The sequence below is a fragment of the Pseudorasbora parva genome, chromosome 2 (genome assembly GCF_024679245.1).
Source record: "Pseudorasbora parva isolate DD20220531a chromosome 2, ASM2467924v1, whole genome shotgun sequence".
NCBI lineage: Eukaryota > Metazoa > Chordata > Actinopteri > Cypriniformes > Gobionidae > Pseudorasbora > Pseudorasbora parva.
Window position 1 is genome coordinate 18549062 of NC_090173.1, and position 119471 is coordinate 18668532.

At 38.3% G+C, this 119471-nt stretch overlaps 3 protein-coding genes and 3 long non-coding RNA genes across 8 annotated transcripts; 4 read left to right on the forward strand and 2 right to left on the reverse strand.

Annotated features, from left to right (window-relative positions):
* Positions 1–6761: 6761 nt before the first annotated feature.
* Positions 6762–10135, reverse strand: LOC137093359 (uncharacterized). The gene is made up of 3 exons (XM_067458177.1): positions 9477–10135; positions 9126–9236; positions 6762–8671 (listed from the first exon to the last, which is right to left on the reverse strand). Exons 1-3 carry the CDS (start codon positions 9874–9876, stop codon positions 8484–8486), a joined length of 699 nt encoding a protein of 232 aa, XP_067314278.1. The 5' UTR covers positions 9877–10135; the 3' UTR covers positions 6762–8483.
* Positions 10136–26450: 16315 nt separating this feature from the next.
* On the forward strand, positions 26451–30034 carry LOC137093370 (uncharacterized). The gene is made up of 3 exons (XR_010908440.1): positions 26451–26634; positions 27788–27839; positions 28688–30034. It is a non-coding gene; the product is annotated as an uncharacterized lncRNA (long non-coding RNA).
* A 10656-nt stretch (positions 30035–40690) lies between these two features.
* On the forward strand, positions 40691–49611 carry LOC137093303 (uncharacterized). 3 transcript variants are annotated; one of them, XM_067458160.1, is made up of 13 exons: positions 40691–40713; positions 42089–42852; positions 42925–43046; positions 43216–43298; positions 43894–43938; positions 44488–44588; positions 44824–45044; positions 45432–45485; positions 45687–46644; positions 46729–46907; positions 47615–47787; positions 47955–48169; positions 49073–49611. In XM_067458160.1, the coding sequence occupies exons 1-13, from the start codon at positions 40694–40696 to the stop codon at positions 49318–49320; spliced, it is 3183 nt and encodes a 1060-aa protein (XP_067314261.1). In that variant the 5' UTR covers positions 40691–40693; the 3' UTR covers positions 49321–49611. The 3 variants fall into 3 exon arrangements, with proteins under 3 accessions (XP_067314261.1, XP_067314244.1, XP_067314252.1); XM_067458143.1 differs by having other exon boundaries at positions 42089–43046; XM_067458151.1 differs by having other exon boundaries at positions 42089–43046; positions 45432–45476.
* Positions 49612–68067: 18456 nt separating this feature from the next.
* LOC137093330 (tripartite motif-containing protein 16-like protein) lies at positions 68068–104997 on the reverse strand. The gene is made up of 6 exons (XM_067458173.1): positions 104329–104997; positions 85674–85769; positions 85356–85589; positions 74373–74532; positions 69026–69073; positions 68068–68588 (listed from the first exon to the last, which is right to left on the reverse strand). Exons 1-6 carry the CDS (start codon positions 104905–104907, stop codon positions 68068–68070), a joined length of 1638 nt encoding a protein of 545 aa, XP_067314274.1. The 5' UTR covers positions 104908–104997.
* On the forward strand, positions 94649–95800 carry LOC137093366 (uncharacterized). The gene is made up of 3 exons (XR_010908439.1): positions 94649–95397; positions 95506–95565; positions 95663–95800. It is a non-coding gene; the product is annotated as an uncharacterized lncRNA (long non-coding RNA).
* LOC137093378 (uncharacterized) lies at positions 97155–100857 on the forward strand. The gene is made up of 2 exons (XR_010908441.1): positions 97155–97279; positions 100349–100857. It is a non-coding gene; the product is annotated as an uncharacterized lncRNA (long non-coding RNA).
* Positions 104998–119471: the final 14474 nt, after the last annotated feature.

A 119471-nucleotide genomic window follows, 5' to 3' on the forward strand; every position in this document is an offset into this window, starting at 1 on the left:
AATTTTCAATTTCCAATTGAATTCCTTGGTTGTAATGAGTGGTTATTTCAGTCAAAGTTGCTCTTCTACCAGCTTGAATCAGTCGGCCCATTCTCCTCTGACCTCTAGCATCAACAAGGCATTTTCGCCCACAGGACAGCCGCATACTGGATGTTTTTCCCTTTTCACACCATTCTTTGTAAACCCTAGAAATGGTTGTGTGTGAAAATCCCAGTAACTGAGCAGATTGTGAAATACTCAGACCGGCGTGTCTGGCAACAACAACCATGCCACGCTCAAAATTGCTTAAATCACTTTTCTTTCCCATTCTGACATTCAGTTTGGAGTTCAGGAGATTGTCTTGACCAGGACCACACCCCTAAATGCATTGAAGCAACTGCCATGTGATTGGTTGATTAGATAATTACATTAATGAGAAATTAAACAGGTGTTACTAATAATTCTTTAGGTGAATGTAAATATATATACACAATATTACTCGAGAGCTTATTTCCACTGTGTTCTTCTGTTCTTGACTCATTCTTCACAGGGTATAAGCCTGTTCCTATTTTTAAAGTTAGCAGCCCTGCTTTTGTTTCTGTTTTCCTGAACCGAGAGGTGTTTATTCCAGCTTATTGTTCTTGCTTTGCTAGTCCAAATATAGTTTGCTGTATTATGACTACAAATGAGACCAACATGCATCTCATATTACAGCCAATCTCTTTCTGATTGGACCACAGGCACATTAAACGGATGTTATTCTTCAGCTAATAGTTCTCCAGTCCTTCAGTTCCTTGATTGTGGAAGTGAAGGCGAATCACTACATTTTTCACCTGCCTTCTCGCATAACCGCCAAGAACCGGACAAAGCAATGATGCGAGGTGAATGCATGACCAAATAAAAAGTATTATATGGCACTAAAAAAAGAGTTAATATAAGCGAACTCAATTCGCCACTGACACACGGACTGATGTCAGATACTCAGTGTCTTCTGTTTAGGCTTATTGCCCTTGAATGATCAAATACACACATAATTATGCTTATGTCCATATTGGTGGTTATGTCTTGAGTGAGCGTGATAGGGAGATGCGTGTCAGTGTTGAATCTGCTCATTACTGTAGGTCTTAAAGTGAAAGCAATCTAATATACCGGTAGCCTATACACGCTCCTGCCTTTGACGTTATTGTTAATCAAACAACAGCACAGAAAAAAATGAACGGTATTTAAACTTAAAGCAATGTTTGTATCTGTATCTTTATGTTGTACTTATTTGTCCTGTTCTGCCCTACAAAGGCAAAAGACCTCGCTAATGTGGAACTGAGAAAAATCACTTTAAAGATTTTTAGTTTTCCAGACAAATTATTATAGGTAGGACACTGGAAAGATGTTTAGATGTTTTAGTAATAAAAATGATCTAAATAAAAATCATCTTGGGCTCAAACTTGAGTTTTGATCCCTGTTTTGAAGTTACTGTACTCTGCCTTTATATTGTCTGCAAAGAGTGAGAAGGCAAGAGGCAGTAACTTTCACATTATCAATATTTGAATGCTGATCACATTTACAAAATCATTATAGTAACTCATGTATAAAATCTAGTGACCATGTTTTTTTGTTGTTGATGATTTACAATTGCTTTTTTATATGGAGCAGTTTGGTACCCTATTCACTGGATAACTGACTAGCCAGGTCAAAAAGAAATATATTTAAATTGTGCTTTTTTGGACATATTTAGTATATTATAATGCTGTTTTTTCAGTATTCAGAATGGTATAAAAAGTGTAAAATTATTAAATATAAATGTTAAGACACGGACACACTTTGAAATAGTATAGAAAACTTTAATGTACTATATCATATACATTACAAAATCAATTCCTTGAGTACATTAAAAAAGTACAGCAGCATACATATTCTCTTGACAAATACATTATAATAAAAGAAAGATCAATGAAGTGCCATGGCAGAGCTATTTTCAGACACCTTGTAGAACATTTCAGTTTACCTGTATTACTAAAAAGCACACTCTCACAAAAATGCGTATAAATAATACGAATGTGCAATGTTTTGAAATGTATACAGCAAAATTAGTTTTTGCATATTGGAACCCAGTTTTCGTGTGAATATGATACGCACTTTATGGCGTATTATGCTCAAACCCCGCCCCCATCCTACCCATGGGCATTATATACACGCCATAAAGCACGTATCATATGCACGCGAAAAACTGCGTAGTGTATGCACACCAAAACTCATTTTGGCGTACATTCCACGATTGCACTCGTACTATTGATGCACAGTCTCATGTGATTGTGTTGGAATATGATATCATTGAATAAAAGTTACTGGAGAACAAAGCCCAGGTTGAAAAGGATGTACTATTAAATGTATAAAAAAATGCACTTGAAATTCAAGTAGTGTGTTTATATTATATTTTAATTGTACTAAAAGAATACTTAAGTACACTTTTAATACATTTAATAGTATGTCTTTTTCACCTGGGAGTGCAGAAGTGAGAATGCATTTTTTCTTTACAATCAAGCCTGCAAATGTCTTAAAGGGGGGGTGAAATGCTGTTTCATGCATACTGATCTTTTTACACTGTTAAAGACTTGGATTCCCATCCTAAACATAGACAAAGTTTCAAAAACTAATGTTGGACGTTTGATGAAGTATTTCTGTGTCAAAAATACTCCTTCCGGTTTCTCACAATTTTTGGAGAGTTTTTTTCGAGTATGCGTCGACTTGACATTAATAGACCGGAAGGTCCTTGTATGGGCCGTACGGGCTCTTCTCCCGGTAGGGTGCGCGCACGTGACTAGAGGCGAGAGAGGAAATGCATGGCCGTAAACACTGCTCTCAAGCTGCAGATCCAGTCGTCCGTGAACACTAATGACAAATGTTGACAGGCCACTAAATACAGTAAATACCACAGAGACGGACATCCTGCTTTTGCTGTTTCTATTTCAGCCTCCGAATTAGATTATGGATCATATCTATTAGCTGAGATGGATAGCAAGGGTTTCTCCACGCTTGAGGACGTCACCGCTTCGCGCATTCGTCATTCTTTAGCTCCGCCCACTCGATACGCCTCCAGGCGCTCGTTTTTTTCCGGAAAGACTCGGTACAGCCCATATTTCTTTTACAAATATAATAAAGCTAAAGACTTTTCGGAGATATGAAGGATGCAATACTACTCTATAGGTACTCAAGATTGACATGAGATTGACTGAAACTGAGTGTTTAAACACTCACCAAAACCAAACAGAATTTACATAATTTTTTACCTCAAAAATAACACTATGTACAAACGCAGCGAACGCACCATCACTTCCGGCCAGTTTCCTTTATTTGACCTCACTTGCAGCCAGTGATGGCGCGGTCACTGTAATGAACATAAGAGTAGAAGACCAACAAAACCCCTTACAGTTAGCAGAGATTCACCAGTCACTGATATTATTTGAAGCAATAATGCAACCTGTGTATATCAGGGTATGTTGTATGGTGATAATAGAGTGGCGCAGGTGTGACATCACTTTGTAAGCCAAAACATGGAAGCCAATTAGCATTTTGCACTTCCGGTTCTCTCGTAGCGAAGTCAATGTGTTTTTTGAATGCTAATTTGTTTAAATGGCTGACATAAGGTCTGTGGTGAACACAAGCTCAAGACACTTTCTTGTTTTATTCTACAAAATAAAACACATCAGTATTACCCCTGCGCCACTTTATTATGTTTTATTTAAACCTATATTTCCCATGAATGTGTATATTGTGGTCATGATAACATGCACGCTTCACCTCTTTTGCAGATATTTAAGGAAATTAGAAGTTGTGCAAAATGTTGCATGCCAGGACGACTATGACAGGTGACCTGCGGCTTTACCAAAAAATAAAATAAAAATAAATAACAGACAGATTTATCGGACAGATCGGCCCATCACTATACAAGTTGTTTTGTTTTTCCGCACAAAAACTAAATTCCCGTCGCTTTATAAAACTATTGTAGAGCCACTGTAGTGAGATGGGCTTTGTAACGACGTCTTTAGTGCCTTTATGGGTCTTGAGAGAGGAAATGACATTGGTGTCAATGAAGGCCTTTCTGAGCCATCGGATTTCAACACTAATATCTTCATTTGTGTTCCAAAGATGAAGAAAGGTCTTACGGGTGTCGAAATACATAAGGGTGAGAAATTAGTGACCAAATTTTCTTTTTTGGGTGAACTAACCCTTTAACAAATCACCCTCCATTAGGCCTGATTCAAAATCTCTACAACAGCGGTGATCATGATATTAAATCATACTTATTACCCTCTTCTTCGCTTGTCTCTGCACTCTGTTTTCTATAGCAGCTGATCTGAAGGGAAAAACAAATTAATTAATATTTCACAAAAAACAAGCAGATGGTGATGAATGATTTGTTTTATTTTTAAGAATTATAGAATGCAGAGTACAATGAACCTGATGGATAATATAGTAAAAACCATTCACATCCTCAGCAGTTTCAGATGAACACTCAAAGCATCCCGTTTTACAATTTAATCTTTGTACTTATCTGTAATTAAAAATATATTTTAGAAAATAAAAAAGGCACGTTGTCAAGCTTGAACAAATATCAACGCCAATCTGCCATAGTTAGCTGTCAGCTCAAGACAAAGTACATTTATGTTCATAACATATTTCAGACTTTTCAAAGATCATTTACCTCAATACAATAAAGTCACATTTCTCAGGAAATAAACAACTACATTTTGCAAATATAAATAATTAATGTAATCTTGTAACTTACATGTAAAAATGACTTAATTATGCTTTCTGCCGATGCGTTTTATAGTTGTTTTAAGACAGACAAATGCCACCACATCACTTTTAAACAGATTCATCAAAGTCTTTGCAAAGCCAGTGCTGAAGTTGCTAACTTAGATATCTAACATTAGCTGGTGTGGGTATCATGATAATTGAATGTAAGCTATTAACGCTAGCTGAAAACGAAAAAGAAGTGCTGTTACAATTACATTTTGTGTCAGAAATACAACTGGCACAAAAAGCAACGTTAAGTAAATACAAATCTTACCTGGAGTCAAAAATAATGAGAGATGCAAGTTACTCCCCGATGAAAAGACAACTTGCCTAAAGAAAACTTTCAAAAAGCTTGTTGCAAAACAACAACAACAACAACAACTAAAAAATCCCCAAAGTAATCCATATGAATCACATGGTTTCCTCCAAGTCCTCTGAAGAGACATCGCGTTTAAATTTAGATTTGTTTATGTCATTCAAGCAACACACAAACGCACAGCATATCTGATTAACAGATTCTCTGAGGAGAGCTCAATATTATGAGAACCAATCAGAGTCATTCAACGGCTCTGGAACCAATCAGGTTTAATTATGTGTAGTTTGAATTTAAACACAATTAAAAACGGGGATTTTTATTAAAGATTTATATTTTATGATCACTGTTCTCTGTATAGATCGGTGCTTATGATAATAATATGATGTTAAAATCCGTGTGGGAATTTCAGTAGTAGCCTGTTAAACGTATCATGTAATGGACAACAGCTTTTAAGTAAAATTGAACAACATATTAATAAGTATGCATATTGCAATGTTTAATAATAGTTCACAAATGTTTGTTTGTTTGTATATATATATATATATATATATATATATATATATATATATATATATATATATATATATATATATATATATATATAAATCTTCAGAACTTCTTCCTTGTCGATTCCTATGTCCTTCTCTGTGGCCAGCAGGAGGAGGTCTGACAGCCGCTCTTGACCACACTGATTTCTGAGCCTTGATTTGACCAGCTTCAGCTTTGAAAAGGAACGTTCTACTGTTGCAGTGGACACGGGTACAGTAGCATATATTTTGATCAGTTTAAATAGTGTGGGGAATACGACGTTAGCATTGTTTTCCTTGAATACTTCAAGCATAGACTAGGGATGGGCATTTTCGAATAGTATTTTTAGTTTTCGAATGTTAATTACAGATCGAATATTCGACTATTCGAATATTCGTGCACACCCCTAGCATAGACTTGACTGTCCTCTTGGGACACTTGTAAGACGCATGGAAGACTCTCAGCTCTGTTTGAAGGTTGGTCTCTTCCCCCTGAAGTCCATAAAACTCACATAGTGAATGTGCTGTATCAACACCTTGGCCAATATCCTTCCACTGCTCTGGGTCAGTGATACCCCTTTTCCACCAGAATTAACCCGGTGCTAGTTCAGAGCCAGTGCTTTGGCAGTTCTAAGTTGGTTCGATTGACAAGCCTTCTAAGAACCAGTTTGCCTTTCCACATGGTAGAGAGCCAGCACAGAGCCAGGTCTTATGTCACTGTATACGTCACATCTTACCCAGCAACGCTAGCGCGGCAGCGCCAAACACAAACACCATCGACAATGGCGGACTTTGCGTTGCTATTGATGTTCATGGCTTTGCGGACCTACATCGGCATCCACACACGGCGGATCCAGCGTGTTCGTGCTGCTCGCCGTAGTTTGTACAGACGGAGATTACAAGCGAGAGTAGCGGTATGTACATAATATTTATTTTTAACAATAAGTTGTCAACTTTAGCCTCTGCATGTTGCTAACGTTACCCTCCTAGCATCCACTTTGCTGATAAACGATCACATTGCAGTTAAATAAAAATGTATTAAGCATTGATGTGACAACTCTACTAGAAGTAGAATTTACCTAAGTAAAAGTATGTCTATAAGCAAAAAACACAAGTGCTGGCTGTTGCTAATTTCCATTACTTTATATACTGTTGTGGTAACTTAGTTCAATCAACAGCATCTACTATTAAAATTGTCCATATTTAGATTTATAAATGATTTTCACTGAACAAGAAGGGTATGAAAATAAGTAACTTATTTTTAAAAATACTGTATGAACCTGAAAAGACTGAAAAATACAAAATTGAATATTTTTTGGTCATACATAAAGTAGCGCTGCTTATTAAGTGGTACTTGTATATAGATTAATTAATAAACATGTCATGGCTACATCTTTATAGTATTTCTACTGCACTGTATACTTGATAGAAAATATACATATACAGAAAATATACCCCCTATTGCCAATGAATGACTTTTTTTATTTTTTTTTATCTTTACAGGCAATCTTACAGGTGAAGGCAAGGCGGAGGTCACCTGTAATGTGGGCATACCCACGATCCGACCACTGGTGGGACACAATTGTTCCGGATCTCACTCCGGTACAATTCATGCAGAATTTCCGTGTGTCCCCAGAAACATTTCAGTACATCTGCAGTCGGGTCAAGCATGTCATGGGGAGAAGGAACACAAACTACCGTATGTGTGTCCCAATACAAAAGCGTGTTGCAATTGCACTCTGGAAATTGGCCACGGGTGGTGAATACAGGACAATCAGCCATCTTTTTGGGGTAGGCCTCAGCACTGTGTTTAATTGTGTTCAGGAATTCTGCAACACAGTCATCACAGTGCTGCTTCCCATCCACTTGAGATTTCCTGATGCTGACAAGTTGTTGGAAATGGCCACTTTCTTTAATAATCGTTGGAGAGTTCCACAGTGTGTCGGTGCAATTGATGGCAGCCACATTCCAATAATTGCACCAGAGGACTATCCACGAGACTATTTCAATCGCAAAGGCTGGCATTCTATTGTTCTGCAAGCAGTTGTGGATGGCAAAGGTCTTTTCTGGGATGTTTGTGTTGGCTATCCAGGGAGTGTGCATGACGCCAGAGTGCTACGACAGTCACATTTGTGGGAGGTCCTAAGTGACGGGGAATTACTGGGCAAAAACAAAGTGACTATCTCTGGCTGCGATGTTGGACATTACCTGATAGGAGATCCAGCATACCCCATGCAAAATTGGCTCATGAAGCCGTTTTCCGACACTGGCAGACTGACCCCTGAACAACACACCTACAATTACAGACTGAGCAGTGCACGGTCAGTTGTGGAGATGTCTTTTGGGAGATTAAAAGGACGGTGGAGGTGCCTCCTAAAAAGAAATGACTGCAAGCTGGAGCTGAGCAAGAGGATGGCACTGACCTGCTGTGTGCTCCATAACATTTGTGAGGAACATGGTGACAATTTCACTGAAGAGCACCCAGACAGGACCGTAAACATCCAGCCTCCCGTTCAGACATTGCCTGAGCATGCCAACCCAGAAGGAGGTGACATCAGAGCTGCATTGATGATGCATTTTAACGGAGGGAACGAGTGACTCTTTTAATACACCAATGCCATATATTTTTGTAACACTGCCGTTTGTGATCAAGGACATCTGGACTGTCATAAATTGTATTATATTCTCTATTGATTTAAAAAACTGAACCAGACATTTGTATTAATAAACATGTTTATTTAAACAAAAACAACCAATAGAAATCTTTATAAAAACTTTGCAAAATGTAAAGTGCAGTACAAGAAATAATTTAAATAAAAATTGTACATAAAAAGAAACAACCCAAAAGACTGGTGATTTATTTGCAATTATTTTTTTTGCGCTTGTGCCTCCATTATGGCCACCATGCGCCCCATGAGTCCAAGCAAAGAATGTGTGTCCGCTCTCATGTCCTGCCGCAAGGCATCGTCCATTTCTTTGCTGTGCTGCAAGAACCTTTCATCTGCCCTTTCCAAATATTGCACCAGGTCTGACGTACTGTCTCTCTTCCTTTTTCCTGTGTAAAACAATAATGGCAGATCATCAGTGTGTTGTCATAGCATTGCAAAAAAACTTTTCTGCAGGGAAATGCACATATGCATTGCTACATGATTAAATATGTGTGACGGAATATAATACTATGATAACTACAGCCATACATCACTATCACTTTATCTTTTGCTTATGACTATATTCTAAATTTAAACTTCAGATTTCTTCTAGACTTTTGCTTAGTTTTAGGTATTTTGATCAAATGTAATGTTACAAAAAGCACTTTGCTTTGATTTTAAGTTGAATGAAGAAAAAATGTAAACATTATTTCAGTACATAGTAATATACATATAATATATATATATATATATATATATATATATATATATATATATATATATATATATATATATACATACATACATATATATCGATGTTTGCATATTGTATGATGTGGCTATTTGCACAGAAAGTCTTACTTCGTTCAGCAGATGAATCTCCAGAGCTGCTACACGACGGCGTGGGAGAGCTGCACCCCAGCGGTGGCGGTAACACAACGTTGTCGTCACCGTCGTTAATGGCAGACAATTCTATAAACAAAAACATGACGACAGTGGTTTAACAACAGATTTTCGTCCAGTAACTGTTACACTTTATACACTGTTCTGTGATAGTCACAGATGCTACAATCCTAGCTAGCAATCCTATGCTACAATCCTAGCTACCAACATTGCCAACACTGATGTAAGAAATTATTAGTAACGTTACCTCGCAAAAAACAACACACAACTGACTGGGAACAAGTAAAAGAATATAAAAACAGAACTTACCAGGATCAGTGCAACTTTGCAGCAGCGAATTATCCACCGTTGACTCGAGCATTATCGTTGCCGAGTTCAGTGCCCCAGTCACCTGGCATGCCGGTCTATCGCCGAGGACAGAGTCGAGAACGTCGAAATGTGGGTTTCGACGTGGGCGACCATTGCCGCTTCGACCGAGATCCTTTTTTTGGTCCCTGTAGTCCTTCTTTAATTTTTTAAGTTTGTTGCTTATCTGTTCGACGTTCCGGTCGAACCCCACTGTAGCCATCTCACGCTGAATCTGCTGTAACACAGGCTTTGTCCGTGAAGCCCCGTCTAATTTACTCTGGACTTCTGCAGAGGACCAGAGTGCAAGAAAGCAGCTCGTTTCCTCCTCGGACCACTGTTGTTTCTGCTTAAGCGCGTCCATCGTGTATAACCTTGTTTAACGTTAGCTGCTAATTCAAAAATGGCGGGCAAAAGTTTGTGTTCGTCTTGTTGGTCGCGGTAACGCCGCCCCCAGCCGCTGACGTAAGCAGTTCTTACTTCTAGCCCAGCAATGTTTTGGTGCTACTTAAGAACCACTTTTCCTGGCTCGGAGGTGGTGCTTTGGCTGTGGAAACAGAAAGAACCGATTTGAAACTAGGCTCTGGCTCCGATTTAGCACCAGCACTGCCTTGGTGGAAAAGGGGTATGAGTCTCTGCAGTGACATCGCAATGTCTCGAGTCTTCCCTTCCCCATAAAATCTTCTCTCAAGCTCCTGTCTCAATCTGTCTAGAAAGGTATAGTATGTCCTTCCCCTGTAATATTCCTCCAAGGTCTGGACTGCATCATCTTTTCTTGCTGATTTGGAAGTGTATTTCAGCTTTGCAGGGACTTTTCTTTGTCTACCTGGAATTGTGGTAATGATAATGTCATTTTCCTCTGCAATTGTTGTGGCAGTGGTGTATATTTGTGAGAATAGGCTGTCTCTCCTCAGTTCCACTACACGCTTCAAGACACCATCTAACACAGAGTAAGCAGCAGCCAAGTCCAGGTCATCCTGCTGGAGTACTTTTGAGGCAACTGATGTCTCCATGAACACTGGTGTTGCTATTTCAAGACTATTTTTGAAAAAAATTCAAAATCTATGCTGCTCAACAGCATTTTAGGCTCTGTCCACACGAAGCCAGCGTTTTACCAATCCGATCTTTTTTTTCCCTCGTTTCAAGAAATATCTGCGTCCACACGAGATTACAAAAACGGACTAAAAACGATTTAGTTTGCATGCCAGGCCAGTGTGTGGCGCTGTAATTCTGCCACAGAAATACACTAAAAACGGAGAAGAAGAGTTGTGGCTAGCAGGGGTATAGCAGTGGTCGGAGGTGAGGCAAAATCTCACAATAAAATAACAATAAATACATTTGCTACTTAACAGATGTGTTTTATTAATGCCTACACCTACCCCAACCCAAAACATACCCTTACAGGTATGCAGATACGTTCATTAAATGATGCGATATTGATGTGCGCATGCCCAGTGCCCGTAGTTGTATCCCTTACCTCTTTCACCGTGCTGGACGTAGTGTGATGACATCACCGTTTCAGAAAATATACGGATTCGCTGTACACACGAAGACGGAAGATGAGCGTTTTCAGATTTATTCGCTTTGGGACCCGGTTTAGAAAAATATACGTATACAGCTAAACACGTCTCCGTGTGGACGGGGCCTAAGATCTCTCAAGTACTGTTAGAGGAGAACCTTTCTAATTGTCTTTAAAGCATCTTCCCTGCAGCTCCACCGGGTTTCTGAAAGCCTCTGTAGTTCAAGGACACGTTGGTCTGGATTCATGGCTTTTTGAGCATCCACAAATGCAGCATGGCGCTTTGGAGAGTTGGCAATGAATGTGTACAGCCTCTCAACGACTGTAAAGAAATACACAAAGTGCTTGTTGGATTTTGCAATCTCAACTAAAACGAGATTTAAACAATGTGCATGGCAGTGCACATATAAAGCTCTCTCATTTTGTCTCTGAATCCGAGACTGCAGACCATTGTAGCATCCACTCATATTGGCAGCTCCATCATATCCCTGTCCACAGACATCTTGAATGTTGAAGTTGTTTTGCTCAAGAAGCTTCATCACTACATTCTCCAGTGCCTCTCCCGTTGTTGATGCCACATCACATAGTTGGACAAAACGTTCCTTTATAGTCATGTTGTGGACATATCGCACAACAAAGGACACCTGCTCAATATGTGACACATCAGTGGTCTCGTCCAGCAAAATAGAAAATTGTGATTGTAGGGGGGAAAGAACACGTCCAGAGACGACAGAGCGGGCTCTGTCAAGGGAAAGACACGGAGCTAGCCATTAGGATAGCTGGTAATAATAATAATAATAATAATAATAATAATAATAATAATAGATTTTATTTATAATACACTTTTCATTCCGAAGAATCTCAAAGTGCAACAAAGGGGGGAAAAAATAACAAAAAAATGAATAACAAGTAAAAATATAGAATACTACAAACAATCAACCAACACAGAAAACAGAACAGAAACAGAGCTGATGGTACCGTGGAGAATACACATATGGGGTTGCCGTGAGGGAACCGCTACATATGGACCCAGCCTACAGCCACGTTCCACAAGCATACGGGTGCAGGCCTAGCGTCAGATTTTTACTTTGACTCGGCGCAGTAAAAAGCCCCGGCTGTAAAATCCTCCCTCACATCTCCCCCTCCCTCTTTCATTTCTGTCAATAGGGCGGAGGGGGAGATGTGAGGGAGGATGTTTCAGCCGGGACATTCTTCAAAATACCTTCCCTTGTGTTCAGCTGAAGAAAGAAATTCATACAGGTTTGAAACAATTTGAGGGTGAGTAAAGAATGACAGAATTTTCATTTTAAATTGAACTATCCCTTTAAAAATGATTCAAGCTTTGTGATATGGTGCATTATCCTGCTGGAAGTAGCCATCAGAGGATGGGTTCATGGTGGTCATAAAGGGATGGACATGGTCAGAAACAATGATCAGGTAGGCCGTGGCATTTAAAAAATGTCCAATTGGCACTAAGGGGCCTAAAGTGTGCCAAGAAAACATCCCCACACCATTACAACACCACCACCAGCCTGCACAGTGTTAACAAGTCATGATGGATCCATGTTCTCATTCTGTTTACACCAAATTCTGACTCTACCATCTGAATGTCTCAACAGAAATTTTTCCAGTCTTCAACCGTCCAATTTTGGTGAGCTTGTGCAAATTGTAGCCTCCTTTTCCTATTTGTAGTGGAGAAGAGTGGTACCCGGTGGGATCTTCTGCTGTTGTAGCCCATCCGCCTCAAGGTTGTGCGTGTTGTGGCTTCACAAATGCTTTGCTGCATACCTTGGTTGTAATGAGTGGTTATTTCAGTCAAAGTTGCTCTTCTATCAGCTTGAATCAGTCGGCCTATTCTCCTCTGACCTCCAGCATCAACAAGGCATTTTCGCCCACAGGACTGCCACATCTGGATGTTTTTCTCTTTTCACACCATTCTTTGTAAACCCTAGAAATGGTTGTGTGTGAAAATCCCAGTAACTGAGCAGATTGTAAAATACTCAGACTGGCCCGTCTGGCACCAAACACCATGCTACGCTCAAAATTGCTTAAATCACCTTTCTTTCCCATTCTGACTTTCAGATTGGAGTTCAGGAGATTGTCTTGACCAGGACCACACACTCAAATGCATTGAAGCAACTGCCATGTGATTGGTTGATTAGATAAATGCATTAATAAGAATTTCACAGGTGTTCCTAATAATCCTTTAGGTGAGTGCTCACCTAAAGGATTATTAGGAACACCATACTAATACTGTTTTTGACCCCCTTTCGCCTTCAGAACTGCCTTAATTCTACATGGCATCAGTCACAATTCAGTCGGCCCATTCTCCTCTGACCTCTAGCATCAACAAGGCATTGTTTTTAATCCACGTTCGCGACTGTGCAGTCTCCCTCAGACTATAAACAAAGCTTATGCGCACCAGGTAACACGTCAGAAGCATCACGCAGTTGGGAACGCGAATTGAAAACAAACACGGAAGAGAAGACATTTCTGAATAAAGTCGTAGTTTTTGCTATTTTGGGACCAAAATGTATTTTCGATGCTTCAAGAGATTCTAACTAACCCACAGATGTCACATATGGACTACTTTGATGATGTTTTTATTACCTTACTCGTCCTTCTGGAAAGGGACAGTGTAATGTGCATTCATTCCCTATGGAGAGACAGAAAGTCTTCGAACTAAATTTAAAATATCTTAAACTGTGTTCCGAAGATGAACGGGTCTTACAGGTGTGGAATGACATTAAAGGGGGGCTGAAATGCTGTTTCATGCATACTGATCTTTTCACACTGTTAAAGACTTGGAATCCCATACTAAACATAGACAAAGTTTCAAAAGTTAAGGTGGACGTTTGATGGGAGTATTTCTTTGTCAAAAATACTACTTCCGGTTAGTCATAAGTTTCGGCAAGTTTTTTGAGATTATGCGTCCCCTTTGACGTTAATGGGGGCGGAATATCCTTGTATGGGCCTTACGGACAATTCTACCGGAAGCGCGTGAGAGAGAGAGAGAGGGAGAGAGCGAAAGTAACAGGCTACCCCCATTAAAGCGCTGGCTCGTAGGCTGCTGCACAGGTGATGTGCACATAACAATGTCACCAAAAAAGTGCGTTTTTGGTTGCCAGACCAAGACAGTCCTGCACAGATTCCACAAAACCCCCGCGTTAAGGCAACAGTGGATGTAATTTGCTTTTCCGGATCAGCAACTGAGTTGCGCGAATGTTTATATCTGTTCGCTGCATTTCGGTGCCGACTGTTTCATAAACAAGGCCCAGCTTGACGCCGGCTTTTCCAATCGCCTAATGCTGAAGGATGGAGCAGTCCCAACGATAAAGGTCCTAACGTTAGAACCGCAGGCGGTGAGTAAGACTGCTTCAAATGTCTGTGTTTTTGCCTATGCCCATCAAGTAGCCCAAACATGATCACGTATAGTTAATTGATCAATGGAGCATGCGATGTGTAGTGCGTGTACATTTGTTTAGCTGGCCACTATATGTGTAACTTTATGTTTGTGTATTGTAAAAGCACTCCAAACAACAATACACAAAGAGGGGGGAAATATGTTGAACTAAATAAGCACGCTTCTTCATTCAAATGCGCTACTATTCCGTGTCTTTCTATGTAAACACTAGCCTGCGGTGCAAAACCAGTCCGCTTACTAACGTTACAATTGTCTACACAAACCACGCGTAAACACACAAACACACGTGCACAACTGCACTTCCCACATGTACACCTTCAAAGACAAAAATACAACGATATAATTCAAGTATAAATATGTAAATAACACAAGCCGCTAAGCATATTATATAGTTAGTGTATAACTTACCACATAGAGACGTCCTGCTCTAGTCGTTTTTGCTGCTGCTCCTGTTCAACTGCAGCCTCTGGGTCTGATTCCGGATCATAGATGTATGGCTGTATCTGATTAAAAGCCATATTTTTATTTTGAATAAAGTTTTTTTCCCGCTGTTAGGGATCTTTACGACGCACTCGACTCAACACAAAAGCAGCAGCGGGCACACGTCATTATTTAGCTCCGCTCACACGACACGCCCCCACCCGCTCGGCTTTTTTCGGAAAGACTCGGAACAGCGCATCTTTCTTATATAATTATAAAAAAAAATAAAGACTTTTCGGAGATATGCAGGATGCAATGCTACTCTATAGGTACTCAAGATTGACATGACACTGATTGAAATTGAGTGTTTCACCCCCCCTTTAAGAAGAGTCATTACTGATATTATTTTCATTTTTAGGTGAACTAACCCTTTAAACAATAGGCTATGTGTAGGAAACAAAAAATATAGGCCTAAAGAAGTAAAGCAGAAGCTCAAGCAGTGCAAGTGGAAAAAAACACTAATAAAGCACTTTTTTTATTCTTATTTAACAACCTTTAGTATCAACAAAATCATATAAAAATTAAAAAATCATATATAATTATTACTCATACTTAAATTACTCACATTTTTCAGCAAAGTGCAACGGGTCATTTTCAATCCAGCACAATATTCTTTCTACACTTCAAACCTCTTTAAATGTTTTCATTTTTTTCATATGAGAGGAAAAAATAAAATCATGCTTTATCCTTGCTTTTATAAGCATCCTAAACAACAATTTAACATTTGTACTATTGCCATAAGCATTTTTATATTTCCTACTAATTGCCATTATGGCTTGCCCCAGAGTGAAACGTAACTTTTTTGATCATGGCTGCAGGGTGAGCATGGGTGATCGTCACTGTCATCATCAACATCTTTTTAATGCACTGTGAGGTATCTTTGCACAGCATTACAAAGAGCATCTATCAAAGCAATATGGTATACATTTGCTAAATAAACCACTAATAATAGAGCAATTATATACTATTAATATAATAATAGACTTCTCATCATGTGCAAGGGTTGAGTGTCTTCAGTATGAACCCACATGTCTTAGTTCGCCCGCTGCAGCGTTTGGATTGATTTTTGAGTTTATATGCCGCATAACTGAGTTTGGTTTGATTTCCTCTTGTTTTTCTTCTTTCTGAACAGCTGTCCGCTATCTTAATCAGCTCTGGTCCTCTCTGACTCTTGTTTTGGCCTGGTCACCTTGCCATTTACTTCTCTTCCTCTTCTCTCCTCTTTGTCGAGTTATTGTTTAATTCATGTCAGCTTACGCATTATTCTGCTCATAGAGACCCTGTATCACTGTGTGTGTGTGTGTGTGTGTGTGTGTGTGTGTGTGTGTGTGTGTGTGTGTGTGTGTGTGTGTGTGTGTGTGTGTGTCAGACAAGGATTTCATCCTGTTATCTTCATCCTGTTAATTCTTGAAGACATATGAGGTACAATGCAATTTATATCTAAATCATAATCATAACTTGTACAGTTAAAATCACCACCAGTACAAAATGCTTTCCATATTACTTTGTTTTAGACTATCACATAAAGTTTCAAGAAACAACATTGATTTTACACAAGCATAAACATTTTATTAATTCCACAGTAACATTTTGAAACTTTGTTATCACCTTAATCCATCTGCCCTGTATTACTTCTACAACATCATAAGATATTGGTAGACAAGTGTTTGAAAGAAAACACTGCCTCTCTAAGAGCACTAAGAGCAGTCTTATGACCAGCACAAGTCATTTCCTTTCCACTCCTTCATCCACTCAACTTCATTTCCCTTTGTACTATGAGTTCCTTGGAAAATCAAGACATCTATATTTTTTAATTTCATCAAGTCAAAAACCTGCACTCTTTTGCCTGCATCCCTCACCCCATTCATATTCTGGGAAGATATTTTAAAATAGCTTATTATGATGGATGAAAGCACCACAAAAATCCAGATCAATTATTCTTGTGACATATCATTGTGCAAAATCTCCTAAACTCAGCTGATTATTTATACTATTCAAATACTGTAAATATAATCATAATCTATAACTGTCTATTCTGACTAAACGTAACTGGGACCATATAGCTCTACTATTTATATATTTTTATTCTTAGAATTTTTATTACGGTTCTTGTTGTATTTGTATTGTATATTTGCACTGAAAGCTTCAGTGTGTGCAAACACACTTGACATTAAAGCTCTTTCTGATTTCTGTATTGTTTGAGGACGCACCTTTAGCACAATCTTTTTAAACGATACAACTCAGGAGTTGAGATATCTTTCACCTTTCTGTTTCTGTCATGTTCTTTCATAAACTACTTCAGGAGGCATTCATAAAGTAAATTAAATAAATAACTAAATACAGGGGAAACAGCAAAGTGAGTTTGGGGTCTCAGATGTTCACTCAGAGTTGTCAAATTGAGCAGTAGACTAGATGAAGCCTTATTCTTTTATTTATTCATTTCTATTTTTATTTATCTCTACATTTATTTATTTCTATATTTATGCATTCAAGACCTGTATGAGCACTTCCTTATAAGTGTTAAGCATCTTACATTCCCCCTCCTTGGTCAGTCACCCTGCATCCTATGCACACAAGTTGCTACAGTACTTTGTAGCTAAAGGCAGGGAGCTGTATGGACCATCGTTCTTCAATGTACATTCAATGTTTCATTTAGCTTCTGATGCAATGACTTATGGCTGTGTGGATGAATACAGTGCCTTTCCATTTGAGAATTGCATGGAGCAGTTGAAGAGTATGGTACGCTCAGTAAAGAGCCCTCGTGTACATATTGTGAAAAGGATCAAAGAAATCATCACTTGTATGTGGGGCCCACGTGGATGGGCATCTTATCTGTGGTCCACTTGGGTGAACCCAGCTGGGCTCCACATGTACACTTAGTTGGTTCACTAATGAAAAATGAGTATGGGTTGAAAATGGTCTACTCAGTGGTCTAATTCATTTTTACCACATAGATAAGTGCAAACGCAGTCAATTCCAGAGGTTGATTACATGGGTAAATAGTCAACAAATATCACCCTTGAAATAATTTGTGTTATTTTGACACTTAAACACAATGTGACATCTAATAAAAATCTAAAATACCAACACAATAACAATTTTACAAAATTTTCTACCATGGTAACAGGCATCAAAGGCAAAAAAAGGTTTTTTTTTTTCACAGACCAACTAGTTTCTGCTGAAAAATTAGATCAGAGGAGCTTTATCCATCTCCTTACTCGGCTGCCTGTGTGTGTTTTTTCCCTTTTTTATTTAGTGCTAATTCAAATAACAAATGCAGAAGATACCAATATAGCGACACTTTAGAATACTATTCCAAATAATTTGTAATGGGATTTGGTAATACTGAGTTCTTACTAGTAGGGTACACAGGATCTTCACTTTATAATGTCTCCCTCATCCATCACACCTGATTCAACTCATGAGCTCATTAGTAGAGACTGCAAAACCTGAAATGGGTGTCAGATATAGGGAGACAGCCCTATACACTCACTACGCAAGCTGCGTAGGCCCCCGCAATTTACTCAACTCCCCGCCTCCCTCTCGTGTCAAAGCGCGTCAATCAATGTTGTAAATAATGATAAAATTAAGCAGAATATACTTCTGGCCAGGAAAAGAGGGAAAAACACCATGAGAGTGAATTGCGGGAACAGCAATCATGTAAACTTGAGTTCTCTCCTCTCCAAGTCTCCTCTCCGACAGAACAATATATGGGCATGATGGTCCTCCTCCTCATCATAAGTGCACATAGGCTACATACTTTTAAAACAAGACAATGATAATCTAGTCTTAGTCAATGATTAGTTACAACTCTAAACTACTGCACAAATTATTCAAGATGGAAAGCAATGTATTGACAATTTGAAATTGATTGACTATTGATTTATAGGCTGTATTGAATTTAAAATGTTGATATTAATTAGCTGGACATACTGGTCAATATGGATGCACGTCCCTCAGTAAATAATAACCATAAATCAAATATTGCTTTAACATCCATAATATAAAACACAGTAGCATGCTATGGCAAGCCATTTTAGCTTTTATTTATTCAGAATTTATGCATTTTTAATGTCAATAAATAAATGTTCACTATTTACAGTGAATTCTTGATATTAGGTATGGAATTTTTATTACTAACAATGGCCCTCATTTATCAATCTTGCGTAGAAACGGGTGTATATGTTGGCGTAAGATTATGCTTACACTCCTCTCACCGCCTGATTTATGAAACTGTGCGCACCTCTGCAATTCAGGTGTACGCAATACTTGCCCTTGATAAATCCCGCGGCTGAAAACGATCGTCATTAGAATAACACGCCCCTATATATTCAAATCTCCGCCTCCCCCACGCCCTCATTTTACGCCATGGACACACGGAAGACGGCAAAGAAGCGAAACTTCTCCGACGTGGAGATCGGGCGCTCTCAATCATCTCACTAGTCCACTAGTCAGGGCACTGATTAGGACATAAGTCAACGGGCTGACTCCCTGATCAGTGCCCTGACTACAGAACTAGTGAGATGATTGAGACGCGCGCCATCGAGACCATCACCAGGGAAGTGGGGGAAAAAAAACGAAATTGTTTTATTTAAGAGTATAAAGAGTATATGAATAAAGGCACCTACAAAAACAAAATATGGACCCAAATTACGAGTACTGTTAATAGTGTGGGGGTTGAGAAGCGCACCCTAGCAGTTTAACGCTAAATTACCATCACAATGCATTATTTTACAGCACGTTTTGAAACAATTAGCATTTAATTTCGTATCACGGCACATGTATTGGGGTGTACGACAGTGATGATGATGTGATGTGGAGTACCATTCATTCACATTAATAATTACATGACAATTTGTAAGATTTTTCTTATTATTATTCTTCTTCTTCTTATTATTATTCTTAATGACGCTTGTTATTTAGAAGAAGAATGTCGTTTTTATTGATTTTATTATTATTTAAAAGAAGAAGGTCATTTTTATTATTTTGTCAGTCTGAATTATTTTAGTCCCAGTCCGTGCGCAGCTGCCGGGCCAGGCGGGCCTGAAACGTCAGATAAAGCGCACAGGCTCGCGACTGGAGGAATACACATGCCTACAAATCAAACGCTTTGGTAAAGTCACACAAATTAAACATTGACGTTCATGTTGCACAAAAATAAACACTGAATGTTGTTGTGGTTTTTAACAGTGGGTCATAATATAGCATATCTTGTCAGTGCGTTTTGTGGTGTTAGGAATTGCTTTTCTGCGCATTTTCCCACTAACTCAAACGTGTGTACACCACCTCCTGAGCTGGCGTAGGATTTGAGCGTGCCGTACGCCAACGTCCATATTGATAAATCTCAAAGTCACCGTGGGTTTGGGTGTACGCAAGGCGTACGCTGGGAATTTGGTGTACGCACTTTTGATAAATGAGGGCCATTGTCTTTTTGATATCAGGGATTACATGTTCTTGATATCAACAATGATGTCATCACTCACAGAGATTCTTGATATCTGAATCACTAGTTTGTTAAACATTACAAGAGCCAAGCCATACTAATAGTATTTTATATTTGAAAATGTATAAAAGGAAATCTGAGGAGTTTGAATAGGTCTGATGCAGTTTATAACATTTGTTATCTAATTTGCTATGCTTAAGTTTGTAAGTAGAGGAGATGCTGGATCATCTGCCAGTACAAGCACAGACCCAGATGATCCACATCCAGCCTCAGCCAGTACTAGCACAGACCCAGATGATCCTCAGGCTGGATGAGGATCATCTGGGTCTGTGCTAGTACTGGCTGAGGCTGGATGTGGATCATCTGAGTCTGTGCTAGTGCTGGCTGAGGCTGGATGTGGATCATCTGAGTCTGTGCTAGTGCTGGCTGAGGCTGGATGTGGATCATCTGGGTCTGTGCTAGTGCTGGCTGAGGCTGGATGAGGATCATCTGAGTCTGTGCTAGTACTGGCTGAGGCTGGATGTGGATCATCTGGGTCTGTGCTAGTACTGGCTGAGGCTGGATGTGGATCATCTGGGTCTGTGCTAGTACTGGCTGAGGCTGGATGTGGATCATCTGGGTCTGTGCTAGTACTGGCTGAGGCTGGATGTGGATCATCTGAGTCTGTGCTAGTGCTGGCTGAGGCTGGATGTGGATCATCTGGGTCTGTGCTAGTGCTGGCTGAGGCTGGATGTGGATCATCTGGGTCTGTGCTAGTACTGGCTGAGGCTGGATGTGGATCATCTGAGTCTGTGCTAGTGCTGGCTGAGGCTGGATGTGGATCATCTGGGTCTGTGCTAGTGCTGGCTGAGGCTGGATGTGGATCATCTGAGTCTGTGCTAGTACTGGCTGAGGCTGGATGTGGATCATCTGAGTCTGTGCTAGTACTGGCTGAGGCTGGATGTGGATCATCTGGGTCTGTGCTAGTACTGGCTGAGGCTGGATGTGGATCATCTGGGTCTGTGCTAGTACTGGCTGAGGCTGGATGTGGATCATCTGAGTCTGTGCTAGTGCTGGCTGAGGCTGGATGTGGATCATCTGAGTCTGTGCTAGTACTGGCTGAGGCTGGATGTGGATCATCTGGGTCTGTGCTAGTACTGGCTGATGATCCAGCATCTCATCTACGTACAAACTTAAGCATAGCACCTGCAAATTATAGATAAAACAATTTATAAGCAGCATCAGACCTATTCAAACTGGCTCCCCCAGATTTCCTTTTATACATTTTCAAATATAAAATACTATTAGTATGGCTTGGCTCTTGTAATGTTTAACAAACTAGTGATTCAGATATCAAGAATCTCTGTGAGTGATGACATCATTGTTGATATCAAGAACATGTAATCCCTGATATCAAAAAGACATTGTTACTAATAAAAATTCCATACCTAATATCAAGAATTCATATCGTAAATAGTGAACATTTATTTATTGACATTAAAAATGCATAAATTGTGAATAAATAAAAGCTAAAATGGCTTGCCATAGCATGCTACTGTGTTTTATATTATGGATGTTAAAGCAATATTTGATTTATGGTTATTATTTACTGAGGGACGTGCATCCATATTGACCAGTATGTCCAGCTAATTAATATAAACATTTTACATTCAATACAGCCTATAAATCAATAGTCAAACAATGTCAAATTGTCAATACAATGCTTTCCATCTTGCATAATTTGTGCAGTAGTTTAAAGTTTTAACTAAATATTGACTAAGACTAGATTATCATTGTCTTGTTTTAAAAGTATGTAGCCTATGTGCACTTATGATGAGGAGGAGGACCATCATACCCATTTGCTCTGTCGGTCTGGTTGGTATCCACACAGATATTTCTGCTGGAAAATACACCGTTCGTTTCGTGCACGCGCATATGAACACATGTTCATGCGCGACGCGGATCTTTTCCGAGCTGCAGTAAACAAACACCGTTGCCTTTTATCAACAAAATAAATAATATATATATATATATATTTCTGCTGCACAAAGAAACAGAAGACAGCCCGGAAAGCGGCTGGCATTAGCTAGCTAGACAGACCAAGAGATGCATAGCCTGCCTGTCCAGCTTAGCAAGACAACAGAAGAGATGCAACATTAGGGTACTGTTATTTAGGGATGGCTGACGCGAACCTGACGTTTCGACGCTGTGTCGAGATCTCGAAGCGCAGATGTTACGAAACACTGCTCCGAGCTATGGCGCTCGCTTTGTGTCATTTCTTTCCTAACCACGCTTAAAGGCGTGTTAACGTGCGTGTGACATGCGTGTGGAGAACGTCTGAACGTCTGCCCGTCTACACGTCTGCCCCTCCAATGCCCGATAATTAAGCTATTATTAAAAAAGATTAAGCAATTTAGATGAAGTAGTAATTATTAAATTACATTAAGTAAAGCACATTCATAGCTATAACATTATAGTAATGAATTGTTCCAATTCTTTCAAAAACACAAATATATATATATAGTTAATAATACCCACACAACTCCTTTCAGACAGGTGCAAGTGTTTTCTATTGACTATGTTTTCATTGACTATTGTGTGAAATCATGCCTGTCCTTAACAGTTTATCTGCAGGCATTCTGCTTTTCTAATGATTTCTTTTTTATAAGCTAAAAAATACACATATTAAACAAATATTTACAAATTTGTTTTACTTGGTATTTTCCCTTAACTTTTGTCTCAATTGGCAGTTAAGTTTCAAATATATATAAATGTATTAAACAATTCTGTCATTATTGGAATTCTTGTAAGAACAGATTGACATTAAGAGAAGTCCAATAAACCACAGCTTTTTGACTGTCTCAATTTGGGTAAATCCAATTGTGGTTAAATTTACTATGGTCTATGGTTAAAAAAATGTTCAGTAATATCTTCCAGATTTTTAAACTTTAGATTTAAACAATATTTTCTCTATATAATATTAATATGGCAACTAGTAAACACACTAAGTTTAATCATCCTAGTATGTATGGAAAGGGGTAAACCATGCGTGTTACATCTAACCCCACATAAGGTTGTGCCCAGCACCCCCCATTGTATAAAAGTCTGACTACAGCTATGGAATAACAGTCATGTTTACAATACTTCAATAATGATTAACCAATATCAGGGGTGGGACCCATTTTCAGCCCGGGAGCCCAAGAACAGAAATGTAAAAGAAGCAAACAATACACACTATAAATAAGATTTTATAAACAAAACAAAAACACAACAACAACATTGGGTGGGCCAGTTGGGTAATGATCAGCCAGGCTTTTTTAGGCTACCCCAAAAACTGGTGAGTGAATAATTACAGAGGTCATGAATTTACAAAAATCTTCATATTCATGCCCAATGGGCAACTTCAATGTAATCACGTTGACACATTTACTAAATACATTAGCACATACTTGCCCTGAATGTCCTTTTTGTTTTTCTCAGTCACTTTGGTACATTTCCTGAATCATCCTTAAGATTTGCAAACCAGTAAATGCATTTCTTAAAATAATTTATTCAAGCAGCAGCAATAAATGGATTACCCGCAAAAGCCTGTAACACCTTCAAAATCCTTCTCAAAGTGAGGGCAGTGATTGTGTGTGTGTGTGTGTGTGTGTGTGTGTGTGTGTGTGTGTGTGTGTGTGTGTGTGTTACATTGTCTTTATAAAGTATATTTACTGTATCATCTAAAATACAAATGGACTACTGCAATACATACAGTACAGTACAGAAAGCTGTCTGATTATACCCGTTCTGTCTACAAACGTTTGAATTATTAAAGACACTGTTGTTCTCCCAACATTCGGCTATATAACTTTTGACACACCTCAGTTATTTTAGGTCATGGTTGAGAACATAATCTGGAATAGTGTCCCTTATTTCAACATGTCCACAATCTCCACCTCTTCTACTGTTCTGCCTACCCTTCTACCACACATCCTTACTCTTCTTCTTCCCAGCTGTTGACCTGTTTGTTTCATTTGTTGTTCTTCCATTATTTACATGTGTAACACACTCTGTTTATTTATGCTTGCCAAATGAAGCTTCATGAGATGCACTCTGATCTACTTCAGAGAACTGGCTGATCATTGGTTGATTTAATGCTTTGCATTGCCCTTCATTAGTGAAATTCAAAATGTATAGCCGAGAAAAGCTTGCTATCATCAAAACATTAAAATATAGCACGTCATGGGAACCAACAACTTCACATACATTTAGGCTATATTAAAAAGTTTATAATGATTCACTTCTGGGTAATAGAATAAATTATATTACCCATAACTGAATCATTATTTTCATTGTGTGTATATATATATATATATATATATATATATATATATATATATATATATATATATATATATATATATATATATATATATATATACATACAGTATTGTTCAAAATAATAGCAGTACAATGTGACTAACCAGAATAATCAAGGTTTTTCGTATATTTTTTATTGCTACGTGGCAAACAAGTTACCAGTAGGTTCTGTAGATTCTCAGAAAACAAACAAGACCCAGCATTCATGATATGCACGCTCTTAAGGCTGTGCAATTGGGCATTTAGTTGAATTAGTTGAAAGGGGTGTGTTCAAAAAAATAGCAGTGTGGCATTCAATCACTGAGGTCATCAATTTTGTGAAGAAACAGGTGTGAATCAGGTGGCCCCTATTTAAGGATGAAGCCAACTCTTGTTGAACATGCATTTGAAAGCTGAGGAAAATGGGTCGTTCAAGACATTGTTCAGAAGAACAGCGTACTTTGATTAAAAAGTTGATTAGAGAGGGGAAAACCTATAAAGAGGTGCAAAAAATGATAGGCTGTTCAGCTAAAATGATCTCCAATGCCTTAAAATGGAGAGCAAAACCAGAGAGACGTGGATGAAAACGGAAGACAACCATCAAAATGGATAGAAGAATAACCAGAATGGCAAAGGCTCAGCCAATGATCACCTCCAGGATGATCAAAGACAGTCTGGAGTTACCTGTAAGTACTGTGACAGTTAGAAGACGTCTGTGTGAAGCTAATCTATTTTCAAGAATCCCCCGCAAAGTCCCTCTGTTAAAAAAAAGGCATGTGCAGAAGAGGTTACAATTTGCCAAAGAACACACCAACTGGCCTAAAGAGAAATGGAGGAACATTTTGTGGACTGATGAGAGTAAAATTGTTCTTTTTGGGTCCAAGGGCCACAGGCAGTTTGTGAGACGACCCCCAAACTCTGAATTCAAGCCACAGTACACAGTGAAGACAGTGAAGCATGGAGGTGCAAGCATCATGATATGGGCATGTTTCTCCTACTATGGTGTTGGGCCTATTTATCGCATACCAGGGATCATGGATCAGTTTGCATATGTTAAAATACTCGAAGAGGTCATGTTGCCCTATGCTGAAGAGGACATGCCCTTGAAACGGTTGTTTCAACAAGACAATGACCCAAAACACACTAGTAAACGGGCAAAGTCTTGGTTCCAAACCAACAAAATTAATGTTATGGAGTGGCCAGCCCAATCTCCAGACCTTAATCCAATTGAGAACTTGTGGGGTGATATCAAAAATGCTGTTTCTGAAGCAAAACCAAGAAATGTGAATGAATTGTGGAATGTTGTTAAAGAATCATGGAGTGGAATAACAGCTGAGAGGTGCCACAAGTTGGTTGACTCCATGCCACACAGATGTCAAGCAGTTTTAAAAAACTGTGGTCATACAACTAAATATTAGTTTAGTGATTCACAGGATTGCTAAATCCCAGAAAAAAAAAAATGTTTGTACAAAATAGTTTTGAGTTTGTACAGTCAAAGGTAGACACTGCTATTTTTTTGAACACACCCCTTTCAACTAATTGCCCAATTGCACAGCCTTAAGAGCGTGCATATCATGAATGCTGGGTCTCATTTGTTTTCTGACAATCTACACTGAAAAAAGTGAAACTACTGTGTCATTTATTTAAAGTACATTTTTACATTGGACTAAGTGAAAATCATGATTTCTGGTTTAAACCTGTTTTGTTCAGGTTTCCTTAAAGCTAATAACGAACACCCTAGACAAAATTAAAAGCAACAGTTTGAGTTAAATAGCATTTTTAACTCAAACCAGAGTTTTTAATGTCACGTGACCCCATGACGTCACATCAACGAACTCCTTGCTCGGCCAGCTAGAGTTTTTCAATCCGCCATTGCTCCCTTCGCTTCGAAGACATCAAGACTCCGGTCTGTGGCCCAGGAAATCTCCTTGACTCGGTAAGCATTCGATATTGTATTATTTTTTTACGTGAATAAGTGTTTTTCATTCATATTTATGGTTAGTGGCAGGATGGTCGACTGGGCTATTACTTTACATACAACTGTGTTTGTGCAGGTGTTAGCTAAAGCTATAGCCAAGCCTCTGTTTGACAAATTCAAAGTTAACTTTTTATTATTTCACTGTGATGTAATGTAAATTTGATGATGCTGTATTGTGATGAGGCTTGTTTGTCTCTAACAAAGTTAGTCAAAGTGCTTGAATAAATTAACGTTGTTAAGTTATACCTCTTTTCTCACATGCACTGCAACCGTCAACTAACGTTAAGTTAATTTAAGCACCTTGCAGCCTGCAGGAACAATATATGAAAAAGCCAATGTCCGAATTAGCTAATGTTCGATTGAGCCCATGTGTAATAACTCCGGAAAATAATTATTCTATTAGGTATTCTACATTTAAATGAACTTTAGATTTTGAATAAAAACTCCCGCCCGAGCGCGCCCTGCCCCCACGGCACCGTTTTGATATCTCCGTGCATGGGGGATGGGATCGATCGCACTCAGAGCACTCGGCTCGGGTATTCATAACGGAATGATGCAGACGGAGCAAAGTGACTCGTGTGTGTTTCAACTTTTCAAATTCATTCCTATGAAAGTTAAGCACAGGAATGTCACACGTACCGGTACTTTAGTCCCAATTTGGTACTGAAATTTAAAAAATGTTAAGATACCAGCATTTCTGTGGTACCGATTCGAGTATATCCGGTAAAGTGACCCGCTGCGTTCAGTCACTTCCTATCGTTACTGTGTATGTGAATATTAAGCTGCAAAATACTATTAAAATAGTACTCCTGCATGTTCTGTGTGAATGACGGGCACTTATGATGAATAGCTCTTTGCTCTTGTAATGAATGAACTGACTCGTGCTGCGTTTTGCATTTATGAAATGCATTGGAATAGAAAATGTGTTCTGATTTAAGAATTCATATTCCATTGTTTCACCTGTCAGCATAATCTAGTATTGTACAATATCACCAGTATGTCTAAGGTCTAATTAATAATGACAGTCTAGTGATTATTTTGGAAAGTGCTTTAACTGCCCCAACAACAACAAACTAAATTGTGACATTTCAACTTTTCCTTTGTTTTGCAGGTTGATTGTGTTTCCTGGAAATCTTGCAATTTTGGCCTTCTTGCTGAATTTGGTGAGTCCCAAAGAATACAACTGTGAACATTATTTTCATGTATTTTTAAATAGGAATGACTAACACTAGAGAATAGCTTTGAAATTACCACAGAGGTATCCTTGCTAATATTATACACTACATAATAGTATAAAAATACAATGGAAGGTTCACTTCATGTCAGTATTTAATTTATTTGATATATTTATTACATTTTTTGAGAGAACCCCAAATCAAAACTAATCTAGAAGTTACCCAATTTAATGTGGTTTCTTTTACCAGGCAGTATAAATAAATCAATAAAACGCAAAGTTATTTCATGAAGCTTCAAATGTCCTAAAATATGGTGTAGAGATACTCGCAAGAAATCACTTGAGCGCTTGTATCCCATTGAGATGTGCCATATCGTTTAATTTGATCTCACTTGCAGGCAGTGATGGCGCATTACATTTTTTAATATAAATACTGTTGTGTTTCTCGCATAAACTGATCGTTCCATGTCTTAAGACATCAATGTGTCTCCACGAGCCACAGGGTTTAATATGGATCCCTATGTCTGTGTGTTTTTTACTCTCATAGAAGTAAAATTGACATGCATTATACGAGCAATGAGTTAAAAATCTTCATTTGTGTTCTACACACCTACATCTTGGATACCCTGGCGGTCAGCAGATAAACATCACACTCTCATTTTTGAGGAATTCAAAATTTCCTAAATGATATTGACTGAAATTTCTTCTTCTTTTTTGCCAGAACTGTCAAAATATATTTGTTAATCAATTAATTTGTGAATATGAATTTAATGTAAGATGCTATGCCCAATTTTGTACTACAGCTAATACTATTGTTTCTTTTCTTGTTTCAACAAGATCCTTTTGGATGGGCAGACCTGGCAGTCAAAAGGCCAGCCAAGTCGCGGGTTATTCTGAATCCCGATGACACCAGGAAGCTAATTCTCCCTCATGGCATTCCAGAGTCAATGGAGTATCTTATGGATGAAGTCCGGAAAGTGTGTGGGTTGAATGGCAATTTAGGACTGCAATACCAAGACAGAGACTTTGGAGATGCGCTAGTGAACTTGACATCTACTGTGGAACTTGAGGATTTGGCAACTATCAAGGTCATCCCAATAACTCATGATTGTAGCCAAGTAATCACTCTCACTGTCTGTGATGATATAGTGTCTGCTCAATCAGATGTAGTTAAGATGCATCTCTTAGCTCTGTATCATGCTTGAAGAAATTTTGTATCTCTATTTGCACTTTGAATATTGAGTACTTTGATTACGGTTGTACTTATTGTTTGCACTATGATTGACACTATGACAATTTGTGGAAAGGAGTTCAGTTAGGAGGTCAAAAGTTGTAGGAGCTCATAACACGTGCACCAAGTCTTAAAGGGTTAGTTCACCCAAAAATGAAAATTATGTCATTAATGACTCTGTCTAATGTCGTTCCACACCCATAAGACCTCTGTTTATCTTCAGAAAAAGTTTGATATTTTATATTTAGTCCAAGAACTTTCTGTTCCTTCATTGAACATGTATATGCGGTATACTGTCCCTTTCCAGAAGGACCAGAAAGGTAATAACAACATAATCAAAGAAGTCCATATGTGAAATCTGTGGGTTAGTTAGAATCTCTTGAAGCATTGAAAGTGCATTTTGGTCCCAAAATAACAAAAACTATGACTTTATTCAGCAATGTCTAGACGCCATTGATAATGCTGAATAAAATCGTAGTTTTTGTTATTTTGGGACCAAAATGTATTTTTGATGCTTCAAGAGATTCTTACTAACTACTTTGATGATGTTTTTATTACCTTTCTGGTCCTTCTGGAAAGGGACAGTATACTGTGCATATGTTTTCAATGAAGAGACAGAAAGCTCTCTGACTAAATATAAAATATCTTAAACTGTGTGAAGATGAACAGAGGTCTTACAGGTGTGAAGCGACATTAGGGTGAGTCATTATTGACATAACTAACGGAGAGTTTTAAAGGAGAGGTGTACGAAACAGTTTTGCATTAGCGTGGTTGCATTTAGTGGAAGTTTACATAAGGTTTAAAAAAAGGTCTGGAAAAGACCATTTACTTTATTCCCCAAGTGTTGATGTGTAAAATGCATACCGGCTTGCCTTACTGGCAGCACAATTTGACAACAGTGATGTATCTTATAGAAAAACTATCACAATAAACATTTGGGTGTTTTGAGAGAATATTCCTGTCTTTATTTACAGTAAGTCAACTATTTTCTGACAATGTTTTTGTTTTATTTTAAATGTAAATGTTTCTTTTATATTAAAGCAAGCTTAGCTTTTTTCATGGTAAAAGTTAAGTTGTAACAAAGCAAAAATAAATATTATAGTAAAATGTTTTCTTGTGGCTAAAGAAAATATGATTAAGTTTGTACAGAATCAGAAATTTAATTTGAGCTAATTTAAAAAAATGCTTGTAACAAAATTACAGCATTTTATTTAGTTTAGACCAAACTAAAAATTATACTTTGTTATTATAATAAAAAGCTAGTTTTTCCAAAATACAAATTTAAGTTGTACCAAAGTAAGAAAAATGATTCATGGCCTCTATAATAAACAATATTTTTACTTTGTGTGAATGTAATTTTTTTATCTTGGGCAGAAGAACTATTTTGATTAATATTAAATTAAATTGTTAAGTTTCAACCAAATTAAAAATATAGCTTGAGGAAAAACTAATAAATTTAGCTGTAACAAATTACAGTAATTTTTTTAGGTTGGTCCAATGAATCATTTTTTTCAGTGTACTGAACCTACTGGTAACTTGTTTGCCACGTAGCAATAAAAAATATACTAAAAACCTTGATTATTCTGGTTAGTCACATTGTACTGCTATTATTTTGAACAATACTATATATATATATATATATATATATATATATATATATATATATATATATATATATATATATATATATATATATATATATACATACATACATACATACATACATACACACACATATATATATATATATATATATAATGAAAATTAACCGCCAATTGAGACAAAAAGTTGAGGAAAAATACCAAGTAAATCACAAATTTGTAAATATATATATTTTTTTATGTTTCCGTAATAAGCAGTTTTAGCTTAGAAAAAAGAAATCATTAGAAAACCAGAAGAATGCCTGCAGATAAACTGTTAAGGACAGGCATGATTTCACACAATAGTCAATGAAAATATAGTTCCAAACAGCACACCAGTAGAAAACACTTGCACTAGTCTGACAGGAGTTGTGTGGGTATTATTACATATATATTTGTTTTTGAAAGAATAGGTTGAACATTTTCCAGTAATCTTAATAGTACAGTTCATTGCTGCCATCTACTGGAGGTTTTCATTTCGGCAACCCGGTTCAAATGAGCTTTCAAGAAGTGCACGATTTTTGAAAAGAAATTCAGAATATACTCAAGTAATGCATCCACTCTAATATGATTCTTTTTATTTATTATTGGATATAGGCTATGCTAAACCCATGCTAGTTTTTACTGTTGTGATGTTAGTTTTTGTATTTATTATTATTATATATTTTTTTATTAACTCACAAACCAAAAAGTATTTTCTTGATATTCTTCAAGGAAAGATAATTTATGCACTATATGTTAAATAGCAATTAATGTGCTTATCGGGCATCAGACGTTCAGACGTGCAGACGTTCTCCACACGTGCAGACGTGCAGACGTTCTCCACACGTTCAGACGTAATCCACACGTTAACTTCTAACGTGACGCCGCCGTGACGTCTGCATAGATCAACAGCTACACGTTACTGACGTGTCTACGTCAGGTAATATTTGCGTGTACGTCTCCATATAAAACAAATGGAGACGTACACGCACGTATACACGTGTGTTATCTGTCGTGCTTGACAGTCTCGTCGCCGAATGGAACATTACGAGCTATGGCGCGTACTCCGGGCCAAAATTAAACATCCGACCGACCGACCTACCGATCGAACGTCTAACCGAACGTCTATCCGACAGTCTTGTCTGATGGAGCGGGTGACCCACGTGACGACCTGACGTGACGTCAACGTCTTGAAATTATGTCTTTTTTTTACCATTTATATATACAAGCTGATGTGTAAAGACTATACATTGACACTGCAGGCACTAAATACAGATATATACCTAAAATAATACTCAACCATTTCCTGCTGTACTTCCCTGAATAAGTCTTTAAAGATGTTGTAGGCTATTTTAAGTCTTTCTTAGTGATTAACTGAAAAAAGCTTGTATATCATGACTTTCTCTGTTTTCCATGACAAAAGGAGCTAATGTTTCAAACTTTTAAACATCAGACTCACCTATTTTAACTGTACATCCATGCAGTGGGCTACTGTTAATTAATGTATTTGTATTTTTCCATATTATTTTATGTATATGTACGTTATATAATTTGCATATCATGGTTAGTAACAGTGGCTCAGTGGTTCATGTAGGTTGTCTACAAACCAGAAGGTAGGTGGTTCAATCCCCGGTTCCACCTGACCAAGTGTCGAAGTGTCCATGAGCAAGACACCGAACCCCAGCTGCTCCCGACGAGCTGGATGGCGCCTTACATGGCTGACATCGCCGGCGGTGTATGAATGGGTGAATGTGAAGCAAAATGTAAAGTGCTTTGGATAAAAGCGCTATATAAATGCAGTCCATCCATCAAACAGATCCATTTTATATTGTTTGTCATTGTTTTACAAGTAAGAGTTAAAAGTTATATGTTAACGAGTTTTAATTTGTAAATCTTCAATGTAATGGGGCCATGTTGTCATTAATTGTCCATTTACTTTACATGGTAGTAACACATTGACCCCCTTCAGGGGTCGCCACAGCGAATCACCTGCCTCCATCTGTTCCTATCCTCTGTATCCTCTTCTCTCAGACCGACTACCTTCATGTCCTCCTTCACTACATCCATAAACCTCCTCTTTGGTCTTCTTCTTGACCTCCTGCCTGGCAGCTCTAACCTCAGCATCCTTTTACCAATAATAATAATAATAATAAAAATAATTATTATTATTCACTATATATATATCCAATATATTCACTCTCCACCCCCTGAACATGCCCAAACCATCTCAGCCGGGCCTCTCTAACTTTGTCTCCAAAACATCTCACATGTGCTGTCCCTCTGATGTACTCATTCTGGATCAATCCTATCCATCCTCGTCACTCCCAAAACCTCAACATCTTCAGCTCTGCTACCTCTAGCTCTTCCTCCTGTCTTTTCCTCAGTGCAACTGTCTGAGTAACACATTGAGTAAGGTTAAGATTATTCAATAAACACATTGTTTATTTTTACCATGATTTTGTCTCCTTCCTTCTGATATTTCCTCTGCTGACTCCACTGACTTGTGGGCTGGTATCACAATGAGTTAACATAAGATGTTGATGTTTTGGGATATAACATTTTTTACTTTTTTGAACTTCTGCAGAGAGAGAGATCATGTCAACTTAACACTGGATCTAACATGCATTTTCACAGTCTCTCGTGTTGTTATCTTGTAATCATTATTATTATAGAATACTGTGCTAGGGGCATAAAGTGATTTGCAGCTTGTTAGTGTACATAAAGGCTTCATTCTAGTCTGTAAGATTATATATTTTAATACAGTGCTAATAATAGTATAGGCTAGATGCCAGATATATTATGAATAATTTTTAGTTTCTGGATAATATGGATTTTTTTTCACGGTTCTCCCATGATTCTGAAAACAAAACTAACCAAAAAAAAACACATAGACCTATTCATGTATGTGTGTGTGTGTGTACATATCTATATATGTATATATATACATACATACACACACACACACACACACACACACACACACACACACACACACACACACACACACACACACACACACACACACATATATATATATATATATATATATATATATATATATATATATATATATATATATATATATATATATATATATATATATATAATTAATGTCTGGATTAAGACATCCTGAGCTTTTGAATGGATCCCTTGAATTAAATATATAATGAGCTACATCAAATACGTTTTATCAGTCACTTGTGACACCTAGTGGAATAATATTGTAGAATCTTTATTTAAGGCTTAACAAGGTCGTTCACAAAATCAGTGTTTTTTGTTTGTTTTGTTTTTTTTTACCATGAAAATTTATTCCAATAGTTTCATTATTTTTTGATGTTAGCAAAACAGACATATAAATCGTATATTCAGTTTAACAGCATTGGGTTCGAGAAGTTTGTAACTGAACTGCGCGCACATTTTGACACTTGAATTATGTTCAATGACTGGGTTAAACCCGTTTGCCTAAATCCACTTGAATTAGTTTAGACTGCTCTCTCAGTAGCCGCTTCCATTACAGATTTGTACAAAATCTTTGTGATATTTAGGTTGCTAAATATGTATATATATAGCCTCCTACTTATAAACCTTGGTTCCTACACTTTTACTATAGCCTAATAAAAACATGGTTAATTTTCGTTAATGACATCGGGTGTGATGGTGAAATAAATTGTAGGCTATTTCTGTGTGCTGTTTGCCTTGTCGAACTTTGGGTCGAAACCTTGTTTCTTTTTAACACAATTTTGGGAGCAGCAGTTGTGGCCGTGTGCATATTCTTGTTTACGTTGTTTTAGCACATAACCATGGCAAAAAAATAGCCATCCCAATAGCGTAACAATATTGATTATTGATAAACATAAACTCAAACTCGTGGTGGTGATGACGTCAGTAACTCGAAAGAAGTAGCCTAGAAAGAATACATACAAATGTAAACATTTTTTATATAATTCTCGCCAATTTTACAGTTAGGGAATTGGTCTAATAGGATTATGGATACAAAGTACACACATTGATCTTAAATGTGTCACTTTTAATCTTTGGCCAAAGGCGTTTAAATTTACCTTTAACCCCGTTCACTTAACAGCCCTTAATTGTTCGTTCGTGGACAAATGTGGGTACGGAGGTCTCAGGTGTGATTTTTTTTTTTTTAATTATTATAAATGTTATATCACTGTCTTCGATAAAATTTATTCTATCCATTTATGGTGTTTTTTAAATTTATTTTTGCAGTATTTGAATTTATTTACTCCTAAGAGTACCACATTTTCTATGTAAATTATGTTTATTTTTATGTTATATTTAATATTTATTTAACTACATTAAAAATATCATTCCATTAAGTTCTGAGAGTTAAAACCTAAAGATGAGGTGTCTTTACTGCCATCTAGTATCTCATATTGGTATTAAATTAAGAAAAAACAAATTATATTAATAGCCACTAGATGGCTGTATAGTACTCAATGGCTGCATATAGGCTGAACTCTGTGAACCACTGTATACAATGAATTTGACCTCTGAAGTTTTTGATTATCACAAGTTAAAATTGCATTTTGAAGAAATACATATCTGTGTTAGGTGAGACTATACAAAGATGCCAAAATATGCTTAGATAAATAGGACTATGCTATAAGGAAAAGACAAAGTAGTAGATCATTTATAATTTATTTCAAAGAAAGAACATCAAATTTTAATTTTAAAACTAATTAGTACCAAACAGGTAAGAATCTATATATATAACAATAAATAAGTAAAACAGCTAAGAACAAAAAGGTAAGAACAAAAAGTTTAGAACAATCAATAATAATTATTTACATTATTTACATGCACTTGTGGCAGCAGGTACTTGTAACCGAATGTTCTTTGCAGATATATTCTCTGCATTTTCCACATACAGTGCTGGTTTTCTGTTGGAAGTACAGACTTACTCATTGTGCTGCTTGCAGTGAACTGATAAAATAACTGCCACTGCAAGTTCAGGTAGCATATGCTGCATAAACGTTTTGTTTCGAAGTAATAAACACACCTTGCGGTAGCACTTTGATCTGACTCTGAAGTGTGCCTGCGTGTGTGTAAGTGTGAGAGAGAGAGTCTGATGAGCCAGGTGGATGATTGGTTCATACCAAAAAAACATGGTCAGACATTGGCTCATTCAATTCTATGTTTTTGTATGTGTGAGTGAATTTTTATTTGAAAAAAGCCCATCTCTGTCATAGGCTCATTGAATGCATTGTTTGTTTGTGTGTGTGTGTGTGTGTGTGTGTGTGTGTGTGTGTGTGTGTGTGTGTGTGTGTGTGTGTGCGCGCGCGCGTGAGAGAGCGAGGGGGTGATGAGCCAGGTGGTTGATTGGATCATTTCATTGGTTGTCATCATTGATTGGATCATTTTTTCTATGTGAGTGAGTTTTTATATTAAAAAAAAAAGCCCAGCTTTGTCATAGGCTCATTGAATGCGTTGTTTGTGTTTGTGTGTGTGTGTGTGTGTGTGTGTGTGTGTGTGTGTGTGTGTGTGTGTGTGTGTGTGTGTGTGTGTGATTGAGAGTTTTTGCCATGTTGAGAATGTTGTACAGGATCAGCCCTTCATTTGTGTGTATGATAGATATACATTGCATTGGATTTAATTTAATTTAATTTTTTTTTACAAAAAAACATCAAGAATGCTCTAAATTACAGTTTTTCCAAATTCATTCCTATGGGTGGTCATTTTTGTCCACCAACGAACAATTAAGGAGTTTTTTTTTTCACCCACTTAACATTGCAGCATCGAGTGTGTTTTTTTTTTGTGCGTGTTCAGGTGGCAAACTTAGGAAAAGTAGCCAAGTCTTGTACCGCTCAGATCAAGGGAAGTATTTTAAAAAATTAATTAAAATAATTTTGCCCACATTTGTCCCCAATAGGGTATTAGGGGGAAAATTTAAATTTGCCTTTGCGTCTAGGTAGCTTTCGCGTCTTTCACGACCAATTGTAAATAACTTTTGCACGCCCAATTGACCAATGAAATCGGCTGCAGGGTGAGGTCTCCTCCTACCTGCACCAATTCCGCTCACTGAATGACATAAGATTTTTGTTGGCGAAATCAATCAAAATGAACCCATCAGGGTAAGTCTTCAGTTACTTGTTTAATTTGGCGAAATAATTCGATATTATCTGATGGGAATAGCCTATTCCTAATATTCACTTTTCAAGTAGGCTACTTGTTATGAGTGATCCCTATGGCTGAAATGCTTGAACAGCTTGAAAAAAAAAACATAAAAGGTCCACAGCTCTCAAGTTTAGTTGGGTGTGTGTGTGTGTGTGTGTGTGTGTGTTCTTGTACTATTATTATTTTAATAATTTTTGCCCTGTCGTTTCTTTATTCTTCTTTTCTCTTATTAGTTCTCGTTTTGTCTGATTTTTTTCACCAGTTTGCTTTAGTTGTTGCTGATTGTGTTCTCCTGAATTATCTTTTTTGATTCTGTCAAAAAGTATAGAAGCTGTTTTTTTAGGATTACATCCCTCTTCCTTTGTCTGTCAGCTGTGATAACAGCTAGCTGCCTAAGATTGCAATAAGTTGTTTTTTTGCATGTGTTTGTGACAAATTTAACATTTGCAAAAAGCAGTGATGCTGCCTTGTCTTTTCAGAGATGAGCGGCAGCTGCCCCAAGAATTTTTGGAAGAGATCTCCAACACATTACTTGACCTGAGCTGTAGATTGGCATCCGTTCATGAGGATATGGATTATGTATATATACGAATTGAACAAATTCTTCATGTACTGTCCAGGTTCTCTGAAACAACTCTAATGCCCAGTCCAGAAGTTTTGCAGAATCTGGTGTCTGCATTGGATATACTTGATAGTTGTCAGTGCAAAGATTTAAATGGTTATCAAGCACCAATCATCCGATTAGGAAAAACAGGACGTCCACGTTTTGACATAACAAAGGAGCGCCTTGAATTCCTGCTTGAATTGCACTTCACTGTCCCAGAAATTGCAAGACTTTTGGATGTGAGTGTCAGAACAATTAAAAGAAGAATGAGAGACTTTAAATTATCAGTTAAGCAGAGTTTTACTGACATTAGTGAGGAGGATCTACAACGAATTGTGGCAGACTTCCTTGCAACCACTCCAAACTCTGGCTACAGAATGGTCTCTGGATATTTGAGGAGCATTGGCATAAGGTATGGCAAATAAAATGCTTACTATATTGTACTCCAAAATTATGTTCTTAACAAAAAACTTGCATTATCATATGTATAGAATCTATCTTCAGTTCAATATCCTGAACTATACTTCAAAAGAAGAACATTTGCCATGCATTTAGTGTTGTCTCCCCCCCCCCATACCCCACCACCAAGGATCACTCAGCAAAGAGTCCGAGCTACTCTCCGATCCTGCGATCCAATCGGAAGTGTATTACGAGGCCTTGAAGTGATGCTCATACCCAGAAGACCCTACTCCGTTCCCTCGCCACTGTCTCTTTGGCACATAGATGGAAACCACAAGCTTGTGAGGCAAGTTTTTGTTTACTTCATAATATTCAATAGTGTAAAGAACTTCAAATTCAACAAAATCCACCAATAGAAAAAAACAAATCACTGTTTAGCCATACATCATGGAGACAATACTTTTTTTTTTAACAAGAGTCTTACAGACTTACAGTATTGAAATTAAATTGAGTAATCTAATGAATAGATGGCAAAATTTGTGATGCAGTGTATTTTATGACGGTACATATCTTTTTAATAGTAGTACATTAGTTGATCTCGTTTCCTTTTCCATCCATTAAAAACAAACATTGTTTCAAAAGAAATTTGTTTTATAATGTATTGTACCATCACCATACTTGGAAGACATTTATTTAGTGAAACATTGACATTTTTTTTATGTAATTGTGCAATTATTTTATTTAATTGTATTTAATTGTGCAATTTAACTGTGATCAGTATGCAAATGGTTATACATATTTTGTTTAAGCTATGTGTAACAAAAATAAAATGTAAATTAACCATTTAATTGTTTTAGTTTTCCTTTTAATAATGTTTACACAGTTACACACTATAATTTAGAAATTAATGGAAGTTGACATGTAATCCATACTCAGAATTTGTCCTGCTTTTAACCCATCCAAGTTAGTACACACACACACACACACACACACACACACACACATTCACTGCGGTGCGCAGTGTTAGAGTTAGATGTTTTGCTCAAAGGCACCTCAGTCATTTCCTGTTGGTACTGAGAATTGAACCCACGACCTTTCAGTTACAAGTCCGACTCTCTAACCACAGTCAATGTATTTTATAAATTTAAATTTGGTGTATATATTGTATACATTTAATGTACACTATATTAAATGCATGTATACAGTATTCATCTATACTTTCCAAGATGCACTTATTTGTAGCAATCCTATCGCATGTGTTCTGTTGGAATAATTGTAGTTTTGCTGTTATTTTAGATGGCGAATAATTGTCCACGGAGGAATTGATGGGTATAGCAGGAAAATCATGTATCTTCAAGTGAATACTAACAACAAAGCCTCAACGGTGCTTCAGTGTTTTTTGGAGGCTGTACAGAGTCATGGATTGCCTGTTCGTGTCCGAAGTGACAAGGGTGGTGAAAATGTTGATGTGGCTCGTTTCATGTTGGAACATCCCTTAAGGGGACCAGGTATTCCAAATGTCAATTTTTTTAATTTACAGGCTCATTCCCTGTACTTAACAGGTGCATGCTATAAAAATGCAACGAGCTATTGATATTCATCATGTTGTTTTTTTCTACATTATTAACACAACCAACATTGCACCTTTAATTCTTCTTCTTTACTTGGCAGAAAAAAGGAGCATGATCACAGGCAGAAGTGTGCACAATCAACGAATTGAGCGATTATGGCGTGACTTGTGGTGCTCAGTTCTCAGCAACTATTATGCAGCCTTCCATCATCTTGAGGACTCTGGCTTTCTAGATCCCAACAATGACCTGCACATCTTGTGTCTAGAGTTTGTCATGATTCCCAGGATAAATGCACACCTAAATATTTTCAGAAGCACATGGGATCGACACCCTCTTTCTTCACAAGGCCACAAATCTCCTCAGCAACTGTGGATTTCAGGGCAAATTTCAAGTACAGAGACATTGTGTGATCAGGTGGAGTAAGCCTTAATAGTTGGGTATTTCTGTATTGAATTCACATTTTATTAAATACCCTTTTCCAATCCTTATTTTTTCCCCCTCTGTTACTTCAGTTGGAATCTGATCAGTTGGGCATTGACTGGGATGGACCTGTCGTGACTGAGATTGACGAAGCATCAACCGTTTCTGTTCCAGAACCCCCTTCTTTACTTAGGGAGGTGGTTGTGGCCAAATTACAGGACTGTATTGACCCTTTCATGTACAGTAACACATTTGGCATGGAGGTTTACAAGGAAGCTGTGAGAGTTGCCTCTGCTTGCACATTGGATTGATTTTGTCTAATTGATTGATGTATTATTAATAGTACATCAATTATAATAATGTAATATTATTATAATTGATGTACTATAATTACAGGCAAGTAACTGTAATTAGTTTGTGCTGTAAATGTGTACAGAGACAGATGTATGCTTACTGTTTTATTCTCTTCTCTGTTCTCTGTTTTATTGCTGCTTGAGCCATTTAGAGAAGCAACCCCTTTTCAGTGGTGATAGTCAGAATAACATTCATTTTGTTTTCTTTGCTTAAAATGTTTGTCTTAACTCTTTGTAATATCTGGCATTAGCAACTACATGTCATGTAGCTATATATCTTAAATAAATAAATACAATTGTTAATGGGTCAGAAGAATCATTTATAAAAAAATGTTTTATATAGCTTTAATTTAAATGAGCGGGTCTATTTTTTTTAACAAAGAGTAATCGACCAATTAGAAGCCTGAAAATTGCAGGAACCTTGGGAAGGCAAGGGTTGACGTTGAATGGGTATCTCAGGGTAGCCCGCCAATTTGATTAGAGCTGCGCGCGTCATTTCAGCGGTACAATGCAGAGCGGTCGATTTCCGTAAGTTGCAGTTATTTATTTATAGGGTAACGTTATATCTTAAATGCAGGAATGAAGTTGCATGCAGCCAAGCTGGATTTTATAAATAGTATACAAGTCCTAAAAGTAATCTAAATGGGTTTGAATGTTGCCCCGTTAAAATGTAGATTTTCCGGATACATGTGCATTTTAAGGTGTTTGAATGCCTATAACAATAATAGCTTAAATCTCTAAATCTAAAAATTATTTGTCGAATTGATATGAGCATTAAAGATCGGTGTCAGCAACTTGATTCTTTCCTGTATTTGGAGTTAACGTTAACGTTATCAGTCCAATTAATGGAATTTCTCAAAAATGACGGTCTATATATGACGGTCCTATTCAAATATTTCAACTAACAATGACAGTAGTGATACACCCCCGTGGCTGATATGTTGAAATATTCGAAAGATTTGAAGACCATACAATACTAGACTAACGTTACTACTACTACTAGGCTACTACTACTATACAATCCTAATAATAGGCCTATAGGTGCTTGTTAAATTGAGCTAATATTTTCTGTAATTAGCAAAGAACAAGGTGTTAAATAGGAATGCATTGTAAGGATAACGTTACCCACCAAAAAGGGGGAATTTGTACTTCTTTTTTTGTCGGTTGAAGCACGATTTAAAAAGAGAACAATTCTGGCGCACACTGTGGGTGGGGAGCTTTTCTCTATCGCGCTATTACACTGTTTATTTATGTATTTATTTAATTATTTGCATATTGTTGCCTCGAACTGTTGCGTAATATATTAGCACTCGCACAAAGTCTAATGCATTGTAAAGCAAGCTATCATTTAAAACATTAAGACAGCTCATTATACGAGAGAAAAAATATTTAAGATCTAACGTTAGCCAAATTTGGCTGCAGATGGTTAAACGATCATTTCGATATATTTTTCACGTCTCTGAGCACAAAAAATGACACGTGTCAGTTTTGATGATTCATTTAAATGTATAAAATGTTAGAATAATTAAAAAATGAGTATTCCTAAATGTGTGCAATTTATGTCGCCTAGTAATGAATACATAGCCCCGACATGGAGTGGATTAGAATAAGGTTAGAATAAAATACCCCATCAAAGTCAGCAAGAAGCTTTCTCTTGCCGACTGCAATGATTGTGTGTTTGTTTTGAGGGTTGTAAAAGCACATTTTATCTATATTTTTAAATGGGCATTCATTTAAAAAAAAAAATTATATAAAAATTATTTGTAAAATTGAGGGCTTGTTTATTGATGTTGGTACATGGAGAGTTTAATCCATTTTCCAAATAATAAAAAATATGTAACGAATTTTGAAAAACAACTAAGCTGATTAGCATTTCTAACGTGACTTATTTTTTGTATTACAGAGCAGAGCGTGAGCGATTACAAGCTGCTGAAATGCTTGTTAGAGCATCAGACCTGATCAGAGGACAACAAAATATATCATCATCATCCACATACATCCCGACTCAGTCTCATCCCCACACAAATTCTCTTAACCTAATTCCCCAGCAACAGCATCCATCAACTGCCGTTCTCACACAGACATCCACACTGTCTTCTAATCCAATCATCCAATCTTCAAATTCTGGACTGTTGGACACAAATACACTGTCACATAACCTTTTGCAAAATGGTCCAACAAATGCTAATTTGACACCCTCACAATCTTATTTATCATACTTTCCAATGCCACTGCAGACTTCAACACAGTCCACCATCCAAAGTTTTCAACCAACGTCGATTCCAACAGAACTGCATACAAATACACCCTTCATATCACAAAACAACCTGCAAAACAATGCAACACCAGCTACTATGACACCTCTGTCTTCAGTGACATATATGCCAAGACAATCTCACACATTTACTAGAAGGAGAACACAGACGGAGACTGTATTAAGAGGTCTCTTTAGCCCATACACAAAAACCCCAAACAGAAGTTCTTTTCAGTATACACAGACCTTCTGTTGTCTGGCTGAAGTGAACTGTAACTTGCCTCCTTCCCAGAAAGAACGTCAGATTTTGGCTTTATCTGGCCTAGGTTTGAAAAGGGTGGTTCTGGTGTGCACGGCTGGCACATTTGAGGAATTCAACACCCAGCTAACAAATGCATATCCTCTACTCAAAGGTGCACATGGCTTTAAATTATTGCGATGCACTCGAAGCCAAAACTTAATTGGCATACCCATCCCAAATTCAGGGTATTCCATACCTTATTTGAAGGGTCAGCGTGGCTTAAATAAAGCCACAGCCTACATTGCACCACTGCAAAACAACCTTCCTTTGCAATCCGCAATGGCAGAAACATCAACAGAAGATACAGTAAGATTAATGTTTTAAGTGACAAATCAATACACCTATATTGAGTAGAAAGACATTCTGAATAGTAGAAAAATTATAAATTACATATGAAGTTGTAGTAGTTAATTGTTAATGTCAAAAATGATTAACAGCATTGTATAATTTGTTGTTGTGTGCTGTTTTTGTAAAGGATGTTGTAAAGGAAGTCTGCCAAGAGTGCTCTGGAGTAGTTCCCCTTTTTGACCTGGAGAAACACATTCAACAGTGCAAAAGGTACCAATAAGAAACTTAATTGCTTTCACCCGCCTTGTGTCTTTTTTAATTATAATATGATGTCATTACGCTGGTGTATTGACGCCAACCAATCGCTGCTTTACTGATCGTGGTTTAGAGTAACAATCCATCTGCCATCTTCAGGGAACACAAGAGCGTGTAGTAATCTTAAATCATTTTATCCAGATATTTTAATCCAATCTGCAAATTAATTTGAAGAACCAAATTATCCAGAGATCAGTTATCACGATTAAAAGATCTGGGTTCTGTCAAATCATCTCAGATTAAGAGAGGTATGAAGAACAGACCCCTGGAGGCACCCCTGCCCTGCACATTTTGTATGTCTCCCTTATCAGACACACTCAATTTTCTTGCAGTCTCTATAAAAAACTGATGAGTTAAATCAGGTGTGATAAAGGATGGAGACACAAAAAGCATAAGGCCGGGATGCCTCTAGAACAGGTTTAAAAAGCACTGGTGTAGCAGGGTGTTTCATGATGTTAGCTTGATTTTAACCCAGAAACGTGTTTAGATGCAATAAGAAAAATGACTGGGTTGAGCATTCTACATAAAACCATGTTTTGTTTTTTTCCAGGTCCAAAGGGCAAGATCAGCTAACAGAAATGCACCAGAGTACTTCGTGAGTCTTGATTCTTTATTGTCTGTTTTTGTAATGCATTTAGTAATGACGTATGCATGCATGCAAATATACTAAAATATATTCGAGGTGCTAGTTAGAAATGCCCATAAAAACGCATGTAGATTAAGTCAATTTACAGTGTACACTCCAGTAGACCTTTTTGGGTACTTTGTTACATTACAGCTTCAAAAGACCATTTTCACAGACTGATGACATGTCATCAGCATTGTATATCCTGCAGGTGTTTTTTTTTTTTTTTTTGTAGATACATTATATAAGTGTATAACACTACACGTTGCATTTTATTTTTTACAGACATTCACATGAGAAAAAATTACTGTCCGAATAGGGCTTATGACGACCTCCGCTTCTGAGAAACTCGGAAATGTGAAAAGGGTTTATAATTTGATGTCATGTATTGTGTGCTTCCTTGTTGTTGGATACTCTAGTCTGCCACTCAAACTGATAAGCAAACAGATCTGTATTGCTTTAACATGCAATATTTTAGGTTTTATAAACTCATGAAAATTGTAAACCTGTATTCCACAGCACCCCTCACCATGAAAACACTTCACAAATTCAACCATCTTGGTCCTTAAGAGCAGTGCTGGTGCATGACCCATTCATGGATGTGTACAATTCAAAAGATGGTAATTTCTTTTTAAAAACTTTAAACTTAACCATGTGGTTATATTTTCTGTAGTTTCAGGAATGTACTGTTTGAAGATGCCATTGATTTAAACTGTAAATAGTTAGAATAATGGTGAAATAAGTACTTAATGTATTAAAGATTTGTGATGTCATGAGTTTTTTATTTTATTTATTTTTGCTTTAAATCAGAGTTCGCAATTACTGATCTGGCTATGTTTTAATTTCCCCCCTCAGCAAATAAAATGCGACGCATTACGGTTCCCCTGGCACTAAATGCTCAGCAATTTGAAGAGTTTCTTCAAGAAGAGTTTCCACTACTTCGTGGAAACAGTTTTGAACTCTGCAGAATGGACAAGACCAGAAGGCTGCATGTTTTGACCTGCCCAATCAAGACACCTTCTGCAATAAGGGCTCTTGGTGAACTTGGGCGATCTGCTCTGTATATCAGACCACAGGTAAATGCATTTTTATTGGGGACACAAACATTCATTTTAGAGTGATTTTATAATTAATAAAAAACATGTCAATGTTTTCCCTCAACTATGTTTTGGGAAGCACATCTTTTTTTTCTTTTTCTTGCATCAACAGTGACAATAATTACAACAGCTATACAAATGTTCAAAAAAAAATAAGTAATATTGAAGATTGTTATAGGACTTTAACATTACTTGTAAAAATAAATGCATTACTTTCTACCAGTATGACTACTACTAAGTCAATTGTCTCTCCTGATGGCAAGTACACTAGTGTATATCTTATCTTTATCTACCTAGTTTATGATATACTGATCAAATAACATTATATTATAACACATTTTATAATTGTTTTTTTCTTTGTTTCAGAGGGACAATGAGATGACGTGTTTGGACCCAGATGAACTTTCAGAGGTGAACAATGTACAGAAAATATGAATATTCCATTGTACAATTCTGCATGTACTACACAAAATTTGTTATCATAAACGGTACACTGCATTAGATTATCCCTCCTTATAATGCTCCTGATTTGTACCACAATTATCTATATTGCTTGTTTTATCTAATAACACACACTCAGTTAATCTCAAATCCATTACTTTTAACTCTTTGTTGTCACAGGATATAGATACTGAGAGTACGTCATCTGAACAATCAGAGAATATGGAGCACAAAAACTATTCATCTGATTCATCCGATTCACCAGTGCCAGAAAGTAGCCCCGTCCTGTCCCAATTGGAGGAAGACTGTCCTCCTGTCCAATCGCCACTGTCAGAGAGTAGCCCTGCCCTGTCCCGATTGGAGGAAGACCGTCCTCCTGTCCAATCGCCACTGTCAGAGAGTAGCCCTGCCCTGTCCCGATTGGAGGAAGACCGTCCTCCTGTCCAATCGCCACTGTCAGAGAGTAGCCCTGCCCTGTCCCGTTTGGAGGAAGACCGTCCTCCTGTCCAATCATCGCCACTGTCAGAGAGTAACCCTGCCCTGTCCCGATTGGAGGAAGACCGTCCTCCTGTCCAATCGCCACTGTCAGAGAGTAGCCCTGCCCTGTCCCGATTGGAGGAAGACCGTCCTCCTGTACAATCACCACTGTCAGAGAGTAGCTCCATCCTGTCCCAATTGGAGGAAGACCGTCCTCCTGTCCAATCACCATGGTCAGAGAGTAGCTCCATCCTGTCCCAATTGGAGGAAGACCGTCCATCTGTCCATTCACCACTGTCAGAGAGTAGCCCTGCCCTGTCCCAATTTCCTGAAGGTCCTGAACCTGACTCTTCAACTGATATTAATGACCTGATAAAACAACTCCAGCAAAATGTCCAAAGAGAGCCACCTAGAGCAAACATTATTAATGTGTACAGGGAGGATGTGTTAGATTGTGCCATACGGGCTTTCCAGAGGCAGAGGTTTAATGCAGAGGCCCGCATTGATGTTGCCTTTGTTGATGTCCAAGGCAGAGGAGAAGGGTCAGTTGATGAGGGTGGTCCCAGACGTGAATTTCTGCGGCTTTTGATGCAGGAAATCCAACACTGCAAGATTTTTGAAGGGCCAGAGGAATCAAGGTCATTGGCACTTCTTGGTGATGGTAAGACAGTTTCACAGTCACTCTGTATTACTTCAGAATTTAGAAACATTTTTGTTAATGTGCAGTTTCATTTGTTCTTTATAGCTGTGCAAGAAGGGCTCTACAGAACAATAGGGAAAATGATTTCGGTGGCTGTGGTTCAGGGAGGGTTGCCCATAAACTTTTTTTCAGAGAGGCTGTACAGCCAGATCAGTGCCCTGCCGCCACCCAACTTTACCTTAGAGGAAGTTGCTGACCATGACATCCGGAATCAGTTGGAGAAAGTAAGTACTTATGTTTGAGATTACATCATCCACAGTTTATCCATTTTGATCACAAGAAACCATTGAACTTAGCATATCTGAGAGAGCACACTCAGCCACCTATTGCATCATCAGCCCATTTCACAATGTGGTTTCTTGACCTCCACAGAGTATGTGTGGAGTATGTACCAAAGACCTTGAAATACCACAGAGGATGTATTAAATTGGACATTAGGTACTTGATATTAGAGATACTACTTTAAGGAAAGCCAAATCTTTCTTTTAACGTTGTCACAGTAGGACACATAGCAGTGGCAAATAATGATTTTGCTTGACTACGCTAACTATGTTACTAATGTAACAAAAAACATGTTCCTGTTCATCTAAAATTCAGACTCTGCCTTCTGAAATATCAGCATAACATCGTAATATACATCATACACCTGCTATATTGCTAAATGTACCAGATTGTTCATATCAACAGAAAAAAGGTAAGAGAGCCAAATAAGCTGACTTCTCTTGAGACTCCACTGCGTCAGAACAGTCATAGTTAAGGATATGCTAAAGCTGTTTACTTGTAAATTTGCACATGGTTTGTCCTAAAGCATATTAAAGACACAAAAAACATTTAAAAACTGCATTTGTGGTCTTTAAAAAGCACTTTTCTGGGATAGATGATATGTTAAGCATACTTCTATCTAATATATTTTACAATGTTTGTGTTTCAGATCAACACCGCAGGATCTGTGGAGGAAGCCAGGGCAGCAATTTCTGCCTTTGCTGACACCCTAGGTGTTATGGGTGCCTTCAATTACATAAAAAATTTTGAAGAGCGGGATCAAGTAGTCAGGATTGCATTGAAGTTCTATCTCCAGGACAGACTTTCTCAGGCTATTACACAGTATGTTCAAATGTTTGTATTTTATTTAATTTGGAAATATTTACTTTAGGCAAATCAGCTTCAAAAGGGGAAACATTATATTTACATTAACTGAAGCGTTTACTATGGTATAATTTTTATTTTTTTATTTTTTTTAATCCTTGATTTTCTGTGCTGTCTTGCCCTAGGCTAAAGGAAGGTCTTATGACTTTGGGGGTCCTTGATCATATAGTTGCCAACCAAAAACAATTCAAACCCGTCTTCATTGCATCTGATGCACCACTCACTTCAGCTGACATGGCGCATCTGTTTAAGCCAATTTTCTCGCCAGTTGGAAGCAACAGGAGGAGGTCTGAGAACAGAACTCTTGCCTTCTGGAGAGATTGGCTGCTCGAGGTGGAAGGTAAGTGAAATGTTGAGATTTGCTGTATCTGAATGTTTTAAAAGTAAATGTCAGGGTTTACTAACCATCATCCCGGAGGCATGCCAACAGTACACCTTTTGAATTTCTCCCTTACATGATCCATCCATTTCAGGGATTGGACTTCATCTGAAATGAATTACTCTAAATAGGTTTTGAATAAGTATTTACTTCACCATCCTTAAAGTATTTTCTAAAGTAATTAACTACTAGTTTAGCCTGACGTGTTCATATTTAATTCTAGTCAGAATATGAGTCTGAAACTGCTCCATTGGGCTGTGATTATGAGGCGTGTTTCAACCGAACCAGGAAAGACATCAATTGGATAGACCAACAACCAATCAGAGCAACGAAGCGACGCATTACGTTAGTTGTCAAATGTCAACAGAACTCAACTGCACTGTGTTGCCAAGTCCGCGTTTTTTTCGCAGGTCATTTTCTATAATGGGGGTAACGCAGATATGACGCAATTGATAGGCGACTCCCTCAAACGCTATGCTGACACGTCCTGGGTCATTAGTTAAAATAGCAATTTTCTCACAATTTACAAATAGTTGGAAACATTTGGGATAATGTAAGAACTCAACTGAACAAAATATATAACACTGGCCTAGTGGTTTTTGGATATTTTACTGAAAAAATACTGCATAGTGCACCTTTAAGTGATTGAAGTATACATATACTACTAATGTTTTTGTCCATACAAACAAAATCCAGTTGCATGAAGCCTGTTTCAGTTTCTACCCAGGTAAGTTTGAGTTTAGTTTGAGCAAACTACTGGCTTGCGCCACATGGCTGACCTGCTCCCTGGTCATAAGGGTTTTCTACAATGGCAATAAAGAAAATTCTCAACATTGAATCTTTGTGTGTGTGTGTGTTTTATAGAAGGAAATGTTGGCAACGTGAAGCTGGAGGACATTTTAATCTTTGCCAGTGGAGCATCTAAAATCCCACTGGCGGGATTTCAGGAGAAACCAACTATCACATTCCTGGAACCAGGGTTAGGTCGAAGTCTTCCAACGGCCAACACCTGCTCAGTGAGCCTCAATTTACCAATGTGCACAACATTTAATGACTTTTCAGAAGGCATGGCATTAGCCATAGTTTGTGCCAAGACATTTGGCATTGCTTAATTCAACCAAAACTTTTTTTTCCCTCTTCATATACTATTGAGGCATGTTACTTTCCTTGATGTTATGTTGATGTTAATGTTTTTTCACATTATGGTCAATATGTCACTTTTTTTCTTTACTTCAGTGTTTCTGGCAACAGTCTTTCAAGGTTTTCATAAAATGTATACATTTGCAGATAATACATGTTGACCTTAAGACCCATTTTTGCATCTTTTGTTTTTTGAAGTGAATAAAGTCATTTGTTAGTAAATGTTCTGTTATGCTGAGAATAAGGGTTTTTGGGGTCACCTGTGGCTGAATTGTAGAGCACCTCCTAGTGCTCAAACTCAATTATAGGATATTCCAGAAACTAAAGCTACTACACTTGATTAAATATTGTTAATGAAAGTGTTATAACATAATTATACAATTAAAATTATTTTATTAATTTAAAGTTATGTATTTATTTTATATTGGTCAGAAATGGTAAACTACAGCAATTAAAATAAGAAAAGGCTGTCAAAAGCAAATATTGGGAATTGTCAAAGTTATGGTTTAAAGACACAAATTATATTTTGTTTGCGTTAGATCAATATTAAATGTGATCAATATAAACATTAGTTAATAGCTACATTTTGTTTAACATTTACAGTTCCTGTAGTCTTTACAGTTAACCTTACATTTAAGGCAGTGACTTTAAATAAGTTATCATAACCGCTAGAATCTGATATTTCATAGTTGGCTCTGGATGTTTTTAATGAGGTTATGAAACGTAAACGTGTTTAAGCTGATTTCTAAGTAAGATCTTAAAAGAAGCTAAGAACATCACTTTTTTTGCATTTGCAGAGATTTCTAAAGATCAGTGAAAAATATAATCCTCCTGAGATTCAGACATGTCTGATCTCTAGAAGAAGCGTACAAATTTTTATATTAATCTGAGACTACTCGTTTGTAGGGAAGGCTTACACTCTTAAGGGTACTGTGGGCTTTGTGTGTCAATTTGTGTAATATGAATCATGGTTAAAATATTTTATGTAGGCTACATAATTCATAGCCCATGATTTTTATATTTGGGCAAAGCAGTTTTCGCTGCATTTGAATATCTATCTGTATACCATTACAGAAGGAGCTAATGTTTCAAACACCAGACTCCCCTATTTTACATAATAATGTATTTGTATTTCCGCATATTTTGTTTATATGCAAGCTACATCATTTTTATGTAATTGTTTGCGTTTTTAAAATGCATTTATGGTATGGCATTAATATTCAGATTATTCAATCAACACATTATTTTCATACAACAATTTTTTTTGTTTGTTATATATCTACTTATTTCTATATTTCTACTAGTCTACTTCCTTCTGATATACCCTCTGCTGACTCCGCTGACTCGTGGGCGGGTCAAACAGTAAGTTAACAAGCTCAGTGGATCAAACATGCATTTTCACTGTCTCTCACCTTTTAATCATTGGAATACAATTCAATTAATTAATTTAAATTTATACATATTTTAACACTCATTTATATAGTAAATTAGACCTACATGTTTTGTTTAGTTGTCCATCATGGAAGAACCGTGGGAAAAAATATCTAGAAACTAAAGAAAATTTTAAAAGAATGTATACTATATCTGGCATCTAGCCTATATCAGCACGATTTCTAATATTAAAATAAGCCTATACAAATTTACAGACTAGGATTAAGTCTTTATGTACATTAACAAGGATTTATGTTAACAAGTATGCATTCTAAACATTTGCTACACTTTATGCCCCTAGGACAGAATTCCATTATAGATAAAAACATTTTATTTAAATTTATGAATGAAGACTAGTTACTTCCTGAGTTTTTGAACGAATCTCTTGAATGACATCAAATACGTTTTATCAGTCACTGGTCGACACCTAGTGGAATAATAAAAAAGAATCTTTAAAAGGCAATTTATCCTACTCATTTTGATCACGGCATGTAACATAATTTATATCCAGGTTCCTGACCATAAACTTTTATTCCAATATTTTCATTATCATTTGATGTTTGCCATATTTTAAAAGTTCAAAGAAGACTTGAAATACTGGACATATTGATGGCGTGTCTATTGACTGGACATATCTACATCATGATGGCGCCGCGGATGGCCGCCTCGGTGTGGAGCTCCTCTGGTGTTGTTTTTCTTTGTTCTGCGCTTAGTCTTCATATTTTTATTCTTAGAATTTTTTATTACCGTGTTGTATTGTATTGTTTATGTGCACTGGAAGCTTCAGCACCAAAAAAAATTCCTTGTGTGTGAAAGCACACTTGGCAATAAAGCTCTTTCTGATTCTGATTCTGATATTGGATGGAATATGTCTTATTTGTACCAGACCTCAAAATGAAGGTCTAAACCCGCTCCAGCTTCTTTTTTAGGTGAAGAAATTGATATTGCAATATTTCGAACTTGTAAGTTGTGTTTTAGGCCTAGCCTAGCCTATATATTAAAACATGCATACAAAATAGGCTAAACAAACTGATAAAATGGATGCAATTTAAGCTTTTATTTCAAGAAATAGACAAATATCAAGACTGACTGAATATTAATACAATTAATAAATTATCATAATCTTTCACAAATAAACATCATAAATGCTAAAGTGGAAATGATTTAAAATGTTCTTGTTTTACATTTAGGCATTTTCAGCTGATTCTGTTAAACTGGCCATAGCCTACACTAATCAAGGTTCGTTGATTTAAACAATGAGCCCAAACTAAATTATTGATCAGTTTCATTAAATCACACGTTCCAACATGTGCTTACGTGTTGTTAACGCGTACCCATGGCGACCGGTCGGGAGTGCCGGTAACCGAACGTCTTCCCAACGTGTTGTTTTCGCGTTAAGACACGTTGAAACATGTTTTTTTCTCTTTTTTTATTTTACCTTAATTTAACGTTCTTATACTTCGATTGTATCCTCTAACTAGTCATCTTCTGATTACAGCAATTGCTGATTTAAAAATGTATGTAGTGTAGGCCTATTAATTTAATGCAGAGGCTTTTAACAAAACAGGCAAGATTTTCCTAATTCGGAAAAGCACGAGATATATATTTTTTCTCCATCGGCCATTAAAACGAAAGGTTCAGGAATATATCTAATTTCGGAATGTGTTTTATTAATTTAAACACTGATGCCGTAAACAAAATGAGTAGCTAAATTACCTTTGAATGTAATGTTACGCTTTAAATAAAGATTCTATTACAACTTCATTCCACTAGGTGTCGACCAGTAACGCTCATTGTATCATTCATTCAAGATTCTTCATATATATATATATTATTTTATACTGTTTATTTGAATATGTTGTGGTCAGAGGGGGAACTGATTGGGGTGGTTGATTGTGTTGAAGAGTTTTTGTATGTGTGAGTGTGTAATTGTTATTTTGAGGACCCCCTCGAAAACGAGATGTTTCATCTCAAGGGGTTATCCTCTAATAAACTGTAGCCGATATATATATATATATATATATATATATATATATATATATATATATATATATATATATATATATATATATATATATATATATATATATATATAGATAGATAGATATATATATATAGGCTATGTATATGCAGAATAGGCTATTTAATGAATGATACAATGAGCGTTACTGGTCGACACAGTGGAATGATATTGTAGTAGAATCTTTTTAAATCTTTGTAATTCTATCTATATATAATATAATCTATATAATTTATAATAAACCTCAAATAACATAAATGTGATTTTTGTTGGCTATTAATGTTTTGTTTTCAGAATCATGTGAGAACCTTTATAATATAGGCTAATAATTAATTAATAAACAATTTATAATATATCTGGCATCTAGCCAATACATTATTAGCACTGTTTCTAATATTAAAATATACAATCTTACAGTCTAGGATGAAGTCTTTATGAACATTAACAATGATTTGAGACGATAATAACGCATTCTAGCCATATGCTGCAAACCACTGTATGCCCCTAGCACAGTAGCCTATTCAATGATCATGATACAATGATCATGCAGAATCATGATCCTCTGCAGAAGATACTAATTTATCAGAGTTCATTTTGATATCCAAAACCAGCAAGTCAGCGGAGTCAGCAGAGGGAATATCAGTAGGAATTAAGGAGACAAAATCATGGTACGAAATAATGTGTTTATTGAATAATCTTATTCAATATGTTACTACCATGAAAAGTCAATTGACAATTAATGACAGCATTGTCCCATGACATTGACCACTTAGAAAATAAAACTCTTTATCTTCTCACTTTTAACTCTTACTTCTTAAACAATAACAGACCATATAAATATATGTTTGACATTTTTTTAAAGAGCTAACGATTACATACAAAGTATATAGCGTACATATACATAAAATCATATGGAAAAATACAAAGACATTAATTAACAGTAGCCCACTCCATTTATGTAGAGTTAAAATAGGTGAGTCTGGTGTTTGAAACATTAGCTCCTTCTGTCATGGAATACAGGGAAAGTCATGATAGGCTTTTCAGTTAATCACTCAGAAAGACTTAAAATAGCCTACAGCATCTTTAAAGGCTTATCCAGGGAAGTACAGCAGGATCCAGGAAAGGAGTATTTTTTTATGAAAAAATATCAATTTAGCACTTGTAGTGTCCATTTAGAGTCTTACCACAACAGCTTGGTTACTTGCATGGTAAAAAAAGATCTAATTTTAAGACGTTGACGTCACGTCAGGTCGTCACGTGGGTCACCCGCTCAGTCAGACGCTCAATGTACAAGACGGTCGCATAGACGTTCGGTTAGACGTTCGATCGGTAGGTCGGTCGGTCGGATGTTTAATTTTGGCCCGGAGTACGCGCCATACGAGCGCCATACGAGCTGTGATTCGACTCACCCATGTCACGTGACTACCGCTAAACGAAGCACTGAAGTGTTTCATCAGGTGCGCCTGTCGAGACTGCTTTGATTAAAAGGGGCGGGAACAAACCACACAGTCACACATCTGAATGAACCTCATTCCCCACAGTTTAAAAGTGAAGTTAATCCATCTTCACCTCGTGGGTTTTTGTGAGAGGAGAGAGATTTTGTGAGATAAGTGAGATTTATTGTGCGCTATGGTTATATTTAGGCTAGATCTAAATGAGATAGGCTATATTGACTGATCAGTGACCGATAGGATAGATATAGGCTAGTAACACATTCATATAGGCTAAGTTAGAATTATATATATATAGAACTATATATATATATATATATATATATATATATATATATATATATATATATATATATATATATATATATATATATATATATATATATATAAGATATTCATAGGTGATATATATTTTTGTTTTATTTTATTCATTTATTTAATAGGGACCAAGCATATTCATGAAAATTGTTGTATAAAAATACACCATGTAAATATGCCAGAATTAGTAAAAATAACTACTTTTCATCTGCAGTCCCTATAGCAAAAATAACAAAGACAGCCAACAATCATACAACATCATTCACCAAAAAACGAAACAAAAAATTACACAAATGGCAAGACATTGTTCATTCACCTCTATACTACATTCAGATTTACAGTGTAAGTGTACATGTGCTATTGATAAATGTATGACAGTTAAATATGAGAACACCTCTGGTTTTCAAGAAGCCACTGTTTTAAGTGAGTTTTAAAGGTGTTGAATGTAGGACATTCTCTTATTGAAAGGGGCAAGCTATTCCAGAGTTTACCACCTATTACTGACATAACGCTTCGCCCAAAAGTGGTGCGCCTAAATGGCATCACGCAGTCTCCTTTGACATCGGCCCGTGTATAACCTCCACTGTCAAGTCTTTGAAAAAAGCCATGCAGTGGAGGGGGAGCAAGATTATGTCACATTTTGTATACTAAACAATTGTACTTAAACGCCTAAAATTATCAAAGCTTAAAAATGTATGCTTCTCTAAAATATCGCAATGATGAAATGACAATGCTTTTTTAAATCAAAAACGAAATCTCGTACTACATCTGGTGTGGGAGCATTTCCATTTGGAAACACCACATAAAGTGAGATGGTTGTATTGTATTGACCCAGAATGCAGGATCCATTAACTTAATTTTCAGTAATTTTCACTCATTTGTATGTCATAATTCATATTTTTTAATAAAAAATGTTATGGAACAAATGACACATTGTGGCTTTATTTCTTTTAATAATCTTAATTTTTCAAAAAAAACAAAACAAAAAACCAAAGTTATTTACAATGAGGAGGCTACAGGTTACAAAACCAAGTAGTTGTGAGCCAGATGTTAAAAACGTTTTTGTTTTTTTACATGGTAGATCACAGTCAAGGTTATTTCAGATCAATACACGCCAGTGTCCACTAGATGGCGTCATGGAGACGAGTGTCGGGTGTTGTTTCGAAGCTTCGGCACATTTGCTTCAACTGTTTCAGTGCTTCACGAACTTGGAGAGGAGAGAACAGAAGTTTACCTGATTGTTCCTGCAATTCACTCTCGTGGTGTTTTTTCCCCTCTTTTCGTGGCCAGAAGGATAATTCCGCTTAATTTTATCATCAGTGTTTAACATTGATTGACGCGCTTTGACACGAGGGGGAGGCGGGGCCTTGAGGAAATTGCGGAGCCCTACGTAGATTGCGTAGTGTGCGTATAGGACTGTTCGGCTCTGGTCATATTTTCTTATCCTCATTAGGATCCTGGCAGCACTGTTCTGAATGTATTGTAATTTTTGTAGACTTTTGCCAGGAATCCCCAAAAGGAGAGCATTACATTGGTAATAAATATATGCTTAATTATACTTTTAAGAAATATGCTAAACACAAGTGCACTTTTATTATATTTCTAAAAAGTATACTAGAAGTACATTGGTAATAAATATATGCTTAATATCATATATTAGCTATAATACCTAACCCTAACCCTAACCCACACTTTTTTAGAAATATGCTAAGCACAAGCATACTTTTAGTGAAGTTTTAGTGTATTTATGCAATATACAGCTCTGGAAAAAATTAAGAGACCACTTAACATGGATTTCTCTTCATATTTTCTTAATAATAGTTATATAATGTAATATATTAAAAACTTATTGAACATATAATTTTTTTTTTTTTACAGTGTAGTGCCTTTATGGGTCTTGAGAGAGGAAATGACATTGGTGTCAATGAAGGCCTTTCTGAGCCATCGAATTTCAACACAAATATCTCCATTTGTGTTCTGAAGATGACCGGAGGTCATATGGGTGTCGAATGACATTAAGGTAAGTGATTAATTAGAGAATTTTAATTTTTGGGTGAACTAACCCTTTAACTCTTTCACTAAAAAAAAAATAAACAAAAAAATAAACAAACCCTGTTGAAAAAACTCATTTTTTCCCCACAAAATTCATTTACGCTTTTTCAACAAAGTCTAATTGAGTTGAAATTATTTGTTGTTGTATGAACTTAAATTAATTTAGTCAAGACTACAAAAAAAATCATGTTATTACAACTAGATATAGTAAAGAGGTGTAGAACTCATGCATATTTAGACTGGGAACTGTCAAAAAAATGTATTTTCTTTATTTATACAAACAATAATAGTCACAACAACACATGTTACACGTTAAGTGTAACATTTGTAGCATGCAAGTAATGATCACATATACATTTCTGTAATACATAATACATCACTGACACAGCTCATTGAGAACAGCACAACATAACCACAAGGTCTACACTCGACGATAATGTTAAAGGGATAGTTCACTTTAAAATGAAAATTCTGTCATCCTTTACTCACCCTCAAGTTGTTTCAAACCTGTACGCGTTTCTTTCTTCAGCTGAACACAAGGGAAGATTTTTTGAAGAATGTCAGTAACCTAACCGTTAACTGGAGCCATTGACTTCCATAGTATTTTTTTGTCCTACTATGGAAGTCAATGGCTCCAGTTAACGGTTAGGTTACTGACATTCTTCAAAAAATCTTCCCTTGTGTTCAGCTGAAGAAAGAAACTCGTACAGGTTTGAAACAACTTGAGGGTGAGTAAAGGATGACAGAATTTCCATTTTAAAGTGAACTATCCCTTTAACCTCATGAATCCATACAACATAACACAACTTTTAAATGTCAAATATAACTGTCAAATATAACATCAAACTTCAAACAAAAGAAAAGACAATGCTGAATAAGGTCGTAGTTTTTGCTATTTTTGGACCAAAATGTATTTTCAATGCTTCAAGAGATTCTAAGGGTGCGTTCACACTTGTAGTTCGGTTCGTTTGGTTAGTTTGGTCCGGACCAAAAAACAAAAACAAACATAATAGTCCTGGTCCGCTTAGCGTTCACACGGGCATTTTTAACAGCGAACCTAAAGTTACCGAACCAAAGGCACAGGGAGACGCTCACAACCTGATTGGTCGGTTTAAATGACGTAAGAGCTCGTTTACCGAACATTCAAAACAATGCTGTGTGCGGATTACACGCGCGGGCATTTTATGCGTGTACATATGGCATTATTTTTTACCAGAGAACTCATGAAGAGCTCATGAAATGTTCAAAACAACGCTGTGTGCTGGATTAAACGCGATCATTTTATGCGTGTACATGTGGCATTATTTTTACCCGCTGAGAACTCATGAAGAGCTCATAAAATGTTCAAAACATTCAAAACAGCAGCAGGATTCCCTCCGTTGTGCAGAACAGAGACGGCCGCTGTCGTCTGCACCTGCTAATAATGGGCAACACAGGAACTTTGATGAGAAGAGCCAGGTATGCTTTTTGTGTGTTTTAGCATTTTCGAAACATGCTCGTCTGACCAAATATTGATGATCGAGGCTCTTCCTCGTTGCTCCACGTTTGCCCTCTAATGTTAAAGTTACTCATTTTGGATACACCGATCTTTCCGCGTCGTCAAATCAGCTGCATTATGCGTCGCATCTTGTGACATTACGTCCGGTTTTTGGTCCGTTTACATGTCTTTGGTCCGTGTTGCGTTCATATATCAATCGAACCGCGTTTGGAAGTTCGTTTGGAAGCGGACCGAGACCCATCTTTTTAGCGGTCTCGGTCCGCTTGTTTGGTGCGCACCAGGGTTCGGATGGCAGCGTTCACATATGTTCAAATGAACCGCACTAACCGAGCAACCGCACCAGGGTTCGTTTTAATCGAACCAAACATGACAAGTGTGAACGCACCCTAATAAACTAACTGATGTCCCATATGGACTACTTTGATGATGTTTTTATTCCCTTTCTGGACATGGACAGTATAGTGTGCATACACTTAGATACGCTGTCGGACTAAATATAAAATATCTTAAACTGTGTTCTGAAGATGAACGGAGGTCTTACGGGTGTGGAACGACATTAGGGTGAGTCATTAATGACATCAATTTCATTTTTGAGTGAACTAACCCTTTAATATTTTGAATAACTGGAATAATATAGGCTAATGTTGTTGAACACGCATGTTTTTTTACAATTAAATACTGTGTCCATCATCTTGAGTGATCTTTAGGCTTTTTAAATGTGGGCCTTTTCGAGAAACTTTTTAAAGAAAATGTATTGAAAAGACTAAACAAGTGGATTTGGCGGTTGCAAAAAAAAATCAAACGTTCATGACCGAGGCACCGAGCTCGCCATTTTGATGGGTGACATGACACCAAAAAAGGGTAAGAATGACATTAAATATGAACTGTATAATCAACATAACACAGATTTTAAATGTCAAATATAGCTGTCAAATATAACACATTTCTCATCACTGACACTCAGCACAGTTCCAGCTCAATGAGAACAGCACAACATGACCACAAGGTCTACACCCCACGTTAATAATAACATCATGAATAGACACAACACAACTATTTAATATCAAATATAACTCATTTCTCATCACGGACACTCAGCACAGTTACAGCTCATTGAGAGCAGCACAGCATAACCACAAGGTCTACACTCCACGATAATAATAACATCATGAATAGACACAACACAACTTTTAAATATCAAATATAATACATTTCTCATCACTGACACTCAGCACAGTTACAGCTCAATGAGAACAGCACAACATGACCACAAGGTCTATTCCACGATAATGGTAACCTCATAAATCGACACAACATAACAACTTTTAAATGTCAAATATAGCTGTCAAATATAACATCAAACTTTAACAGGTCTTTAATACACTGTGAAAAATGACTCTGTGGGGTTGTAATTGTAACAAAAAAAATCGATATTTTCAACATAAATCTGTGTTTGGTAGTTTACTTAATATTTTCGCATTACTAACAATTGTAAATACTCAGCCCACACCTCTCTATTCAATAACAACTCATTTGAATACCATGCTATTACAATTACAATTCCCATTAAAAACCATCTTGTAGTCATTTACCGCCCCCCAGGTCAATTGGGCACCTTTGTTGAAGAACTGGATGTGCTGCTGTCCTCATTCCCAGAGGATGCAGCCCACTTGTAATCCTTGGTGATTTTAACATCCACCTGGACAAACCGTATAAATGCTACAGATTTTCACTCCCTCTAGCCTCATTCGATCTCAGATCATTACTTCATCACATTTAATCTACTTCTTACTACTCGTGCACCTCCACTCTCCGAATCAGTTCTTTTCAGACGAAACCTGCATTCTCTCTCTCCCTCTCGTCTCTCTTCTGCTGTGTCATCCTCTCTTCCGTCACCCACACAATTCTCCTCTATGGATGTCAACACTGCAACGGACACTATATGTTCTACTTTAACTTCTTGTCTAGATAGTATATGCCCTCTATCTTCTAGGACAGCTCGCTCTACTCCTTCTAACCCTTGGTTATCTGATGTTCTTCGTGAACACCGGAACAAACTTGGCGCAAATCTGACCCATCTGACCTGGTATCAATCTCTGCTCTCTTCCTTCTCAAATGATGTTCATGCAGCTAAATTGTCATATTTCCACAACAAAATCAACAGCACCTCAGACACACGCACACTTTTCAGAACTTTCAACTCTCTCCTCTGTCCCCCTCCACCACCTCTCTATCTGCAGACGATCTTGCCCATTTTTTCCACAGATAAAACCACAATCATCAGCAGACAGTTCCCACCTCCACACAAACATGATTTTAGATTAACCACATCTACAGCCAAACATGTTCTCTCCTCCTTCTCTAAACTCACTGAGGCTGAAGTATCTAAACTTCTCCTCTCCAGCCATCCCACTACCTGCCCTCTAGATCCCATCCCCTCACACCTTCTACAAGCCATCTCCCCTACATTCTTACCAGCACTCACACACATCATCAACACATAATCTTCCCTACCACATTCAAGCAGGCTCGGGTAACCCCACTGCTTTAAAAAAAACACATTAGACACATCACTTGTAGAGAACTACAGAGCGGTTTCTCTCCTACCATTCATAGCGAAAACAGTTGTTTTCAACTAGGTCTCATCTTTACTCTCACAGTCTAATCAGCTGAACATAAACCAGTCAGGTTTCAAAAAGGGCCACTCAACTGAGACGGCATTATTGTCAGTTACTGAAGCAGTCCTTGTTACATCAGTCCTTGTCCTTCTCGATCTGTCTGCTGCCTTTGACACTGTAAATCATCAGATTCTTCTGTCACCCCCTCTCATCACAGGGACACCACAGGAACTCCACTCCACTGGTTTGAGTCCTATCTCACAGGTAGATCTTTCAAGGTTGCCTGGAGAAGAGAGGTATCCAAAACACATCAACTGACCACGGGGGTTCCTCAGGGCTCAGTGCTTGGACCTCTCCTCTTCTCCATTTACACTACATCATTGGGACCCATCATTCAGGCACATGGCCTCTCATATCATTGTTATGCTGATGACACACAGCTCCACCTCTCATTTCAACCAGATGATCCGACAGTACATGCACGAATCTCAAGCTGTCTGGTGTATATCTCGGCATGGATGAAAAAACATCACCTGCAGCTCAACTTAGCAAAGACTGAACTACTCGTCTTCCCCGCTAATCCGACCCTACAACACGATTTTACCATCCAGCTAGGTTCATCTTTGATTACCCCTTCAGGGTCGGTCAGAAATCTTGGAGTAATCTTTGATGACCAGCCGTCCTTCAAAGACCACATCTCAAAGACAGCTCGATCATGCAGGTTTGCGTTGCACAACATCAGGAAGATCAGACCGTTCCTTACAGAGCATGCAACACATCTTATTTTCCAAGCCCTGGTAATTTTTAGACTTCACTACTGGAATGCACTTCTGGCTGGACTTCTATCATGTGCAATTAAAACGCTTCAAAGGATCCAGAACGCTGTGGCACATCTTGTCTTCAATGAGCCCTAAAGAGCCCATGTCACACCGCTCTTCATCTCTCTGCATTGGCTACCCCTCGCTGCCCGCATCAAATTCAAAGCTCTGACTTTTGCTTATGGATCCACCACAAGCTCAGCACCTGTATACTTCCGACTCGTTCCTACGAGTCTACACCTCCACCAGAACCCTTTGCTCAGCTAACGAGTGGAGGCTTGTGGTACCATCACAGAGAGGCATGAAAGCCCTCTCCAGAACTTTCTCATTCACCGGTCCTGGTTGGTGGAACGATCTTCTGTCCTCCATACGCATGGCAAAATCACTTGCTTCATTCAAAAAACAGGTAAAAACTCATCTCTTCCATGAGCACTTAATCTTATCATAATCTTATCATCATTTTATCACTTAATCTTCCTCCTCTAATTTTCTCTTTCCCCTTCCTATTCTAGCTTTTACTACTCTGAGTAATATCCAAATATTTGTATTTAAGGCACTTTTTGCATTTCTTCGCCTCTTCATGACAGATAGCTTTCTGTACTCCTCAGTTGTAAGTCGCTTTGGATAAAAGCGTCTGCTAAATGCATAAATGTAAAAATTTAAAACTGAATTAATATAGGCCAATGTTGTTGTAAATGCATGTTGTTGTTTTTTACAATTAAATATTGTGTGCATTATCTTGAGTAATCTTTACGAGGCTTTTAAAATGTGTGCCTTTTTGAGATACTCCTTAAATAAAATTTATTTAAAAGACTAAACAAGTGGATTTGGCAAAAAAAAAAACGAATGTTCATGACCGAGGCACCGAGCTTGCCATTTTGATTGGTGACAGGACTGGATTTGCACGGCTGGCAACCCACAGACACCAAAAAAGGTAAGAATGACATTAAATGTGAACTGTATAATCAATATAACACAACTTTTAAATGTCAAATATAACATCAAACTTTAACAGTTCTTTCCCTTTACTAAAAAACACATTAAACAGTGCATAATTTAAACCTTTACTATCCTGATCCATCCTTATGCAAAGCGTCCTGGGAACTAGAAATCCACTGCCCAGTTCAGTCAGCAAAACATAAAGAATTAATGTAGTCCTAACACAAATGCTTTAGGTTAACTTAATATTTTACAAATTTTATTTCAATGAACGTAATAAAATTGCAAATGAGAAAACAACTGAAGATTTGTGTGATGTTATTTAAATAAACTGAGCAAACAGCTAGAATCATTTTTTGAGTGTTCCCTGCCAGCGTTTGCCAGCCACCGCCAGGGTTTTTGATCATTTTTCACAAACATTTTATGGCCTATAGAATATTTTAATATACGAATATGAGCAAGCAAAAGAAAGAGCAAACCCTCTGCTTTTAACCCTAAGGCTATTTTGTGGGCCTGAAAACTTGACATGCTCTGACATTTGGGCTTTTTTCCTGCTTTAAAGCATATTAATGGTTAACGTCTGATTATACTGTATTCAGCACAAATAGGACTACGGTAATATGCGAGCAACATGTACATACAATTTTATAGTTTAAAAAAAAATGTTTATGCATAGTATTTAAAAAAAAAAAACTAAAATGTAAATCACAGAAATAAGGCCCTAAAACAGTTTAAACATTTGTTCACAGGGCTTTTCAGAATTGGATGTTGTTTTTTCTTCAAACCAATGTGAAAACCATTTTGATCACTCATTCATACAAAACTATAGTCATTTAAATTTGTCATTTAAATTTGATAAGACACTTATTGTCAGAATGGCTTTGTGTGGGGAGGGAGGGGATCATCATGAATGATGCAGAGATTCACACCTGAGGCATCAACGACTCCTCCCCTAAATATCAATGTGGAATATGACAGAGGGAACTAGAGAATGAATGTGACGAGACTTATTGAGTGGATGTATCGAAAATCACGAAAATTCACAAAATCACGTTTAATTTTCAAAGAATCTGACTATACATTGTCTTTACATAAAGACTTTAGACCTACAGTATCGTTCAAAAGATTTTAGATCTGTATGTTTAAAAAAAAATCTCTTCTGCTCACCAAGGTTGGATTAATTTGATCCAAAATAGTAAAAACAGTACTATGAAATATTTGTTAAATTTTAAATATATGTTTTCTATGTAAATATACATGGGAAAGTGTAATTTATTCCTGTGGTGTAAAAGCTGAATTTTCAGCATCATTACTTATGTTTATTAGATATATTATGAATGTTGAAAACAGTTGTGTATTTTTTTTCATGATTCTTTGATATATTAAAGATTTAACCCAGAGGGGGATCAATATAAGGCATTTTTGTAAATAAAAATATTAATTTCTCTTCAAAACAAAACAAAACAACAGCAACAAAAAAATAAAAAATAAAATAAAAAATAAAACTCTTACTCAACCTAAACTTTTGAATGGTAGTGTATAATGTTACAATGATAATAATAATAATAATAATAATAATAATAATAATAAATGTTTCGTAAAAAATATACAGTCCAAAAGAGACATTCAGGGCTAAAGTGCAAACAGAAACAGTGCAGGATTAACGAAAATTAGCATCTACATTTAAAATAACGAACTTGAGTGCGCAAAAGACGCAAATGTGAACGCCCCCTTAGTCAGTGGTTAATTCAGCGTAGCAGTCAATAAACGGGACAGCAACGTACAGGACATTTAGGCACAATAAACAGGACGTCCTGGCTAATACAGGACAGTTGGCAACACTACTTTTATATCATGCTGCACTTACTATTATAGAGCATAAAAATAAAATGAAAGGTAGACAAACAGAAGAACGTGCCTCCTGTTTGTTTTCTATATTTTGTGAAAAATGTTTGATCAACATTTTGAACAAAAAACATTTTGAACAAAAAGCTGAGAAAATCACGTTTGTCAAAGACTACATCTGATCTTAGACTACAGATCAGATTCAGAACGATGACCAAACAAAGATGGAGTACAAACCTGATTCCAAAAAAATTGGGACAATGTACAAATTGTAATAAAAAAGGGCTGCAATAATTTACAAATCTCATGAACTTATATTTTATTCACAATAGAATATCAATAACATATCAAATGTTTGAAAAGTCATGCCAAATACTGGCTCATTTTAGATTTTATGAGAGCTACAAATTCCAAAAAAGTTGGGACAGGTCGCACTAAGAGGTTGGAAAAGTTAAATGTACATACAAGGAACAGCTGGAGAACCAATTAACAACTTATTAGGTCAATTGGCAACATGAGAACGAGCCTCTCAGAGTGGCAGTGTCCCTCAGAAGTCAAGATGGGCAGAGGATCACCAATTCCCCCAATGCTGCGGCGAAAAATAGTGGAGAAATATCAGAAAGGAGTTTCTCAGAGAAAAATTGCAAAGAGTTTGAAGTTATCATCATCTACAGTGCATAATATCATCCAAAGATTCAGAAAATCTGGAACAATCTCTGTGTGTAAGGGTCAAGGCTGGAAAACTATACTGGATGCCCGTGATCTTCAGGCCCTTAGACGGCACTGCATCACATACAGGAATGCTACTGTAATAGAAATCACAACATGGGCTCAGGAATACTTCCAGAAAGCATTGTCGGTGAACACAATCCACCGTGCCATTCGCTGTTGTCGGCTAAAACTCTAAAAAAAGAAGCCATATCTAAACATAGCGCAGGCGTTTTCTCTGGGTCAAGGCTCATTTAAAATGGACTGTGGCAAAGGGGAAAACTGTTCTGTGGTCAGACAAATCAAAATGTGAAGGAAGTTATTTTTGGAAAACTGGAATGCCATGTCATCCGGACTAAAGAGGATAAGGACAACCCAAGCTGTTATCAGTGCTCAGTTCAGAAGTCTGCATCTCTGATGGGATGGGGCTGCATGAGTGCGTGTGGCATGGGCACATCTGGAAAGGCACCATCAATGCTGAAAGGTATATCCAAGTTCTAGAACAACATATGCTCCCATACAGACGTCGTCTCTTTCAGGGACATGATTACAACATCATGGCTGTGTAAAAGAAGGATCTGGGAAATGGCCAGATCTTTTACCCATAGAAAACATTTGGCGCATCATAAAGAGGAAGATGCGACAAAGAAGACCTAAGACAGTTGAGCAACTAGAAGCCTGTATTAGACAAGAATGGGACAACATTCCTATTCCTAAACTTGAGCAACTTGTCTCCTCAGTCCCCAGATGTTTGCAGACTGTTATAAAAAGAATAGGGGATGCTACAAAGTGTAAACATGGCTCTTTAAAATCAACCTATTTTTCCCTTAAAATAATACATTTTTAATAACTCAGTTTAGACATTTGATATGTAATCTATGTTGTATTCTGAATAAAACATTGAAATTTGAAACTTCCACATCATTGTATTCTGTTTTTATTCACAATTTGTACAGTGTCCCTAATTTTTTGGAATCGGGTTTGTAGATCAAGTCCATCAACACCCCTAATGCTTGCACAGTCCTATAGCTTATCACGGGTCGACATTTCATTGAGTAACATTAGGCAATTTTGAAGAAACTTTATCTTGCCATGTTGCTCAGGGCAGGGAACTAGGATGTGTGTGAATGTCACCAATACAGGACATTTTAAGTTCAAGCGCGTTTGCACTATTGTGTGGGGAGCGGCCGGGCTATAGTCAGACCTCCCACTCCCATCCAAATTAGACCAAAGTTACTGATTGTCTTTCAGCCTGAGAAACGGAGGGCACATTGGCGCTCATTTATCAAAAGTGCATACACCAAATTTCCAGCGTACACCTTGCGTACACCCAAAACCACGGTGACTTTGAGATTTATCAATATGGACGTTGGCGTACGGCACGCTCAAATCCTACGCCAGCTCAGGAGGTGGTGTACGCACGTTTGAGTTAGTGGGAAAATGCGCAGAAAACAATTCCTAACACCACAAAACGCACTGACAAGATATGCTATATGACCCACTGTTAAAAACCACAACAACAACATTCAGTGTTTATTTTTGTGCAACATGAACATCAATGTTTAATTTGTGTGACTTTACCAAAGCGTTTGATTTGTAGGCATGTGTATTCCTCCAGTCGCGAGCCTGTGCGCTTTATCTGACGTTTCAGGCCCGCCTGGCCCGGCAGCTGCGCACGGACTGGGACTAAAATAATTCAGACTGACAAAGTAATAAAAATGACCTTCTTCTTTTAAATAATAATAAAATCAATAAAAACGACATTCTTCTTCTAAATAACAAGCGTCATTAAGAATAATAATCATAATAATAATAATAAGAAGAATCTTATAAATTGTTATGTAATTATGTGAATGAATGGTACTCCACATCACATCATCATCACTATTGTACACCCCAATACATGTGCCGTGATACGAAATTAAATGCTAATTGTTTCAAAACATGTGCTGTAAAATAATGCATTGTGATGGTAATTTATCATCCAAACAGCTATTTAAACTGCTGGAGTGTGCTTCTCAACCTCCACTCTATTAAGAGTAGGCTACTCATAATTTGGGTCCATATTTTGTTTTTGTCGGTGCCTTTAATCCCACTCTTTAAACTCCCAAATAAAACAGTTTCGGGTTTTTTTTCCACTTCCCTGGTGATGGTCTTGATGGGCGCGTCTCAATCATCTCACTAGTTCAGTAGTCAGAGCACTGATCAGGGAGTCAGCCCATTGATTTATGTCCTAATCAGTGCCCTGACCAGTGGACTAGTGAGATGATTGAGCGCGCTCGGTCTCCACGTCGGAGAAGTTTCGCTTCTTTGCCGTCTTCTGTTTATCCATGGCGTAAAATGAGGGCGTGGGGACTTGAATATATAGGGGCGTGTTATTCTAATGACGATCGTTTTCAGCCGCGGCATTTATCAAGGGCAAGTATTGCGTACACCTGGATTGCAGAGGTAGGCACAGCTTCATAAATCAGGCGATGAGAGGAGTGTAAGCATAATCTTACGCCAACATATACACCAGTTTCTACGCAAGATTGATAAATGAGGGCCATTGTGAAGTGGCTTTCGAATTGTGGCATTCGTCGTGCTGCTATAACGCAATTACACTTCAAATACGGCCTTCAGAGGGTGCTGCCGTCACATTGGGACACAGCTTATGTACTCATTCAGAAGATGCGTAATGGCGCCCTCTAGCCAAAAATTTCATGTTTGGCAGGGAAAGAGTTCATATGATGAAACTGTAATTAAAATAGACTTATTAACATTTCACTGTTACTGATTTGTGTAGTTCAAAATCTGTGTTGAAACATCAACACAGTTTCACTGAAGAAACACTGAAGATAATTTACATAAATCCCCGGATAGAGCATCTGAGTGAATGTGGTCTGGACTGTGTGGCTCATTGTGTCAGATTAGTCAGATTAGTGTAATGAAACTAATTAAAATAGAATTATTATAATCTCACGGTTACTGATGTATCATGCAGCTCAAAGTATTATGGGTAAAATCTTTCGTTCTGAAACTTCAACAGAGTTTCACTAATGATCCAGCAAAAACAGTAAACCCAGGATAGAGTGGCTGAGTGAATGGGGTCTGGACTGAGTGGATGAGGCTCATTGTGTCAGAGACGCTGTAGAAGGACAGAGTTCCTGCACTCTGATCCACATACACTCCTATTTTACGACTGATGGGCTTTACAGGGAGAACAGTCAGTATCTGATTGTGTCTGAATGTGTATCTTAAGGAAGAGCAGAACAAACTCCAGGACTGATCATTATATCCAAACACACACTCAAGACCCTGTCCCTTCCTGCTGTTGCTCTTATATGACACTGATATATACACATAATCACCATGCCACTCAATCTCCCAGTAACCACGTCCACACACACTCTCTCTACACAACACCTGAGGCCATTCATCAAATCTGTCTGGATGATCAGGATACGGCTGCTCTGTGTCAGTGTTAGTAACCTCTCTGTTATTCTCAGACAGACGGAGGAGTTCATTCACTGTGTTCAGGTCCAGAGTCAGTGGATGTAAATCTGATGAAGAGAAAACAAATCAGGAATTATGAATCTGTCTGATCTTTGATGAATCTGAACTCTTCATGACTCAATATCTTCAATCAAATCATTTACATGATCAATTATAAAACTCTTCTATCATGATTTCTTTCACCTTCTCCAGGAGAACACAATGTTTAGGTTTAGTTTCATTGTGCTTTGCTTTTGTTCTGTTTCTGCTCAGTTAGAACCAAATACAGGTGTTTTTGGCTTTAATTGATATTTTGACTCCTGTTCAATTTTCTGAATACTTTTTTTTGTTTGTTTGTTTATTCAGACTGTTTAAATTATTTTTGGGCTACCAAAATCTCAAGGGTGCCTGCCCGAAGGCCTACCAGGGATTTTGAAATTTTGCGAGCCCTGTTACACATGAACACATTCATTGAGTTTTTCCGCTTGTTTTCTCAGTGACTTACATTGAAGGAATCCGTTCCTGGTCTTGGGATTCATGTTGGTGAATATGACTGAGGAAAAAAACATGAACAGTGTGAAGAGAAGTGACAAGATAAAATACATTCATTTCTAATGTGATGCTATGATATATGATGAATGACTCATTTCTGATAGCAGATGAATCTCCAGGAGCCTCATTTATAAAACACAGATATCGGATTTGATCCCAAATTCCATGGATTTCATCCTACATTTTGCACATATATACAATCACCTAAAGGATTATTAGGAACACCATACTAATACTGTGTCTGACCCCCTTTCTCCTTCAGAACTGCCTTAATTCTGTGTGGCATTGATTCAACAAGGTGCTGAAAGCCTTATTTTGAAATGTTGGCCCATATTGATAGGATAGCATCTTGCAGTTAATGGAGATTTGTGGGATGTACATCCAGGGCACTAAGCTCGTGAGCCATTTTAGTACAGTGAAATGGAAGCTTCAGCTTAAGTTCTGCCAGGAAGACTTAATCAAACTATTAATTTTATCTCTATCCAATCACGTCTTCATATTTTCTGTATAAAGGTCGTACTTACACATGCTTGAGTTTGCAGATGCCGATGCGACAACAATGCGATGGGATGGACAGACGAAACGAGAGAGTGGAGAGAGGAAAAAAAAATTCTGGTCCGGTTCCCTGACACACTGCCACTCACTAGCCGAGAGGCTGTTCCCTGTGGTGCCATGCGATGGTGCTGGACGCCCGGTGGACGGCACGATCCTCCTCCGCCCCCTGGCGGCAGGTGGTGACTCCTCCGGTTGAGGGCAGTCAGCAGCAAGTCCCGTGCTCCCTGCTCCTCCTAATCATGGCGGACGGCAGCAGGCTCCATCCCATGGCGAAAACCGGCGACTCCTCCACTCCCTCCAGGACAGCCGCCACCCCACCTTGACCCAGAGGCACAGCAGCGAGCTCTCCGTCCCACCGATCTTCACTTGCTCCATCACCTCCACAGCAACTTGCGTTTTTAATCCATCGCGTTCTTCATCCAGAATGCGTTCTTCATCCACTCACGAGCTCCCTCTGCCCAAACTCCTCAGTACCGCGATCCCCCTTAGCCACGAGGGCTCTTCAACAGCATGTCCCTCCATCCTCTTGTGTTTTCAGCACCAATGTAATAACGTTCATAAATAAGGAAAGGAAGGAGGCGGGAACATTCAACAACTTTAATTAAAAAAAAATAAACTAAACGAAAGTAACGTGGGCAGCCCCTCAAGGACAACTGCCCACACACACATAATAAAACATAAACAAAACTCAATGTAAATGCCTGGTCCTCTCTCGTCCTTGACTGGTGTTGCTAGTCCTTATATGCCTCCGAGCTCCCTCATGAGAGGACTCGAGACTGCGAGTCACGTCCCCGGTCTCGCTCGCTCCTCCCATGTCTCTCGCTCGTCCACTTCGCTACAGTCATGTTCAAGAAACATTGCAATAATGCATTATCCTGCTGGAAGTAGCTACCAGAAGATGGGTACATGGTGGTCATACAGGAATGGACATGGTCAGAAACAATGCTCAGGTAGGCCATGGCATTTTAATGATGCCCAATTGGCTCTAAGGGGCCTGAAGTTTGCCAAGAAAACATCCCCCACACCATTACACCACCATCAGCCAGCACAGTGGAAACAAGGCATGATGGATCCATGTTCTCATTCTGTTTACGCCAAATTCTGACTCTACCATCTGAATGTCTCAACAGAAATCGAGACTCATCAGACCAGGCAACATTTTTCTAGTCTTCAAATTGTGCAAATTGTAGCCTCTTTTTCCTATTTGTAGTGGAGATTAGTGGTACCCGGTGGGGTCTTCTGCTGTTGTAGCCCATCCACCTCAAGGTTGTGCATGTTGTGGCTTCACAAATCGTTTTATCTGTCAGTCAGTAAGCGCTGACACATACTCTTCTTTTGAACTACAGATGACTAAGGTGGGTCGCTCGAATTCATTTTATTGTATTCTAGTTTACCGGCCACCTGGGCCAGCGGCTTCTTTTCTTGTTGATTTTTCGGACTTCCTATCATCTATTATTAAGCTGGAAAGAGTGATTATTGTTGGCGATTTTAATATCCATGTGGATGATGATACTTGTAAAGATGCTTCTGAATTTGTAAATATTACTGAATCTTTTAACTTCACTCAACATGTCTTTGGCCCTACGCACAACAAGGGACATACGCTCGATCTTGTCTTTTCTTATGGTGTAAATATTAATAATGTCTGTATTGAAGATATACTTATTAGTGATCACAACTGCATCTTTTTTGATCTTATGTGTGATGAGGATCCGCTAAACGTCGCTAAACGAGAGTCCTGTTCACGTTTGATTAACCAGCGTACTGTTGAGAAATTTTCAGCCGCATTCGACTCAAGCCTGGTTCTTATTTCGAATGATGTAGACGCTTGTGCACTGGCTTTTAATGATCACTGTACTGTGTTATTGGACAAAGTGGCACCATTTAAAATTAGAGAAACTTCATCTGTCAATACATCACCGTGGATGAATGATGCCATTCGCAGCTTAAGACGTGTCTGTCGGAGAACTGAGCGCTTATGGAAAGCGACTCAGCTACACGTTCACCGCTTGTATCTTAAAGAGCTCTTTATGGACTTACACAAACTGATTAAAGAGGCTAGATCCTCTTATATCATTAATCTGATTTCTGCCTGTAAAAAGAATCCAAAGGCTCTATTTGAAACTATTAACAACATTGTTTCTCCTGCTGCATGTATTGTCCCTGTGTTTTCAAATGTTGACTGCAATCACTTTTTGTTTCATTTTGTAGACAAGGTTAGAGCTGTCAGGGCAGTCTTGGTTCCATCAGCTAATCATCATATAGTTGAAGATCACAGATCTTCAATACTGGACTCTTTCTGCCCTATTACCCTGAATGACCTCACTAAAGTAGTGGGCACGATGAGACCATCTCAAAGCCCAGGTGATATTGTACCTACTACTTTATTTTTAAAATCCATAAATCATCTTGGCCCATGTTTGGTATCACTTTTAAACCTATCTCTTCAGCTGGGCCAGGTTCCTAGCTGTTTTAAGCATGCGGTTGTTCAGCCTATCTTGAAAAAGAACAATCTTGATGCTACTTTATTTGAAAACTACAGGCCTATTTCTAAATTGCCTTTTCTTTCTAAAATTTTAGAAAAGGTGGTTGCGAACCAGCTAAATAATGGTTTGGTTTCTTATAATATCTTTGATAAGTTTCAGTCTGGTTTTCGTAAAAATCATTCAACTGAGACTGCCCTGCTTAGGGTTTCAAATGATATTTTGATGGCTGCTGATGGGGGTAAATGCTCTGTGCTGGTTCTATTAGATCTTAGTGCAGCGTTTGATACTGTGGACCACTGCACTTTGATTGATAGACTGAAAACAACCGTTGGCATTACTGGATCAGCTCTGGATTGGTTTTCCTCTTATCTTTCAGACAGGAGTTTTTCTGTGTCCGTAGGAACACATATGTCAGACTCTTCTCCTTTGTCCTGTGGTGTGCCCCAAGGTTCTGTGCTTGGCCCGCTGCTGTTCAGCCTGTATATGCTTCCTCTTGGGCAGATTATTGGTTGTTTTGGAGAAATATCATACCATTGTTATGCTGATGATATTCAACTATATTTATCTTTTAGCCCTGATAGGTTGGACAAAGTGTCCTTGTTGCACAATTGTGTAGCCTCCATTAACAATTGGATGGCAGACAACTTTCTGCAACTAAATCCAGACAAAACTGAGGTGCTGATTTTTGCACCAGACAACATTATTCCTAGGATTAGGCAGGCAATTGGGGCTTTATCATCCTCGGACTGTAATGTTGTGCGAAATTTGGGTGTCATTTCTGATAAATCTATGTGTTTTAGCAGTCATGTTAAATCTGTGGTTCGTTCCTGTTTTTTCCATCTCAGGAACATCGCTAAGATTAGATCTGTGGTTTCGAAAAATGAGATGGAGATGCTTATTCATGCTTTTATTTCCTCTCGTCTCGATTTTTGTAATGTATTGTACACTTGTTTAAACAAATCCTCCATGGACAAATTGCAAGTGGCACAGAATGCAGCTGCAAGACTTTTGAATAATACCAACAGGCGAACACATATTACACCTTTACTTAAGGCTCTACATTGGCTTCCAATTAGTTTTAGAGTACAGTTTAAAATTTTAACCATTACTTACAGAGCCTTGCATGATCAAGCTCCCTCTTATATCCAGGATATACTGCATGTATACAATTCTGGTCGCTCTTTGAGGTCTTCAGGCCAAGAACTTTTAACTGTTCCTAGAACACGTTTTAAAACGAGAGGTGACCGAGCCTTCTGTGTAGTGGCTCCAAGGCTCTGGAACTCTCTTCCATTAGCCTTGAGAGCTTTGGACTCTGTGGAAGCTTTTAAAAAACACCTTAAGACGCATCTTTTTAGGCAAGCATTTAATTAGCAATTATGGTTTTGTATGTTTGTGTGTATTTATGTATCATATTTGTATGTTATGTGTATGTGTATATCTTTTATGTGTATATTTTAATTTTGTAAAGCACTTTGTGACCTTTTGTCTGTGAAAAGTGCTATAGAAATAAAGCTTACTTACTTACTTACTTACTTACTTACAAATGCTTTACTGCATACCTCGATTGTAACGAGTGGTTATTTCAGTCAAAGTTGCTCTTCTATCAGCTTAAATCATTCGGCCCATTCTCCTCTGACCTTTAGCATCAACAAGGCATTTTTAGCATCAACAGCCCTCAGGACTGCAGCATACTGGATGTTTTTCCCTTTTCACACCATTCTTTGTAAACCCTAGAAATGGTTATATGTGAATATCCCAGTAACTGAGCAGATTGTGAAATTCTCAGACTGCCCGTCTGGAACCAACAACCATGCCACTCTCAAAATTGCTTAAATCCCCTTTATTTCCCATTCTGACATTCAGTTTGGAGTTCAGGAGATTGTCTTGACCAGGACCACACACTAAATTCATTGAAGCAACTGCCATGTGATTGGTTGATAAGATAATTGCATTAATGAGAAATTGAACAGGTGTTCTAAATAATCCTTTAGGTGACTGTATAAAGGCTTGTCCATGATGATGAGTGCCAAACTTCTGAACCATCAAATGATATCTGTGGCCGTTCTGTTGGGGGATTTGATGCTCTTGTTCTCACTGCACTTTAAGATGAACTGTAATTTATAAAGTGGGATGCATTTCAAAAAAGTTTTTTATGCAAATGGATGTTTTATAAATCGCAGGAATGTTTAGGAAATTATTGTGCATTCACATTTAGGATCTTTCTATACTCATCTTTATAAAGGAGGCGCAGAACTTCACCTCTGTCTGAGATCTTCTTCATCTCCTCTTTGCACAAATCCTCCAGTTTGTCTGTCAGCTGACGGACAAATCCTGTAATTTCCTCAAAAGAGTGGAGATAACTGATGGCAATGTCGGGTTCATCTGTAGATTCAGGAAGTGCTGGGAGAGACTGGAAACTCTACAGAAAACAGAAATCAACACTCATCAGCTCCACACTTCAGCCAATAACCTGCACTATATCAGATCTGGGGTGCGTTCCCCATACAGCGACATAGCACGTACAATCAGCTTAATTCTTTTCATATTCAACATTTAATGCTATAATCTCTAGTATCTGACACTTAAACCCTATTCAGACGGGATTAGATTAACATGGGGACATGGGGGTAAAGTAATTTTACCTCAGGATGTCTGTAATATTATAGCCAATTCGCACGGGATAAGACATCTCAGTAAAACTAGCAGAAGTGGGAGGAGTAACTCGCTTTACGCACCTCCTTGACGTCATGTGCGTATGACGTTACCGTTATAACGTGAGCAAACACATGTGTTCCAGTCTGAACTCCGTCTCCAATATGTGTGTTTTAATAAACAGTTAGGTCCAGTCTAACGATTTTGATTGGATTATGTTGGTAATAGAAACTTTCCTAGAGCTCAAATGTGTTGTGCCTCTAATAAGTGCTTTTGATCTTCTTTTTGCTTTAAATGATATCTGTAATGCAGCTCACTGTCACCCAACGCATCATTGATGATATAAAGCTTCGAGTGAGTTTTCTTGCGCGCGTCCGTTTTTAGCGTGCCTTAACTATCGTGCAGTCTGACATTAATTACAACTGAGATCTTACAGTGTGACATGGCTTACATCGGGGATCATGTTCGTACAGTCTGACAAGGGACATTCGCAAAGGATTTTGAAAAATCGCACAGTGTGCAGGACCCATTACACTCCTTGAGAAAACAAGTGCACTTTACTTCATACTTTATCATAGTTTCAATTTATATTAAATGCAGTTAGCTAATATTTAGAGTGCTTTTTGACCCACTTAAGTAGGCGTGGTATGTTTCGTAAGTATATATGAAGGAAGGAAGAAGACAGGGTCGGCTATAGCCTGACAAGCCAGACCCACATCAAGATGTTTGGTCTGGAAACTCACCATTGGTAGGGCTCAATCCGAGGGGCGGGAGAAACGGTTGTCTTTCAAACTCCCTCTGCACGCAATTGGATAGCACTACAACTAACCAGAGCAATTGTCAGATTTTGAAGTTGACAGATTAAACTTTCGCCGTATCTGGTCGGCAAAAATCTTCCCTTCTTAAGAATGACTTCAGTGTCGTTCTTTGTTCTTTTCTCGGAGAAAAGCTTAACTCCAAGTCTTCTAGAGTCGCGGTCAAAGCTGATTCGAAAGACCATCGTTCTATACACATCTCTATACACGATGTGATTGGCCCGGCAAGAGTTAGGGGATTACAGCTCAGAAGGGTATTGAGGGTTGCTAGACGACACTCGCGGGCAGATTAGATTTGCTGCCGCTAGGGTGCGTCTAGATTTCTAGGCTAGTAAAAGTAGGCTTTGATGATAGAACTGCAGTATTTATTTATTTGACTAACATGTAATAATGAACTGTATATTTAGAGACCAGACCAGGATAATACACTGATATATACATACATTAATGATGACAAATGGGACACAAAAACGTCTCGTTACGTTTACTCGTAGCAAGCAAGCGCAAATCGGCCGTCATTATGTTAAGCCCCGCCCACCGACTCTATACACGTTTTGATTGGCCTGACCAGAGTTAGGCGTTTACAGCTCAGAAGTGTATTGAGAGTTGCTAGACGACACTCGCGGCAGATCAGATTTGCTGCCGCTAGGGTGCGTCTAGATTTCTAGGATAGGGGTCGGCTTGACAGGGACTCGCAGATCTTTATTTAACACTTTCAAATAGTAACCAAACAGGCGCTTGTGGGTGCACAATCATAATCAGCTTTTTGGCTGTATCTGATGATGACAATGATGAGTCATCAGCATATTATGGGGAAACTGTTGATAGCGACAGGCGGTAGAAGTCGAAGATAGTGTGAAAAAAAAAACATGAAAAAACAACCAACATGGTTAAAAAAAACGGTAGCAGTGGAGCCACAAGGCAAGGCAAGGCAAGTTTATTTGTATAGCACATTTCATACCCAATGGCAATTCAAAGTGCTTTACATAGAAATTAATTAAAACAGTGTTAACAAATGCATGAGAAAAAAAAGAATACCATATGGACGAATAAAGTATTAAAAACAAGCATAGTTAAAACCGTCGTAAAGATATAGTAATTAAAAAAATAATAAAAAATAAATAAATAAATAAAATAAAATAAAATAAGATAAAATAAAATGGTCAGATCCACAATAATGGTCTGATATAAAAATAAACATTCTTCAGTTTACTGCCTACATACATGTACCATCTTAATTAGAACACCTCTCATTCATTTCTTTCTCAAACACGTTCATAACATCCATTTTAATCACTATTCCCTGATTTTTACTCAGAAACCTTCTTGTTAAAACCCTTACTCACTCATCATACCCTCCACAGATTTACACATACTCAAACCTTATTGTCAAACTTACTATTTCCATCAAACCCAGTTTTCACTCGTCATATTTAACTCAAAAGAACATATAAAATAAGCAATAACCAGAGATAAGAACAAAGGTAAACTAAAACAATTATAAAAAGAATAAAGAGATAAGATAGGGTGCAATCAGTCGGACATACAGTGCTCAGAGCTCATTCAGTAAATGCACAGCTGAACAGATGTGTTTTGAGTCTGGATTTGAATGTGGCTACTGTTGGAGCACATCTGATCTGTTCGGGAAGCTGGTTCCAACTGCGGCTGGCATAATAGCTAAAAGCAGACTCTCCTTGCTTTGAGTGAACTCTTGGTATTTCTAACTGACTTGATCCTGCTGATCTGAGTGATCTGTTGGGTTTGTATTTAATCAGCATATCTGCGATGTATTGGGGTCCTAGCTCATTGAGTGATTTATAAACAAGTAATAGTACTTTAAAGTCGATCCTAAATGTAACTGGAAGCCAGTGTAAAGACCTGAGGACTGGTGTGATATGGTCATATTTTCTGGTTCTGCTCACAATCCTGGCAGCAGCGTTCTGTATGAGCTGCAGCTGTCTAATGGTCTTTTTAGGAAGGCCAGTGAGAAGGCCATTACAATAGTCCACCCTACTGGTGATGAAAGCATGAACGAGTTTCTCTAAGTCTTGCCTGGAGACAAAACATCTAATCCTTGCAATATTTTTCAGATGATAGTATGCTGATTTAGTTATTGCTTTGACATGACTACTGAAACTCAGGTCGGACTGTAAAATCACTCCAAGATTCCTGACTTGATTTTTTGTTATCAGGCCTTTAGCCTCAAGATATGCGTTCACCTTGAGAATTTCATCTTTGTTTCCAAATGTAGTGATTTCGGTTTTGTCTTTGTTTAACTGAAGATAGTTTTGGCACATCCAGTTGTTAACTTCATCAATGCATTTGCACAGGGAGTCAATGGGGCTGTAGTCATTAGGTGATAGTGCTAAGTAGAGCTGGGTGTCATCAGCATAGCTGTGGTAAGCAATATTGTTCTTTTTCATTATTTGGCTCAGTGGCAGCATATACAGTTTAAACAGGAGTGGTGCAAGAATGGACCCTTGTGGGACTCCGCATGTCATGGATGTCCACTCAGACTTATGGTCTCCTATACTCACATAATAACCTCTCCCTTCTAAGTATGATCTGAACCATTTGAGGACCATTCCAGAAAGCCCAACCCAGTTTTCCAGCCTGTCTAGAAGTATGTTGTGGTCAACAGTGTCGAATGCAGCACTGAGGTCCAGTTGTACCAGAATTGATTTTTTGCCTGTATCAGTGTTTAAGCGAATATCATTTATAATCTTTATGAGCGCTGTCTCTGTACTGTGATGTGGACGGAAACCAGATTGAAAATTGTCAAAGTATCCATTTGAGCGTAAGAATTTGTTCAACTGATTGAAAACAACTTTTTCAATGATTTTGCCTATGAAGGGGAGATTTGAGATTGGTCTGTAGTTGCTCAGTATGGAGTTATCCAGATTTCTCTTTTTCAGAAGAGGCTTAACTATTGCAGTTTTAAGGGCGGTTGGAAAAGTCCCACAGAGAAGTGAGGAGTTTACCATCTGCTTCTAAACAGTTAAACACACTTTTGAAGAAAGAAGTGGGGAGTGTGTCTAGGGCACAGGTTGATGTTTTAAGATGCTGTACTGTGTCTTCTAAAATTTTGCAGTCAATAGCGTCGAAATCTGACATGGTAATTTTCCGAGGGTTTGGTATGATCTGACTGACCCCAGAGCAACTAGAGGATGTGCTGATCGCCTTTCTGATATTATTGATTTTCTCTGAGAAGTAGGAAGCAAACTCACTGCACTTACTGTCTGAGAGCATTTCACTAGGAGTCTGACTCGGGGGGTTTGTTAGTCTCTCGACAGTAGCAAAAAGAGTGCGCGTGTTGTTTATGTTTCTGTTTATAATATTTGAGAAGAAGGTCTGTCTAGCTTTGCCTAGTTCAACATTGAAAGCATGAAGGGTGTCTTTATAGATGTTATAATGGACTACAAGTTTTGTCTTCCGCCACATGCGGAAGACAAAATGGAAAGCTTAAAGGGAGAAGGATAGCAGTGAGGATTTATTTAGGAGTACTATTCCAACCATTTTCTGAAAGCGACAGAGACCCGGCGTTGACGTGTAGATTAACGTACATTACCAGTTTGACAGCCTCAAGAAATGTTGGCCTATCAATTACTTTTTCCGCTTATTAAAAAACCTGATTATTATAGATGCCCGGATCGTCACAGAAGCCTTCCATCTGCGTCCACAGAGTCTGACCCACCTAAATATTTTATTTTTCTGATTTCACCACTTGTCTGTCCCGGTTATGATGTTGCTTTTTAAATCACGTAACCCTAGGCAGCTATGATGAGGTCACCGAGGTCCGGACCTCTGTATTTCCCTGAGATGTAGGCTATATAATAAATGTTGTGAAATAAATGCAGTATTATATAAATATATATAAATATAGTATAGTATTAAAGTAGTGTTAATACTAGGGCTGCACGTTTTTAAGTTGTTCATTAACCGTTTTTTTCATAAACCATAGTGTGCGTCAGGGTTATTATTTTTAGTTTATTAATTTGACGACCGCCATCTCCATATAGTGAACGTGCCTATAGAGACAAATGCACATCATACATTACATAATCAGAGAGTAGCCTATTTCTTTTCGTTTTAAATTGTTAAAAGACATTTCAAGCTTTCTTAAGATATATTTCATGTCTGTGAGGCCTACGCTGAGTTTAGTTAAATTAGGATGAGATGCGCGCTCCAGTTCACGAGCAATGCAAGTGGCCGCGAGGTGAGGGTGCCTGCATGATTAGGGCATGTAGTAAAATATGCAGCCGAGAATGATTCACACAGCGTTTGACTCGCGCGGCTGAGCCTCTCTCGGCAGAGAGTTCAAGCATCTGTGGACTCGTTCCTTCAGCTCTGGCCATCTTGCTTTCAGTCCGCGATTAGCTTTTTTTTGTTTTCTTCATTACAGTTAAAGTAACCTCTGCTTTTCACTAGTCCCTCACAAGTTTCTCACTTCAAACTTTCTTTCTTCTGATCCGTTATGTACAGCGCTCCCGCTCTGCTTCTGCCCTAATGCGACTTATAGTCCAGTGCGACTTGTTATTTTCCTCTTCACGACGCAGTTTTTGACTGATGCGACTTATTCTCCGGAGCGACTTATAGCCTGAAAAATGCGGTAAGCATTGCATTGCAATACTTGCATTTTTGCCCCATCACAATTTTAAAGTGCTCCCACTCTGTATTTTTCTTTGCCCGCTTCATTTTAGAAAGCTGGTCATGTCTTCTTCTTGTGGATATTACAAATGTCTGGGAGCGCTCTGGCGGTCTCTAGTGGTGCAAAAATATATTACAACTAAATTTAAAGCACGTCAGCACGTCAACTACGTCTAAATTTAAAGCACGTCATCACTTAACCGAGCAAAATGTTTCACTCGGTTACGCAATTTTAAACGGTTAAACGGTTACCCATGGATACCCCTAGTTAATACTATATATAAATATAGTATTAACATTACTTTAGTATTGCACTGATACAGCACAGCACCAAGCGGTCTATGTTCTCATCGGAGCTGCCTCATCAAAATATTACCATACATTTTAGATGACCAATCAAATCAATGTAGGTGGGCTTTACATTCACAGAAGATACTTAGCGCGAATTTCATAATTCAGGTGATTCATAACATATTTTGTCAATGTGAGGGGAAAATAAACATTAATGAACGTGATTTCATCAGATTAGGCAGAATGTGACTTTTCGACTTTCTCAGTTTGTGTAAATCCACTAAATGAATATTTATTTTTTCCCACATTAATTTCACACGTCTATAGTACAATTACGTGGTTTTGTTTCAGAAATACAGATTTTATTTCTAGATTTACCCTGAAATAATGGAAGTGAAATGTGACAACTTGCCCCATAGGTGGAGTATGTGGTGTAACATGAGCATATGACAGATTAAAATGTTATCTGATATAGGCTAATAGAAAGAAAATAAAAAAACTAAAATATTTTGTCAATAAAAATTCTAATTTAAAAAGAATTAAAGTTAAAGTTGGACAACAAACACATCGTAAAATGCAGCTATACAACATAGTTCAAAACATAATAATTAATGCTTTCTGAACATTGACTCAGTTTTATTCACCTTTTTCTTATGGTTTCTCGATTCATAAAAGTATAGAATATAATTTTTATAATTTTTTTGGGGCCTTCAAACGTCTGTTGAATGCACATATGTTGATCAGAAAAATCAAAAAACACTGACGAGGAACATAACGAGGGGGAAAGGTGATACAGATAATGACTAATTAACATACCAGGGCTAAACTAAACTACTGAGGGATGGTGGTGGCAACAGACAGACAGACATGTGACAGTACGACCCCTCCGAAAAGGCGTGTAAATGGCCAATAAAGGGAACGTCTGAGGAGGGAGGGCGGGGTCTCTGGAGGAGGGTTAGACATGAGACGGAAGCTGTGTCTCATTTCAGAAGGCTGCGTCCTCCGGAGGTCGCATTTGAAGGGTGCATACGTCATAAGGCCGTCTCATTTCAAAAAAGTGAGTAGGACACTCCAAATGCGACCTTCGAATGCGTCCTTCTTTCACAGGATTTCGGAGTGTGCATGAGGTGTAGCCTTCATGGCTGGAGATAACCCATAATTCTTTGCGTCGCCGTTAACAACCTTCATAAAAAAAAATTATATTATATGAAAAAACGGCACCACTGCCAGATATACATGCGAGCGTAGGTGTGGTGTTTAAAATGTAAGTTCAAGCTTGTTTTTTACCTCAAACAGATAGTTGTGGTTAACAGGATTACAACGCTTTAGTGCTTTTTAAACGTTTAGAACAGTACATGCTGTCAAGACAAGAAATATTTCATAGTAATTTTCAAGTTATAAATAATTTTCTTTCATATAAACTGGCGTGAGAGCGCAACGAGGCTGAATGTGTTGGCATAGCAACGTGATACTTCCTGTCTGTGTGGCAGGAACGTCTCGTTTAATTCTGATTGAGGACACTCCGTATACTGCATCCTACACAGGACGTGTCCTCCGGAGGACGCAGCCTTCGAAATTTAACGAAATGAGACACAGCTAGAGAAAACAACAAAGAAACAGAGTCAAGGGAGGAGCCATGGGATGGCCTTGAGCAGGGACATCCCGATGAGGATCCAGGTCCCAGCCAGGAGGATACCCCAAGGCGGCATCGCAGGAGGGAGGAGCCAAGGTGGAGTGACGTCCGACAACACTTTGGGGATGACGATGAGGAGGAAGCCCACCTAGTAGACGGAAGGCCGATGGGGTGGAGCGAGACTGAAGACCTCGGCAACCACAACAGAGTCTCCACAACGACCCCCCGAGGTGGAAGCAGGGATCCAGACAGAGGTGGAGCGGGAGCGACCGAGGGCAGACGTGAAGCCTGAGGGAAGGCGGAGCTTGCCGAGGCTGAAGGGGTGGAGTGCCGGAGCGCAGCGAACGGCTCCCAAGTTCGCGGCGGAGGCATGGCGACGTCTGACCCAGGTGAAGTCGATGTACCAAGGGAGCCCTGCAATTCCGAATGGCCGATGGTCCTTGCTGGAGCCGAGGGAGGAAGGAGTGAGGGCGTAGGAGCCAGGATGAGGGGCTAAGGTGGAGCGGAGCCCCCGGAGGCTGGAGGCGGAGCCACGGGCTTCAACTTTCCCGGGATCGGTGACTCCCAGGAGATCCGAGGGTTGACCGCGCCACTGAGAGGAAGCAAAGGTAAGGATGAGGGACTGATGGGAGGAAACGATGACTGGTCTGTAGGAGTAGTAGAAGACTGAGGAGGAGACTGGAAACAACCGATGGTGTTCACAGGACTATGGCAGTAGCTGGCATTTTGGAGAGGTGGTGGGAGAGGCAGGATGGGTGGGGTTAACAAGACTGATGACGAAGGTTTCGATGTGATGAGGGGGCACAGGAAATTGTTCTCTCCACTGGAAAGCAAACTGTCCAAGCTGATCCAGCACTAACTCTCAGTGACGGGAGGGTGGACGGGGCTCGTCTCCCTTCCCTCGAACTCCACGAGGACTCCCTCTGTGATGGAAGAGTCAGTTGGCTCGCACACCTGGTCAGACGGCTGAGGTCTTCTCTCCGTCTACAGTGGGCACGTCCTGCCATTCCTCAGCTCGAGGTGGTACTGGGCTGGGTCCTGGATCAGGAGTGGGGCTGGCGGCATCCACAATGGTGACCGGTGAGTTGAAGGATCTCCTACAAACTCCTACAAACGTTGATCTTGGTTTACTTTAGTTGGTTTGTTTGGTCCATCGTTCTGTCAGGCCCCAGTGGTGATGATAATGCACGCAGAAGAAGATGAAGAAGGACAAGGAAGATGACTTTAGTAAACAACACTTTAATGGAACTTCACCACTGGTAACATAGACTTTGATCAGGACCGGTACAGAGACGGGTGTACTGACAACGACGGACAAAGACAGAGTGAACACAGAGGAACTAAATACACACACTGATGAGGAACATAACGAGGGGGACAGGTGATACAGATAATGACTAATTAACATAACAGGGCTAAACTAAACTAGTGAGGGATGGCAGTGGCAACAGACAGACACATGTGACAACAGTAGGATTTGTTTTTAATTTTTAAATGTAATTTCATAATTAGTCCAGTCATGTCAATATATATATATATATATATATATATATATATATATATATATATATATATATATATATATATATATATATATATATATATATATATATATATATAGCGCTTTTACAATGACGATTGTTTCAAAGCAGCTTAAAAGTGTTAAACAGGAAAATATTGCTACAAAATTTGATTCGGCTGTACAGTTGCTCTGGAGAAATTACTCCTATTGTCTTTGAAATATAAAGTTAAAATATAAAGTTACTGCTGAATGAGCTGACAAGCATTTATACTTAACTAAAATATACTTTAATGTAATTTCTTCTGAAACTTTTTTGTGATTTATTTAAACATATTAGTAATATTAGTCAAATATAAGTTGCAATTTAATACATATAAAATATATTATCTTTAAATGTAATATTGAATAACAAACTGATATAATCAAGTGCTTTACACATGCTTTAGTATGTTAGACAACACCAAAATAAGCAAACTTCTTTAAAACATGACAAAAGATTATTAAACATAAAATGTACAAATTAAAATTTAATTATGTGCACTTTTTAAAAGTCTAAAATGTGTTATTGAATATTAATGAAAGGGTCTGTTTTTAAGTGCACTAGCAGTAAGTGGCCTTTTATTTCATTATTTTTGTTTAAATATACTTTTAAGATTTGTAAATTAATTAACTACAAGTGTACATTCAGTGATTATAAGCAAAAAAAATTTTACAAGGGACTTTCTAGGAAATGGTTTGTATGATAAAACATACGCTAAGATCATAAATGCTCATATAACGGGTAAAGCTCATCAATGGAGTCGTATATATGGGGCGGCAGTGGCTCAGTGGTTCATGTAGGTTGTCTAAAAACCAGAAGGTTGGTCAATCCCCGGTTTCACCTGACCAAGTGTCGAAGTGTCCATGAGCATGAGTGCATGAGTGTCCTAACCCCAGCTGCTCCCGACGAGCTGGATGGCGCCTTACATGGCTGACATCGCCGTCGGTGTATGAATGGGTGAATGTGAGGCAAAAATGTAAAGCGCTTTGGATAAAAGCGTTATATAAATGCAGTCCATTTACCATGAGTCGTATTAAAGAGATTTGAGGAAAAGCAGTTAAAAGGTTATGATTAGATTGACATTATTTGTGACTTTTGACTGGCACTGAAGTGGCAGTCACTTAGTGGCACTGAAACTTCGAAGTTCGAAACACAAGGACCCTTTGATCATAAAGTCAGGTTTTGATTGACCAGATGTGGTGGAGTCTTCATGGACAAATTCATCAATGTTTTATAGCTACACAAACAGTTCTGGAAATTAAAATCTTATCAGTTTTGAAGGCGATTACCTTACCCAATTTTGGTGACAATTTCTGAAAATATTGCAGTCGAAATAAAAGATTTGATTAAAAGAATGAAAAATATTGGGTGGAAAATTATAGCATCAAGTTCAATTAAGACAGAAAAAACAGAATAGTTAATTATTTAATGCTGTTTGTCACCTAATAATTCTTCTATAAAGAAAGAGTTTCCTGTGAGATTTTCCATTGTCATCTCTTTAAACAGAAGATGATCAGATTAGAGTCTTACTGATGATTATATGATAACACTAGACTGAATCTGACTCAGCGGCTCATTCTGCTCTCATGAGATGTTTTTCTGTCATAGCAGAACCATGATCCCGTTCTTCTAGATCTGTTACCTGCAGGAAATTGATGTGATGGTGTGTGTGTACAAGCTGCTTCAGCTCGGCATCTCTCCTCCTCAGATCATTGATCTCCTGCTCCAGTGTCTCCAGTTGTCCTTCAATTTGACTCACTATAGCCTCTTCCTGATCTCTGATCAGCTGTGTGACCTCAGAGCAGCTTCTCTCAAAGGTGAGGATGAGCTCAGTAAAGTTCCTCTCAGTGTCCTCCACTGCTGTCTGTGCAGAGCGCTGTTAGGACACACACCACAATCACACAGTGGCTTCAGCGGGACTGACAGAGATAAACTGAGATGTCTCAAACTCCAGACTCACCTTATGAGACTCCACAGCCTCTCTCAGCGGATGAAGATCTTTCTGTTTCTGCTGGATTCTCTGACGGATCTTCACCTGCGTCTTCTTCAGCTCTTTCTGGAGGACAAACCAATAACAGAAAATGACACACAAAGCTACTATCACACAAAAAGGGTTAAAGATCTAGCCTGATAAGTTTATTTTCAAACCACAGATTCATAGTGTCCTGAAATGAGATTGTGAATGAATATGAAACTGAAATGTCAGCAGTATTTCATCAGTGTCTGGTTTTATTTGAATAGTTCACCCTAAAGTTTTGATTCTGTCATCTCAACAGAAGATATTTTGAAGAATGTCTCAGCTGTTTAACAGAGGCCAAAAAAGATATGGTGACTCATCAATAACATCAAACCTCATTGGTTCCTGCATGTCACAGGCACATGACTAAACATCATGATATCATGACACAAACAGCAGTGAAGTTGATGTTTTTGATGTGAAAAAAAGGGTCAACTGAATTCACTTCTTAAGAAAATCTATTCACATCTTGTGGCTGCAGAACTTACATTGAAGTGTGATGGCACATTTCAAATAGTCAAGTCTTTTAAAAAAATCACACGGTGAAGATTATGAATTTGGAAAAAAATGTTCCAGCGTTGCAGCAAGAAAATAAGCAGCTACAGGAGACGTGTATGGGATCCAGCACTACAAAAGAAGATAGGATCTCAGGATTTATGGTGTAAAAGAAAGTGTTCCAGACATTGAGAACAACAAAAGCCTCTCTAAGAGTACCTCCAAAGATTGTGCAGAAACTTCCAGATGTGGTGGATTCGTTAATAGGACAGAAAAGGACAGAAAATTGGACAGAAAAGAGGCGATGGTCGCCCTAGTGTATTAATCAAACAGTTTGCATGCGGCTTCATCAGGACACAGTGGAGAGAGGCCAAAGACAACCAATATCTGAAAGATAACGGGCTACATATCAAAGATCTGTCTGAGAGTCGCCAGAAAGAAAGGGTGGCCGTTGGTGAAACGCGTGAGAAAAGAGGGCAAAAGAGTTTTGCCTTAATTGAAGGGGTGCACATAAATGTTCCAGATGTTTCCAGAACAGTTGTAATCTGACACCTGTCCTGCAAGGAACATTAGCCTATGATATAAAATATGAGATATAGTTCTATTATACAACATTTAGTTCCCGATAAATAAAATGTCTAGATTTATTTTCCCTGGCCTTTCTTTGTTTTTTCATGATTCCACTTGTAAAGAAATGAAAAGGTTGCTGGTAAATTTTGGTTGGAAAAATAAACACCATCCTCTTTAAAAATCTGCATTAGCTGGGAAGAAATCTGAAGGAGGATTTGAAATATTGGATTATGTAGATATAAATAATACTTTCAAGATTAATTGGATCAAAAAGTCTATTGGTTATCCTGATTCAATTTGTTTTTTTTTAATTCCTCATAATGTCTTTAAGAAAGTAGGTGGTCTTGATTTTCTTTTAACCTGCAATTTTTCACCTTGTCACGCCCTCACAGCCATCAGACACTGCCACGCCCACTCGTTCACCATCACCAGCATTCTGAACACCTGGGCACCATCACCAGAAACACTACATAAGCACTCCTCACCTTCACATTCACCGTCTGGTCTTGAGCCGATCCAAACTCGACTACCTGTCCTTCTTCGAAGCCCTCATCTGCCATTCTCTTCGTCTCCTTCATCATCATCTTCACCATCATCGTCCTTCGTCTGTGTGTCACCACCCTTGTAAGTATCACCTGTGTCCGTAACCTCTGTTAATAAACTTTACACTAACACTTATCCATCTGTGTCCTCGTCTGTGTCTGACAGAAGACCAGACCAAATGCAGAGCTCTCTGGACACAGGCGGGGACCGCAAAGCAGACCACTTCAGCACGCTGGTTCACGCTGTACGGTCCTCACTGGTTTACGACACTCCCTCCACCGCTACTCAAGCTAGCGTGTTATCACCTGCACCACCTGCACTCGTTACTTCGTCAGCTGCCTGCTTAAGTCCCATGGCCCGACCAACGATCTACAGCGGCACGGCGGATGATTGCAGCGGGTTTCTCTTGCAATATTCCTTGTATATGGAAGCGAACTCCCATCTGTTCTACAGCGAGAGAGGCTGGGTGGCATTCATCATTTCATTACTCTCGGGCCAAGCCTTGCAGTGGGCACAGTCGCTATGGGAAGCGAATGCCCCCGTCATCGGCTCAACAACCGCCTTCTGCACTCATCTTAAAGAGGTATTTGGTCAACAAACTGCAGAATTATCTGTCCATGATCAACTCTTTTCTATTCGCCAAGGCAAACGAGAAACCACGAGTTCCTATGCAGTGCGCTTCCGCGCACTGGCCTGTATGAGTGGATGGAATGAATCAGCCCTCGTCTTCGCCTTTTGCCACGGCGTCCTCGTGGAAATCAAGCAACTGACTGTGGTTTACGAGAACACCATGGGCTTGGAAGCCCTCATCCAGAAAACCATCCGTGTGTCTCAACGGTTATCTGCCTGTGGCCTCTCCTCACCCGCTGACGATCCTCCACCCGCTCAACCATCTGTCGCACCTCCAGCACCTGAAACCATGCAGATCGACTCATACCATCTGACCACCACCGAATGCCAACGCAGGATCTCACAACATCTGTGCCTGTATTGTGGGGGAGATGGACTTGGCATTACGACCTGTCAACGTTGCCCCTTCGACCTCAGAATCACCACCGTGCAGGGCCAATCAGGACCCCTCGCTGGGCCGAGGTCGTGTCTGCCATTTCTCCCACACACTTACTCTATGAGTTGGTCATCTGGGTATGGGTGTGTTTTTCTTTTGTTGGTTCCGTCTTTTCTTGTTTTGTAGGTGGCCGCAGAGATGGAGGACACCTGACTCCAATTAGGAGGCAGAGATATATGTCGTGGTTTCATGCAATGGGAGAGATGACGGAGAGTTAACATCATCTCCGTCTGGCCTCTGGTTGCCTCGCTTTGAGATTTATTGTTGTCAACATTTTACATCTTGTAACCCCTAGATTGTTTAATATATTGAATTTCTTATATTAATTCCGTGTTGTGGTGATCCCATCTTTGTTGTGGTCTCGAGCGGGCCATAACAACCTGCATGAGGAAACCATCACGTTTATGGTGCTGGAGGAGTCAACCACGGACATCATCCTGGGATGCCCCTGATTAATATTACACCAGCCGCATGTCCACTGGTCCACCAGAGAGATCCTGCAATGGGGTGAGAACTGCTTTGATCATTGTATCCAATGTCCTCGCCGAAAAGGTCCATCATCATCGTCAGTTCCTTCATCATTGGCTGTGCAATCCACCTCAGTAGAGAGTCCCGATACTCAAGTCAACGTGGCCATTCCTCCAGCTTACTGGGCGTTCCAGGATGTCTTCAGCAAGCAGTTGGCTACAAAATGTCCAGCTCATCAGCCATGGGACTGCACCATCAACCTCCTGCCTGGGCCTACTCTACCTAAGGGCTGTGTCTATCCTCTGTCCATCCCGGAACAGAAGGCCATGGAGGAGTACGTGCATGAAGCACGTGCAAGAAGGACGGAGGCTTGCGGCCGTGTATCGACTACCGTCACCTAAATTCTCAGACCGTCAAAATTAGTTATCCCCTTCCTCTGGTCCCCTCAGCCCTGGAACAGGTCCGTGGGGCCACCATCTTCTCCAAGCTCGATCTCAGAAGTGCCTACAACCTCATTCGCATCCGCAAGGGAGACGAGTGGAAGACAGCCTTCATCACTCCCTCAGATCACTATGAATACCGGGTGATGCCGTATGGGCTGTCCAACTCCCCCTCCGTCTTCCAAAATTACATGAATGAGACATTTCGTGAATACTTAAACAAATTCATCATCGTCTATATCCTCATCTATTCTAGTGACCTGGGGGAGCATGAGGAGCATGTCTGTCTAGTCCTGCAAAAGCTCAGAGACCATCACCTTTACCTCAAGCTCGAGACGTGCGAGTTCCATGTCTCTACTTTTCAGTTTCTTGGGTACATCATAGACAACCATGGAGTCAATATGGACCAGAGGAAGGTGGACACCATCACCCATTGGCCACAGCCAAATACCATCAAGGAGCAGCAGCGCTTCCTGGGATTCGCCATCTTCTACCATCGCTTCAGAAAGAATTAAGCCCTCAGAGGTCCCAGTGGTGGATTACTAGTTCTGCCAGAGCGAGATGGTCTGGGACTCAGCGCACGTGCAACTCCAGCAGGCAGTCCGGAGACACAAGCAACAGGCTGATGTCAAGCGCAGACCCACGCCGCAGTACCAGCCAGGCCAAAAGGTCTGGCTTTCCACACGGGACGTCCGGCTGCCATGCCGTAAGCTGAGTCCCCGGTACATCGGACCGTTTACGGTAGACAGGCAGCTGAACGAAGTCACCTACCGTCTTCAACTTCCTCCCACCTACAGAAAACCTACTTGAAACCCTTCACTGAACCTGTCCCTTCTTCACCCACAGATCTTGGTGATGGTGCTCCTACCATCGACGAGGACCCATCTGTCTACCTGTTGCGAGCCATCCTCGACTCATGGCAACGGGGGTCCCGGATGGAATACCTGGTGGATTGGGAGGACTATGGTCCTGAGGAGCGGAGCTGGATATCCAGGAACGATGTGCTGGACCACAATCTTCTAACTCAGTTTCATCAAGGCCACCCTGACCAACCTGCTCCTCCAGGCCATGGCAGACCCCATCGCCGCCCATCCCAGCTGCCCGTGGAGGTGTCCGTGGAGGAGTGGGTACTGTCACACCCTCACAGCCATCAGACATTGACACGCCCACTCGTTCACCATCACAGCCATTCTGAACACCTGGGCACCATCACCAGCGACACTACATAAGCACTCCTCACCTTCACATTCACCGTCTGGTCTTGCACTGATCCAACCTCGACTACCTGTCCTTCTTCGAAGCCCTCACCTGCCATCCTCTTCGTCTCCTTCATCATCATCCCCTTCATCATAGTCTTCACCATCATCGTCCTTTGTCTGAGTGTCACCACCCTTCTAAGTATCACCTTTGTCCATAACCTCTGTTAATAAACTTTGCAATAACACTTATCCATCTGTGTCCTTGTCTGTGTCTGACACACCTACTAAATTACCCTAAAAATGATCTCAATTTCATTGGCGAGCAATCTTGGCTTGGAAACTGTGCTTTGTAAAATATCCATTCATCGTATCTCCGGATCAGTAGGTGGCGCTTCGCCAAAACGCTGCTGATGAAAAGTTTGGTTTGAATACGATAAAGCGTTGCAGAGATATAGCTTTTAGTGTGTTTTTGTAACCGCTTATTAAAATTTGTTTGCCAAACCAACCTTGCTTGTTTACCAACGGCCTAAAGGACTTCGAAAAAGTTTGTTCTCGGTTAATTAAAAATGGCAGGAAAATGTACATAACAGAAAATATCACATAGTGCAATCGAATCGGCTTGAGCCAAGGATTCAGGTGAATTTTTTTTGTTTCTAGCCCTTATGGTTTTTTTTATTTGGCACACTCATAGATAACAGTCTAAGCTGTCACTCTAGAAAATTTGGAGTCTCTAACTCAATCCCTCTAGCTTGTCCAAAGTTTCACACATGTTTATGCTAATAATTTTTAGAATTAAACAACTTTTTTCCCCCTTTGATTCCTTGGCTCAAACCGATTCAGACCTTCCATACTTCATACTTCATTTGTAATTTGCTTTAGATAAAATTTAATTGTACATGTATAAAATAATAACTACAATGCTACAGTATAAAAATATAAAGATAATTGTCTTTTAATGTAGATATTTTTGCATATTCAAAGCATATACATATTCAAAGAGTGGTTCTTTTAAAATAAAGATTAATACTGTAAATATGCACACATGTTTTTGAATTGATGTGCTTACTGCATTTTTATAAATAATATCTTAGTTAGTGTAGTACATGTAAAACCTATATTTTAAAAGTAAATTACTGTAGATGGACAGAGCAGGTTTGTACAATAAATTTGATTGAAAATTATTTGTTTTATGTGTAATTTGACATAATTGATCCGTTTTTCCACAGTTTAATAAATTATAATTAACATCAATATACTGTAATTAAAGTTTATATAGGTTCTTTCCATGTGGGGTGGTAATTTCTTTTACCAATTTAATGTTGTTAACTTGCCAATGTTATTTTATGATTCTTGAAGCATACACAACAGGTGAATATATACATAAATGATGCTAGCATATACAGAATTTACACAAGAAAGAAGCTTTAAATAGTGTTTCAAATCAAAACAGGGCAACCATTTTAATTCAACTCAATCTTTATATCAGGCGCTACGTTCTTTCTTAAATGAGCCGACTTCATAGGAACACATTCAACAGAAAGATCTCAGAGACTAAAAACTGTTCAAATATGACAGATAACATCTGTATATAGAAGTTTTAGCAGTGCCGCTCACGTTATCTAACTGCAGTTAGCGTCTAACGATCTATTATATAACAATAAACATAAACTCTAACGTGCTTCATAAAATACATCTTTTATCAATATTCCTGAGAAGTTAATAATGCCATAAAATCTCAAAATATGCAGTAATTCCATCAATTTGCCAGCGAGTGTGCTTGAGCTATAGCCCGACTGATCTGAAACTGCTCCATTGGGCTGTGATTATGGGGCGTGTTTCAACCGAACCAGGAAAGACATCAGTTGGACAGACCGACAACCAATCAGAGCAAACAAAGCGACGCATTGTCAAATGTCAACAGAGCTCAACTGCACTGTGTTGCCAAGTCTGCATTTTTTCCCCGCGGGTTGTTTTCTATGTCCGCGGGTTGAAGCAACTATTATGTGAGACCCATGAGTGTGAATTTTAGCAGGCACCCTTGCCAAAATAACACACATTTTACCCCCCAAATGCCATTTTTCCCCCGGAGAACCCCCCGAGAAGCTATTGTTTAGGGATAGTAGTTGACAGGTTGTTGTAAAAACTTGGCAACCCCGTCTGCAGGTGCGCTGGTAGCTCCGTTACTGTTGCTCATCTGTCCATCATCGTCTAAAGCCCGCCCTGATGATTTCATTGGTCCGAACAGTTTCTGTTCGGGAATAATTACTCCTCTATGGAGCGGCCAGACCGAACTGCCCGACCTAAAAAAATTGTGGGCGGGGCTAAGTTCGGCTGGCATCCAGGCTACTTAAGCCCCTTTCACACTGCACGTCGCGGACCGCAATATTCCCGGAACATTGCCGGGTCGCCTTCTGTGTGAAAACAACCACGTCCCGGGATTGATTACCGAATTCGACCCGGGTCGGGGACCTAGTAATATTGCGGGATTCGACCCGAGACGAGCGCTGTGTGAACAAAAGCCGAAGCTAATGCCGCAACGTGTACGTAGTTATCGTGCGACTCCTACAGCTTGTTTTTTCAATAATACAACCCTGCAGTGCCAGAAGAGCTAGTCTGTGTTTTAAATGCAGAGAGTGTTCGTATACAAAAGAAACTAAAATTAAACAAGCAGAAATGTGTGCAAACTGGACACAAGTCCACCACGGAGCTTACTATCCGCACTGAAGCGGAGATCGCTCGCCATTATACGTCACATCCGGTATCACGTGTCAACTCGACCCGGGACCGTTAACCGTTGTGTGTGAAAGTGCACATATTACGGTATTTCGCTGGCAGTGTGAATGGACCAAATCTAGCGGCCCGGGGACAAATGCCGGGTCGCATTATCCGTGTATTTGCCGGAATCGCAGTGTGAAAGGGGCTTTAGATACACTGAAATGAATGGGGTTCATGAAAAACTCTGTTTTTCAACCGCTCTGGGCCAAGGGTTTTCAATCTGGGCTCTGGGGACCCCCAGGGGGCCACATAAGAGGGACAAGGGGTCCGTGGAAAAGTCTAAAAAAAAAAAAAAAAAAACTATTAAATAAATAAATTATAATAATAAGATTAAAATAAAATAGTAAAGCAATAAATAAGATCTAAATACATGTGATTAAAAAATATTAGTTAGTTAATAATCTATTAAATAAATGAAAATATATTAAAATAAAATGTTAATATAAATAATAAATATTTTTTATTAAAATTAAATAAATAATACATAAAAATACATGACTATATTGACGAGAACAACATAAACAAACTAATTTTAGATTTATAATATTTTTTATGCATAAAATGAGTGGTTATAAAAGACAGATGTCTTATAGATTTTAGAATGGAGGTCCCTCACACAGGGATGATCATATTAGGAGGTTTGTGGCATGCATCTAAAAGATTGAAAACCCCTGTTATAGGCTATCCACGTAAGTGTTTCTATCTCAGTTCACAGATAGTTTGTTTTTTGTATTGATTCTATACAAGGATGTTAATACAATGCAAAGTTTTTGATCTGGCTCTTGTTTACTGAATATATAAAAAACAGTAAAACCATTAATATTGTGAAATATTTGTAAAAATTAAAATAACTTTCTGTTTGCTATTACTCCAGTTTTCAGTGTCACACAATCCTTCAGTAATCATTCGGATATGAGGATTAAAAACACATGTATGCTTCTACCATTTATATTCACTTATAAACATGGTTTGTTATTATGTATAACATATGTATATAATATAGCCACTAGAGGAAGCATTGCACTAGGTGTGGCATTTCACTGGGAGTTGGGTATATTTACAGCTGTGGTAATTATTTAGGCAAGGTGTGGATGGCGGGGAACACACGGTTCTTACCATAGCCGTGAGCACCCTTTCCACCAACAGCACAACAGCACTTTATTTATAGCCACACTGCGTAAAGAATCATCTGATGGAAATACCCTTTCTACTTTTATAATAAATGAGAAAAGAAAGTTAATGCTTGGACTTGGATTCCTTTGCTATGAGTTGAGAACACCGTGCCATTCATGCAGAGGCGTATACACTGTAAAAAAATTTTTTGCGATTTTGTTATTTCAACAAATTTTTTTCAGTAGAGATAACTAGATTGTCCAGACAACAAGGCATTTTAAGTTTTCTTGTCCTCAACTAGACTGAAAGTTAAGTGAACAAGTATAATTGTTGTTTTAACTCAAAAACATATGTTGAAATAACTACACTAGATTTTCTGTTGAATGAACAAGTATAATTGTTGTTTTAACTTAAAAACATAAGTTGAACTGTTCTGGATTTTACTCCAATTATACTTTAGTCTATTTATTTAACTACAGTAAACTAAACTTAATCTACTATGTGCAGCTGATTTATATACAACACTCTAATTATATAGATATGAGCACATTTATTTAACTTACCGTATTTAATACGTACCATTCCACACCATATAAACCAAGTCTTAATTCAAGGAGTCAATGAGTAAAGAGTTTTTGTATTAACACGGCTAGTGAAAACAGCGCCATCTGGCGGAGAGGATAATTATGTACATCCAGGAAATGCACGTGCTGTATGCGCGCGCCCCCGTATCCCCTCCCCCACCGACTGACAGACCAGACGCCATTTCCCTTCAATCGATATGCTGAGCAAATGAGTAGTGTTTACACCGGCATAGTGTTTTATCTCATTAACAGTATGAAGTTTATAACATTATATTGTGGTAGGATGGTATGTGTGTGTGTGTGTGTCCGTGCGCACCTAAACTTAGAGATATCTTCTTTGACTCGCGGTGCAGAGCGGAGGATAGAAACAGGCGACTGAGGCGAGAGAACTTTTTCACAGGGAAATATTATAAAGTAAGTGTTTTATCTCATTTACCATTTGTTTTTCATAATTTATTTATTTATACCAATATGTAACTTATATGCTGTGCGCGTTTAAACGAGCCAAAATTTTTCTCTCAGGGGACATGACTCACCGTGCAGTGCAGACATGGAGTTTACTTTCAACCAAGATAACACAAAGTAAGTTACGTGTTTAACCTCATCTACAAAGTGTATTTATGACATTATATTGTTTTATAATTATATTTGTGTGTGTGTGTGTGTGTTGTGCTCCCAGAGCCGTTGAAATACAGAGTTCCTAACGTTACACGCTTTTACCTCGCGGGGTTCATGGAGCTCTCAACAACTCGCGCCGTCTATTTGTTCGAATGGTTGGAGGTGGACAGCGGTTTCACTATATTTGCTGCAATTTCTGGTAAATATTAACTTTATGAATTTAAATAATAGTATTCAGCCCTAATTAAATCACATTGAGTCATTGTACAGTGTAAACATTGCAACATGTTGTCAATAAGCCTATAAAATGTTTATTTTTTATTTTTTATGTTTTTATCAATTCCCAGCAAACACACAACGTTGGCACAACGTACTCAACCTTCTAACAACGTTGACACAACATGGCCAAAAGGTTGCTATAATACGTTGTGTGGTGAAGGTTGTTACAGTGTTGTCACAACGTTGACATTGAACCACCGTCCGGACCATTGCTTAAAGTTGTGCCAAGGTATCTGGACAACCACTGGGCGACCTATACTCGTCATCACTGTCCTGAAGCGTGAATATCAGCCTTTTAAATTTCAACTGACAGTTGAACCGTCTCATTCTTCAACGAGTAGGCTATATCTATAGGTTATTATAATAACTTGATACGCGGATCCGTGAGTATTGCTTTTAATTTACCTTAGCTGATATGCAAATATTCAAACAAGCTACAATTTCCGTGTCTACGTGACATTCATTCGTTCTTTATTTTACAAACTACATTTTTTTTTTAAAATAAAATAAACGGACAAATCATATTATTCATGGAGTTGCGATTTTGTGTATAACCATCATAACGCTATTTCTTTTAACGTTAGGCTACCAGATTTACTCAGATCCTTACCGTAAAGAAATTGTTCAACATCTCATACCTGCTGGTTTCTGGACTTGCATTTCTCCTTTGGATTTGTTGATATTTCCTGGACATGATTCCGCTTACCGACCTCATCAGCAGGCTTTTGAATACGATTTTCTGCCATCTACAAAACCCGGTTTTGCTCTTAAATGTTCTGACCTAGGCCTATCTTTGCTTTTTTTGTGTTTGATGTAATATACTTAAACTAAATATTTGTTTATTCTATTTTATTTATTTTTAAAAAATGTATCTGGTCGCTTACCACATGCTGTTATAATAAAGTTGAATTAGTTGAATAAACTTGTATGTAATTTTTATTCTTCAAAAGTGTGTTGCAGGTGTTGATTATAATGAATTTACTGTTAGGCCCATAAATAATAGGATAAACAATAGGCATATAAAAAGTATAATAACTGAAATTAAAAATGAACCTCTATGGGGAATGGTGAATATAGCATTAAAAAAATAAGTTGTCAGAATGTCGTCTTGAAGTTGCTGAATGTTGCGCAACAACGTTGCTACAGCCCCGTCGCGTCTTACAATTCTACGTTGTTACAATGTTGCGAGCACGTTGACATGCGACGTTGCCATAGTAGAAATGCAACGTGCCACAGACGTTGCCACAACGTAAACGTGTTTGCTGGGTTGCTCCTTGACAAGAAACTGAACTGGTTTACGGATCGGATGAAACTACATCTCGCTTCACTGCATGGTCTCTCTCTCAGATCGCCATCAGATACAGATAAGTTTCATGAAACTCCTTGAAAATTATTAAATGTGAGTTTGAATCGATACAGGTAAAATAAATAACTATTAAAGGGTTAGTTCACCCAAAAAGGAAAATTACCTCATGATTTACTCACCCTCAAGCCATACTAGGTGTATTCCAGACGAATACAATCGGAGTTGTATTTAAAAAAAATCTAAAGCATTATAAATGGCAGTGAATGGCAGTCCAAATTTTTAAGCCCAGAAAAAAGTACATCCATCCATTATAAAAGTAATCCACATGGCTCCAGGGGGGTTAATAAAGACATTCTGATGTGAATCGATGGGTTTGTAATGTAAAAAGTTATAATGTAAAATATGTAGCTTCTGGCGCGACGGCCTTCCGTATTAAAGTTACGGAAAAAGTGTAACTGGCACGGCGATGTCGTCGGATGTAGAGGGGAAGAAAAACTCAACTGGCGCAGCGACGGCATCGGACATGGTGTAAAAAAAAAAACGTAATTGCCGCGACAATGACGTCGGACGTGGCGTAAACCTTTTGAACTTCGAGAGGCATTACACTTATTTCGTAAGTTGAAGGCGGTCCGCCAGAAGCCTTTATTAACCCCCCGGAGCCTTCTGGATTATTTTTATAATGGATACAGGGCTTGACATTAAGCATGTTCATGTGCTTGTCCGGAAAAAAGTTTGATATTTTGTGTGTTTGTGTGTGTGTGTGTGTTTTAAATATAATTTATTCTGAAGCAATATGCTGACCAGTATTCAATCAGCTTTGACATATTTAAATCTGCATATTTGTGAATTTTTTAATTATTATTTTTTACTTTATATAAAGGGCATTTCCCCTCTAATCTTATTAAATATAGGCTATGCTTCAGGTTTCATTTTATATTGTAAAATTTGATCTATACATTAATTTAAAATAAGACACTATAAGGGCTGTTACCAATCACATTAAATAATTTACACTGAAAAATTTAATTTGCATTAAATAATGTTTTGAAATTTGTATTTTTGGATAGACCAATAATGTTTAAACATCAAACCAAACCTCCAGTAGGTGGTAGCAGGTGGCCGTTTTAATGAGTGAGTCATTGAGTCGTTCATTCAAACGATTCATTCAAACGCTGAATCGTTCAGTAACTCACATGTTGCTGTGACTTGTTGCGGTTCTGCTGTGAATGATTTTCACTGCTGAAATAGAACAAAACATTAAATATTGCTTCTTAAATGTAAGTGACTTTAAGGGAATGTTAATTTAAGTGAATGTTAATTAATTGTTTTGCTATGAACTGTCATGTGAAGTCAGTGTCATTTTCAGTCGTGGTGGTATTCAGGAAAACAGGTCAAGTGTTGTAATGTCTTCTCTAGAGGCTGCACAAGTGTCAACAGCGCGACCTTGTTATCGTCAGTTCATTATATATTATTATCCACTATCAATCGCCACTTACACTAAATTAATGCAATCGTTCTTGCATTTTGGTGATTCGCTAGATATTTTTTGTTTTAATCAGGTCCATCGGGCAAGTAAAATTCTCTTTCACTTGTCCCTTCGAAAAATCCACAAGCGTTAATGTCGAGCCCTGGGATAGATGCACTTTTTTTCTGGGCTTCAAAATTTGGGCAGCCATTCACTGCCATTTATAATTTTTGGATTAGCCAGAACTTTTTTTAATATAACTGATTCAGGGCTCGACATTAACGCTTGTCTGGGACAAGTGAAAGAGAATTTTACTTGCCCGATGGACAAGGGCATGATTAAAACAAAAAATAAACTAACGTTAGCGAATCACCAAAATGCAAGAATGGTTGTGCATTAATTTAGTGTAAGTGGCGATCGATAGTGGATAGTAATATATGATGAAATGACGATAACAAGTTTGCGCTGTTGACACTCGTGCAGCCTCTCGAGGAGAAATTACAACACTAGAGCCATTTAAGCTGTTTCCTGAATACAATCACGACAGAAAGTGACTCTGATTTCATATGACGGTTCCATAAACATTACATTAACATTCACTTAGTCACTTACATTTTAGATGCAATATTGAGTGTGTTTGTTCTATTTCAGCAGCGAAAATCGTTCACAGCAGAACTGTAACGCGTCTCACAGCAACTGAACGATTCAGTGTTTGAATGAATCGTTTGAATGAACGACTCAATGGCTCACTCATTAAGACGGCCACCTGCTGCCACCTACTGGAGGTTTAGTTTCATGTTTAAACATACTTTCTAACATTTGTATTTGTCTATTCAAAACTACAAATCTAAATTTAATGTAGTTGTGATTTTTCAGTGTAAATTATTTTATTTGATTGGTAACAGCCCTTATATTGTCTCATTTTAATTTAATGTATTGATCAAATTTAACAATATAGAATGAAACCTGAAGCAGTGCCTTTATTTAATAAGATTAGGGGGAAAATCCCCTTTATAAAAGGTAAAAATATCCTACATTTCAAATGATTCAATATTTTTTTTTAAAATCACAAATATGCATATTTAAATATGTCAAAGCTGATTGAACACTGGGGAGAATATTGCTTCAGAATAAATTATATTTACAACGCACACACGCACGGAAAAACAAAAAAATATCGAACTTTTTTCCGGACAAGCACATTTTTTATTTGGCCAAGTGAATGAACGATTTGAAACAAGAATGTAATACACCTAGGATGGCTTGAGGGTGAGTAAATCATGGGCTAATTCTCACTTTTGGGTGAACTAACCCTTTAATATGACAGTGGTTTTAAATGTTGTTTTTGTTGCTTTTTGCATTTGAATATTGCACTTTACTAGTAGATACAGCATGAAATAAACATGTATGAACATCAGAGAATATGTTTAAAGATACAGTACAATGTATGGAATCTGTATTGTCTCATGTAATCGCAGTGTTTCAACTGCGCAAACGTTAATAAACGTCAATAAATAGCTTTTAAGCAATGTCATGTCACATTTACCTCAGAAAAAATATTCTGTCAAGTAGAAAAAGTATATTTACTATATTGCATAGTTATTGTATTGCTGTTCTTTAGTATTTAATGTATGTTTAAATAAATATTTTATGACAGCACCACTTAAAATTTGTATCTGTGTCTCATTTTTTTCCAGCCAGATGATGATGAGAGAGACATTGTTCATGGGGTTAATGTAGGGCATCTTGACCATGAGTGAGGACATCAGACATGATAGTGCCTTCCCAGATGATGTTGTGGATGTCATACTGGACGGAGATTGTGGTCATGGATCTAGAAGATGCCCTAAATGCCTTTGCCACACTGTTTGGGCTCAAGCTATGAGGTTATCCAACTTTTTATTTTATTTTTATTTTTAATCTAGGTTTAATGGTTGGGGAGAGCTGCAAAGCTGAAAAAAATGCAGTGAGGTAATAACACTGGTGCATATGTGCTGTTTATGCTCATTGATAAATGTACTGAAGCTTGAGAGTTGATTAAAATGAACTTAAATTAAGTTTAAATTAAAATGGTATAAAGCCAAATCAGAGGTGTTTAACAGTCTGTGCCGTTTCTTTTTGCAATTTTCTGAAGAAAGGACATTTCAGACCTTTTGTGTGGTTGTTTTTGGTGTTTGTTTTTGCAATAAATATAAATGTGTACTGATATGTGTTGCTGTGATTTTAATTTGCTATAGGTTTTATTCTAAATCAAATGTAATTTACAAATCAATATAGTAATGCAATTAATACTTATTAAAGCAGCTTTGCAACCAACTAAAGTGAAGTTATGATGACTAGAACATTTAAGTTCAGAAAACTAAAGTGAAGTTATGATGACTAGAACATTTAAGTTCAGAAAACTAAAGTGAAGTTATGATGACTAGAACATTTAAGTTCAGAAAACTAAAGTGAAGTTATGATGACTAGAACATTTAAGTTCAGAAAACTAAAGTGAAGTTATGATGACTAGAACATTTAAGTTCAGAAAACTAAAGTGAAGTTATGATGACTAGAACATTTAAGTTCAGAAAACTAAAGTGAAGTTATGATGACTAGAACATTTAAGTTCAGAAAACTAAAGTGAAGTTATGATGACTAGAACATTTAAGTTCAGAAAACTAAAGTGAAGTTATGATGACTAGAACATTTAAGTTCAGAAAACTGAAGTGAAGTTATGATGACTAGAACATTTAAGTTCAGAAAACTAAAGTGAAGTTATGATGACTAGATCATTTAAGTTCAGAAAACTAAAGTGAAGTTATGATGACTAGATCATTTAAGTTCAGAAAACTAAAGTGAAGTTATGATGACTAGAACATTTAAGTTCAGAAAACTGAAGGGGAAGTTTTTATTACTAAATGGAATTAGTTCAGATAACTTATCCAAATAAGTAAGAGAAACTTAAAAAAACCAATGCAAAAAGATAACAAAATATATTAAGTTAAGTCAACAAATATTTTTTTACAGTGTAGGATAGCCTCAACAATGATTATTATTATTATGTTGTATAGAAAGTTCAAAAGAAAAGTATTTATCTGAAATATATAGCTTTTGCAACATTATAAATGTCTATATCAATTGATCAATTTAATGCATCCTTGCTAAATACATGTATTAATTTTGTAATTAATAATAATAATTATTATTATTACTGATTCTTATGGTAGTACGATGTTGCAAAAGCTCTCATATCAGCATGATTTCTGAAGGACACTGAAGACTGGAGTAATGATGATGAAAATACAGCTCTGATCACAGGAAATTAATTACACTTTATATATTAAAATTCATATATATAAGCAAAGGTCATTTGGGATCAAAAATAGCTTATAAGTCAATCAAAGTCTTGAAAATGTATATGATTAAAAATAAAACCATCAATTAGACAAAGGTCAGGAAAAACAAATTGGTATAACACTTGATATTCTGTCCCCCTCACTTCTGAAATGATGGCTATGCCCCTGTATTGAACTGAATAGCACACTGCAGTTTTGATAATAATCAAGTTCTTATACTTCTTTAAACACTTCTATACTTTTGTCTTCTTTTTGGAGCTTGACATTTTTGGACCCAATTGACTTTCACTGTATAGACACTACAATTAGGGAAGTAACAATTCACTCAACTCATGATACGTTATGATTTTCTCATGATTTTTTTTATTATTATTATTTATTTTTACAAAATGAGAATTAAGACAAATTAAAAAACAAGTGGCCTTTTATTTCTCAGACAAGTTTCTGCATATTTCTTTGTAAAATTTAAATATATATTTGATGTCTAATAATAAACTCAATCGAAAATGTACAACAAATCCTCAAAAAGTCCCTTCATGGAGATCTAGTGGTTTTCTAAAGTTGTTGTTTCAGCTTCTTCACCCTCGTCCTGCAGAGGAAGAGTAGAAATAAAAAGACTAGGTCAAGTTTAAGTACAACAGTGTCTCAGGTTAACCTTTCATTTTCTATTTTGAGTTTCACCAAAATGTTGTTTTGTTCAGTCATATGGCCGTTTAGGTATTGGGAGAGATATGTGTTGTGTAAGTGCGTCCTCTATTGGATAGAGGGGCTAGAGTGACAGTTAAATATTGAATTTTCCTGTTTCTCTCCCTGTTTGACTGAGGTACGTGCTAATGCTCACTTCAATCCTAAACTCGTGTTTTTGCTGTAGCCTATGCTAGCGTTGGCTATTCTCATTTTGTGACGTTTTAGTTGATGTTCTTTTTCTTATGTTATGCTGAACTTGTGCTCTCTTTGAAACTGTAGAGAATAAAGTTCCTTTGAGGAATGTCAGTCCTGTCTCAATGCTCCAGAACACAAACGCCATCGGCGGCGAAGTGCAGAGCGCGCCGGCTACAGTGAGGGGTTCACATCGGTATAAAGGCAAGAATTTAATCATTTGTATCATTATACGTGCATGAGTTAAAAAAAACAAACACATTTAGATTACACCGGAGACACGCATTTTTACTGGTTTCACATGCCACACCCCCAAAGTCTCAACCCTGTGTTCAGTTAATGTGGAAAACCCAAGTATAGGTCTCTGCAGGTTAGTAATAGGCGTTACTACATCAGTGAATATCTCCCTTGTTTTGGCTTGGTCTTGAGAAAACACGCAAACAAACTGAAAATATTAGTGCACACTCAAATCGCAACTTGTTTCATGGAGAATAAAGTGCCTTTGAGGAATGTCAGTCCTGTCTCAATGCTCCAGAACACAAACGCCATCGGCAGCGAATTGTGCAGAGCGCGCCGGCTAACAGTTAGGGGTTCACTTCGGTATAAAGGCAAGATTTTAATCATTTGTATCATTACACTTGCATGAGTTAAAACACACACACACACACACACACACACACACACACACACACACATTTAGATTATGCCATAATAAATCAACGAATTATTACAACAACAACAACAAAAATCAATGTAGTACCCATTTAGAGAAGAGAGTAAAATAAATACAACACCTGGTTCTGCAACAGCACAGATTTTTCCTTCAGTCTCCGGAACACATCCTCGAGATGCTCTTTTTCTTGATGAGGAAGGACCTGGAATTAATTTAATATCTTTCTCTGTGAAAACACTGCGCTTGAGATCTCCATGGCAATCGCCCTCGGCGCCGCGAGTGGGGCTGCAAATCCGCCGGTCAGTGTGGTTTGTCCTATTATCTTTTACATGCAGACGGATGTGACTGGAGCATCTCACTTTGGTGATTATTAGTCTAAGGAAAGTCAAAATGCCGTAACGTGAACGCGCTTGCCGTCGCTGTGTGTTTGACGGCGCTTGCACACGGGTGCCGACTGCGCTCGATCCATAACTTCTATGAATGAACTGAAATAATTAGTTTCTTTCACTCTTTTTCCACAGTCCGTAACACTAGCTACAACTTGCTCGTTGTGCCTGTAAAGTGAGTCTGTTTAAAACTCAATCGACTTGAATTGTCACACATTTGTATCGATTTTCAACCGGCTCCGAATCGTTACACCCCTAACTAAAATAAACCAGATATTCGTCAAAATATCATCTTTTATATCTACAGAAGAAAGTAAGTCAACCCAGTTTGTATCGGCATTACTGTGAGTAAATGAAGACAACACTATAATTTCTGTGGTCAAATTGCTCTCAGTTCATACCTGTTTCTCTTTCCTCTGAGCTGCAGCTGATACAGTTTTGTGGTTTTTATGATGGCTCTCCTCACACCTCACACAGATGCACTGTTGATCAGTGATGCAGTACATCTCTAGCTCTTCATCATGTTTACTGCAGATCAAGTCCTGCAGTCGTCCAGTCCCATCAATCACTTTGTGTGGTTTACTAAAGTGATATTTCTCATGACGGTCAAAATGAGTTTGACAGAAAGATTCTTGACACACCAGACAGGACTTGATGGCTTTGTATTTTCTTCCATTGCAGACATCACACTCCACATCTCCAGCTCCAGCGTAACTGTCAGCAGAAAGTTTAGTCTTCTTCAGTTTCTCCACCACTTTAGACAGAATGGTGTTCTTACCTAAGGCCAGTCTTGGACTGAAGGTCTGTCTGCACTGAGGACAGCTGTAGACTCTCTTCTTGCCCTCCTGATCCCAGCAGTTTGTAATACACGTCTTACAGAAACTGTGTCCGCAGGGAATGGTCACTGGATCCTTCAGGAGATCCAAACACAGTGGACACTTCAACTCATCTTGATCCACTGAAATTCTGGCTTCTGCCATTTTACTGCACGCAGAGAGACACAAACACACAACAGCTGAACAGTGCAGATCTGACAGCTCTCACACACTGGAGACACTCATTTTTATTGGTTTCACATGCCACACCCCCAAAGTCTCAACCCTGTGTTCAGTTCATGTTTATTCCAAGTATAGGTCTCTGCAGGTTAGTAATAGGCGTTACTACATCAGTGAAAAACTGTTCCAGTGGGTGGAGTAAAATGAATATTCATGATATCTCCCTTTTTGTGGCCTTGGTCTTGAGAAAACACGCAAAAAAACTGAAAATATTAGTGCACACTCTCAAATCGCAACTTGTTTCATGGATTATTTCGAAAAGACAATAAAGTTTCAATGTTAAGCAGTAACTGCAACAGGTCACATTTTCAAATTAATGAATAGTTAGTGTAATAGCCTATGATAAATCATCTGAGTTCTAGATTTATTGGCATTCAGATAAACAGATCAAGGACACAGAGCAAACATTTTTGGTTTATTAGTGTTTCTGTTAACTACATAAACTACCTACTGAGGAAAATGTTTACTTGTAATCATCATAATTAACATTAGATTTTTTACTTGATTATATAATACAGTAAAGCTTGAAAGCATTGTTCTGAAGGATGGACCAGTCTTGGGTGAGAGGTTAACTATTTTTGGGATAGAAAAAAAAATTATAGGTCACACATGTCTTCATCAATGTCATAATGGCTTTATTATGCTTTTGTGATGCATACATTCATAAAGTTACTGTCTGTTTCAGACTGGATGTAAGACCTCAAGTCACTAGCTCTGGCAGTGTGTGATCTGGACATAAACAGCGGCTGTTTTCTCTCTTTGAGTACCAAGGTTTTAACAATTATTTACTACAAAACTCAAATTATTATAAAACTGTAAAAATGAAAAACAGTCCAAATAAAAATTTTTTTTTTACATGTAGGCCAACATCATGTCACCATTAACCAACATCAGAGAGCTGTGAACGTGAAAGTGTGTTCAGTTATTGAAATATGAATTTTATTAATCTCAAGCGGACTTCAAGTAAATGTTTAGACAGCCACAGCACTACACTTGACCCTAAAGTTTTATCAATGCTGTCAAGTGCTGCTTTTTCCGAATTACACAGCTGAGGTTATGGAACAACGTCGGAGCTTCAGCGAAGTGATGCAATTGTTAAGAGAGCTTAAAATGCGCCACACTCTGTGCTTCCCCTCCAAGCTTTGCATCACCTATAATGGAAATACCATTATGTTTAAATCTCCCATTGACACAACATTATATACTGAGACAAGTTTCGGAGACAGAGCAAGAATAAATTCCACTGTGTAGGACTATAAGTTTGTATACACTGTAAAAAGAATTATTGGTTTTTGTTGGTATAACTTAAAAAAGTAAGTAACCTGGTTGCCTTAAAATTGAGTTTATTGAAATTAAAAATAAAGTTGTAACACAAAATTATTGTATTTGAACCACATAAAAAATTTAATAAATCATGAAAATAGCACTATTTGGCATGTTTCACTGCATCATCAGAAATAAAACACACAATTACCCAATACTGCTTACAAAATCTTTTAATAATATTTTAATAAAGGTTGTCAAATCTCAATAAATGTTCATTGTATTAACTAAAATGTTTTATTTCAATGAACTCAAAATTTTAAGGCAACCAAGTAACTTTTTTTCCAAATATTTTTTTTTACAGTGTAGAGACTATTATTTGTTCTTTTTTTGTTGTTGATAAGATTTGGTTGTGGAGTTGTATTTTCCGGGTATACATTTTTTTCTATCTAGTTTTACTTAGTTCAATTGGGAGTGTTAGTGTTACTCTGCTTCAAGTATCTGGTGCTCTAGTCACTAGGGGGAGCCATAATGCTTTGTTTTGGAAGTCATTTGAAACACTGGAACCGGATTGACGGATAAAAATCTGTGTGGTTTCTTGTGGGTTTTTTCCTCCCTCTCTCTGGAGGGGGCATGGTGGTTTTATCTTGTGTTGTAAAAGAGATAAACGAAAGGATAACGACCAAACTAATAGAGGAAATCCTACCTTAACTTTGGCATCTTGGAATAACATTAGGGCTTGACAACCCCATCAAAAAGAAATCAGACATCTATCTAATATCCTAATACCTTCTAGGTGTGTAAATGTTGTAATCAGTGGTGATTTCAAATTATGTTTATTAACATAGATTCAGGAGGAGGGCTTTTAGATAATTAACACAGGTGGAGAGCACTCAGCTAATCAACAAAGAGGTGCCTATATATATATATATATATATATATATATATATATATATATATATATATATATATATATATATATTTACATTTTACATTTACATTTAATCATTTAGCAGACGCTTTTATCCAAAGCGACTTACAAAAAAGGGGAGAGTAATAGAAGCAACGGAACAGACAAGGCCAAAAACCTGTAAGAGCTGTAAGAAATCTCAATTAATTAGCACAATACACAACAATTTTTTTTTTTTTTAAAGACAGACATCTACAACAAAAACTCACGTCCGCAAAGTGCCGAACACTGGATTTTGATAGCTATGATAATATATATACACATACATACATACATATGTATGTATACATACATTCATACATACATACACACACACGCAGCAGTCTTACCTCCGTTCTGTTGGTTCCGTTCTCTCTGGGTTCAGGCCAAGTTCAAGCACAAATCCCTCCCCCCAGACATTTAAATTTACTCTATATAATTATATGTAAGTGTGAACTTGTGAATTGTTATTTGGACCCGTTTTTAGACCGATCATCCTAAAAGGCATCTCCTAATATAACCTCAGTAAAGGCTCTTAATAGATTGAGGATAGGAACATGGTAGATATTTAGAGTTGCAACACCCAGCAGACATCACTCATTTTTACTCACATGTTTAAAAGTCTTATACTAGGATTGACAATTTTTGGTTATTCTGGACTGATTAACATAACTCAACAGAATCAAAACAGGATGATATCAGACCATAGTCCCATCTCGATTCAGCTTAATAAAATCCTGGCCCGACAAAAGTTATTTTTTGGATCTGATTAGATGAAATTGCAAAAGAAGACCTAGAACGCTCATTTTCTAAAACTGACATTTTAGTAGCCATCAAGTGTTTTCCATCTGGTAAAGCACCAGGTCCAGATGGCTTTAGATGTGAATGATATAAAGCCTTCTCTTTAAAACTAGAATGGTGTGATGATATGAAAATGGTCAGACTCCCTAATTCATTATGAGGCCAATATGTGTGTTCTATTAAAGAAGGGAAAAGATGTGACTAACCCGGCCAATTATGGACCTAAATATCACTTTGTAACTTTGATCAGAAGATGACAATAAAAGTGTTAACAAACAGGCTTGGAAAACATCTCTCAACAATACAACCAGACCATATACCGGATTTATACCTGGTCATTTTTTTCCTTTAGCAGTGTCCGTCTCTTTGTTAATATTCATTATAATTAATTAAATTCATTATGGTATGGAAGCCTCAGGTGCAATCATTTCAGTCGATGCCCAAAAGGCCTTTGATCAAATAGAGTAGACATTTATGCTAAAAGCCCCTTGAGCATTTTGGGACCGGGAGTCATTTTATCAAGTGGGTAAAAATACTGAGATAAGATAAAATGGTGGATGCTCCTTCTACTATGGTTGGCAAAATTAATGCAATTAACATGGTCACTCACAATTCCTCAACCTTTTTCAAAATGTACCTATGCAATTAAAATACTTTGATTAAGAGGTGTCCAAAGAAACTTGGAGTGAAAGTTTTAAAAAGATCCAAGACTGCTCAACACATGAGACACAGGTCTCAGTTTAAAGTGGTACATATATTGTATTATTTGAAAACGAAATTGAGTAAAATATACAATTCGACTTGCCCAATTTAAGACAGATGTAAAATACAGGAGGGTTCTTTGTCACACGTTTTGGTTTGGTCCCAAACTGTTTAACTTTTGGACTGCCATATTTTCTTTTTCAAACTTTCAAAACTCACTCTAGTGATGGGTATGACTCTTGACTCAAATAATTGGAGAGGACATGTTTCTTGGAGTCCAAATCGCATCAGCAATTCTAAACTGTATGACAGCCCTTTATGGATTTCCTCAAGCCTGATTAGTGTATTATTATTGTTTTCACTGTAATAATTAATTGAATCAACAATTATGCCTTGGTCATGATACTGATTCAATTAATTATTAATATTTTATAATTTATAAAAAATATATTAATATTTTTTAATTGGCTCAAACTTGACTTCAACATTAAAATGTACGTTTGCTCAATTCTTTTTAAAGTTAATTGAATTAATAATTTTTAGTTGGCTCAAACTTGACTTCAACTTTAAAATGTACGTTTACTCAACCCGTTTTTATAATTAATTCAACTAAAACGTTTTAATTAGGGGTTTCATTTTTAATGAAACCAAAAATGAAAATTCTGTCCTCATTTATTCGCCCTCGTGTTGTTCAAATACTGTTTAATTTTCTTTGTTCTGCTGAACACAAAATAAGATATTTGGAAGAATGTTTGTAACATTCAAACAAACATTCTTCCAAATATCTTATTTTTTGTTCATCAGAACAAAGAAACTCATACAGGTTTGGAACAACATGAGGGTAAATGACAGACTTTTCATTTTTGGGTTAGCTATCCCTTTAAGAAGAACTGACTGGCTTGGAGAAACTTTGCATCAAATGGATATCTTGGTCACATCCTGTTGGAGAAAGAAAGAGAAAAATTAATAATAATAAATAAATAAAAATATTCTTTATACATTTTATTAATATTAAGAATTTACTTCCATGTGTGACTAAAGTTCAGAATTCGTCCCACTTGACGATGAAATGAGCGCCATTTTATCATAGTATTCCTGGTTATGTTGTTCCCTTAATTTACGGGACAATTTCAAAAGTTGGAACGCGAAAAAAATCACATTCAACACAACCACGTAACCCTAAATAGCGTACATTATTTGGCCAACATTAAGTTACACGTTTGACATGTTTCAGTAAATTTGCACGTATAAAAATCATCACCACAGCACCTTGGCCTATGGCTATTGAGAGAAAGTTTGTCTGACACAAAAATAGCACACAACACGCTGAGATTAAATCTAACATACATTATATAGTATTATAGTTTAAAACAAAATTATGTATTATTACTTAAACATGGTTAAAGACCACATTAACGTAACGTAAATCATTTATTCGATGACGAGTGAACTTGACGTAGACATCACTTAGGCCTAAATAATTCCTATTTCCCTTGGATATATTTACTTCTTACTTCACTTCTAACGTTAAATATCCACACAAGCCTAATATGTTCGACATATTTGTCTGCAGTTTAATCATTAACTCTTACCTGACGCGTGAACTGCATCCTCAAAATTGCTGCTGCTGCCTCACGGTGAACCTCGCGAAGTCCTTTGATCTGTATCCTTCCGCGGATCAAAGTACTCCAGAGATGCTTCCGCGAAATCAAACGAGCAATACAGATCCTTTCGCGTAGTCAAACAAGCTTTTGTACGTAGGCTATTCATTAAAATTAGGCAGATTAAATGCCACAAATTATTAACTACATATGTTCATGAATTATATATGTATATTAAATATGTAATATGTAAGTGTTGTAGGATCCATCTTCTCATTATAATGCAGATAGGGTCTAGCCTACCATAATAAACAAAACATCGAAAATACTATATAATATCTAATTTCACAAATATTGTTCTGATATAGGCTATTTTATCAAATGTTTCTAACAGCCAATTTCAACAGCACAAACAAAAATCTATTTACCATAGTAAAATATTGTGTTAGCCATATAGCCTACTTTTATAAAATGTTGACTGGATTCGCGTTTTTTAATCCAGTCAACATTTGCAATTCTAAATGTTTACTGGATTTGAAAATATCAATTCATTTAATGTTTTTCAAATATATTTCTGCAGACTTAATATAATTAGTCTTCTTAACTAAGCACAAGTAAGAAAATTAGTTCAACATATATTTTTTTGCTCTTCCAACATTTTATTAATTGGAGTTTTTAGAGTGTGCTCCGTTGATAAATTAACTAACATTATACACTATCGTGTTGTTTACGGATGTTTACTTAGGCGACGATAGCCAACAACAGACATTTGAAGCAGTTTTACTCACCGCCTGCTTCCAAAGCAGGGCCGAACCTTTATCGCTGGGACCGCTCCGTCAAAAACACACTTCTTATTGATTTGGTGAAGTCCTGTGACAGCAGTGACCGTGGAGATCCACTTTGCGACGCGACTAAAGCGATGTTGTGAAGCTTCCTGTTATTTCTGCGTTCAAATCGGTTGAAATGCAGCGCTGCCTTCCCGGAATGCTGTGCTGAAGCATTAAAGTCGCTTGACATCACCATAGGAATAAAGTGGAGCGCGGCGCTTCAGAAGTGTTCACGGACGAGTGGATCTGCAGCTTGAGAGCAGTGTTTATGGTTGTGCATTTCCTCTCTCGCTCTAGTCACGCGCACACCCTACCGGGAGAAGAGCCCATACGGCCCATACAAGGACCTTCCGCTCTATCGACGTCAAGCCGACCCATACTCGAAAAAACCTCTCCGAAACATGTGAGAAACCGGAAGGAGTATTTTTGACACAGAAATATTCCATCAAACGTCCAACATTAGTTTTTGAAACTTTGTCTATGTTTAGGATGGGAATCCAAATCTTTAACAGGGTAAAAAGCTCAGTATACATGAAACAGCATCCCCCCCCCCCCCCTTTAAAGATGTAAAAGTGAACAACATATGCATATGTAGCATATTGCAATGCTTAATAATAGTTGAAAAATGTTTATATATATATTTATATATAAATAAACATTTGTCAACTTTGAAAACATTAAAATGATAAATGCATAGGCTACATATTTAATATATTGCATTATATAGGTATTATATTGCCTAAATGCAGATCTGGAAAAAAAAGTGTTGTTAAATTTATTACCAATGTATTTCTAGTATACTTTTTAGAAATATAATACAAGTACACTTGTGTTTAGCATGTTTCTTAAAAGTATATTTAAGCATATATTTATTACCAATGTACTTTTAATATACTTTTTAGAAATACATTAAAATGCAATTCAATATATTTTAATGCACTTCAAATAAGCATGTTGGAAATACAAATTTATTACAAGCATACTACTTGAATTTCAAGTATATTTTTAATATATCCTATTTAATAGTATGACTTTTTCACCTGGGTCCCCAGTGAATTTGGAGTAAAATTAATTTTTTGTAGTTTTTTAAGTAAAAAGTATGTTCCCTTTCAGTCGGTCATGTTCGACGTACGTCAGAACTGAACCGACGAATTGGGATCTGAACTCAGAGACCTATCCACTTCGAGTGTATAAAAACGAGCCAATCGGAGATTGGCATGTGATCCACACATTCCACGCTCCGCCCCGCAGTGCGGGTATAAATAGGAATTGGAATGGTAGATCAAATGCTTTCAACTTCGGAGCCGAACAGTACATTGCTGTTGCCACGAAGAGTGTCTAAGAATTGAGTCTTGGAGAAAGGAAGGAACTGCCAGTGCGGGTGTTATAGCGCTTCTCAGCGAGAGACTGATGCAATCGTTTGCATTCAAACAAAAGAGAGCTTTTTGTTGTTGGTTCGCTGGGCGTTTCCTTTGAGTGTCACAAGCAGGCTTGCACTGTGGACTGCGTGCTGACCGCGGTCATCTCCCTGAGTGCTTCAGCACATCTAAAAAAGCAGTTTTTCCATTTTAAAAGAGCAACACGGTTTGACCCTGCGTCTTTTTCAAGATGTCATTCAAACCGTGCATTCCTGGAATGCAACTGTTTCCTGTCCTCATTGACGGCCACGATCGCATGTGAAATTGCGATCGTGGGTGATTCATGTTCTCGCAGAAAAACATGGTCACGTCGGCGCGTTGTTTGTCTCACCCTTTCTCATAAAAGGCTTGAGTGTTCAGCGCCCCGTGTGCCGTCGAGCGGCCGGCTGACAGCGGTGGTTGTCACAACAACCGACGCTCGTCAGTCGGTGCTCTAGATGCGCGGCCGAGACTATGAAACCTCAGATGGGGTCGAGTCCCTTTGCCTATCCCCCGATCTTGTTCATATTCTGGTGTTACTGGAAAAAGGACTACTTTGGCTGATAAGCGCTGGTGGCCTGAGGATTACAGTGGGAATTCCCCGCCGGGTAAACCCCTTCGGACCCCCACTCCTCTATCGCATCATAAGCATGCTGAGACTCTGTTCGTGGGTGGTACGGATTCTCTCATGAGAACATGACCACATCAGGGCATTGTTCGCCTTGCCTTCTTCATTGAGGCTTGAGCGTTCAGTGTGCTGTGTGCCGTTCTGACGGCCACGTTCACTGTCTCACATGCCTGCTTGTAGTGAGAGATGGAATCACTGATCCTGAAAGAGAAAGGGTCTTAGCGTTTCATTTTTTGCTCTGGCAGAGGACAGATGTCAATTGCTGCATTGGAGAGAGGGAAATATGGAGTGGCAAAAGGGCCAAAAATGAAAAAAAAAAAAAAAGTATAATTGTTTTCCCTCTCTCACTGCCCTCTGCCCTGCACGCACGAGGGTAGTCCCAGCCCAGGGGTTGTGCAGGAACTGCGTGCGGTGTTGGACCTCGCCCTAGGGGCAATGAAAATCACTGCACGCTCCCTGGGTCAGGCGATGTCCACACTAGTGGTCCAGGAACAGGGGGCTAACCCGGCAGATAGGCGTAAGGAAGGCCTGTCTGTCGGGCTGGCCTCCTCGGTGACGCCATCGAGAACTTGGCCCAGCAGTTCATGGTGGCCCAGGAGCAGACGGAGGCGTTGCACCAGGGTGCCGACGACGAGCTGCTCGGTCATCGGTCGCGGCGCCTCTGCCGGCTTGTCGCCGAGGGCATCCCCTCCTGCGTCCGCCTCCACCCTGCTAGAGCCGAGCAGCAGCCTCCACTGGAGGAGCAGGGTGCCGGGCGCGAGGGAGGCGCCCAACCCGTCCAGGGCACCGCTAACCGGCAGGCAAGCGCAAGGGGAAGCGGCCCTGAGACGGACAGGCTGGGGAGAACAGGAGCTGCTCGGGGGGAGGGGATATTCGTATCCCTCCCCCACCCCCCCGGAGGAGGACCGGGGGGCCCTGACTGGTTAACGTTCTGCCACTGGCTCTCCGGAGTCCAGCGGTACCCACATATTCAGAGCAGTTTCCTCTCTCTCTGGGCCTCAGAGGGCCAGGTTGGAAGTGTGCGACGCCCCCGGGCCTTGCTACTTCTTTCCTCCCCTCTCTCGCCAGGGGGCAGTAGTGTGGGCATCGAGACCGCCCCTGGGCCTTCTCACCCACACTCTGCCCCAACCTGGAGTACTCGGACAACACTTCGGGCCTCCCGAGTAGGGTCTGAGTGCCCACCTCCCTGCCTTCGGGCAGCAGGCAGCAGGGTGGGCTTTGAGGATGCCTCTGGCCTTCTTACCCACTCTCTGCCCCTCCCAGGAACACTCAGATAACACTCTGGGCCGCCCACGGGCCTCCCGAGTCGGGTCTGATTCTCCCACCTCTCTGCCTCCGGGCAGCGAGCAGCCGAGTGAGCTCGAGGACGCCTCCAGTCTGACGCTAGGCCTGCACCCGTATGCTTGTGGAACGTGGTTGTAGGCTGGGTTCCATATGTAGCGGTTCCCTCACGGCAACCCCATATGTGTATTCGTCCACGGTATCAGCTACCCTTCGGGCTAGCCCCGTGTCTTTCCCTTGACAGAGCCTGCTCTGTCGTCTCTGGGCATGTTCTTTCCCCCCTACAATTAGGTTGGAACCACCCCAGAGACTGCCATATGTTGCACTACCCTGCGAGGTTAGTCCTTATGTGTATTCCGCCACCACTCCTTCCCTGAAGGACGTGGCCCCGCAGTGTACCTTCTTCCGAGAAGAGCACGCTTCCCAGCAGTCTATGGTCACTCTAAGTGGGTCTTGCAGAACAGCAGTGACTGACCTCCCTGCTTGGAGCCCTGACTTCCGTACCATATTAGATGGTCCAGTGCGCTCAAGCAGGACGCTCGAAGGGCCAGCATCCTGGCGTTTTCCAGAGGGATCCCAATTCGTCGGTTCAGTTCTGACGTACGTCGAACGTGACCGACTGAAAGGGAACGTCTCGGTTACGTATGTAACCCTCGTTCCCTGAAGGAGGGAACGGAGACGTACGTCCCGTCGCCAGGTGCTGTGCTTCAGCTAGGAGCCCAGTCACGTATTCGGCTCCTCAGTTGAAAAAAGCATTTGATCTACCATTCCACTTCCTATTTATACTCCCGCTGCGGGGCGGAGCGTAGTATGTGTGGATCACATGCCAATCTCCGATTGGCTCGTTTTTATACACTCGAAGTGGATAGGTCTCTGAGTTCAGATCCCAATTCGTTGGTTAAGTTCTGACGTACGTCTCCGTTCCCTCCTTCAGGGAACGAGGGTTACATACGTAACGAGACGTTTTTGTGTCCCATTTGTCATCATTAATGTATGTATATATCAGTGTATTATCCTGGTCTGGTCTCTAAATATACAGTTCATTTTACATGTTAGTCAAATAAATAAATACTGCAGTTCTATCATCAAAGCCTACTTTTACTAGCCTAGAAATCTAGACGCACCCTAGCGGCAGCAAATCTAATCTGCCCGCGAGTGTCGTCTAGCAACCCTCAATACCCTTCTGAGCTGTAATCCCCTAACTCTTGCCGGGCCAATCACATCGTGTATAGAGTCCGTGGGTGGGGCCATAATGACGACGGCTGAGTTGCGCTTGCGTGCTTCTAGTAAACACAGAAACTGGCGAACGATGGTCTTTCGAATCAGCTTTGACCGCAACTCTGGAAGACTTGGAGTTAAGCTTTTCTCTGAGAAAAGAACAAAGAACGGCACTGAAGTCGTTCTTAAGAAGGGAAGATGTGTTCGGAGTTTTGCCGACCGGATACGGCGAAAGTTTAATCTGTCAGCGAGCTCCGCTTCACCTTCGTTGCTCTGGTTGGTTGTATTGTATCCTATCGCGTGCAGAGGAGTCTAAAAGACAACCGTTTATCCCGCCCCTCGGATTGAGCCCTGTCAATGGTGAGTTTCCAGACCAAACATCTTGATGTAGGTCTGGCTTGTCAGGCTATACTTTTACAGTTTAAATTAACTTGGCAATTTTCTTCAAAAAGTATTTATAAATTCAGGTTCCACTCTAGGTAGTAAAATAGTTTTTCATCTATTATAATTAGCCCAAATCACTCCCATTCTTTATGGCTTTGAGTCTGTCAATTGATTCATCTGGTTTTAAAAGAAGGTCAGCATGAGGTCCAGTTCATTGATCAGACTCATTTCTCTAATTAGAACTCATTAAACAGGCTATGAGGGGAGCGGCTTTTGTTTGACCGTTGGCTTATTTTGTCTCTGGATAATACGGTTACTATTGTCTACAGCAGCTCAAATTGGGCAATTTTCTCATCTGTCAGCTAAATGCTTAAAGACTCTGAGCAGCTCAGCTCAACCTTTACCTGCCACAGACAACTGCCAATGTAAAACTGAATAGTAAGAACGAGACCTTTAAAGCTGTCATGAACTGGCTTTAAAAAAAAAGTATACTGTTGTCTGAGGTCAACTAATGACGTTTGTGTGGTTTTTACATTCAAAAACATCATAACTAATAAATAATAGGCTATTTTCTACATTGGTTTTGAGGCTCTCTTCAAAACGTTGGGTTTTGGTGGGCGTGCTGCACTGGAGACTTGGTAATAAACGGCCTCAGCTAGGATTGGATAAGATTTGCATATTTAATGAGATTTAGCTCCCCTGTCAGTTCACATGAGGGAGAGATTGTTTTGAAAGCGGCAACTGGAATTATTCTCTCAATCACAGGGGTCGCAAACGTCTTTATCAAACAAAAACAATTATTTATTTCTCATCCACCCGCAATTGATTGGAATATTATTTTTGTATTACATAATAATATATTAGTACCAGTACTTACAATAGTCCACCAGTAGGGTGGACTATTGTAATGGACTTCTCACTGGCCTTCCCAAAAAGACCATTAGACAGCTGCAGCTCATACAGAATGCTGCTGCCAGGATTCTGAGCAGAACCAGAAAATATGACCATATCACACCAGTCCTCAGGTCTTTACACTGGCTTCCAGTTACATCTAGGATCGATTTTAAAGTACTATTACTTGTTTATAAATCACTCAATGACCTAGGACCTCAATACATCGCAGATATTCTGATTAAATACAAACCCAACAGATCACTCAGATCAGCAGGATCAAGTCAGTTAGAAATACCAAGAGTTCACTCAAAGCAAGGAGAGTCTGCCTTTAGCTATTATGCCAGCCGTAGTTGGAACCGGCTTCCAGAACAGATCAGATGTGCTCCAACAGTAGCCACATTCAAATCCAGACTCAAAACACATCTGTTTAGCTGTGCATTTACTGAATGAGCTCTGAGCACTGTACGTCCGACTGATTGCACCTTATCTATGCATCATTTTTAAAATATTTTTTTATAACTGTTTTAGTTTACCTGTTCTTTTCTTTGGTTATCATCATTTTATTACTTTTAATTCTCTTTACGTTGTATTCTTTTTCTTATGCATTTTTTAGCCCTATTTTAATTCCTTTCTATGTAAAGCACTTTGAATTGCCATTGTGTATGAAATGTGCTATACAAATAAACTTGCCTTGCCTTGCCTTACATAGCTTGTACGATATGTCGATATAAGCGCAAACCGTGCACACACACACACACACACACACACACACACACACACACACACACACACACACACACACACACACACACACACACACACACACACGTGCACGCCCTTCAAATGTCAAGTCAAGAGAGAGTGACCAGCGCAGAACAAGTAATATTAAGAGATTCATCGGCCTGCCGACGGGCTTACGTTTTGGTATCCTGTCTGGAAAACGCACAGCCCCGGGACGTTAGGCTTTGCGAGCCCTGGCCCATATACATGTCTGAGTCCAGCGTGCTAAGGTATGTTCTGTTAGACACGTTACACATAAGCAAAATGATCTATAACAATGCAATACTATTACATATAAAAAACACGTTTTACTCACATAAGTGTGTTGCACCAGTTCTCCTGTCGGATCCAATAAAAAAGAAATAGCATTGTGTTTTCATCTCAAATGTCTACAAATCCTGCATCGACCGGAGATTTAATTACAAATGATCCTGCAGTGAAATGAAGTGAACATGTCTTCCCCACATCAGCTGGAATTTCATTAAAAATAAAGTTCAACCACTCATCCCTAATATTAGGATCAGAAGGAAGCTTATGCAGCGACTGTGTTCATCCACAACCAGGAATAGCGCAATATCTTATCTTCTTCGGCATGTTTATTGTTGTTGGTTATAGCACGAGCCGATCGGCTCAATGAGTCAGTGGGCAGGGCTACTGGATTAGACGCGCTGGGGTGTGTATTTCGCCGCACGATGACAAAGATGCACACACGATCGTTTTCTGAGCCTGGTGTCTATAAAAGCTTTTCTTTGACTAACAAGGACGTTTTCAGGTCTGAAACTTACAGGACAATTTTTAAATTTTATATTACCAATTATCAAAAGCTCAAAGGAAAGTTGATTTCTCAATTCCTCACCCCTTTAAAAACAAATACCTGTATTTGGAAATACAAAAAAAAATTATTAAAAAAGCAGTTTATTACTGTAAATGTTACACCCCTGAAAAAGGGGAGAAATAATCACAAGAGTGATATGGGTGTTTCCTCACTGAAAACTTTAGTGTCATGTGGAAAAGACCGCAATTTCCCCGGAGAAAAGGGGTGGAAGACAAAAGCAATCGATCACGGGCGCATAGGTTAAGATCACTTTGGCGATCACAGATTAACACTTTTTACCCTTAAATTTGGCACAACATGAAGTAATTAATATAATGTTTAGATATTACTCTTACAAGTTTTACCCTTTGTACATGTCAGATTTTAACTTTTTAACACAATTATAAATTGTATCACTCCTTATTACCTTTATCCTTATTTTTAACTTTAGATATTTTAAGATACTCACATCCTGCTAATTTACAAGAACCTTTTAGCCCATAGTATTTTCTTTAATCTGTCTTTTAACCTGTATGTTTATATTATTCAAAATTCATATTAAGAAAGCCAATTTTGCATTATGTAAACATAAATAAGCATAAATACTTTAGATACAAACTTAAGATATAGTTCAACCAAATTTAATTGTGATAACAATTAAAATGTGATATTTATCTGCTTAACCCCAGGGCCCGGTTTTCATAAGATTTAATAATATCATAAGATAGCAAAAAAAGGATTACTAAATCCGGATACAATTTATCCGGATTTAGTAATCCTTTTTTTGCTATCCGTGATCACGTAATCCATCTTACTTTTGGAGCCAGTTTTTTAAAGCAACATCAGATTGGATCAATCTGATCCGGATAGGAACTTTTCAGGAACACCAAATCTGGATAACCAGTGCTCAAACAGGATAGGAAATCACAATGTAGAACTATAGATATGTA

Bases quoted from the DNA above. Each gene is read 5' to 3' on its own strand.
- LOC137093330 (XM_067458173.1), bottom strand. From the start codon at position 104,907: ATGGCAGAAGCCAGAATTTCAGTGGATCAAGATGAGTTGAAGTGTCCA. The intron at 85,590-85,673 runs GTGAGTCTGGAG...GTGTCCTAACAG, and splicing joins AGGCTGTGGAGTCTCATAAG to CGCTCTGCACAGACAGCAGT. The intron at 74,533-85,355 runs GTAACAGATCTA...TGTTTTCTGTAG, and splicing joins ATCACATCAATTTCCTGCAG to AGTTTCCAGTCTCTCCCAGC.
- LOC137093303 (XM_067458143.1), top strand. From the start codon at position 40,694: ATGCAGAGCGGTCGATTTCC. The intron at 45,045-45,431 runs GTAAATGCATTT...TCTTTGTTTCAG, and splicing joins CTCTGTATATCAGACCACAG to AGGGACAATGAGATGACGTG. The intron at 45,486-45,686 runs GTACAGAAAATA...TTGTTGTCACAG, and splicing joins AACTTTCAGAGGTGAACAAT to GATATAGATACTGAGAGTAC.
- LOC137093359 (XM_067458177.1), bottom strand. From the start codon at position 9,876: ATGGACGCGCTTAAGCAGAAACAACAGTGGTCCGAGGAGGAAACGAGC. The intron at 9,237-9,476 runs GTAAGTTCTGTT...TTTTGTTTATAG, and splicing joins GCAAAGTTGCACTGATCCTG to AATTGTCTGCCATTAACGAC. The intron at 8,672-9,125 runs GTAAGACTTTCT...TGTTTTACACAG, and splicing joins AGATTCATCTGCTGAACGAA to GAAAAAGGAAGAGAGACAGT.